Here is a 144179-nt window from a genome sequence, read left to right on the forward strand (position 1 = left end):
ATCCATGGTTCGCTGGATGTCAGGTGAAAAAAGGGCAATATGAGTTTCGCATATGCGATGCTTTCTAAATCAGTGCTAATTTCCAAGTTGGTGCATCATTTGAACGAAAATGCCAATATGAAAAGTTTATTTCTTGCAATAGCGTCTAATATGATAATTTATTCAGTGTGGTATATATATATATATATATATATATATATATATATATATATATATATATATATATATATATTACGGCTTAAAATAAATAAAGCTAGGATAATACTTCTACAAATGTTGAATTTCGAAGTTAGTATGTAATTCAGCTTGAGTACCAGTCAGAAGAAACGTTGCCGGATGTGAAGGGAGCTCAGTGACCATCGATAGTGAACTTCGTGTACGGGTACACAATCACTATGTAGAAATGGAAGAGGCCCATAATGATAAGGGAAATTCAGACACGTAATTCTCAGCGTCGTTCAGAAACGAGCAGTATGTAGAAATGGAAGAGGCCCATAATGATAAGAGAAATTCAGACACGTAATTCTCAGCGTCGTTCAGCTAACAGATATTTAGCTTTCAAATATCTTCTGTGCCTATGACAAAATTGCCTGCAGTCATGAAACACTGACTGGTGATTCCTAGCGTCTTTTCGTTTCATTTCCAGCCTTGCCTTTGTATCGACTGCACACGAAAATGTGAGACACGAGGCATCTCTGTACTGCAACGTAGCAGGCGGCAACAGACACACCTGAGGTACTTAGCTGGCAACCTCACTGCGGATAGTCTCCACAATATCTTGCGAATTTGCTGGCGAGTGGGAAGAGGGTTGGCTCTCCATCCGCCGCTAAAAAACAATTTCGATGTGTTAGCTATGTCTCATATGCAGCAATGCGTGACTTAAAACGCACAAAGCGGAAACTGGCCAGCGACTGCATTCGTCACTGCAAGCTTCTCTAAATATGCCCCATGATTTACTTATTTGCAACATATTACAGTAACTATGAACAGTGGTGAAAGGGAAACTATTTCATTGCCAAGTTCTGATGCGGGACTAAAGACGAGAAAAAAATCAGTTCTTTTTAAACGAATAGTTTCCTTAAAAGCGAATGAGAAAGACAGCATAGTGGAAAACGAATGTGAATCTAAAGACACAGATATTGAATTTTTTACCCCAGAAGTTAAAGTTTTACTGAGAAACTAAGTAGAGAAACAGACGCAGCTTTGCATCTGTTACACAAAACTGTTCTTCTGATGACTCAAAATGTATGAGTACATAGTTGCTGTGTAACAACCAGAGCTCCCTGTTACGCCACCCAATACGATAAAGGTACGTGTCGGTATCGTATTACTGCCGTCCCAGTGTCAACCAGTTCCTTCGCTTTAACTAATTTTCTATATGCTCCACCTATGTGGGTTGCTTCTGTTTTGTGTCGCAAGTCGCATAACGTTTCATATCGCATAATGCATCGCTTCAGTGAGAACCGAGCGCTAGACTAAAAGTCTGCACCTATTATGTTCGACTAACGCAATTATCTTTTTATTTGGAATCTTCCTTCACACACTAGCATCGCTACAACAAATCATGCTTCTTCAGAAAGGAATAATAATAATAATAATAATAATAATAATAATAATAATAGTCACTGTGGTAAATTTGTGAGGAGATATGATCGAGATATGACAGGAATCGTGATGCTCTGAGCATTTGTTTATGGATACATTAGTACTGGAGCAAAGAGAGCGTCACCACACTCTGTATTGTTGCCAGATTTATTAAAAATGGTGGATCTAAGATGGCAGTCATAGATGTAGCAATGTCACAGTGACTTCATGGTGGGAAGCGCAAATTTTGGCAGGCAAATAGGTCAACTGGGGTACCTACACTAACTTAAGCTCACTCCCCTCCCCTCCCCTCCCTCGACAGGAAATTGGCGGGAAAAGGATTCAGTCGGTGCAGGGCTGGATGGATGTAAGTCTTCATTTTGCATACATTGTTTATTTAAACAATTTGAGTTGTCGTAGGCAGCAGCTCCATCCATTGTGCGTACACCGTGAGGTCCAGAGTCCAGCTGAACTTGTTCACAACACTGCCATCAGAGGGCGCTGTCGGCCCTCCCCCTCTCGCCTCTTGTGACTCAATCCAAGATGGCGGTCTTGGGAGAGAAATGAGAGGAAAAGGACTCAGTCTGTGTCTAGCTGCTGGACACGTATTTGTTTACTGTGTTCAGTGGGTGAGATGTTCATGCTGGAGAAGGAGGAGTATATTAGCTGTAGGCATGCAAGAGAGTACTGTGTCGATAGCAATGATATTTGGTGAAGATAAACATGTTTCATGGAATAATGAAGATACAGCAGGATGGGACAAGTTATGCTTTGCAACTCGTACTAATAAATGCGTGTGCTGTAACTGCAGATCATTGGATAGAAGTCCAGTTAGTCAGTCTTCCGAAGTACAAGAGGCAGCAGGGAGTGCGCCAGCTCACGACATGGCAACGCAGGAGCCTCGGCGCCACGCACTAATCACTTCCTGTCGTGTTGGAAGTACCCGCGGCCCTCCTCCTACTTCCCATCCCTGGTGCACGGATAGCCTTTGTTGTTGAACACGGACTGCTTCAGGAGTTATTACATCTGGTGTTGTGGAATATTGTCACATACATAACTTGAAGATGTCACATGGTGTAAATGTGCCACTGCACAAAGAGAGAGAAAGAGCTTTGCAGATGATGCGAGAATATTTAAACAATTACACGTTTTATTCCGAGGAATACCATCACTGCAACGCTTGAGCACGGGCTCTAATAAAAAAAAAAAAATCGCGACACACTTGTGAAACCGCCGCTGAGAGACTTGGCGCTTTTGTGGGAAATACCCTTGTCTTTGAGCACTAGCTGCTTCAAGACTTACTAAATCCAACTAAAAAGATCGCTGCACAGAGGCTTACCTCATTTTGCTATGTATACCGCCATACTTGAACACACTCTAAAAATGATCGGGACACGCTTGTGGAACTGTCCCGGAGACAATTCGCGTGCATTTGTGAGAAACAGATCCCGAAACGGGTATCAGTTGCAATATCTTATTTTACACGCCAAAAAGACTATATTTGGAAGTCTAAATAAATATATCTGTAACTCTAAACAACACGCCCGCAGCGTTTTTTCGAGTTTTAGCTGCTTGTTTGAAGGCACTACCAGAGAGCAAAATATCTGAGTCATATACGTGCTGTGGTATTCATCAGTTTTCTTAAATGTGAGTGGGTTTGGTTTTATATTTGCTCCTGCTGAAGTAAGGGACGTCATTTTCAACACTTCTCGAAACACTCACCGGTGCCTAAGCACAGACTGGAAAATCGGAACAATTATACAAACAGAATTCGAAGCACTGTCCTATAGACGAGAAAAATGGTTGGAATTTTCGGTGAATTTTCTATGTTCTGGGGATGCTCTAAGGCCACGATGGCGGATGTGGGAGAGGCTAAAATTTACTGCACAACTCAATCAGGCTTTTCCGTTCTCGTTCCTACTACCAAGCCTATATTCTCACGAAACTCTTTCTTCTGGTGTAACCCCTACAACAGCACTCCAGTCCTCCTCCATTATTGTTAGATTTTTGTCTCCCTTTACGTATTGATTTACCCACTGAATATCCTGATATATTTTCTTTATGTTTTCATATCCTGATTGTAATGTTGGCATGTATACCTCACTAACATTTCGCAGTAATTCTCTCTGTGCTACTTTCCTATTCATAACGAATCCTACTCTCGTTATAACATTTTCTATTGCTGTTGATCTAATTCTATATTCGCTTGATCAGAAATCTTCATCTTCTTTCCGTTTCAGTTCATTGATTCCCGCTATGTCTAAATCGAGCATATGTTTTTCTGTTTTAAGATTTTCTTCCATTCCTACTTTAGCATATTAATTTTCACCAGTTCAGTTGACTATTATGAAGAAATATATCTGATCTCTATGTAGTAATACCAATCTCATATTTTAGTTGTCTTTTTTGCTAAACAAACGAGCTTCCCCAGAATCTTTCGGACCCTTCTTCTCTCATCTGTTTTCTTACAGTAAGACGTCCATACTTGTAGTGTTAAGCTAACTGCTCAGGTTGTCGTATTCTGAGATACAATGAGTTATTATTTATTACATAAACCCACCACGTATCACTTCTATATAAGTATATTCTATGTCTCAGCTATTTATTTCCACTGTGAAGCGTTCGATTATGTGATGATTGCGCTCCATCCGCGCACAATCACATGCTTAATTACATCATTTATTTTAGAACTTGCAATCTGATTTATTTCAAACACGAAATTTGATTACTGTTGCTGGGCACTGCGTTTTCACAGTCATGCTTCAGCCAATTTACCGCTATCCGGGAGCGATCTCTGGGCCTGACTTCATCAGAATAGAATGAAAAATCGATAACACGTGCAGAGTTAGCTACTGCGAGAATTTAATTCAAAACATATTTCAGTTTGAAAGTAATAAGAGTAATTTCCATTCCCGTTGTAGTTCTTGCAATGTATCCCGTCACAGAACAATTAACATTCTTAAAAATGAACATGAGCAGTCAAAACTGGAAAGACACTTTTTTTTTAATAAGGTTACCGCTTTCGGTCTGTTTTAGACCATCTTCAGACCTGATACCGTGATTCTCGATGGTGTGTGTCAATGGAGCGGGCTCTACGACTCCAAGAACACCAACTGCTAACGCCTGATACATTCACATCATTCTAGCTAGCATCATGATGTGAGGTCTGAAGATGGTCTAAAACAGACCGAAATCGGTAACCTCATTAAAAAGAAGAAGTTTCTTGCAGTTGTGACTGTTCATGTTCATTTTTAAGTAATTAAAAAACCGCTGTTCTCCAACAGAAATGTTCTCAAAAATTGCTAATTAACATTTTAGGAGAACTTTGCTTTGCTTGACGCGTGCCTGTATTACACTACCACGTTCAAGCTTCAAACATACCATGCTCAGACTCGTAGAACGTTACCATTTAGCTGGTTATTCAATATTTTTCCTATTATTATCTCAGCCTTGGCAGTCCCCTCCACAAGATCCGAAAGGGAGGACTGATCTGCATCTTTTGCTATTGGAGAGATCATCACGACAATTTACAATGACAGGCTACATATCCTGTGAATATACCCCATACGTCTGTTATACAGTGGTTTACGTTGCCTTCTGCATCCTCATGCCGTTGATCATTGCTGATTCTTCCACCTTTTAAGTGCGGTTTCCCATCTCCAAGAGCATGAGACTGCCCTCAATCTCTGTCTTCGATCCTCTTTAACAGGGTCATTGACGCTTGTCAACAAATGTTAGTGAAAGTTTTTCTATTCTCAAAAATCGACGAGTAAACACCTGATTCCAATAGTATATCCAGTGAATGAATGGCTATTATTAGGAAAAGAAATAAGAACGAAAGTACAATTTTGTTGAACTTCGCGAAGAAAATATATTAAAAATAACTCTTTATTGTTAGTGAAGAACGGGCGTTCAGAATTTTGAGAGTTAAGGCTGCCCAAGGTGTACAGCGTCTTTAATCACACTCAAAGCCTAAACTGGGCCATTATAAATATGTAGAAAAGAAGTAAATGAAAAACGTTGCTCAAAGCAAAAATTCTCGAATTTCCACTTTTCTCTGAAATTTTCCGATACTATTTTGACTAAACACAGATGTCAAATTGATAATTTCAGCTCCGAGACACACTATGTGATCGGAAGTATCCGGACACCTGGCTGAAAATGACTTACAAGTTCGTGGCGCCCTTCATCGGTAATGCTGGAATTCAATATGGTGTTGACCCTCCCTTAGCCTTGATGACAGCTTCCACTCTCGCAGGCATACGTTCAATCAGATGCTGGAAGGTTTCTTGGAAAATGGTAGCCCATTCTCCACGGAGTCCTGCACTGAAGAGAGGTATCGATGTCGGTCGGTGAGGCCTGGCTCGAAGTCGGCGTTCCAAAACATCCCAAAGGTGTTCTCTAGGATTCAGGTCAGGGCTCTATGCACGCCAGTCCATTACAGGGAAGTTATTGCCGTGTAACCATTCCGCCAAAGGCGGTGCGTGATGAACAGGTGCTCGATCGTACAAAGATGCAACCGCCATCCTGAATTGCTCTTCAACAGTGGGAAGCAAGAAGGTGCTTAAAACATCAATGTACACCTGCTCTGTGATAGTGCCACGCAAAACAACAAGGGGTGCAAGCCCTTCCATGAAAAAGACGACCACACCATAACATCCCCACCGCGAATTTTACTGTTGACACGACACACGCTGACAGATGACGTCTATCGGGCATTCGCCACACCACCACCCTGCCACTGGATCGCCACATTGTGTACCGTGATTCGTCACTTCACGCAAAGATTTTCCACTGTTCAGTTGTGCAATGTTTACGCTGCCTACACCAAGCGAGCCGTCGTTTGCCATTTACCGGTGTAATGTGTGGCTCATGATCCATACCCAAAGCCTGGAAAGTTGCATAGGTCACACCAATATTCAAGAAAAGTAGTAGGAGTAATCCACTGAATTACAGGCCCATATCGTTAACGTTGATATGCAGCAGGGTTTTGGAACATATATTGTGTCCGAACATTATGAATTACCTCGAAGGAAACTGTCTATTGACATACAGTCAGCATGGGTTTCTAAAACATCGTTCCTGTGAAACACAAATAGCTCTTTATTCACATGAAGTGCTGAGTGCCATTGACAAGAGATTTCAGATCGATTCCGTATTCCTGGATTTCCGGAAGTCTTTTGACACTGTATCACACAAGCGGCTCGTAGTGAAATTGCGTGCTTATGTAATATCATCTTAGTTATGTGACTGGATTTGCGGTTTCCTGTCAGAGAGGTCACAGTTCATAGTAACTGACAGAAAGTCATCGAGTAAAACAGAAGTGCTTTCAGGGGTTCCCCAAGGTAGTGTTATAGGCCGTTGCTGTTCCTTATCTGTATAAACGATTTGGGAGACAATCTGAGCAGCCGTCTTCGCGTGTTTGCAGATGACGCTGTCATTTATCGACTAATAAAGTCATCTGAAGATCAAAAGAAACTGCAAAACGATTTACGAAAAATATCTGAATGGTGCGAAAATTGGAAGTTGATCTTAAATAACGAAAAGTGTGAGGTCATCCACATGAGTGCTAAAAGGAACTGGTTAAACTTCGGTTACGTGATAAATCAGTCTAATCTAAAAGCCGTAATTTCAGCTAAATACTTAGGTATTACAGTTACGAACAACTTCAATTGGAAAGAAGACATAGAAAATGTTGTGGGGAAGGCTAACCAAAGGCTGCGTTTTATTGGCACGACACTTAGAAAATGTAACAGACCTACTAAGGAGACTGCCTACACTACGCTTGTCCGTCGTCTTTTAGACTACTGCTGCGCGGTGTGGGACCCTTACCAGACAGGACTGACGGAGTACATCCAAAAAGTTCAAAGAAAGGCAGCACGTTCTGTATTATCGCGAAATATGGGAGAGGGAGTCACAGAAATGATACAGGATTTGGGCTGGAAATCATTAAAAGAAAGGCGTTTTTCGTTGCGACGGAATCTTTTCACGAAATTCCAATCACCAACTTTGTCCTCCGAATGCGAAAATATTTTGTTGATACCGACCTACATAGGGCGGAACGATCACCACGACAAAATAAGGGAAATCAGAGCTCGTACGGAAAGATATAGGTGTTCATCCTTTCCGAGCCCTAGATTGGAATAATAAAGAATTGTGAAGGTGGTTTGATGAACCCTCTGCCAGGCACTTAAATGTAATTTGCAGAGTATCCATGTAGATGTAGATGAGCAGCCGCTCGATCATGAAATCAAAGTTTTCTCACCTCCCGCCTAACTGTCATAGTACTTGCTGTGGGTCCTGATGCAGTTTGGAATTCCTGTGTGATGGTCTGGATAGATGTCTGTATATTACATATTACGACCATCTTCAACTGTCGGCGGTCTCTGTCAGTCAACAGACGAGGTCGATCTATAGACTTTTCTGTTGTACGAGTCCCCTCACGTTTCCACTTCACTGTCACATCGGAAACAGTGGACCTAGGGATGTTTAGGAATGTGGTAATCTCGCATACAGGCATATGAGACAAGTGACACCCAATCACTTGACCACGTTCGATTTCCGTGAGTTCCGCAGAGCGCCCCATTCTGCTTTCTCGCGATGTCTAATGTCTACTGAGGTCGCTGGCAGTAGGCTGCAGCGCAATGCACCTAATATGAGAAAGTATGTTTTTGGAGGAGCCCGGATACTTTTGATCACATAGTGTAGATCTCGTTTCACATAGTTTCAGCTCGATGTATCGGGGGCTCCTGCACAGCTTTCTTGTGGGCAGTATGATGGAACCTTCACTAGTTGAGATATCGGTCCAGGTAGGTTGGTTTATGAATCACCAAGTGACCAAGCCGACAATTTACATTCCGATCAACCAGTGCCTGTAAGAATGGCATTTTCCTTTCCCTCTCCATTGCCGAAGCGAACTTTATGTGGGGTTGTCTCTTCTTTAGATCATGGATGTACTGCTGTGAAATTTCTTTGCTACCAACGCAGATTAAAAATCAACGTAACTTTAAAAACAGGATGGACAAACAGGAAATGTGTTCGTTGTCGTTCTTCAAAATTCCCTATGGAACATTGACCACAGTCGGAGGCAAAGGTGAACACTGGCCATTCCAACGCTAAATGGTGGTCACCATATTCGAGGTACTCTTACGATTTCTGTTTGATCGAGTGATTTAGTAATCCGAGACAAATGATTATCATGACAAAAACCGCTAGATTCTCTCCTTTATGAACCACCGTGAGGACGGTAAAAAGTACCTCAGGACTTTAACCTAAAAGTGAACAATCAAATTTCATGTGGTAAAATCTCGAACACTGCACTCTGTTTGCATAATATGATTGTATTTGTACATCACTCACATTATAAATGAATCGTACAGACAATAACTTTTCATTAGAAGGCTCAGAATGCAATTTCTGCTACAAATGTCTCTATTTTGAGATTTTTAAATCCACTAATGTTTCAATTTCTGTATCTTGAAGAATTGTTAATCATTTTTGTGCATGACTGAAGTAGCTGTAGTTCTCTTTAAACAGTTAAAAATACGGGGTTCTTTTATTTATTTTGTGTGAGGTTACAAAAATGAGTAATCTGTTCTCTGTTTCGTATGATGGTAAAAAGAAACTGGATGCAGCTTGTCGTTACGAGATTGATGTGATTTCATTTCCAAATGCGGTATGAGGTGCAAGTATGGTGTGTCACATTAATGTAAAAAGACCAGAGAACAAGATAGTTACTATCCACAATATGAATAAAACACTGAATATTAGACATTTACTTAGTATAAAGTTATGTAATACAGGAACGATGACGACTTCAGTATCTGCTGCCGTTTGGGTAGACAATGATGTCATGTACCTGAAACAAAAAAAGAAATATTTGTAACACTTAGCTAACTGTGGGAAATAACTTCAGGAAAGGGTGAACAAGGAAAGAAAAGTAGAACGTGTCCCCTGAACTACAGAAATGTGTTACAATAACGCAAGAGTTGAGTGACAGACTACCCCTTGTAAGTCGTTCAGATGGTTTGGATACATATCCATAACCGGGGTTTGAGCGCTACCTACACATTTCCATGATGATACGGTGTACCGATCTATGCCATCGACAGTTCATCTTGATGTGATACTTTAGGTTTGACTGTTTCTGTTTTAGTTGTAGAATTCACGATATTCAAACACTGATACTTCCATTATGCCAATATCGATACATCTGAGCGTCAATACTTGATGTGCATATGGTGAGTAATTTCTTGCTCTGTGGCAGTTGATGCTATGACCAACTGTGTAGGGTAGTTATTTTTTTAACTTTGGACCTATGTTTCGCCAATCGTGGATTGTATTTAAGTCGGGCTGCCTTACTTATTTGACGATCGTACATTTCTGGGAATACAGATGATTGCTTTTGAAGTGTTATATTATATGGTCTTTTGTGGAGTGGTTACTGTATTTTTACTGATACAGTTTCCCCGTTGGTTTCATCGTAAATTATGCAGCATATAGTACTTATATTACTATCGTACACTTCTCCTCACAGGAATGAATTCATATTGAAATGTCACATGATGACAACAGCTGTTTTAGCTTTTGCTAAATGCGTTTGTGTGACAGCTGAGGAATTTAAGTTAGTTCTTATTAGTCTTCCTTCACATTTTTTCGTATAAACCGTAGGTTTTTCCACTCTGATGATCGTTTATTTTTGATGATTCGATTTCGGTAATGGTGGGGTACTACATCGTTTCTTTTATTGTATACTTGGGCCAGTATAGTATGGGTTGGTTAGAAACATAGGTCATCCTGTTTTGAACAGTACTCAATCTGATATTCTAGTACGTTTTTCTCATGGCTTTTTATATTTATAGGTAAAGCATGACTTAATGTTCATCAATTACAGTCGTTAGTCCTTCCCATGACAGTTTTGTCGGCTGGCTAAGCCTATCACTAACGGTGCTTTGTTTTGTGTATGTACTTTTCATGTAATAGATTGGAGAGACTGATTTAACTTTTGACAGGGCAGGGCGCTTTTGCCTATTTTGGTTGGGAATACATGGCTTGCTGTCAGAGGGCGGACTTCTATCACTTATTTTTTCTTGACGACTCGTATTTGCCGATACTATGCTGTGTAGCAGATTTACCTTGGTATGGTCGATTCTGTGAGCGGGATATGCAGTTTATTAGCTCCATATTATATTATGGAATTCCCCTGGAGCGTTTTCTGTCTTTACTACCGATTTCGTTTGACTAGGCTAACCCACGATTAATTTGTCACACCGCATTTTTAGGTCAATTTTAACACAGATTTTTTTTTGGGGGGGGGGGGGGAGGGGGCGCTGGGCGTCTTCAGTGCCTGGAAGCTATGTGCCAGTTAAACTAGTTTTATTTCAGTATTTGTAATTTTGTGTTTTTTGCTGTTTTCTTTAGACCATAGCTGTTATTTTGGTTTATATATATTTGAGTACTTCTTTATTAACGCAAGATTTTATGTCTTTGTTTTCTGATTTCCTACCCGTTCCTATATCTGTAAACTTTTGTCTTCGATTCTTAATATGTTTTGTGCTTATATATTTACGGTGACGACCTTAATCTGGCTGGTTGTGGCATACCGTAGGTCCCTGTGTTACGAGTAGTGGTTTATCTCATAGATCTTGATTGTTTTTTAACTCTCTGTATCTCGTTTTGTAACGGTGCATAGTATTGGTAGATAGTAGGTTTTTATTATTGACCACGTGTTAGTCTTTTGTAAACTTGTATGCATTTATGAGGGGATTTTCATGATAATAGTAAGGTCGTCTTGATATTTTTGAGGGTGAGGTTATCGCTGTTTCCTTATGGTGTGATTTGTTGTAATCAATTTGTCTTCATACCCCTTATAACCGTTCACATGTTTAGACTCAAACTGACGTATTCCCCAGGTACTCCTGGTGGAGAATGTTGTGATGTGCTTACCATATACTTGCATTTTACGGTGTGTATGGGTTTTGGATTGACGTCGACCTGATGATACCTGTGAATCTTGAGTCTATGTGTAATGTTGTGGGTCACAAGTTCTGCTGAGTGGCTTGAGACTCATGACATGCTTAGGCTTGTGCCCATACATAGTTTGGTTTATCGCCTTGGTTTTCCCCATCATTTGCAAGATTTTGATTTAGTATTGTTCCACTCTACCACTGATTTTTAGTATGAAGTCATTTAACAACTCAATTTTTCTTTCACAATTGTTGCCTCCTCTTTTTGCGATAGTATGGTCCTTAATTAGTGGGCTTATATTTCGGTGATTTGTTGGTCTTCACACCCTTATCTTAATTTTAGTTTGTTCCATTCCCACACTACCTATGCGAAACAACTCGCTATGTGTGGGTTCTTATTTGGACGGATTCGTCGTCTCACACATAAGGACGATAGTACGATTCCTTATATTCCCAGTAAAATAGTATAACATTGTCAGGTGAGATTTTGGAGAAGACCCCTTAGTGAATATGGGTTTGAGGTTCTTGTTTGTTCCACTCTTGTTTTTGTCCGCCTATTAATTGATGTACGGGACGACAAGTCTTATCCGTTTTTTTTATTTGGTTTATTGGATATGCTCTCGAGGTAAATTGTGACTATTCCTCACATGTTCTTTGCATACCGTTATTCAGTTAATATTTCGTTTGCCATTGGGTTTGCGTGTGGTTGCATTTTTGATGTTATGACAACTAATTCTGATGTATCAGAAGTGGTGATAATACATAGGGGTAGATATGCACAGTATTGTGTACTTCATAGATTACATCGCGAATTTCACTTAATGAAGACAGGTCTTCATATAGACTAGGGATTTTCTCTTCTATAAGAATTATGTAGGTTTTTTTAGTTAAAAACTTGACAAGCTCTTGTTTGTTTGAGCTTCTGTAGGTGTACTGTCTATTTTTGGTCTTTTGCAATGTTTGGCATGCTCTGTTATAATTATGTTACGTTAAAATAGTTTCAGTGCTATTCAGTGTGGGCAGGTACTCGTCTTAACGCTGCCAATTGCGTTTGTAGGTATTAAGGCTATTATTATTATGCGTCGTTTTCTATATATTCAGCTGTGGTATACCTTGATATACACTACATGTAGCCAAAATGAAATAAAATAACTTCTCAAATACGTGCGAATGTTTGGCGATCGGCCCTGTGAAATAAATATTATTAATGCGGCGCTGTTTATTAAATGCAACTTGAATTCCAAGGAATAGTACCAAATAAAAAATGATAGAGAAACGAAAAAATCAAACCAGAATATAAGAGGAATAGTGCCATTAATATATAAGCAGCGAATGAACTGTTACGGACAAACAGTCAATAAAAATGCGGCTGTTGTGTGTGGATAACGCAGGGCGCACCAGCTCACCTGTACTCGTAGGTTCTGCGACAGCATGTAGAGGACGGCCTCCGCCACGTCTTCCGACTCCAGGCAGGGATTCTTGTCGTAGTGATCCGCAGGAACCCCAGGGAAGTTTTTGGCGAACTCAGTTCTCACAGATCCTGGAGAAACTTCCTGTGGTGAGCAGCAGAGAGAGAAACAGTGAGTTTATTACTTGGAATTTTATCCATTAAATGCACAGAATATTTCCATGATAAGAGTGCAAGAATTATATTTAGTAGCAAAAAAATTTAAGATAAGGAACTCATTCCAAGAATCCGAATGGTTAAAAAGGCATCCAGTGCACCGGGTATGAGTGTGTGAAAACAAAAACTGAAAAAATTAAGGAAAGTGGTGGGATCACCTGTGACTGCTTAAAAGGAGTTAGCTTCAATTACAACGAATTTTCAACGCAGAAGTACGGCTTTAATCATATGGACATTGCGGACTTACTATCTCACAAAAAAATATGGCAACAAATTGAATCTGATACCAGATTTTGTCGTTTTCAAGGCCGTTTCCTACGAAACCGATTTTCATTTGGTCGATTATTCCTTTGATCATAAACTGTTCAACAACACAGCCTCCCCTTCCTTTACTACAGTTTTCCCGTCTCTCAAGACTGTCATCTGTCATAGTCAAGTACTCATGTATTATCTACGTGTAAAAATAATCTACGTCATGTTGATGTTAATTTGTACACTGGAGTTGCGTATAATTTAGTTTCAAATGAATAAACTGTGCACTGCATACTATCCATAATTTCCACTGTCACCTGATCACAGGTTCAGTTCCAGGGTTAGCAAGCGTTGGCATGTCGTCTCTAACAGATTTAGTCTCTGGACCCGAACGATGAACAACTTTATCTGTGGTTATAACAAGATTATTTCATGATACTCCAATGTGTAGTTTTCATGTCTTGAGTGCTGCTAGTTTACCTTCCCTTCTGCGCCATTCCGAATTATTCGACATCTTCCTCTACGAGACCAAGAGGATACATTATATGTGTGTCCCCTCTTCAATCCTTTAGAGTTTAACAAAAAAAAATTTGGGTGTCCGTGCTACAATCGAATACCATTAGATTATTAAAGCAAGACCGTGCGAAGAATATTCATAAGTTTGGAAAGGGCCTCAACATAATGGCCGCTATATGGGTTTCATTTGTCGTAGGGACTACTACCTTAAAAGAATTCTGCAGCGACATTAACTATGTTTCTACAGTGTAATGAACAAATGCCTCGTCCGCAAATATGACGACCCAAACCCTACCACTAGTTTGGGACTGAAAACTTACTCCAACGCGGATCTTGCTCTTCCTGGCGACCAGGTCCTTCCGGAGTCCCTCCACCAGCACCCTGACGGCGTGCTTGCTCGCTGCGTACATCGAAATGATGGGGGCTAGTGGTGGCACGTGCGCCGCTATGCTGTGGACAAAGTGTTTCACGTAAGAGGCATGTCTTACAACAGACAACAAGATTAGGTTCCTGAAGTAGGCTACATTTTCAAAGCTAGTAAGCACTACTCATAAAACCTTCATTTTTTCTGGTATCGCAAGGTTTCTTGCTGCGAAAACGCGAGAGTGTAGCAGAAGATTGTGAAGAAATAAGAAACAAAGTGTGCTTGATTGGAACTACAGAAAGAAACAAGCGCAATAAAGAAGTGGATCCCATACTCCCAAGTGCGCGTTGGGGGCAAGGAAAAAACCAAGTGACTTTCATGGGCTTTAGCTCTAGTGGATGAGTGTCACTGTTTCTTCCTTCAACCAAAACATTATTAGCACCCACCTAATAGATGGAACGCCCACGTTTCTCACGATTAACAGCGCCAACGCATCGTGGCATGAAAGCAATGAGGCCTTGATAGGTCGCTGCAGGAAGTTGGATCCACATTTGCACACACAAATCACCTAATTCTCCTATGTTCCTTGGAGGGAGGCGATGAGCTCTGACGGCACTTTCAATCATCTCCCAGATGTGTTCGAACGCGTTTAGATATGGCGAAGGGGATATCAGTACATCAATTGGAACTACCCACTGAATTCCTTGAACTATTCCGTCACACTCTTGGGCTTGTGACATGTTGCGTTATCTTTCTGAAAAGTGCCACTGCCGTCAGGAAACACCATCGTCGGGAAGGAATGTACGTGGTCTGCAACCAGTGTACGATATGCTTGGCCATCACGGTGCCTTACACGAACTCCACTGGACCGATGGAAAACCCACGTTAATGTTCTCCTGAGAAATAACAAAGGCGCCACCTGCTTGTGCATGTGTGAAGGAGGTGTTCCCCTGGAAGGGGACGGATTCGCGCCTTTCCATCGGCACATGAAGAAGGTATTGGGATTCATCAGAACATGCAACGCTCTGCCACTGCGCCAGTAGTTGTCGATGTCTTGGTGTTAACATTGGCACGTGCATGGGTCGTCGGCTGTGAAGGCGCAACATCAGGAGTGTTCGTGTACTATGTGTTCAGACACACTTGTACTCTGACCAGCGCCTGATTTTAGTTCCGCCCGGTTCGCCGCCTACCCTGTTGTACCAGTCTGCCCAGCCTACAACGTGCGATATCTGCAATGAGGGGTGGCCGCCCAACCCCACGGCGTGGTTTCACCTTGGTTTCGCCAAGTTTTGAAGAGACTCGCCGCAGCACATTCCTCGAACACGCGACAAGTACTGCAGTTTCCGAAATGCTCGTGCCGAGCATTCGGGCCATCACAATCTGCCCTCGGCCAAACTCAGATAACTCGGACGCCTTCACAGTTGTACATATAGACGGTACGTCCACTGTTGGTACAGCACCGTGCGTGTGTCTGACAAGCAGCCATTCCTCGCCAGGTGACGCTCCTATCGCCTGGCTGGGTTTATGTTGATAGTAGGTAGGTGGTCATAATGTTGTGGCTGATCAGTTTGTTATACCATGAATCGTTCAACGAAAGTAACGTCGGTGTCTTCTATGTGCGCGTAATAGTATATATATATATATATATATATATATATATATATATATAGAGAGAGAGAGAGAGAGAGAGAGAGAGAGAGAGAGAGAGATAGATAGAGAGAGAGAGAGGGATGGAGCGAATTAGAGGTTCTATTACGCGCACCTAGATGAAGAGGATCTATTACGCGCACCTAGAAGACACCCGACGTTACTTTTGTTGATATATATATATATATATATATATATATATATATATATATATATAGAGAGAGAGAGAGAGAGAGAGAGAGAGAGAGAGAGAGAGATGCAAAGAATTAGAGGTTCTCTTTCTCTCTCTCTCTCTCTATATATATATATATATATATATATATATCCTCAAAAGCGGTATATATCGCTTTTGAGGATGGGAATAAAACGCTAAAGGCTAGGACAAAACTTTTACCTTGTGCAATGAATGCCAGCAGGGCCGTAACGAGGCTATGGCGAGATTGCGCCCCGCCAAGAGTGCAGGCACAGTATGGGTTCAAAAACTGACTGAGAAGAAAAACAAAAAGGTCGAAAGATGGTTTATGAATTAGCCAGGAGAGATATATCAGTTCTCTTCCTCCAGTGTCTTCTTAGCGTCTGCCTGTGAGAAGAAGCCTTTCCCTCAATCCGAGACAGTAAACCAGTGGCCGTCAAAATACGGCCCGAATCAAGTACTTTCGCTGCCTGCGGTCCTCAGCCGTATTTTAAAATAAGTTTCATTTATAAACAAGCATCCGAATCCACAAACGTCAGTCAACGTTAAGAGCTTATTAAGAGTTTAGTTTTCCTGATGAGTGAGGAGCAATGGTATTTACGGAGAAAGCAATATTTTAAGATGGGCGTAATTTTAATGTATCTGGTGAATTCGGGTGTGCACCGGGTAACGTTGGCCACTTGCCTGAGGGGCAGAAGCGTACGCAGAGCGCCCACTGCAGCGCTAGATGATGTGGCACTGATGGTTACACCAATGTCTACACAATGTCTGCATCTGCACATTCATAAACAGCTGACGTCAACACAGGTAAGCAAAATGCGAACTTATTTCGTAATATTTACCGGAGCCATAATTGTCAAATGAGTATCTGTTCCCTCAGATGTGCATGTATGTGAGAAGGACGCTGTAATGTGAAAATGCAGGGACTGTACAATACTGGAGTTGTAACCATGGACGATTTATCCGTAACTCGACGTGCTAAAATTACGATAAAGTATTTGTTTCTTCCTGTGTAGGAAGAACTACATATGCAAACATAAGGGTTGTGCATTCCGTGAAAACTGGAATTTTGAGTCGGTTCTGGACGCGTGCTCGGCTAGCCGAAATGTTTAAGGCCACAGATTTTCATGTGTCGCAAGCGGCTGACGTCAGTCCAGATTCGCCAAATGTGAATCTGTTTATTTAGACATGTGAGAGGGGGAATGTTACATTGCTAGTATTAGTGTTGCATTTCTGACAACTCAGTATGTGCGTGCGCGGAGCACACCAGTAAGCTGTGTTGATATACATTTGTTTCGGAAATAACACAGAAACAGCTGAAATCCTTAAAATTGAATAATGCATCAGGCAGCAGTAGCGGACATAGGAAGATCCTGAAAATGATCCCAGCAGAGGGTTCGAAACGTCGATTATTTTATAGGGAATACGACGCGGCCTAATAACCCAGAAGATTTTCATAATGACGTATCTTGAACATAATGACCTTCTCAGTGCCAGCGAACATGGATTTCGAAAAGGTCGATCATGTGAAACCCAACTCGCTTTTCTCACATGACATACTGACAGCTTTGGATCAAGGCAACCCGGTAGATATAGTGTTTATTTATTTCCGGAAAGCATTTGATTCAGTTCCGCACCTACGCTTACTCTCAAAAGTACGAACATGTTGGGTATCAAGTAAATTTGTGACTGAATTGAAGACCGTTTGGTAGGGAGGACACAGCGTGTTATCTTGGACCGAGTCATCGTCAGGTGTAGAAGTAAATTCGGATGTGCCCAAGGGAAGTGTGTTGAGACCCTTGCTGTAGGACTAACAGGTGATGAACGAATACAGAGAGCGGCAACACGAATGGTCACAGGTTTCCAGAATGAAACTTCCTGGCAAATTAAAACTGTATGCCGGACCGAGACTCGAACTCGGGACCTTTACCTTTCGCGGGCAAGTGCTCTACCATCTGAGCCACCCTAGCACGACTCACGACCCGTGCTCACAGCTTCAATTCTGCCAGTACCTCGTCTCCTACCTTCCAAATTTCACAGACGTTATTCTGCATAACAGCAGGTTTTTTTTTAATCCGTGGGAGTGTGTCACAGATGTACTCAAGGAACTGAACTGCAAGACTCTTGAAGATAGATGTAAACCACCCAGAGGAAGTCTATTAACAGAGTCTCGACAAGCGGCTTTAAATGATTACGCTAGGAATTTACTACAACCCCCTACGTATCGGTCACATATAGATAGTGAGGATAAGATTAGAATAATTACTGCACGCTCTGAAGCATTCAATCAATCATTCTTGCCGCACTCCATTCGTGAATGGAACAGGATGAACACTAATAACTCGTACAATGGGATGTACTCTCTGTCATGCACCTCACGATGTAGACAGATTCATGAATGAGCATTATGGAGACGGTTATCTTCAAATACGGTACATATTTGTTGGAAAGAATATGAAATTAAATTAAGCCTGTTGTAGTACAATTCAATGAGTTCAAAATATTTTGTAAACATTCGTGATCGTGTCCCATTTTGGCTAATGCCTATAAATACAAGTACAAATACTATCTATTGTTTATGAATTAGTTATCAGCTCACGCAGTCAACACAACAACACTGCATAAGGCAATTACATCATCACATTATTGGGGTCGCTGAGTATGCCAACAGAGTAAAACAGAAAAGCAAACAAGCAGTGTTGCGAATGGTGCCAACTTTTAACGATCAATATTTCACGTTAGGCAACCGACGTATTGAGCGATTATTCCTGAGGTCTCGTAACTCAATTATTTGTATGTTGTTGTTGTTGTTGTTGTTGTGGTCTTCAGTCCTGAGAGTGGTTTGATGCAGCTCTCCACGCTACTCTATCCTGTGCAAGCTTCTGCATCTCCGAGTACCTACTACAACCTACATCCTTCTGAATCTGCTTAGTGTATTCATCTCTTGGTCTCCCTCTACGATTTTTACGCTCCACACTACCCTCCAATACTAAATTGGTGATCCCTTGATGCCTCAGAACATGTCCTACCAACCGATCCCTTCTTTTTGTCAAGTTGTACCACAAACTTCTCTTCTCCCCAATCCTATTCAATACTTCCTCATCAGTTATGTGATCTACCCATCTAATCTTCAGCATTCTTCTGTAGCACCACATTTCCAAAGCTTCTATTCTCTTCTCGTCCAAACTAGTTATCGTCCATGTTTCACTTCCATACATGGCTACGCTCCATACAAATACTATCGGAAATGACTTCCTGACACTTAAATCTATACTCGATGTTAACAAATTTCTCTTCTTCAGAAACGCTTTTCTTGCCATTGCCAGTCTACATTTTATATCCTCTCTACATCGACCATCATCAGTTATTTTGCTTCCCAAATAGCAAAACTCCTTTATGCTTTAAGTGTCTCATTTCCTAATCCAATTCCCTCAGCACCACCCGACTTAATTCGACTACATTCCATTATCCTTGCTTCTGTTGATGTTCATCTTATATCCTCCTTTCAAGACACTGTCCATTCCATTCAACTGCTCGTCCAAGTCTTTTGCTGTCTCTGATAGAATTACAATATCATCGGCGAACCTCAAAGTTTTTATTTATTCTTCATGGATTTTAATACCTACTCCGAAGCCTCTACATCCTTACATTTGACCTCTAGCCATCCCTGTTTAGCCATTTTGCACTTCCTGTCGATCTCATTTTTGAGACGTTTGTATTCCTTTTTGCCTGCTTCATTTACTGCATTTTTATATTTTCTCTTTTCATAAATTCAATATTTCTTCTGTTACCCAAGGATTTCTACTAGCCCTCGTCTTTTTACCTACTTGATCCTCTGCTGCCTTCACTTCTTCATCCCTCAAAGCTACCCATTCTACTTCTACTGTATTTCTTTCCCCCATTCCTGTCAATTGATCCCTTATGCTCTCTCTGAAACTCTGTACAACCGCTGGTTCTTTTAGTTTATCCAGGTCCCATCTCCTTAAATTCCCATCTTTTTGCAGGTTCTTCAGTTTTAATCTACAGGTCATAACCAATAGATTGTGGTTAGAGTCCACATCTGCCGCTGAAAATGTCTTACAATTTAAAACCTGGTTCCTAAATCTCTGTCTTACCAGTATATAATCTATCTGATACCTTTTAATATCTCCAGGGTTCTTCCATGTATGCAACCTTCTTTCATGGTTCTTGAACCAAGTGTTAGCTATGATTAAGTTGTGCTCTGTGCAAAATTCTACGAGGCGGCTTCCTCTTTCATTTCTTAGTCCCAATCCATATTCACCTACTACGTTTCCTTCTCTCTCTTTTCCTACACTCGAATTCTAGTCACCCATGACTATTAAATTTTTGTCTCCCTTCACTATCTGAATAATTTCTCTTATTTCATCATACATTTCTTCAATTTCTTTGTCATCTGCAGAGCTAGTTGGCATATAAACATGTACTACTGTAGTAGGTGTGGGCTTCGTGTCTATCTTGGCCACAATAATGCGTTCACTATGCTGTTTGTAGCAGCTTATCCGTATTCCTATTTTTCTGTTCATTATTAAACCTACTCCTGCATTACTACTATTTGATTTTGTGCTTATAAACCTGTTGTCACCTGACCAGAAGTCTTGTTCCTTCTGCCACGGAACTTCAATAATTCCCACTATATCTAACTTTAACCTATCCATTTCCCTTTTTAAATTTTCTAACCTACCTGCACGATTAAGGGGTCTGACATTCCACGCTCCGATCCGTAGAACGCCAGTTTTCTTTCTCCTGATAACGACGTCCTCTTGAGTAGTCCCAGCCCGGAGATCCGAATGGAGGACTATTTTACATACGGAGAGAACGGCATCATCATTTAATCATACAGTAAAGCTGCATGCCCTTGGGAAAAATTACGGCCGTAGTTTCCCTTGCTTTCAGCCGTTCACAGTACCAACACAGCAAGGCCGTTTTGGTTATTGTTACAAGGCCAAATCAGTCAATCATCCAGACTCTTGCCCTTGCAACTACTGAAAAGGCTGCTGCCCCTCTTCAGGAACCACGCGTTTGTCTGGCCTCTCAACAGATACCCCTCCGTTGTGGTTGCACTTACGGTACGGCTATCTGTATTGCTAATGCACGCAAGCCTCCCCACCAACGGCATGGTCCATGGTTCTTGGGGAGAATTTATTTGTATAGGTTACCAATTAACAGTAATGTCGGTATTTATGTGACCAGAGGTGCCGCGGCACAGAGTCAGTATTGCCTCGTGAGCAAAAAAAGCTAGACGACCGTTGATGTAAACGAATGCTGTTGGCACATCATTCCCACCACGAAGCATCATAAATAAATTAGTGCCGAGTAGGCGTCGCATGGGTTATGTCCCGACAGTGCACTTGGTTCACACACGTGCCGTCTAGTACGTACACGGTTAACTCATGTCCAACATTGGGGTTTTCGTTCCGCCTTCGCTACGGAATTGTAGGATCTCAAAGGTTGGTGAGTGGACGCTGAATCAAAATATGCTATCTGACCGAAGGCTTACCATTTTTGTCGGCTTCTACCATCTGAGTACTGAAGAGAAAATGTTTAAGCTAGAGTGCTTCACATTATCTGGAAGAATAATAAGTGAAAAGGGAAACAGATCGCACGTACAACAAACCAATTCATCTCGCTGTAACTCTCTATAAGTAACGACTAAAATGAAATCTCTATCTTATGTTGAAAAGTATGCAACAGATTTTGGTGTCAGTTACAGCAGACGTATCAGTACATATGAGATAGTTAACAAATTAGTCGCTTTTAAATTGCTAAACTTGGCTTCAGTGACGCAACCAGAGCAAGGAATTGGAAACTAAAGTTATAATAAAAACCTAATACTTGAAAAGGAAGATATTGGCAACACTAATTTACAAACCTTCTCCTTTTATTTCCAATTAATAATTTAAACACCACTAATAATTTATGTGGAGCAAATAAAATTTTATTTATTATACATCGCACTAAGTCAGTGTGTGGTCGCCGACATAAAAACTAAGACATAGATTTTTTAAGAATGACACATTCAAGTATTCGTGTGCAATATTTTTCATCTGTTGTTGTTCTGCTCTGTAGTCCGGTTGGTGCAGCTCTCCATGCTGGTCTATTCTGTGCAAGCTTCCTCATTTATAATTAATTACCGCAACTCAAATCCATTTGAAACTGCTTGCCGTATTTAAGCCTTAGTCTCGCTCTGTAGTTTCTACCACCTCCCCCCCCCCCCCCCCCCACCTACCCGCCAACCCCCACAAACACACATTTCCCGCGCCCGGCTTCCCGGGTTCGATTCCCGGCGGGGTCAGGGATTTTCTCTGCCTCGTGATGGCTGGGTGTTGTGTGTTGTCCTTAGGTTAGTTAGGGTTAAGTAGTTCTAAGTTCTAGGGGACTGATGACCATAGCTGTTAAGTCCCATAGTGCTCAGAGCCATTTTTGAACAAACACACATAATTACTTACATTACCAAACTGACAATTCCGTGAAGCCTCAGGATATGTCCTACCAACTGATCCCTTCCTTTAGTCAAGTTATGCCGAAATTAATTTTTTTTCTAGATTGATGATATAACTCATTTTTATTCGAACTGAAGATCTAATATTCATCATTCTCCTGTAGCACCACATTCCACAATCTTCTATTTTCTCTTCTTTTCTCAACTGTGTATCGTCCGTGTTTCACTTCCATAGAAGGCAACGCTCCAAACAAATACCATCAGAAGAAACTTCCTAGCACTGAGCTTTATATTAGATATTAACGAATTTCTCTTTTTCGGAATTGCTTTTCTTGCTATTGCCAGTCTACATTTTATTTCTTTTGTATTTCTGCGTTCATCGGTTACTTTGCCGTTCATATAACAAAACTCATATTATTTTAAATATCTCATTTCTTACTCTAACTCTCTCACCATCGTCTGATTTACTTCGACTGCCTTCCATTACCACTGTTTTTCCTCCATTAATGTTCATAATATAATCTATTTTCAAGAAACTATCCAATCCACGTCCTTAGCAGTCTCTGACAAAATGACTGTCCTCAGCAAGCCGCAAAGTTTTTATTTCTTCTGTCTGAATTTTCATTACCTTCTCAAATTAATCTTTGCTTACCCTCACAGCTTGCACACTGTACAAATTGAATATCATTGGGGACAGGCTCCAAACCTGTCTCATTCGTTTCTCAACCACTGCTTCCTCTTAATTTCCTTCGACTCATAAAACGGCAGTTTGATTTCTGTACATGTTGCGAATAACCTTTCTGCCCGTGTATTTTATCCCTGATACCTATAAAATTTCAATGAGTGTGGTCCAGTCAACACTGTCGAAACATTTCTTTACAACTACAAGTGATTTAAAAGTAGGTAGGTTTGCCTTTCTTCAATCTTTCTTCTAGGAGAAGTTCTATGGTTACCACTGCCACGCGCGTTTCTTTATTTCTCTGCAACACAAACTGATCTTCCCAAGGTCAGCCTCTACCTGTTTTCCATTCTTCCGTAAATAATTCATATCAATATCTTTGCAAGCATTAGTTATAATCTTCTAGCAGTATTCATACATGTCAATAAATATGCCTTGCCGGCCGGACTGGCCGAGCGGTTCCAGGCCCTTCAGTCTGGAACCGCGATATCGCTACGGTCGCAGGTTCTAATCCTGCCTCGGGCATGGATGAGTGTGATGTCCTTATATTAGTTAGGTTTAAGTAGTTCTAAGTTATATGGGACTGATGACCTCAGAAGTTAAGTCCCATAGTGCTCAGAGCCATTTCAACCATTTTTTTTTTAAATATGCCTTCTTTGGGATTGGAATTATTACATTCTTTCTGAAGACTGAGAGTATTTTGTCTGCGTCGTATATCACTCACACTTGGTAGAATAACTTTTCCACTGCTAGCTCTCCCAGGAATCTTAGTAATTCCGAGAGAATGTCATCTTCTCCAAGGGCCTTGTTCCCACTGACGTCTTACAGCGCTTCGTCAGATTCATTTCGCAGTATTACGTCTCCCACCTCATCTTCATCTACTGCGTCTTCCCTCCTGTAATATTGTCAACAAGTTCATTTCTCTTATAGAGGTGCTATATAGGGCGATTTAGCTGTTCCTACCCATGGGTTTTCGGCAGACCGCAGCATCTCAAATACCACGTGCATGATTTTCATATTCTCACTCATTATGCGCAAACTAATAGTTTTTCAGTATAAATGAACAGGGCCTTATTGTAGGAAATTTAATTTTGTTAAATCTGATACTGCGATACGTTTATGCTGTACGTCGTGGTTTTCAAATTATTCAAGAAAAACCTACAAATGCGATCTTCAAATGAGTATTCCTTGAATAGCTCGAAAACTCTTGCCTCAAGCGGAAATGTATCCAGTACAAAATTTGACGACATTAAATTTCCCACAAAACAGATCCTATTAGTTATTTCTGTGCGACTATTAGTTTGTGCACAGAGAGCGAGAGAATCTGAAAATCTCGCATATGGTTTTTGAAGGCATTGCATACAACGTGTCGATAGGGCCAACTGGATCACCCGTATGTATATTTATTCCACCTTCTGCCTTTCAGCTTTCCTTTCTTTGCACAGCACTGGCTTGCTATTTGAGCTCTTTGATGTTCACACAGTTGCTTCCCTTTTGTCCATTAGTCTCTCTAATTTTCTCATAGGCAGGACCTACTTTTCCTTTAGCTATGTACACTTCTACAGCCCTATTCTAAAAATTTATGCACTTTCTGAAAATCTCCATTTTTAGACGTATGTATTCCATTTCGCCTGCTACATTTGCTGCATTTTTTATTTTTGTATTTTTTTTGTATTTGCTCCTTTCATCGCTTAAATTTAATACCTGCTCCATTATCCAAGAATTTCTACTCGTTCTTGTCATTTTACCTCTGCCATTATATGCTGCCTTCACTATTCCTTGCCGACTTCTGTGGCCGAGCGGTTCTAGGCGCTTGAGTGTGGAACCGCGCGACCGCTGCTGTCGCAGATTCGAATCCTGCATCGGGCATGAATGTGAGTGATGTCCTTAGGTTAGTTAGGTTTAAGTAGTTGTAAGTTCTAGGGGACTGATGATCTCAAATGTTTAGTCCCATTGTGCTCAGAGCAATGTGAACCACTATTCCATTTCTTAAAGCTGTCTGTTCGTTTTCTGCCGTTTTCCTTTTTCCCGTTTCACTGAAACGTTGTCTAATGGTTTCTCTGAAACTCTCAATAGCCTCTGGTTGCTTCAGATTACCCATGCCTCATCTCCTTGATTTCCTTTCTTTTTGCTATATCTTTAGTTTTTCTGCAGTTCAAAACCGATAAATTACGCTCAGGGTCCACATGTGTCTTGCACTTAGAATCGGACTTCTGACTCTATCTTGCCATTATATAATTGATCTGAACATTGCCATTGGCGCCAGGGCTGTTCAACATATACAGCCTTCTTACGTGATTCTCAAACCAAGTGCTGACGATTATTATATTATACTCTGTACAAAATTTTGCTAGCCAGTTTTCTCTTTCATTCGTCTCCACGAGTTTGTTCTCCTGCTGTTTTTCCTTCTATTTATTTTTGTGTTCAGAACCAATATTTTCCGTTCGTATTCAATTAACTTCCACTTAATAATTTTTATTTTCTTAATTATACTCTGTGGCAACATTCCAATCCACCCAGGCGTTGTAATCCGGATGAGAGGTGTTTAGTCACGAAACTTCGGATATACATCTGATGACCCATTCATGGAATTCAACAGGTTCGTTGATGGAAACTGGTATCCATGAACAAACTATTACGGAAAGTAATTCAGCATTTCTTCCTGATGGTGTTAATCGTATTACAGGAATAACCGTTGTACACTACAATGTCGGTTACCTGATGAGTTGTGACATTCAGTTTAACATTTGAAACATTGGATGTCCTTCAATTCAAGACAAAAGTTAACTGGTCCATTGATGACAACGTTATCCTATATATTTATGTAATATTTTTCAGTGATACTTAATTTGATCAAAACTGCCTTACGAATTACAAAATTGCCTAAATATATGTAGAAAAATTTCAGGAAGGTAATTTTGAGTGTGTACATGGGGAAGAGGACAGGCGGCGCTGGATCACTGCTGTATGGCTCTGACCAGAAGTTTTCCTTGAATGTGGACGAATAAAAGGTTATGAAAGCGATAGCATTTGATAACAAAATTAGAGGCGAACATCTTCAGCACACATCATTTTTCAAGTATTTAGTGCTGCTACTAAAAAGCTATTCCAAGGAGGGTGAAAGGAAGTCTCGATTAGCTGGAAGCGTTGTGATAAGTGCAGTTAGTCTTGTAAAGAAATTTGCCAATACGACGATAATATGAATAATTCTACAGTTTTAGCTTTTGGAGTCACTGCCACGTAGGCAAGACAACAGACAACGAACGGGTTTAGAGACGCACTGATTGCATCACAACAGAGACGCGTAACTCACGAAAAAGTGTAACAGAAATGCTGGGGAACATGACATTGATTCCTTGAAATAAATGCGAAGTAGTTCTCGCGAAATCATTATGGGTTCATTTAGGGAACCTGGATTGGAGAAGTACAGTGTAAGAGATTAGGGCACATGCAGAGACGTAGAGATATTTTTTCCTCTCTCAATACGGGAATGGGTACCCTTTGCCATGCACTATGTGCAAGCTCTCGTAAGAATCACGTTGTTTTTCCACTCAGTCGTGATAGGTGTGAGATGACAGCATTGCACCTTGAATTGTTTTAAGCAAGATGAAATTTCTCCACGTTCGAAATTTAAGTGCTGAAGAATGTTGTTGCGTCCTGTAGGAACATTTGGCTTGAGAGAGGATTTACCAGGATGAGCGGCTGTAGGCGTCCTGCGAAACTCACGTAAGGGATATTAAGGTACATTGATAATTTTTTACTTATGGACCGTCTGACAGCAACTGAATAAAACACAATTTTAGTGCCATACGCGTTTCGCCTTTATTTTCTGCAAGGCATCATCAGTGGCCTGGAATATGTACATATGTTAGCTATTTAATTTACATTTTTGTCACTGTGCCTATAGGTTATACACAGTTCTGCTGGTTGGTATTTTCTATTAAGGAGTAATGTTTTGAACTGTACTTACAGGTTGCGTGGACAATTTCTTACATATTACGCTCAACACATACACAGTAATGAAACATTTACAAAACAAACATAAACAGAAGATAATGAAACTAACAATAAAAAAGACGCAAAAATACATTTACATTTTAAATGTGAAACCACATGAACTCCAATACACATCCCATCCACGCTTAGTTAACCTAACAGAGACAGAACGACACGAAAATGAAAAAAATGCTCTTGGAAAAAGGTTTGAAACACTGCACCAATAGCAAAGTGGACAATCATTACATAAAAAATCTCATAGTAGAAACTGAACACATACTTACACGTGAAGAACAGCAAAAGAATTGTGAAATAAACATAGGACTGACAAGAGAACTAGTAAAAGAAGAAATAAAAGGCATAATAATACAAACACAGCAGACACACAACAAGAACAACCAAACAGAAGCAGCCACAATGAAAAGGTTAAAACAAAAGTTAACAAACGATAACATATTAATAACAAGGGCAGACAAGGGAAATGTAACAGTACTCATGGATAAAGAGCAATACATCACAAAAAACCAAGGAATACATAAACACCAATGCCATTCAAAAACTGAAGTCAGATCCAACTACACGATTCCAGGCAATTGTGAAACGAACACTGAAAAACATTGAACACACACTCACAGACAAACAGAAATACCACTTAACACAGAAAAACCCACAAGCACCAACACTCTGCAGTCAACCGAAAGTACATAAGGATGGAATGCCAATGAGAGCTGTTGTCAACTTCAAGAAAGCCCAAACATACCGCATAGCCAAACACCTCCAAAAGTTAGTTACAAAACACTATAAAGCAGAAAACAACAGAACAGTGATAAACACAGGAAACCTAATAGAAAACATACAGGTACCACACACAGCATCACTGATTTCATTCGATATAGAAAATATGTATACCTCCATCCCTATCACAGAAACAATAGAAATCATAGAACAAAATCTCTCATCCCACAGCAACCTCACCACAGATGCAATAAAGGAAATAACAGATATGCTCAGACTGACAACTGAACAAAATTATTTTCAGTTTGAGAAAGAATATTATCTACAAACTGATGGTCTGACCATGGGAACCCCTAATATCAGGAACACTAGCAAACATTTTCATCAGTCACCTAGAAAATCAGAAATTTGAAAAGATAACCACAAATGAAAGTTTCAAAATCATATATTGGTACAGATATGTGGACAACATTATTTGTCTGGTAGATGAACCAAGTGAAAAAATAGATGAACTCCATTCAGAAATAAACAAAGCTCATCAGAACATAAAATTCACACTTGAAAAAGAAAATCAAATAAATTTTCTTGACATTACAATTAAAAAAGAAAATGGCAAACATACATTTAACATCTTTAGAAAACCAACAGCCACAGACACAATAATACATTCCCCATCCAACCATCCTCACAGCCAAATACTTGTAGCACAGAGACACATGTTGCATAGATTAAACAGAATCCCACTCAGCAAGAGAAACTATGAACAAGAAATGAGTACAATCATACAAATAGCTAGGAACAACGGGTATGACACACATGTGATACATAGGCTCAATCAAAAAATAAAAACACAAATACAAAACAAACACAACATTCCCAGAATACAAATGAACTCACAAGCTGAAAACTTAAAAACTCACTCAACAAACACACACAATGACAACACCACACAGAAAAGAACCAGATGGTACACCATGACCTACACACATGAACTAACACACAGAGTTGCAAACATCCTAAAGAGACAGGGTTTCAAAATAGCATATAAGCCTGGGCAAACCCTTCAATCACACCTAAGCCAGCCAGCTACCACGAGGGACAAATTCCAACCATCACGAATATATAAACTTGAATGTCAAAGTTGTGATGAGTATAAATAGGCATGACATGCAGGAATTTTGAAACAAGATACAAAGAACATATCATATGTTGGAAGTATGAAACAAACCATTCCACATTTGCAGAGCATTTAAAACACTATAACCATCATCCTACAAATATGGAACAAGAAATGAAAATAATGAGAATAAGCAACCATGACAAACATCTTATACAAATGCAAGAAAACTTCCACAACCAGAAAGCCATAGCAGTAAACAAACATGTGATAAATGAACAAACCCAAATCAGCACAGGCTCCCACAGGCTCCCTACTACACTTACAGTTAGTAAAGGAAATGATAACATAAAACCAAAAGACTCTTCCCCACACCATCTGGACACACACACACACACACACACACACACACACACACACACACACACACAGCACAAAAAATTAATATCACACCAAAACACACACACATACACACACACACACAAACACACACACACACAGCACAAAAAAATTAATATCACACCAAAACACACACACACACACACACACACACACACACACACACACACATATGCATACACGAACAGACCACAGATACTTCAATAGCTACACTCATAGGGTTGGCAATAACATTCGATCTTTGGCAAAAACATTTGACAGTCGGCAACAGAAACCAAAACATTGCATTAAAACAAGCGTTCAGTTCACAGTGCTGTCGAATGTGTAAAAAAAAAAAAAAAAAAAACGCAAATTGGCGTGCATAAGAAGAAGAACAACACATAAAATGCAACAGGAGCGTAATATGTAAGAAATTGTCCACGCAACCTGTAAGTACAGTTCAAAACATTTCTACTTAATGGGAAATAGCAACCACCAGAACTGTTTACATCATATAGGCACAGTGACAAAAATGAAAATTAAATAGCTAACATATGTACATATTCCAGGCCACTGATGATGCCTTGCAGAAAATAAAGGCGAAACGCGTATGGCACTAAAATTGTGTTTTATTCAGTTGCTGTCAGACGGTCCATAAGTAAATAATTATCAATATACCGTAATATTACATGCAACTGAGGAAGACTGTACTACAAAAAGTTGAAGATCACGTAAAGGAATTTGTACACGGGTGGTGTGTCAGTGCCACGCTGCTCTGAAAGGCCAGTCCAGCTGGAAAGACCTTAGAGCGGCGAGTAAAGTGGTTTCCATGAAGGGAAGTGTTATAAAAAGATATCTGCGCATATACGAACGGAAACACAAACTTAGTCTGCCCCAGTAGCCGCGCGGTCAACGCGGCAGATTGCTAACCGAAAGTGACCAGGTTCGATTCCCGGCCGGGTCGGAGATTTCTCCGCTCGGGGGTTGAATGTTGTCTCTACGCTCGAACGGTCATTATTTATATTTTTCTGTTGAGATAGCTGTATGAGCACGTCCCGAAAGACAAGCGTCCAACCGCGGACGGCTGAGCGCTGTCTATTGTACGGAGTGAAGAGCAGAAAGAGTATAGCGGAAAGCGGTGCACGTATGTTGATGCAGCCAACGTAAAACGGAAAACCCATGAAAGCTTAAACTTAGGACTACCAAGATACCAACAGCGAAATGAAAACTGTGACTAGATACCCTGAAAATATTCTACGACATAGAAAATTAGGAACTTCGTTATCTTTGGTCCACATCAGTGTCATAAAAGTAAGACCCGTGGACAATTATTATACATAAATGTCAAGCAACAGTTCAAAGTTGAGTAAATGGTACAGACATTGATCAGTATTACTCTACATTGTACTTTATTAGTAAGCAGTATCAGTAATTTCTTGTGATTTACTTTACTAGATGTGAAAAGACTTAATTTAGAGGTGCTGCTAAATATTGATTTAACATAATATATAATTTATTTATACGTAGTGTAACATGAGATGAACGTGCGTTTTAGAGTGTTTCACATAAGACGTCATTTACGTTAATCCCCGAATAAGCTGTAAGCTAGTAAATTTGATGTTTTTATCAAGGTCACAACTGTCGGCGCAACTGGAAGGAGCTGTAAGTAAAAAGCTACAGCCAATGGCAGACCAGAGAGCCCTGATAGCAGGGTACACAAAACATGGAAGGCTTGGAGAGATTTGTTTTTTTGGGGATGAAATGGAAACTTCGTACTGGGATATAGAGGAGAGAACACTTGCTCCAGGAGAAAGATTGGCGACTTCTTGTGGAGACATAGCACACACAAGTTCTGCAACAGAATTTCGTGTGGGATTTGAATGTTTTCGGAACGGATTCTAAGTTGTGAACTCAAGTTTTCGTCAGGCTTTGTGAGAAACGAGTATGTGTTGAAGGAAGTGAAATTTGTTCTTCATATAGTGGGATTTAGTAAATTACTGTGCACACAATCTGCTAGATTGCTTACTATTTCAACAATTTTCTGTTCTTTTAAAACTAAGTTCTTCTTTAATTTGAAACTGTAGACTACATTGTCGACTAGTGTAACCTACCATTTTGACTTCGCACACTTACGTTCATTTAATAGTGCAGTGACCAAGCTCTGCAAATAAACCTTATATATTCCATCATTTTTCGGAAGTGCATGCAGGATATTTTTAATTCATATAGCAGTATGTCGGCTGACAGCCTTTCAGCCATTCACAAGATGAGTCGCTTTCAACTTTTCAATCAATTTACACACTGCGGAGTAAACACGTAAGCGTCAGACATAAGTGTTGACAACAGGAGCAACGAAGTTAACTTCCTTTAACAAGAGCGCCACTCATAGATTAAACTTGATGCGTCTAAGAGTAAAATAAACCAAGTGCAGAATCAGCATCATGAAGACTTAGCATATTTCTTTTGAAGTCGAAGACATCGAATGAAGATTTTCCATCATTTCTCGAGCTGAAAACCCTCGTTTGTGTTGAGCAGGTTGTCTGCTAGTTGCATTTCCACAGCTTCGTTTAGCACCGAATCCTAGTAGAACGTCTTTACTATACCTAGCAGAATATCTTTACTATACCGTAATTCATGTTATGACCAGTGAAAATACAGTGTTCAGTCACTGCTGATTTATTCGGCTATAAAAGGCGGGTGTATCGCTGGTGTTCAGTGCAGCGTTCTTTTACAGTAAGTGTTGTTTGTCCTATGCACCGTTTACCACACTCACATGGAATTTCATAAAAACAGACCATTTTTCAGGGACCCCAAAACAGCTGGTGTCTTGGCCGATGGAAGGAAGATCACATTAGTTTGTGTTTCCTATTTATTCTTGCAATTTTTGAAGAGATATTTTCCACAAATGTCAGAATAGCCATAGAATTTAGGTCTTTTTTTTTTATTGCTGTTCTTTTGGCTACACTGGCGTGTGCGCTTGTACGACTCCCTTAATTTGGTGTTTTGTGTATCCATTCTTATGGAACATTTCTTCCAAGTGTATCAATTCACTCTGTAAGCTGTCATCCCTATGTAATTAAGCTTTAAACGCACTCATAGTTTGTGAAGGATGTTGTCTGCTAGACGCATGCAAGAGTAAATTGGTATGAGCGGGCGTAGGCATACCAAAAAGCCATCTTTCTTATGTCAAACTAATACAGCCACAAACAGCCATGCGCTTCCCGTTCCGTTCTAAATTAAATATTTTCATGAAGGGAGTTTAGTCGTCCAAGACAATCAATCCACTTGTCTTCTCCACGGGGCCAAACTATGAATGTGCCATCGATACATCTCCAGAACACTCCCGGTTTTACACCTATGGAGGTGAGTGCGTTTTATTCGAAGTTCTACATAAATAAATTAGCTACCTTTGGTGAGATGGGGCTATCCATGACAATGCCATCAATCTGTTCAAAATATTTGTCGTTAAACGAAAAGTAACTGAAAGTTAGCGCATGATTAAATAATGCTGTTATGTCTTCTTTAAACCAGCCAATAATCATTGTTAGGTAGCAATAAGTACTTTGGTGAACAATGAAACCACGTCAAAACTGACCAATAAATCAGAGCTATTATGTTCCAAAGTTTTCGATCCTCCGGGAAAAATTCAAGAACCACAAACCTTATATGCTTTAATTTGAAGAAAGAACGGTTTTGCACCGATTGTCGATTGACCCCTTTAGAGTCAAAACATTATTTCAAATCCGATTGTGAGTCCAATCAGGTCACAAATAAATTTATAATCTAGGCCTACTTGTTTAACGGAGGGTGTTTCCAAGGTCGCAGAGACCAGTAAGCTACAAACGTGTCTATCATTCGCTAGCGGAAGAGACTTTTAGCCTGAAGGCGGCTGACGTGTTCCGCCAGACCCGCCGCCGCAGCCCACCTGCTGATGTGGATGATGAAGCCGTCGTCGACGCCCCTCCTCAGCATGTCCTGCACGGCCTCCCTGGTGCAGATGCTCAGACCCAGCACGTTGACGTCCAGGATGCGCTTCCACTCTTCCGTCTTACCAGCTGCGGACACAAAGAATAGTGGTTTTCACTATCTGAACATCCACTGAAAGGAAGGAAAAATCTTCTGTCGACTCCCCTATGCAAAGTGCAAACTGGAAAAGAGAGCACTAGCCGTCGTAAGCTAGGTACTAAATGTAAGTCAATAGTGAAATGAAGACGTCCACAGAGTAAACAGAGTCCTCGCAGTCACAACCATACACCATAAACTAAAAGGAACAGCGCACGCCAGAGCGCAAAAGAAACCGAGTCTCCCAGCTGTTGGCAGCAGCTTCTGGAAGGCACGGCACACCTGACTCGCCAGAGCAGTACATTTCGGTCACAAACGCAGTTGTGGCGAGTCACAGCGTCTCTGCGTCACTATCGATACTCGCTGTCGACGTGGATTCTAAAAAAGAGAGACAGTGTTTCCAGTTCACGAACTCGGTTAGCTAGAGTTTATAACAGTACCTCCACTAACAGTTAATTAGTTCAAAAATTATCACATCGCGCACTCAAAGTATGATCTTTTTACTGCGCAGCTAAAAGGTCTTTAATGTGGCAGGTATTGCTACATCAATTGATTACAGTGACTGAAGAAAATTAACCATAACATCACTTATCTTGTATTTGCAATCCAACGACGATCTTCCTCTGGTTTTGGCTCGTAATTAAAAATGTTGTCTAAGTAGCATGGCTATCGCTGTTGGTGCGAAAGGCACTCGAATGTTAATCACGCCGACTTGAAGAACTTACGAAGACAATCTTTCAGGATTATTTTGGCGATTTATGTTTTTCATTGCAATGTGCTTCATACTTTTTTAAACAATGGTCACTTGAAAATAATTCTTCATCCTGACTTTTCACAAAAATTCACATTTATTAAACTTTTTATATTTTTGCATGTTCAAAACATTACTTCAGCATACAATTTCGCAGCCGTTACTGCTCTTAATAAAACTCACAACATCTTTCATTGTCCACAACTCATACCCATCTTTTCAGTTTCAACAGAAAGTCAAGACCATATTCAACACAAAAACTTTGCTACTCTATACGCTTCCGCGCCAAAAGTCACAGGCCAGCATCAAAGATAACAATAAGTACAAAGATGGTCATACGAGCTATCATACCGATTTCAATATCTCAAAATATCGACGTAAATACGTATAAAAATGAAAACAAATGTGAATAGAGTGAATAAAATCAGACATTGCGTACACAAATATTCATTATTCTACGGTATCGAAAAATAGGGTTGGCGGGTTGTAATGGTTTCGCAAATAAAGAACCATTACAAGCTGTGCAGTAAGAATGTACAGTTTTCCACTATTACTAATTTCAGACTTCCGGGCAGACGATACATTTTGAGATCTAAATTAGGAAGACAAAAATGGAACGTGAATTAGGTCATTGCCTTAAGAAGAGACACTAAAACTGACATTTAGTATCTGCGTATAATCTGAGAAATAATTAATATTTAGGTGGACTGAAAGCAATTTTAGGTGGCATGACCTTACTCTCACTCGAAATCGTTTTGAAGGAACTATTCTGGTATTCGTCAGAGCGTAGTAAAGAAGCTGGGAGGAACTAAACCAAGTAGATCGCATCCGTATCTGAACTCCACTTCCTCTGAATTCAGACACAGTGTCTCAAGCACCGTGTCACCTGGCTCGTGCAATCTATACGATACTATATTTCTTATCGACATCAAGCTAGTGATCTACTACTCGCTACTAACCAACGCAGACAGATATCTTCCAGTCTTCCTCGTTCTATTTCGTTTTCCGTTGTTACGGGCCGGCAAGCATGTGTTAGCTGTCCTCGCTATATTTAGCGTATTGACACTGCACTAATAAGATGTTACTACTGTCTCCACGGGGTCACTTTATCCTGGGAGGGATCTGTCTGTGAATCGCGTAAATTCTAACACGAATGGTTTTTTTACTTGTTGCTGTGTTGAGAGAGTCCGAGAAAGAGTACCTTTCCTGAAACTCACGATTATGGCTATCGAAATATTCCTAGAAATCAAATTCACGTTATACATCGTCAGCTGACGGAAACTACGCACGTCTCTACAACACAGTCGAGACCAAGATCGACGTGAGTCAGTTGTCGACACAATAGTACGGAGCAACCGTTCCGACGTCCAGTAACATTAGCTCAAATCACGACCTATGAACAAAGTCAGAATAGTCGTAAACACCGACAAACATAATCAGAGTTGCAAACTCAAAGTCCATTGTCAAAATGTAGATGTAACACATCTATTTGGATATCGGAGAAACTTAAGCATGAAAGGCGTTGTACGAACTTATCATCCAGGTTGCATGTGGGGGACTTATTTCATGCAGGAGACCAGTTGGCAACCGTACGTGACGTGTACGGAGTCGCATTTTCCGGGAGTGAAATTATCTACCACACAGGCACTATCGCTGTAACTCGATGGTCGATTTTCATATCGCTAGAGTGTCGGCTTATTATCCAGACCTTCCACACCGATTCCCACAGGTTGTGGTTTACCTGTCTCCACCATAAGCTGAGTGAAATGCGCTAAACGTGCAGTTCACTGACTGACGAACTGAAAAGGCCTATTAACCAGGATCTTTTGTTCCTACTGAAACAACAGCCAGTAGAAAATGAAAATTTCGCGATAAAATACAAGGAAAATCTCATGCGAAGAAAATCTTGCTGAAAGTGATACGTTAGCAAATATACATCGCTATGTTTTGGTTGAAATGGTTCAAATGGCTCTAAGCTCGGTGGTACTTAACATCTGAGGCCATCTGTCCACTAGACTTTGTAGGTTAGTTAGGTTTAAGTAGTTCTAACACACATCCATGCCCGAGGCAGGATTCGAACCTGCTACCGTAGCAGCAGCGCGCTTCCGGACTGAAGCGCCTAGAAACGCTCGGCCACAGCGGCCGGCACTATGTTTTGACATTGAAATATTACGTTTACAATAGTTTCAGAAGAGTGCTTGGTAAAGAAATGAAACGCAATAGTTGTTACGGATTTACTGACCTGTCTCAGTGCCTATAAATGACAGTCAGTGGTTAAGGCACCGGAATGTGGAATGACATCCGAATGTAGGGAGGTTCAGTTTCTCATTGTAGTATCCTAATAGCGATTTTTTCACATAGTCGCGGCAAATGCTTAAACAATTCCCTTGGGAATGTCGTAGGACGCTCTTAGCCTACTTGTAGCTTGTTGTAGGTGAGACGACTTCCATACTGCAAGAAAGTGAACATTAAGCTTCAGGTCTTTGCTCCCTTTGAAGGGAGATTGCCATCTTAAAAGTCGTATTCTTTTATATCCAACAGCTCAAGTATGCATCACAGTGATTACTTATTCCAAACGCAGATTGATCTGTTAGACATTAAATATAATATATCTGATTTATATAAAAAAGAGCTCATCTACTTACATGTCAAATCATGATCGTTTCCCAAGCCGGCGTTATTAATCAAAATGTCGACGCCGGACAGGTTTTCCCTGATCCACTTGAATGCCGAGAGGATGCTGTCCTCGCTGCTGACGTCACCCTGAATAGCGTAAAGTTTACCGGGGGCGTCCTTCAGCTGTAGAGCCTGAAACAGAGGTGCAGAATCTGTCAACTTTGGTTCCGGTAGCAGTGTTGCCTGACTATCATCAAAGCACTAACACCCAGACTCTTTTCACAACAACAACGCACCACAATTTGAGTAAAATAATATCGCGACATAACTAAGTATTTGCCAAGTACATCAAATCACATGAAAAACTAACAACGATCCATAATCATTCGGACTATTCAGATAGTAACATATACGAAACATTTATAGACCCTGAACCACCAAAATAGTTAGATGCTGCTTCTCTACTAGTTTGCTTTAAATAAAGAAATATTCGGCACACTGTGGAATTAAATTACTATGTTACACAAACATATGATGGAGCTGGAGTTATGAGTGTTTATTGTACAGGTGTTCAAGATCTTTTAAGGAGGTAACTCCCACAAGCCATCCAAAGTCCGGGAGGCTAGACAAACGTTATGGTGAATGTTTAATACTTTCGAATACGAATGGCGACTTGGAAGCAGCCATAAAATTTTTTCAGATCCGGCCATGTTAAAAACCTCTGTAATACTGACTTTTAAATCATTTTATTCAAAGAAAAACACCTGAATACACTATTTTTTCCTTTCCGTTTTTTTAATTTTTATTTTTTTTTTAAATTTGTTGTAAGTTGCTGTGGGACCAAACTGCTGAGGTCATCGGTCCCTCGGCTTACACACTACTTAACCTAACTTAAACTAAGTTACGCTAAGGACGACACACATACCCGTGCCCGTGGGAGGACTCGAACCTCCGACGGGGGGGGGGGGGGGGGGGGGCGAACCGCGTAAACCGTGGCAAGGCCCGAAACTGCGGGTATACGCCGCGCGGCATCCCCCCCCCCTCCACCCCCACTCCTCTTGCCCATTGCAATGGGCGCTCTTGAAGCTATTCATTCACATTGTATGACCCAGAAGTTCAATCTCGTCATAGCAATAAGACGAAGAGTGATCAAATCAGGTACAGAAATTTTTCTGATATTGCACGGACTCTGCGTTCCTACAAGGTTGTCGGAAGAGCACCAAATAAAAATGAATATTGCAAAAGTAGAATTTAAGAAGTTAAATGACAACCAGGTGGGCCAGTCAGTACATTTCATGCTTGGTTGTGAAGAAGGCAATTGAGGCTATCGTTGTAACCCTAGCAAACATCCAGGTAGAATTTTAAGAACGAGATGCAGAGGCATGAAGATTTAGTGCAAAGTTAAACTTTTTTATATAATATTTATGCTTATTGACATGTTTGCTAGAAAAGTGCTAGTCACTATTTGATATCCCTCAGGGGAAAGACTGTGATATTGTTGGAGCAGTTAGCCGATATAAGCTGCAAAGGATCACTTCACTGAAATGTGTAAATCACTTAGGTTTCTAGTTGTGGAAATAATGTGTACATCTGCCAACAAAAATACTTGCTGATATTCTCGGAATCCTCTTCCCTTGGTGGAATTCGATAATTGCCAAAACATTTTAAGGTATATGTAATTTGCCGAAGAAAGGCAGCGTGAAACCTGTAAAACCCAATAATTTCAAATCATTAGAGTTCGATAAAGTTTTACGTGAAGTAAACAGAGAAGTTAGAGGCGTTTTGTTTCAGACTCCGCAATAACTGAAGGAATCACTTGTCTAAATCCAAACACTGGAAGTTTTAGGTGCAAGCAAATGTTACTGTTGTAGGCTCAAAATTATTTATGCGGTATTAAATCGTTGGAGGCAGAAATTAAAATATCAGAAATGTTCTCATAAGACATGAACATCAAACTGATGTGAAGAGTAATAGTTACTTACATTGTTTACGTTTTTAGAGCAGTAAAAACTTGATTGTATGGTTTGTACAAATTCAGCCAATCAGTGAATATTCCAGCTTCCTCTGCATAGAGTGAAAGAATATTTTCACATATGCAACGTGTAAAAAATATTTAAGAAGTTCAGTATCACAACTGATGTGCAACGAGTGCTCGATGATTATGCCATCAGTCAGAACAGCACATGGATTAATATGTTTCACAAGTTCAAACTCTAGTTTGTTATTCTGTATTTCATACTTTCTCAGTGTTAGCAGTATTGCTGTTTTTTTAGGGTGAATATGAGATGAATATACTCTAGAAACCATGTCTTTTAAGGCATAATTTGTTTTTTTTGCATGGTATGTCGGAAATCGGGTGCCATTCGTATCGGAATGTTCCGTTTCAAGTTTTTGCTGTTAATGGGGTATTCACTTTAGTGTCTGTAGGCTGTAGAGCAGCGTACTAAGCTACTGCCAGCCTGCCCCCTTCGGGGGGAATTGAAAATCAATAAAAAAAAAAAGCGACGCGACAGTAGCATCTGAAGATGGCGGGCAGTTGTCTCGCTGAAATATTGCGCGGTTTCTACAATACTATCCGGCGTAATTCCCGGTAACCTATCAAGCAGATGCAGCGCCGGGAAAGCCTCAAACAGCACAAGAATGGAAATGATTTTCAATATTTTGTTGTACCGTGGAGTACGTACATTGGAAAACAAAGTTTATCTACATTGAAGCTCGAAAGAAACCAGTACAGGCATGCGTATATGTAAACTGGCAGAATACGGAGCTGCAGTCGGCAATGCCTATAAGACGACACGTGTCTGGCACAGTTGTTACATCGATTAATGCTACTACAATGGCAGGTTATCAAGATTTAAGTGAGTTAGAACGTGGTGATATAGTCGGCGTACGAGGGAGCGGTGAAGTGGAGATTTTTGCGTATGATCATTTCACGAGTGTACCTTGAATTAACCTGGTAAAACATCGAATCTGCGACATAGCTGCGGCCGAAAAACATCCTGCAAGAAAGGGACCAACGACGACTAAAGAGAATCGTTCAACATGACAGAAGTGCAACCCTCCCTGAAAATTGCTGGGCCATCAACAAGTGTCAGCTTCCAAACCATTCAACGAAACATCATCGATATGAGCTTTCGGAGCCGAAGGCCCACCCGTACACCCTTGATGACTGAACGACACAAAGCTTTACGTCTCGCATGGGCCCGTCAACACCGACACTGAACTCTTGATGGCTCGTTCAAATGGTTCAAATCGCTCTGAGCACTATGGGACTTGACATCTGAGGTCATCAGAACTTAGAACTACTTAAACCTCACTGACCTAAGGACATCACACACATCCATGCCCGAGGCAGGATTCGAACCTGCGACTGAAGCGCCTAGAACCGCTCGGCCACAACGGCCGGCTGTTGATGACTGGAAACATGTTGGTTAGTGAGAATAGCGAGCGGATGGATGTGTACGGGTATGGAGACAGCCTCATGAATCTATGGACCCTGCATGTCAGCAAGGAACCTTTCAAGCTGGTGCAGGCTCTGTAAAGGTGTGGGACGCATGTAATATGGGGCCCTTGGTACGTCTAGACACGACTCTGACAGGTGACACGTGCGTCAGCATCCTGCATGATCACTTGGTGTACAAAATGGCGAAATTGATTATAGCTACTTTAATAATAACGCTTACAGTTAAAACAGGCAACACCCACATGAGATAAGAATCGGTAGTGGATTGCAGAGGCAATAATGTGCCCGTTGTCCTTTACTACCCAGAAGAAGCGATCGTTTAGTTTTTTGGGAGCAGAGTAGGATTGTCGTATGTGGAAAAACAATATTTATCGTTGCTATAAAGATCTATGGGTTCTCAAAGACTGGTATTGTCTTTGAATGATATTATTTCTGAAGAAAGGAGTCGTGTTACAGATCAAGACATTACAGAACAAGAATTTAGGAACGCAATGGGGGCGTCCGCTGTGGCCGAGCGGTTTTAGACGCTTCAGTCCGGGACCGCACGACTGCTACGGTCGCAGGTTCGAATCCTGCTTCGGGCATGGATGTGTGTGATGTCCTTAGGTTAGTTAGGTTTAAGTAGTTCTAAGTCTAGGGGACTGATCACCTTAGATGTTAAGTCCCATAGTGCTTAGAGCCATTTGAACCATTTGAACGCAGTGGGTAGTAAATATTAGCTATTTAATTAATTCGTTACCGAAATGTAAACTATTGTCATGTAATTGCTTATAGTAATTGTTTTATGCTGGCTACTATCTAGATTGTTCATTTGGATTTTTTGAACGAAAAATAATGAATTAAAAAATTAAACTAACAGTAGAAAGTAGCTGATCTGCTGATCATGTCTACAGAAAAAGTATTTTTTGCTTAAAGGCCTTGGAATCGGACAACTTAACACGAAGTAGTCTTCAACCTCACTTTTCAACCTTTAGCACTGACTATTTGTTACGCCCAAAAACTGGTATGATACTCAATTAGAATATGATTCTTGAGCTGAGTTTCAAACAGTTAGAATCAGTGGGAGAATACTGGTCACCTTTTGTGGTATTCGGCCGTCATTGCTTTCCTAATATACCAGTGGACAGTAGGCGGACCAAGTTTTCTTTTCTGCACCTAATTTTATTTGATGTTTTATTCTACATATCTTGAAGAGTGTAACGCAAATGTCTGAGGGAGGCTTAGAATTTTTCAATCGTTGTTGGAAGACTACGTTTATTACTAGAAAAACATGAATAAAAGGAACCGGAAATCGACCATTGAAGAAACCAGTTATTTTGAGCGCTTAAACTGGAAATGAAAAATATCGGTATAACCGAAAACCGACTGTTTCAGCGATAACCGCCATCCTTACTTAATACTTTACGGATGTTTTTTTGCATCCCAGGGCATTACACCTTGAACGACTTTTTGGAACCCATGCTAAATAACTAACATAATTAAAGCCTCGTATAATGTGTTGTTATAAAATGTGAATCAATGTCCTGACATATGTAAGTTTCCTTTCTCTCAAGATATTTGCTAATTTCGAGCGACGTTTCCCCGTGACGACCCACCTTGACCCTTTCGACCCTCCTGGCCAGCCCGACGACGGTGAGTCCCCTCCTGAGCAGCGCCTGCACGATGGCGGCTCCTATGCCGGAGCTGGAGCCCGTTACCAGGGCGACGCGGCCCGCGTACCTCTCCATGCCCATTGTCGCTGCTACTTGCTACTTGTTCGCGTGTTGCAGTGGCCTGCTCGGACTGCCGCGGAGCAGCGGAACTCTGTTTATATAGCCCTGGCCCACTGCTGCCGCGCAAATGTCCCTGGTCACAGCAGACCCCCCTCCACTGTCGTATTCTGTGTGGTACAGTGCGCCAACGCTGATAAGGAGAGTAGTCAGTTGCTCGTTCTGTCATATCCGCATATTCTCCTCTTATCACTACCGGTCGGTGACTAACGTGCACTACATTTTCTTGAGTCTTTGGTTGGCAATCCTGCGGCCTCCAGTCCGAAGATTGGTTTGATGCAGCTCTACATGCTACCCCATCCTGTGCAAACCTCTTCATCTCCGAAAAACTACCACAACCAACATTCTTCTGACTCTGCTTACTGTATTCATGTCTTGGTCTGCTTCTACGAATTTTACTCCCCAACACTTCCCTTCCCTACAGTACTGATTTAGCGGTCCCTTGACGGCTCTAGAATGTGTGTATCTATCAATCGATTCTTTTAGTCAAGTTGCACCACAAATTTCTTGTCTCCCCAGTTCTATTCAATACCTTCTCATTAGTACGTAATACACTCCTGGAAATGGAAAAAAGAACACATTGACACCGGTGTGTCAGACCCACCATACTTGCTCCGGACACTGTGAGAGGGCTGTACAAGCAATGATCACACGCACGGCACAGCGGACACACCAGGAACCGCGGTGTTGGCCGTCGAATGGCGCTAGCTGCGCAGCATTTGGGCACCGCCGCCGTCAGTGTCAGTCAGTTTGCCGTGGCATACGGAGTTCCATCGCAGTCTTTAACACTGGTAGCATGCCGCGACAGCGTGGACGTGAACCGTATGTGCAGTTGACGGACTTTGAGCGAGGGCGTATAATGGGCATGCGGGAGGCCGGGTGGACGTACCGCCGAATTGCTCAACACGTGGGGCGTGAGGTGTCCACAGTACATCGATGTTCTCGCCAGTGGTCGGCGGAAGGTGCACGTTCCCGTCGACCTGGGACCGGACCGCAGCGACGCACGGATGCACGCCAATACCGTAGGATCCTACGCAGTGCCGTAGGGGACCGCACCGCCACTTACCAGCAAATTAGGGACACTGTTGCTCCTGGGGTATCGCCGAGGACCATTCGCAACCGTGTCCATGAAGCTGGGCTACGGTCCCGCACACCGTTAGGCCGTCTTCAGCTCACCCCCCAACATCGTGCAGCCCGCCTCCAGTGGTGTCGTGACAGGCGTGAATGGAGGGACGAATGGAGACGTGTCGTCTTCAGCGATGAGAGTCGCTTCTGCCTTGGTGCCAATGATGGTCGTATGCGTGTTTGGCGCCGTGCAGGTGAGCGCCACAATCAGGACTGTATACGACCGAGGCACACAGGGCCAACACCCGGCATCATGGTGTGGGGAGCGATCTCCTACACTGGCCGTACACCTCTGGTGATCGTCGAGGGGACACTCAATAGTGCACGGTACATCCAAACCGTCATTGAACCCATCGTTCTACCATTCCTAGACCGGCAAGGAAACTTGCTGTTCCAACAGGACAATGCACGTCCGCATGTGTCCCGTGCCACCCAACGTGCTCTAGAAGGTGTAAGTCAACTACCCTGGCCAGCAAGATCTCCGGATCTGTCCCCCATTGAGCATGTTTGGGACTGGATGAAGCGTCGTCTCACGCGGTCTGCACGTCCAGCACGAACGCTGGTCCAACTGAGGCGCCAGGTGGAAATGGCATGGCAAGCCGTCCCACAGGACTACATCCAGCATCTCTACGATCGTCTCCATGGGAGAATAGCAGCCTGCATTGCTGCGAAAGGTGGATATACACTGTACTAGTGCCGACATTGTGCATGCTCTGTTGCCTGTGTCTATGTGCCTGTGGTTCTGTCAGTGTGATCATGTGATGTACCTGACCCCAGGAATGTGTCAATAAAGTTTCCCCTTCCTGGGACAATGAATTCACGGTGTTCTTATTTCAATTTCCAGGAGTGTATATTCATCTAATATTCAGCATTTTTCTGTATCACCACATTTCAAAAGTTTCTATTCTCTTCTTGTGTAAATTGATTATTGTCTATGTTTCACTTTCAAACGTGGCTACTCTCCACACTAATACCTTCATTAAAGACATCCTGATACTGAAGTCTATATTCTATATTCTGTTTCTCTTTCACAAACGCATTTCTTGTCATTTCCAGGGTACATTTTATATTCTCCCTATTTTATCCATCATCCTTTCACTTGTTTTGCTTCTGCTGATGTTCATATTATATCCTCCTTTCAAGACACTGTCAATTCCGTTCAATAGCTCTTCCAAGTCCTTTGCTGCCTCACATACAATTATAATTCATCGGTGCACTCAAAGCCTTTATTTTTTTCCCCTGAACCTTAATTTCTACTCCAAATTTTTCTTTGGTTTCCCTTACCGTTTGCTTAATTTACAGGCTACAACCCTATGTTACTCCCTTCCAAACCACTGCTTCACTTTCATGAACCTCGAATCTTATGACTGCCATCTGGTTTCTGTACAAATTGTAAGTAGCCTTTCGCTCCCAGTATTTCTCCCTTGCTACATTCAGAATTTCAAATAGAGTATTCCAGTCAACACTTTCAAAAGCTTTCTCTGAGTCTACAAATCCTGTAAACATATTTTTGCCTTTGCTTAACCTACCTTCTAAGATAAGTCGTAGGATCAGTGTTGCCTCGTGTGTTCCTGCATTTTCAGGGATCCAAGCTGATCCTCCCCGAGGTCGGTTCTACCAGTTTTACCGTTCTCTTGTAAAGGATTAGTGTTATTGTCTTGCACCCATGACTTATTAGACTGACAGCAAATGTTTTCTGAGGAATTGGAATTATTACATTCTTATGGCAGTCTGACGGTATTTCTCCTGTCCCATATATCTTTCGTACCGGACTGAAGTGCTTTCAAAAAATGACAACCAGCACTATAGGACTTAACATCTGAGATCATCAGTTCCCTAGAACTTACAACTACTTAAACCTAAGGACATCACACACATCCATACCCGAGGCAGCATCCGAACCTGCGACCGTAGCGGCCGCGCGGCTCTAGACTGGAGCGCCTAGAACCGCTCGGCCACACCAGCCGGCTTTGTCATGGTTTGCTCTCCCAAAGCCATCAGTAGTTGACAGAGTGTTCTCTACTCAAGCAGCCTTGCTTTGACTTAGTTCTTTTAGTGCCCTGTCAAACTCTACTCGCAGTGTCATATCTTCCGTCTCATCTTCATATACCTCCTCTTGCATTTCTACGATATTGCCTTCATCTGGCTTGTACAGACCCTTTACACATTCCTTTTACGTTTCAGCTTTCCCTTATTTGCTTAGGACTGGTATTCGGTCAAGGACTTCGGCTAGGCCTTGTTTTTATACCTATTTGATCCTCCCCAGCCTTCTCTATTTCATTTCTTAATGCTACCCGTTTGTTTTCTACTATATCTCGTTACCCTGTTCTAGCAACCGTTGCCTATTCCTCTGAAACTCTTCAACAATCTCTGATTCTTTAAAAAAGATAAGAAATTAAGGAGATCGGACCTGTATAACTTGAAAGGACCAGAGTTTGTTGCGTCTTTGGTTTGATACTTAAGGACACGAAACAAATTATAAAACTGTATACATCTACGTACTCAGCAACCAATCACAAATTTAAGCTTAAGTTCACAATTTTTCTAATTTATTTTGGTTTTCGACAAGTGCCCATTCAAACAATTGAAGGCTGAAATGCAAATTATGAAGATGCGAACCAGAGGACAACCCAGAAACCAGTCCACATGCGGAGAAGATCTCTGATCCCGGTGGAAACCGAACCCGTGCCCCTTTTCTAACGCGCAGCTACGGAGGCGGACAGCTGTATAGTTAGATGCTGAGATGTTGTACGAAACTTCTTGAGGCTGAGTAGCGAAAACAAGCGCCTAACTTGGTGGTCATCTTTGTTGCAATGTGACGTGATAGCAAATAAAATTGTTCTATGCAGTTGATCTTCAACCCTTATCTCCCAGTTGATATGTGCTTTATTTTTGTACTTCTCAAACTTTTAGAGAGAGTAACATTTCAACTTCCTTGTAAATGCCCTGCTCCCACTCAAAGAAAGAGCTTTCCATTACACAGGGTGTTTGAGTAGTGATCGCCAATAAGTCACACATGGAAAGTACAGGCCAAAGTAGTTAAAAGTCTACAATAAACGTGGGTCCGCAAAGCAACCGTTGCCGAGGTGTCGCATTAATTCGAGTTGGGAGCCAGCTGTAAACGCCTCTGGGCACTGCAGCATTTGCGTTGGTATCTCAAGGTTTGGAATCGACTATGTGTTTGTTTACGCATGTGCAACTGTTTCACTTTCCACCTCAGTGTATTGTGCACGTAACAGTCAGTTAGGAGCGTGAAGACACCACGGACAGAGGTTCACCAATGAAGAGTACGCTGACGAGCACTCTTCATGTATGGCAAAGCGAATGGCAGCGCCGTTGAGTCTGCACGGTTTTATGAAGAAGTTTTTCTTCTCCGCAGGCAATCCGGCAGGTACATTTAGCCGGTTACATCAGCGCCTTAGAGAAACTGGGAGTACCGCACGTCCCGTCCGAGAAGGTCGACCCAGATCCATAACACCCGATGTTGATGAAAGGGTTTCGCGCATTATACAGTCCGAGTGCTTCAACCAGGAGGATTGCTACCTAAGAGCGTGTCCCCTGAGTCATAGCAGTGTGCGACGGATTTTACATCGGCAGGTACTCTATCCAAATCATCTCCAGGTAGTGAAAGCCCTCAACAATGAAGACTTCCCTCCTAAAGAGAATTTTGCAACGGGTACAACAAAAGAGTACCCTGATTCTCCTGTTTGTAAGCATATTGTGTTCACGGGTGAGGCTGGATTTTTAACTTCCGTAGCTGTCACGCCTGGGTCGATGTCGACCCACATACAACACACGTCTCACGACATCAGCAGCATTATTCGCTGAATTCCTGGTCGGAGGCCGCACTGGGCTGCACGTCCTGCCACAGAGAGTAACCGGACAGCAGTACATGAGGTTTCTGCGGACTCTACTTCCAGATGTAATTGATGAAGTCCCACTGAGCCAACGCCTGAACATGTGGTTCATGAATGACGGTGCTGCATCACATTTTCATTTACGAGTGCGCCGGCTTCTAACGCGGACACTCGGTCAACAGTGAACAGGTAAAGGAGGGCCTGCGCCGTGCCCTTCAAGGTCTCCGGACTTAAATCCCATGGATTTCTGTGGGGCGGGTCACGTCAAAAGCCTGGTCTACGCTACCGAGGTCAGTTCTCTTGAGGAATTGGGCTTGCGGATTGAAGCAGCCTTCCAGCATTTTTACAATTCTCGAGGACTGCCTTAGATGATTCCAAGTCATTTCAGAGACGAATTCAGTGTTGCATTCAGATGCATGGAGAAGATTTCGACCGCCCGTCCCGCCGGTCGTTCGAGCCCTCACTTGGGCTTGGGGGTGTGTGTCGTTCTTAGCATAAGTTAGTTTAAGTGGTGTGTAAGTCTAGGGACCGATGACCTGAGCAGTTTGGCACCTTAGGAATTCACACAAAATTGAACTTTAAACAACATTTCGAACATCTCCTTTAACGTTTAGAGATACAATGTGCTCCTAGACAGAGATGAACCGCAACAAAAAATCTGTTGTATCTCGACAGAGGTTGATTTGCGGACCCATGTTTATTGGCACTTTTTGCTACTTTTGGCTTGTACTTTTCATATATGAATTATTGACCATTACTTCTGAGACACCTGTAGTAGGGAGGGATGAAAAATGAAGAGGAAATTGAAGATGAAACTGTCTTTGCAATAAATTGGGTTAAACTGTTTCTCTGCAAGTGAATACATAAAAGGAAAAGTAGCTTCTAGGCAGGGCGAGTGTTGCCTCCGTTTGGTTGACAGGTATTAGCACGGAAGTTAAATCTAGAGACATTTCTGATAAACAAGTCGAGTGCCAAATATGTTCATTGCGTTTCTTGGATGAACAAATACTTGACACTTAGAAGTGGACCCGGAACTGCTTGCAGATACTGCGATCCCCAGTTGCTGATAACCGCAGCTGATATCCACTGCTGCTCTCACCGTATCACGGTGACATTGCAGTCCTGAGTCATAGCGAAAGAGGTAGATCCTGTACCGCTTTCTTACTGTTTATATGCCATCTTTCATTCTACTTTCCGTACATCTACCTTCTTTGGTTCTTCACACTGCTTTCACGTTTCTTGTTAGTGAAGGTGTCCTCGCACACTATCATTTTTTAACAAAGATACAAATTTATATCTGTTGCCTACGCATCGCACTCATGAAACATTCGTAAGCTTCTGAAAAGAAGTAATGAAAATTCTGAGAGTAAGTCTTATTAGATGCGTAGCCTAAAGTTCTGAGCATAAATTGCAATGTTCCCGAATAGAATTTTATTAGATGCACGCTGGAATAAATTTAAAACTTCTTTTCACATTTTCACTGCAACGCCTTTCCAACTTTGTCGAACGTAGCATTGAGATCCATCTCACATATTTTGATGCTGTTTTAAGTAATTCCTGTTTTCTGTTGCGAAGATAGTAAATCTTGAGTAAGTGAATGAGTCGCTTTATTCTGCTTTTACATTCATGTTTGGGTATATATGCCTTTCCTATACTCTTTTCATACAATCTCATTTGTGTACGCAACTGGTGTGACTGAGTGTGAGTTTCATAATGTTGAACACTGTATGCAGTTTTGCTTACGAGCAATAGTATAAGAGGAAAGGCAGAGAGATCTGACTGTACCGTGAAGATAGGTGGTTAGTAAGACAGACTGAGGGTCGCAGCGGATGCTGTGGAAAGCGAAAGTGGTTGTGCTACGCCCACTGTGGGACACAGCCGTTGAGACTTCTTGCTTACCATCCTCTTAAAATCATAACGAAAAAAATCATCAGTGTGTTTCTAAATCACGCGAATGATGCGACCTTGCAACAACTGCTTCTTGGCGCTTTCAGTATCCCCCAGATAGACAGCTGATTGCGATCGCGTCTCTACAAGATAATGGGCTGGATTTCACTTCCTCGTGAACCATATGATTTCGCACACATCATGTTGATGTTGTACTGAAATGCATTCGCAGTTGCGAATTTGGTCAATCATCAGCCGAATAATGGAATGACAACAGTGAAAATTTGTGCTGGACTGAGACTCGATACAATTATTTCAATTTTTAAATTTCCATTAGGAATGCTGATAAGGAAACACTATTATGTAATGAACATAATAATCACAGTTCTTACACGAAATAACATTTACTCTAAAATTAACTTCCATTCACTGACTAAAAATTGCAGAATACAGGTAACTGATAAAACAGCTTTGTGTGAGTCTTTTAGTTATAGAATGTAAAAAAGAATAACGGAGAACTCCTTTATTTAATATAGGAAACAGAAAAAATAACCCAAAGATGCTCCTGGTATGTGAAAACGAATCGACTGGTTGGGTACATGCCTTCGGAAAGCGAACACCGAGCCTTTGATGTTCCTGAGAATAATAGCTTCACCTGTCAACCCCCGCTCACAGAGGAGGTTCTATCTGTGGGATGGGTGGAAATTTGCACCGTAGGAGCAAAAGTAGAAGGAACGTCAAAAAAACGATTGTGTTCTTGGGTCCATTTTTGAGAAGATAAACGACATTCATACCCTGTATCCAGGTGACAGGTTGCATCTTTGATGGTGGAAAATACGTCTCGTCCAGACAGAGGAGCGCACTCGGGTACTCGGGATAATTATGTGCGATGGTACCCGGAGATCTCCTGAAGAAAGAAACATACGTCCGCCGCCAAGCTACAGAGGAGTCTATGTTCGACCGTGTCGCCCGCATGGCACCTCAGGCAGAGGCGGCTGTCCGTCGGGGCGATAGCATGGAGTTTGTGATGGTGATGGTGGTGGTGGTGGTGGTGGTGGTGATAAGTCCCTATGGGGCCAAACTGCTGAGGTCATCGGTCCCTAGTCGTACACGCTACTTAACCTAACTTAAAGTAACTTAATTTTAATTTTGATAATCAACAGCCTCAGTTGCAGAGTTTACCTAGGATTTACCTAGGTTTCAGTCGGTATAACTCAACCTTCTTCAGAATAACTGCAGTTACTGAACTACCGTTTGTCCATCGTGGACATCGTCAAGCTAAAACTACAAATCCATAAATTATTGTCAGACTATAAAACCTATCTGGAACTGCCTCGGCCCCACTTCGCGACCGCGATGCGGCAGCCATGAGTGCTGTACTGGAACTACAGAGTTTATGGATTTGTGGTTTTAGCTTGACGATGTCCACTATCGACAAACGGTAGTTAGTGTTACTCTAAAGAAGGTTGGGTTATCCCGACTGAAACATAGGTAAATTCTAGGTGAATGGTGCAACTGAGGCTGTTGATTATTAAAATTAAAATTAACATTTATACAGTTGCTGAGAGAGCCGCGATATATTAAAGATATTTAAACTAACTTACACTGAGGACAATACAGACGCTCTGCCCGAGGGAGGACTCGAACCTCCACGGGGGAGCAGCGTGAACCGTGGCGAGGCACCTAAGACCACGGAGCTATCCCGCACGGGACGGAGTTTGTGTCGCGTCGGGTATTTACCGGTAACGATGATGTACCAGGTGGTTTTCGTTTCCGTGGTGAAGTACGGTTGATGAACTGCGCGCCACATCGCCAACCGGTTAACGTCTGGGTGACGTCGTTCTACAGCATTCCTGCGTTGAGTCCACATTAAGAAGTGATAAATATCTTCAACAGTGAAGTCCTAGTGAGAAGAAAGTCTTCATGGACATAACTGTACTCCAGAAGGGAAAGTCTGATATGAGATAGCGCTGGCGCAATGTGGGCGTTCGAGTTCGTAGACCAAAAATCCAGTGATACTGTTGAGGCTGTGAATCCATAACTTCAAGACCGTATATACGTAAAGAGCGCTTGGACACTGGCTAGAACGGGACCCTCTCTTCACTTAGGAAGTGCGAGGGTGTCATACTTGACATTGAATATGAGACCAGTACTGACAAAATAATCGAAAGCTGCTTGGATTCGACGCACAGTCACTAAAGTGACAGATAACATTTGTGCGATGTGTGTTTCTCGAGATTCCATATAAATGTTAATAAACTGCACTTTTTTTAACATTTGCGTTGCTCGAAATAACTGACTTCGAACGCCTGTCCTTATGTTCTGAAGAAGACGCCGGAAGTTGATCGCCACGTTGTGGCGGATGTATCGAGTAACAACTACTCCTAGACAGCGCAGAGTCTCCATCGTCCTGAACGGAGCCACACTTTCATCAGGGAGTCTCCTTACAATGGTCACTGCGGAGGATTTGGCGACGTTCATTTGGCTGCCCACACCGCCCCCGTATTGTTCGATCAACCTTGTTGCCTCTTGAACCTCCTTGTTGGTAGGTACGAAGAAGATGAGGCCGCCTGCTTAGGCGCGGCGTCTGATTGTATCTCCTCGGAGTGTGATCCTTGATAAACGGCGTTTCACCGATTCTAGTGGGATCATTAAATGCAGAACGGCCCTGTCGGATTGACTGTGCAGTCGATATTGGTGTCGTCATCCGTCCACTCACGATCACCCTCGACGAAACGTCATGAAGTAGAAGCACGATTAAGCGGGCGAAGGCAGGTAGCTGAGGTGAGAAACCTATCCGTTCCATCACGTTAGCGAGGAAGGTGTAGTTCATGTCAAAAAATACCTGATCGAAATCGACGGAAATTATGGTACCCCACAGTAGACAGACTGTTGTAACGGTGATTACGTCTCTATGATCACATAGCGTTGATTGTATACGAGTATGTCCTCTCATGGTGTCTGTACAGGCGACAGTACCTGGTACAAGAGTCGTCTGAGACACACCGTGCTGTGGCGCTTAAAAATCTTAAAATTTGAGCTGAGTAAAGTGATTGACCGGTAGCTGTCAAGTCGTGTGCCTCCAGAGACCTTCCAGAAATTCTGATGATGGCGTCATCATATGGATCAGTAGTTCCTGGTACATTTCCCTCCATTGTGGCAACATTAAGTCCTTGAATGTGTTCTAAAGGCATGCCTTCTGGATCTGGTGATCGGTTGAGAGCCCTGTTGGCGAATGCATCTTCAGTGGAGAGGTTTGTTAAGAGGGTCCACGGCCTGGCCATCAAGGGTATGATGGACTGTCTGTAGTATGGCTGTAAGTGCATCATTTGGCTTTCCTTCACGATAGAAATGACGATATTGAGCTTCATTCGAAGGCTTTTGCGACGTCCGCCTGTGATACCAACCGTTTGTAAACGATGATCCAGTCGGTAGGAAGTTTTTATTTATTTTATTGGCTCCCAAACTTAATTTTTTCCATTATGGCCAAGCCACGGCCGGCAGCGGCGGCTGCCTGTAATTTTTCTCGTCCCAAGGTGTGACAACAGGAAGTCAGCACCAAGTAAGGCTACCTCGATCACGCGCCTCCCTCATGTGCTGACGAGGTAACGCCACCCAAGGCGTCGCTGACCAAGCCACACCCTGGAAAGTTACATTGCTGCCCCTGCGGGTTTCTCGGTCCTGGCCAATCAGGGCGGGGGAAGCCCCGTGCTGCGTTGGGTGTACCCAGCCGCCCACCACCGGGTCCTGCTCTCGTGTCTTCTTGCTCTCCTGCGAGTTTGACGTTTGCCCTGTAGCAGTGTAGATCTTCCCGTTTCTCCCAGTGCTGCGGCACTGTGGACTTCATTTTCGCAGACACCAACCTTCGCCATACCTTACCTTCTGGCTCACCCTCACCTCCCTTCGCCCGACAATGTATTCCCTATCGCGTAGCTTTTGCCAATAAATGGCCTTACAAAAGAAACTTTGTCCTGCTCTTTCCAAAACGCCCACCGCCGTCCCATCCACCCATCCTGTACATGTTTATTGTCAGCGAATCTAAAGAACGGATCAGCACTATCCGACGGCGTCTGTGATCTGCGACTACATGATGCATTGATGCTGTCTTGGCATAGCGCTTGGACAACTGCGTTTTCCAAGCAGCGCCGAGTAAGGGCCAAAATCTTACACTTTAAATGTTGAACCTTGGCCTGACGTTCCGGGGTTGGAGGGTGCTCTAAAAGGTTCGGGAGGGTGATGTACGAGGATGGGTCAAATGAAAACCTTAAATTTGTAATAACAAATCGAAATTTCGAGCCGTTGTCCTGTAAGTTGGTAAGCATGCTACAAACAGCGTACAGAATGGCCTGTAGGTGGAAGCATAGTGCAGATGGGCACATACCGTCGCAATATCAGTATAAATATGCCGTCCCACTTGCGACTTGCACCAGGGAAAAACAGCGTTCTGTTATTCGGTTTTTGCGTAGTGAAGGTGTGAAACCTATTGAAATTCATCGAGGAATGAAGGTTCAGTATGGCGATGCATGTTTGTCGCAGCAGCAAGTCTACGAATGGAGTAGGAAGTTTGCAAATTGTGTGACTTCAGTGGAAGATGCTCCTCGTCCAGGTCAGGCACAATGAGACTCCACAGAACATTGCAGCAGTTGAAGCCATAGTGAAGCCAAGTGACGATGAACGACATTGCAGCATGTTTACAGGTTATTCGTGGGTCAGCACACCACATTGTGCATGATGTGCTCAGTTTCACAAAGTGTCTGCAAGATGGGTGACACGGCAGCAGACTCCTAAATGAGAGAACGACGTGTTGATGCTTGTGAAGGTCTTCTTCGGCGCTTTGAACGAGAAGGTGGTGGCTTCCTTACAAGAATCGTTACTGGGGACGAAACCTGGGCTCACTTCCACCAACCGTAAACGAAGAGAGCGAGCAAGGAATGGCGCCATTCTTCATCACCAAAACCAAAGAAATTGCGAACAGAACCATCACCAGGGAAGGTTATGCTGACTATCTTTTGGGAGGAAAAAGGCGTCATTTTGGAGTATTACATGCCTAGAGGGACCACTGCCACCAGTGCATCATACACGGATCTCCTAAAATTCATCTGCGGCGTGCAATCAAATCAAAGCGACGTGATTGCTGTCAGCAGGTGTCCTTTTGCAAGATAACAATGCAAGGCCCCACCCTGCCCGTACAACAGTTGCAACAATCACAGACCTGCATTTTGAGTGTCTTCCTCAACCACCATGCTCACCAGACCTTGCCCCAAGTGATTTCCTTATGTTTGGACCACTCAAAGACGCAATGGGAGGAAAGAAGTTCCGTTCTGACGAAGAGGTACGCCACGTGGTGCATGAGTGGTTGCGCGGGCTACCAAAATAATTTTTTTCTAGAGGAATTTATGCACTTTGTAAGCGCTAGAGGACTTGCATTTTGCGTGGGGGAGATTATGTTGAAAAGTGATACAGCTTTGTACCACTTCTGCTCAATAAATAATATTTAAAAAATATTTAAGATTTTCATTTGACTCAGCCTCGTATTAAAATTCTGTCGTATCTCGATACAACTGGATTCGTTCCTTGCCATACTCGACCAACACGCAGCATAGGGATGGCTATACACATTATACCCACCACGGGAGTATCGGCGAGTATTGTGTGATGCATGTTTCGAAGGATACCCATATGGTTGTGACCATTCGTCGATATTCCGGTTCTTGTAAATAGGCAACGTTAAGTTTTCACTGACCCCGACTGCGCCATATTGTTCGTCGTCGAAGGTTAGTCGTGCACGCATAAGTGAAGTCACGTAGACGCTATCCATTCAGTGTGTGAGTGGTTCGTGACGTATGTATATGTCAGGAAATCGCCATGTACCACGTTCCAAATGTCTGCAATATTGAGTCTACGTACTAAGTAACTGAGTTCAGGACAGGTGGTAAAATTTGGATATTGGCTCTGCGTCGAAAGAACATAGTCGAAATCTCCACTGATAATTGTGAGCTCATATCGTCCCAGAAAACAGCCTAATTGTTTCAGAATAAAACTGCGAGCGCTGTCGTCGTTGGACTGTGCCGGATGGCGCATAGACATTTGCTAGTCTGATCCCGTGTACTTCCTTCGTGCTGGCAGTAAGTAAGTGACGTCTTCGACTGCAATGCCTTTGCGCATGATAATCGCTGCTCCACTACGTCTGTTGGTAGCGGGGGTGAAGTATGAAGTATAACCATGAAAAAGGGCCAAGTGTCCACCCTTAGCTCTTGGAACAGGGGAATGTGAACATCACTCCTTGTAACATGTCACGTAACAATGGAAGTTTAACATAGCAATCAATCATATTTAAATTGACAGTGGCAGTTCTGCACACCTGTATCGGCAGCGCATTGCCGTGCGCGCTCGTATCGGTAAGAACGAATGTTGTAGGATCTTCAGGATTATCTGTCTCCTGATCATGTTGGGGCAGACGGAGGCGTTTCTTGGTCTGGTGGGGTTTCAGGAGCAACGTCGTGCGTCCGCGAAACGAGGCAGTCAGGTCCGATCAGCGCTGATGCAGGAAGAGCGCCGGCCTGGGTGGACGAGCGATTGTAGGCGTCTCTGGAACTGATATGGTGGCAGGTTCGGATCCTGCCTCGGGCATGAATGTGTGTGATGTCCTTAGGTTAGTTAGGTTTAAGTAGTTCTAAGTTCTAGGGGACTGATGATCTCAGAAGTTAAGTCCCATAGTTCTCAGAGCCATTTTTTATTTTTTTATTTTTTTTATTTTTTATTTTTTTTTTCAGTAAGAGCCGTTGTCATCAGGGTGACCATGCTGGCAGCGTGTGTATCTTCGCCATTGGAGCATTCAGGGCTTTGCTGTGTGCCGGAGTCGCTCGGTAAATTGTCCTGCCCGTAATGGGGGTGGGTACCGGCAATTGCGAATGTGAACTCTTTCTGGAAATCATCTGGTAGGCGTGTGGCAGTTTAATTCTTGAAGCGCGATCCCGGCAAAACTATGGCATCTAGCGTTTCATCATCTGCACGTCTGTCGAGACCTTCATCAGGCGTCTGGATCTCCGGGGGAGGGGCCGGTCACTGTTGGAGATTGTCGGCCTCGTATCGTCCGGTCTCTGCAGGTTGAGGAATATCGTGTGGATGTTGCTGTGAAGGCGTCTGGAGAGCATTAGGTCTCAGGGTCGCTGCGTTGGGGTGTTGTAGGGATGTCTTAGTAGCAAGAGGTGAGCTTCGTCGGTCTGCAGCTGCGTAATTCTGCGTTGGAGGCATTCATTTCACACATTTTCATAGTTACCCCATCCAGAACAGGTCGATTGTTCTTCTTCTTCTTGGTTGGCTCTACAGTCCTTGAAGAACCTTGGCCTCCTACTTTACCTGCCTCCATTCTTCTCTGCCCTTCCCCTTCCTTCTCCAATTTCTTATTCCCATCGCTTTTAGATCTTCTTCCAGATCGTTGAGCCTTCTTTTCCTGGATCTACCTCTGCTGCTTCTCCCTTCAGGTTTTCCCATAAAAACTTTCTTGACACTTCAGGTTTCTGGTATTCTCTGTACATGTTCTGACCATCTTATTTTTCCCTGCTTAATTTTAACAACAATATCCATGTGTCCAAAACATGTTTGTAGTTCTACATTTGTCCTTACTCTCCAGCCATCTTCCTCTCTCACTGCTCTACAAATCCTTCTCAGTATCTTTCTTTCCCATCTCACTAACCAGTACTCCTCCTTTAATGTCAATCCCCAGACTTCTGATCCATATATTACTAGGGTCTATACGTCTTAATATGGTCGTGTATGTTTTGATTTTTGTATTCCTACTAACATTCCTGGAATTAAATAAATTCTGCAAGGCAAAATAGCAACGATTTGCACTCGCTATCCTTTCTCGAATTTCTACTGCTACTTTATTGTCCTCCGTTATTACGGAACCTAAATATTTAAATGTTTTCACTCTTTCATATTCTTTCCCATTCATTATTATTGAATTCTTTTGTCCATGTATAATGGGCGCCCTTATCACCATATTGTTTTGTTTATGTTTACCTTTAAACCTACTTCTCTTGCTGCTTCCTCTAACGTATCATAGTTCCCCTTTAGTGCCCTTACATTCCTTGCCATTAATGCTGCTTCATCCGCATATGTTACCACTTGAAGATGCCGATTCAGTATTGTTCCTCCTGGGTTTATCGGCATTAGGCGCATCACCTTTTCTAAAACTTAAGTTAAATAGCACTGTAGAGATCACATCTCCCTGTCGTAGCCCCCTCTGTACTTGGAATTCACCAGACAGTTCTTGCTCTATTCTTACTTTACACACTATTGCTTTCATTGTCATTTCTGTTAAATTGGCCAGTTTTAGTGGGCTTCTAAATTCTTTCAAGATCTGTATGATTTTCTTCCTGTGTAGGCTGTCGTACGCTTGCTTAAACTCAATGTACAACTGATGTAGTTGCTTGTCATACTCATAAAACTTCTCTAAAACTTGTTTTAATAAAAATATCTGCTCCAACGTGGATCTGTTCATCCTAAATCCGGCCTGATAGTCCACCAATATCCATTCTATCATCCCTTCAAGTCTGGAGGCTAAAATTGTACTAAATATCTTATATGTTACGCTCAAGAGAGTGATTCCACAATAACTGCTACATTCTGACTTGTCGCCTTTTTTATATAACGGGCAGATAATTCCCTTGTTCCAATCCTTAGACATTACCTCCCTTATCCATATTTCCTTTATCAATTCATGGACTGCCTCCTCCATTTTCTTTCTATGCCGTCTTCTCCTGCTGCTTTATTATTTTTTAGGCTCTTGATAGCATTCTTCACTTTATCTAGGTCTGGTAGTGCTTCCTCTTCCCGATCCTCTACATCTAACTCTGATTCCAATTCTGAGTCCTTTTCCTTTCATTCTCAATCACGGTTCCTTCTTTTTTATCCCCTTCTTTCCCAACAAGTAGTTGGGTAATATACTTTTGCCACGTTTCTATGACTTTGCTTTTATCTCCAATTAGATTTCCGTTCTTACCTTTATAGAAAACTGCTCGAGGTTGGAAGCCTTTTTTCAAATTTATTGTTCTTTCACAGAACCTTCTTATCTCTTTATTGTCTCCCACTCCATCCAGGTGCTCTATCCTTCTTCTTTCATGCTACCTTTTCTTTACCCTACAAAGCTTATCCGCTCTTTTTCTCTTTTCTCTCTATTCTTCTACCGCTAATCTCGTGTTCCTTTGCAACATTCTCCGTCTCACTTCATTTCTCACATGTATTACCGTTAGGCATTCCTCGTCGAACCACTTAACCACCATTTTGCGTTGTTCTCTTCTGCATCTACACTAACTGCAATTTTCAACGACTTCCATTTAGTTTCCACATAATTTCATTCCCTGTGTTTCTCCCTGCTTCCAATATCTCTTCTAGTTTCTTCCTATATTCTTCCTGTGTTTCCTTCGTTCGGAGTCTTTGTATATTGTGTTTCATTCTTATCTTATTTCTTTGGTTTCTTACCAAATCTATCTGAGCCATGCTGGTCCCGGCTTATGCGTTGGTTTAAACGTTGACTGTTACTTTGTGTTTGATTTCCCGTGGTTATTGTGGTTATGCCGTGGTTCTTCTTCTTTCTATGTGTGGCTGCAGCTGAGTGTACCGATATTCGCACCTTGTACTATCTTTGGTCTGGTGCTTATAGTTTCCGGCTAGCCGGTGTGTGGCAGTCGGTCGATTGGTGTGTCCTTTCCTCACCGTGTTGTCGCTGTCCAACACATGTGTGTAGTTTTTACGGCTTAAGCGTACTTGGTTGTGGGCGGCTACGCCATTTACGTTTTGGCTCTGGAGTTCTTTGTGTACTGGTCGGGTGGAAAGCAAGTCGTCTTGTCGGTGGGTCCATTGACTGTCTCTTGGTTGTGTTGCCGGAGGATCGGATATAGTTGGGCCGACTACCTGTCTCCCCTAAACGAATGTTAGTATTCCAAGTGCAGACCGACCCACGGAAACTTCTGAGCACCGCTTCCTCCAAACTGTCTCCAGTACCAATGCCACTGTAAGAGTACATGCGAGAGGTACTCTTTAACGTTATTCTCAAAATTAGGCGCTCTCACACTGTGTCTTGCATCGTCAGTATGCTCAGTATTAAGGATTCTTTTTTTCTCGAGGTCCCAATAAAACGCAGCAGTAATGCTGCGGAGTAGGTAAGAAACGTTTCCCTTGCCTCTCGGCTTGCGTTAAGACGTAATCAAGTTAGTGAACTGGAAAAATTTGTTGTCCACGCTCGATTAAGAACCTCACATGCTAACAACAACTGGTAAGGCACTCTGAAGGCTTAGAAGCAGAGGAACAACTATCTGCAACTGTGTTATACCGGTCTGTGTATCATCAGTATCGTGGCTCGCTCACGTTCGTGAATCATCGGTTAAATATAATTGCTTATAGACTAAAAGAAGTGACCATCTACATGTAACATATAGTTCTTCAGAGTCTCGTTATGAGTTTCTAAATCGACCTGTGTAAGTATAAAATTTGCACTAGGTAATGTTCCGTATCTTTCTCAGAAGTGACATAGCTTATCGTGATACCGAAAGTGAAAACAGTAGTGGATAGCGGATAAATTCTGGGAGAAGAGGAAAGTTCATAGTGTTTAATCGTTAGGGAAAGTGCTTGAGGACTTCGACAGTCGACTACCCTTACTATGCTGTCAGCATTTCTTGTTTTCACATTGACGATGGAAGCATTCACACAGAGGGGAAAGTAGAATAGGAATGTCGAATGTATAATTATTTAGATATCGATATATTCATGTTCGTATCGTAGTGAAGTTATAACGGGCGGTACCAGTTTTGAATAACGTACACTGTACTTGCGATACACGCATGAATGTATCGATAAATAAATGATTATTTCATCACTATTCCTTATTATATCACAAAGGAACATCGCGTGAAATGTGGCAGTATGATTGTCGTTATTTTTTGTTGGTGGTTTGGCCTACTGAGGACCACATGAAATAATTTATGACTTCTTTCTTTTCTCCTTTATTTCTTTTCAGTTGTTTTTCATACTTTCGCTATGTTTTTCTAGTCTTTTTTGTCCATATTGCCTCTGGCCTTTTCTTTCTTTTCTCGCGGAAGCCCATGATACATTTTACTCTTTCTCCTATGTCTTCCCTCGTTATTCTGTTTCATTCAGACTGCTTCAACTTCTGTGATCCACGATAATGAAGTTTCTGGGTTTCAGTCGAAAAAGTTAAAACTTCTTTTCGTTATTCTTGTTCCGTCTAGCCTCTCTTCCTCATTGTGTCTAATATTAGTTCTGTTTTTTCGTAAACTCGTTTATTACTTAATTTCTATTTTCCATTATCATATTTTGGTCCCTAGATTCTCCTGATTACTTTCCTTTTCTTTCCTTCTTTCCTATTTTTGCTTAATTCTTTGGCTGCATTCAACGAAAATCATTCCGAAGCATAACGGCATTTTGGCCGAATGACAGTGTATTAGTGCCAGAGTTTTACATTTATGGAAATAGATTTCTCGTTATACAGGTTGCTTGTTAATTGAAAAGCCACCTCCATCTTTCTTGCCCTTCCTAATTTAGCTCCATTGTAAAAACCATTTGGTTGTATTATTTCACCTAGATATTTAAATTTTGAAGCCTTATTATTATTTCATAATCGCATTACATGTAAACTCCTGGAAATGGAAAAAAGAACACATTGACACCGGTGTGTCAGGCCCACCATACTTGCTCCGGACACTGCGAGAGGGCTGTACAAGCAATGATCACACGCACGGCACAGCGGCCACACCAGGAACAGCGGTGTTGGCCGTCGAATGGCGCTAGCTGCGCAGCATTTGTGCACCGCCGCCGTCAGTGTCAGCCAGTTTGCCGTGGCATACGGAGCTCCATCGCAGTCTTTAACACTGGTAGCATGCCGCGACAGCGTGGACGTGAACCGTATGTGCAGGTGACGGACTTTGAGCGAGGGCGTATAGTGGGCATGCGGGAGGCCGGGTGGACGTACCGCCGAATTGCTCAACACGTGGGGCGTGAGGTGTCCACAGTACATCGATGTTCTCGCCAGTGGTCGGCGGAAGGTGCACGTTCCCGTCGACCTGGGACCGGACCGCAGCGACGCACGGATGCACGCCAATACCGTAGGATCCTACGCAGTGCCGTAGGGGACCGCACCGCCACTTCCCAGCAAATTAGGGACACTGTTGCTCCTGGGGTATCGGCGAGGACCATTCGCAACCGTCTCCATGAAGCTGGGCTACGGTCCCGCACACCCTTAGGCCGTCTTCCGCTCACGCCCCAACATCGTGCAGCTCGCCTCCAGTGGTGTCGCGACAGGCGTGAATGGAGGGACGATTGGAGACGTGTCGTCTTCAGCGATGAGAGTCGCTTCTGCCTTGGTGCCAATGATGGTCGTATGCGTGTTTGGCGCCGTGCAGGTGAGCGCCACAATCAGGACTGCATACGACCGAGGAACACAGGGCCAACACCCGGCATCATGGTGTGGGGAGCGATCTCCTACACTGGCCGTACACCTCTGGTGATCGTCGAGGGGACACTGAATAGTGCACAGTACATCCAAACCGTCATCGAACCCATCTTTCTACCATTCCTAGACCGGCAAGGGAACTTGCTGTTCCAACAGGACAATGCACGTCCGCATGTATCCCATGCCACCCAACGTGCTCTAGAAGGTGTAAGTCAACTACCCTGGCCAGCAAGATCTCCGGATCTGTCCCCCATTGAGCATGTTTGGGACTCGATGAAGCGTCGTCTCACGCGGTCTGCACGTCCAGCACGAACGCTGGTCCAACTGAGGCGCCAGGTGGAAATGGCATGGCAAGCCGTTCCACAGGACTACATCCAGCATCTCTACGATCGTCTCCATGGGAGAATAGCAGCCTGCATTGCTGCGAAAGGTGGATATACACTGTACTAGTGCCGACATTGTGCATGCTCTGTTGCCTGTGTCTATGTGCCTGTGGTTCTGTCAGTGTGATCATGTGATGTATCTGACCCTAGGAATGTGTCAATAAAGTTTCCCCTTCCTGGGACAATGAATTCACGGTGTTCTTATTTCAATTTCCAGGAGTGTATTTCGATACTGTTCTATCTTCTGTAGATTCAACTACGCTGGCAATGTCGCCTGCAAAAGCCAAACAATCAATACTCAGATTACCTCCGTTTCTCCCAATTGTGATTTTTTAAATTCATTTTTCTTCTGTTCTTTCCTCAATTCCCTGATTTCCCTTACCAGTACACATTTGAACAGCAGTAAGGACAATCCATCTCTTCGTCTTACACCGGTTTTGATCTCAAAAGGCTTGGATGTTTCACATAAAAATTTAATTTTGCATTTTGTGTTTATTATTATTATTGCTCTTTTCCGAAGAAACTTACCTTCTTGTAGTAGCACAAGTTTTTGGTGGAAGACTGGGAGAATGACGTGAGTCTCACGCAGTATATGCAGACTTGTGGCTCGTTGCGCGTAACGACGCTGCTCAATGGCTGGACATCTCGTATGGTGTCTAGCACGTAACATTTTGAACCTTGAGATGTACTGGGGTAGCATTCGTTACGTCTAAATATGCAAATAGCGAAAGATGAGCAACTCGGTGAGCTGCTGTGTGTTTGCTTCCTTTGTCAGACGTAGCGCAGTTGGTGAACGCCTACGTTTGCCCATATCTGACTGTCCTAATTGAGGCTTACTTGGATTTTTCTAGACCAATAGTTTACAGCACGGCATTTTTTGCTACTTCTGTCAATCTCGGCTAGTTAAGTAACGTAGAAAATAATAATCGCTACCATTCACAATACAAAGGAACAGTCAAGAAGTTCACCTTCATCCATGGATGAAATAAATATGAGTTAGTGTCCTGTCTGTCATCCGATTTGATGATTTTAGCAGAATTTTGTAAAATTGTGAGTCAATAATAAACGATCGATTAGAAACGCACGTTTCGAAGATTTGTTTCTCCAAGTGAACTAGATGCGTCTTGAGAATCTCTATTAAATGGCACCTGAGGTACATTTCCAGTGAATCGCAGTTTTTTATGAAACGCATGTATGTTGCTCCTCAGTTTTTCTCTTATATGAGGTCCGTGAGACCGTCGCTCTATACTTATTTCTTGAAATCAAGCAAAGAACTCAGTTTGGCCACTTATCATCTATTCGCTTGGCTACGTGATCCATCTACTGATGTTTGATTTTCCGTATGGTCATAACTAAGACTGTCGCTTCACTCATGTTCCTTCATATACTAACGGCAGTTGCGGCTGTTTTAATTCCTGTAACTGACCATCGAAGAGCAGTAGTCTTCTCTTGTCGACGATAATAAATATCAACAACTGTTTTTCTGTTATCCATAATAAACACGTTAATGCCTGTGTTTCAACACAACTTCAGTAAATGAACGGATATTGTTAGGTAGTGAAATCTGATCGAAAGTATAATTTCTTTGACTTCGCAAAGAAAGCACAGTAAAAAAATGTTGGTATGGTCTTGGTTGGTTGGTTACCATGTCATAAAGATTACCGTTTTATTAGAAATTCGAATATATTAGAGCTAGCTGACAAAGATAGCACTGACGGCATATCCATTTTATCGATTTCCTATTAGAACACAATTTTTTCCCAGGCAGCCGTCATCAGCGGCGATATACTTGGAGAAACGTTTGAGACACACTGTGCTGTCTCAGTACACATTTTATTCACTACCGGTTTAGATCATGAACCATCTTCACAGTACCATGCGAAGAGGTCAGACTGATATTTTTCCCTTATGGAGATGGTCCTTGATCGAAACGGCAGTGAATAAATGTAGGACAACACAGTCTGTATCATGCGATTTTTCCCAATTTCTTATAGAAGCCAGAAACCAAAACCAAAAAAATGAACAGTGTTTGTAATTACAAATTTAAAAAAATTTCGTTTCCATGTATTTGTCAAGACCACTTTGAAAATTCAAAACAAGCGTACAAAGAAATATGCATAAAGTGCAAATGTATAATTACAGTATCCAAATTAAGAAACATAGTATGTGAAATACAAATTCTCTTTGATGTGTATTTAACTCAGAACTGGATTATGAACAATATTTCTACCTACATGTCCATGAGCGGGCAGCAGCTGTTTCGCGTACCTACAACGGGATTTTATAAGTGTATCTATAGCAACGCCTCTTCATTGCTCTGCAGGCGGCTTCTGCTGTCGCACACAGCCTTTTGCGCTTCGCAGCTGAACGCTATCAAAAGTGCTATCAGGCGTCAGGGATTCCCCTAAGTTGATTCAACTTTAAGAGTGTCTTAGTTGTTATTGTTGTTGTTGTCTTCAGTCCTGAGACTGGTTTGATGCAGCTCTCCATGCTACTCTATCCTGTGCAAGCTTCTTCATCTCCCAGTACCTGCTACAACCTACATCCGTCTGAATCTGCTTAGTGTATTCATCTCTTGATCTCCCTCTACGATTTATACCCTGCACGCTGCCCTCCAATGCTAAATGTGTGATCCCTTGATGCCTCAGAACATGTCCTACCTACTGGTCCCTTCTTCTTGTCAAGTTGTGCCACAAACTCCTCTTCTCCCCAATTCTGTTCAATACCTCCTCATTAGTTATGTGATCTACCCATCTAATCTTCAGCATTCTTCTGTAGCACCACATTTCGAAAGCTTTTATTCTCTTCTTGTCCAAACTATTTATCGTACATGTTTCACTTCCATACGTGGCTACACTCCATACAAATACTTTCAGAAACGACTTCCTGACACTTCATCTATACTCGATGTTAACAAATTTCTCTTCTTCAGAAACGCTTTCCTTGGCATTGCCAGTCTACATTTTATATCCTCTCTACTTCGACCATCATCAGTTATTTTTCTCCAAGAATAGCAAAACTCTTTTAGTACTTTAAGTGTCTCATTTCCTAATCTAATTCCCTCAGCATCACCCGACTTAATTCGATTACATTCCATTATCCTCGTTTTACTTTTTTTAATGTTCTTATTATATCCTCCTTTCAAAACACTGTCCATTCTGTTCAACTGCTCTTCCAAGTCTTTTGATGTCTCTCACAGAACTACAATGTCATCGCCCAACCTCAAAGCTTTTATTTCTTCTCCATGGATTTTAATACCAACACCGAATTTCTGTTTGTTTCCTTTACTGCTTGCTCAATATACAAATTGAATAACATCGGGGAGAGGCTACAACCCTGTCTCACTCCCTTTCCAACCACTGCTTCCCTTTCGTGCCCCTCGACTCTTATAACTGCCATCTGGTTTCTGTACAAATTGTAAATAGCCTTTCGCTCCCTGTATTTTACCCATGCCACTTTAGAATTTGAAAGAGAGTATTACAGTCAACATTGTCGGAAGCTTTCTCTAAGTCTACAAATACTAGAAACGTAGGTTTGCCTTTCCTTAATCTATTTTCTAAGATTCGTCGTAGGGTCAGTATTGCCTCACGTGTTCCAACATTTCTGCGGAATTCAAACTGATCTTCGCCGAGGTCGGCATCTACCAATTTTCCCATTAGTCTGTAAAGAATTCGCGTTAGTATTTTGCAGCTGTGACTTATTAAACTGATTTTTCGGTAATTTTCACATCTGTCAACACCTGCTTTCTTTGGGACTGGAATTATTATATTCTTCTTGACGTCTGAGGGTATTTCGCCTGTCTCATACATCTTGCTCACAAGATGGTAGAGTTTTGTCAGGACTGGCTCTCCCAAGGCCGTCAGTAGTTCTAATGAAATGTTGTCTACTCCCGGGGCCTTGTTTCGACTCAGGTCTTTCAGTGCTCTATCAAACTCTTCACGCAGTATCGTATCTCCCATTTCATCTTCATCTAAATCTTCTTCCATTTCCATAATATTGTCCTCAAGTACATCGCCCTTGTATAGACGCTCTATATAGTCCTTCCATCTTTCTGCTTTCCCTTCTTTGCTTAGAACTGGGTTTCCATCTGAGCTCTTGATATTTATAAAAGTGACTCTCTTTTCTCCAAATGTCTCTTTAAGTTTCCTGTAGGCAGTATCTATCTTACCACTAGTGAGATAAGGCTCTACATCCTTACATTTGTCCTATATCCATCCCTGCTTAGCCATTTTGCACTTCCTATCGATCTCATTTTTGAGACGTTTGTATTCCTTTCTGCCTGATTCATTTACTGCATTTTTATATTTACTCCTTTCAACAATTGAATTCAATATTTCTTCTGTTACCCAAGGATTTCTACTAGCCCTCGTCTTTTTACCTACTTGATCCTCTGCTGCCTTCACTACTTAATCCCTCAGAGCTACCCATTCTTCTTCTAATGTATTTCTTTCCTCCATTCCTGTCAATTGTTCCCTTATGCTCTCTCTGAAACTCTGTATAATCTCTGGTGCTTAAGTTTATCCAGGTCCCATCTCCTTAAATTCCCACCTTTTTGCAATTTCTTCAGTTTTAATCTACAGGTCATAACCAAAAGATTGTGGTCAGAGTCCACATCTGCCCCTGGAAATGTCTTACAACTTAAAACCTGGTTCTAAATCTCTGTCTTACCATTATATAATCTATCTGAAACCTTTTAGTATCTCCAGGATTCTTCCATGTATACAACATTCTTTTATTATACTTGAACCAAGTGTTAGCTATGATTAAGTTATGCTCTGTGCAAAATTCTACCAGACGGTTCTCTCCCCCAATCCATATTCACCCACTATGTTTCCTTCTCTCCCTTTTTCCACTCTCGAATTCCAGTCACCCATGACTATTAAATTTTCATCTCCCTTCACTGCCTGAATAATTTCTTATTTCATCATACATTTCATCAATTTCTTCATCATCTACAGCCAGTTGGCATATAAACTTGAACTACCGTAGTAGGCATGGGCTTCATGTCTATCTTGGCCACAATAATGCGTTCACTATGCTGTTTGTAGTAGCTTACCCGCACTCCTATTTTTTTATTCATTATTAAACCTACTCGTGAATTACCTCTATTTGATTTTGTATTTATAACCCTGTAGTCACCTGACCAGAAGTCTTGTTCCTCCTGCCACCGAACTTCACTAATTCCCACTATATCTAACTTTAACCTACCCATTTCCCTTTTTAAATTTTCTAACCTACCTGCCCAATTAAGGGATCTGACATTCCACGCTCCGATCCGTAGAACGGCAGTTTTCTTTGTCCTGAGAATGACGTCCTCTTGAGTAGACCCAGCCTGGAGATCCGAATGGGGGACTATTTTACCTTCGGAATATTTTACCCAAGAGGACGCCATCATCATTTAACCGTACAGTAAAGCTGCATGCCCTCGGGAAAAATTACGGCCGTAGTTTCCCCTTGCTTTCAGCCGTTCGGAGTACCAGCACAGCAAGGCCGTTTTGGTTAGTGGCACAAGGCCAAATCAGTCAATCATCCAGACTGTTGCCCCTGCAACTACTGAAAAGGCTGCTGCCCCTCTTCAGTAACCACACTTTTTTCTGGCCTCTCAACAGATACCCCTCCGTTGTGGTTGCACCTACGGTACGGCCATCTGTATCGCTGAGGCACGCAAACCTCCCCGCCAACGGCAAGGTCCGTGGTTCATGAGGGTAGGAGTGTCTTAGTAGCGTAGGATAGATGTATTTAACTTCATGCATGATGTGGCATTTTTTCACGCAGATCAGGGTTAATGACATCACATTTCTTGAACTATGTGTCGTACAATGACACTGTGCACGAAATTTGTTACGAATAGAGTAGTTAGAAAAGAAGTAATACATTTATACATCATGCATGATGCGACAGTAAGGGATGTGTGTATCAAATTTGGTTGAAATCGGTCTGGCTGTTTAAGAGAAGATATGCGACATACACACAAACGTAGAGCAGTTTTTATGATGTGTTTGTATTTAAAAGCAGGGACCGTAATGACCTTGAAACATGACTTATTTCAATCCATAGGTGCCAAAAAGGCTGAAGATATTGTCTAATATCAGATCTCGTTCAGGGATAATACCCTAAAAAATTATTTGTGTTCAACAAGGGTAAAACAGAGTGGCAATTGAAGGCATCACTTGAATGAGAATCACAGAATACATGCAATCTTGTTGTTCAGATATCCATTAAAAATCTAGTAAGGGTACGCTTGCTCCAGCACCTTGCAATTCAATTCCATGAATGTCGTAACCTGTCGTAATGTTTCACAACGATGATGCTGCATTATCAAGTAACAGCAAGTGCAAGATAAGTCACCACACCATCGTGACGCGCAGTTTTCTGTTATCGTTTGACTAGTGGATGGGTCTTTCAGTCGAGATAAAGAAGATAGATTTAAAAATAGCAACTCATTAAGGGGTTGATAACTAAAGAAAACATCTATATCTACGTCAGTACTCCGAAAGCCACCTACTGGTTTGTGGCAAAAACAAGAGAGCAACATTTACCGGATGATAACTTTGCTTATAACGAATGCGACAGCAGACGCCTGTCAGAGCCACGTCACAAACAGCAGAGAGCTAAACTCGGCGGCTTCCTGTCACGTTACGGCAGCTGATACCTCAGAAACAGCTGCCAACTGACATCGGGACAGCCGCGTACCCGGCCAGCGAACGTTCCAACCACTACGCCGATGCCGCATCGCTGGGCTGCTGTAGACACAGCAAATGTAAATTGTTAACTCCTTACATTATTCAAAATCTACAGATTTTTTTATATTATCTTCGATTTCAAAAATATACGTCGTATGAAATCGAAAGCTTATGGAAGATCCGCATTTTCTACAAGGCTTTGAGCTTATCCTTCTATACAAGTGGTTCCCAATCTGGAGGTAATAACCCCTTTGAAGGGTAAAATGTGATTTTTTGAGATATAGACAAAAATGTTCAAATGTCTTTCGGCCACGAAACAGAATTATTTTTTAAAGTTCTTGGCTCTTAACACTATTACGGAAGACCATAATGTTGATTACTTAAGTTGCCAATATTTTTTTAAAGAAATACCAATATTAATTCGTGACACAGTGAGCAGAAGGTTATAGCTTGGGAAATAAATGTATCAATAAGATAGTCCACCCACCACACACACACACACACACACACACACACACACACACACACACACACACACACACACACACGCTTTGTACTATGCATCTATGACAGGAAAATGTAAGTGATAAGATGCTGAAATATATCTCATGAAAATGCCTTCCCAAGTTTAAGGTAGTTCCCACAGAAGACAAGAAATTACTTCATTATTCATATTATTCACTTCATAACAGTAAACAGACTAAGTGAGAGCACAACAGTAACTGTGTATTGGATACAATACTGCTGTAGGGTCCACACTGTATTATTATTGTAAGAAGTTTCAAACGAAATGACTTGATATCAAAGCTCCAAATTTATTGATAAAGACGTACTACAAACTTGGGATGAACTGGAAAATACTGAAAAAACTATCACTTTTAGCTATGCTATTACAAATAGTCTGTGTGCCCAGTAGCAGCAACTCGAACAACATTTAGACGATAGCTAAATTCATCATAAACTTTACACAATGTATCTGCTTCCACAGGAGTTATGGTAGCTGTTATTCTATTGTTCACTTCTTCTATGTTACGAGGTAAAGGGGAGAGGAACACACTTTCCTTCGCGTAACCTCACAAGAAAAAATCGATGGGGATCTCATCTGGCGATCATGGTGGCCAAGAAACGACGACAGCCTCTCGCGGTGTAGTGTGACATTGAGAAACCGACGTCCGTTGTTTTGCCAGTGTGAAGCATCTCGAGTCTGTTAGAAAATAAAGTCATCCGACTCGTCCTGAAATTGTGGAAAAAGCCAATACTGCAGCATTTGAAGACAGCTCATTCCAGACACTGAGTTTTCTTCAAAAAAGGAAGGGAACGTACACTTTCAGGAGAAATGGCACAAAAGACGTTCACTTCATGTGGACCTCATTCGTGTTCTTTAATGTCATCATGGTTCTGGAGTCACCATATGCGCACGTTGTATCGGTTTACTTTACCGCTACAATGAACTGCTGATTAATCATTGAAAATTAACCGTCGTAAAAACATATCGTCTTCCATGCCCACTAGCAGAGCATTGGTGAAGTCAAGCCGTTTGCTTTTATCACCAACCCGAAGATTTTGCACTAATTGTAGTCTGTATGGTTTATAGACCAAACGACGCTTTAACAGTCGCCAGAGAGTTGTATGATCAGTGCCAGTTCTCTGCTTGCTCGGCGAGTAGACTTTTTCTGGACCCTACTCAAAGGCCTACAGAAAACGCCTTCTGATGATCGGATGAAGTCTTACTTTTGACTGACTGCAAACTACGAAAATGCATTGACTGACATCTAACGGGGATTCTCTGAAACTGCAGGCCACGCCCATCCAGACAACACGCATTTCCTTGCCGCACGTCCCCATGTTTCGTATTTATTCCTCCCAAAATCAAGTCCTTCTTTCTGACACATCCTGCGTTGTTATTACTGTTTATTTATTTGGAACATGCTCAATTACAGTATTCATAACACTACAAGTAAGCCGGCCATTATTCCGCCCAAAATCAAGCTATTCTTTCTGAGATACTCTTCGTTATTATTATTGTTTATTTATTTGGAACATGCTCAATTACAGTATTCTTAATGCTACAAGTAAGCCGGCCACTGTGGCCGAGCGGTTCTAGGCGCTTCCGTCCAGACCGCGCTGCCGCTATGGTCGCAGGTTCGAATCCTTCCTCGAGCATGGATGTGTGTGAAGTCCTTAGGTTAGTTAGGTTTAATTAGTTCTAAGTCTAGGGGACTGATGACCTCAGATGTCCCGTAGTGCTTAGAGCCATTTGAGCCATTTGAACTACAAGTAAGCATTGTGTGTGTGCGTGCGTGTGTGTGTGTGTGTGTGTGTGTGTGTGTGTGTGTGTGTGTGTGTGTGTGTTGATGATGATGATGATAGAAGGGAGAGGGTGAAATCCAATGCCGGGGCATACACAGCCCGCACGTCGCGAGCAGCACCGAGCGGCCCGCCACGCTGAACAGACGGATCAGCGTCAGCTGCCCTCACTTCATGAGAAACTGCGGAGAGGTGTGGTATTTAGACATTGGCGCAAAGTCTGGTGATCAGGAATTTTACGCCGTCATCTCTCCTTCCTTTGCAGGCCAAATACTAGCAGTGAAATTATTATTATCATTTTTATTATTATTATTAGTGATGGTAAAGGTCAGACTCACCGTGAAGTCTTCCACTTTCTACCATTGCAGATGTATGTAGTCCAGCAATCAAATGACAAACGAACAGTAGGCATGCATAATCCACCCATTTCTATTTGGATTTTAAATGGTGTGGAGAGAGTGAGTGAAGCAAGTGTTGCAGAAGAGGCGTGTTTTGTGGTAAGTGTCTACTCTACTGTGGCTATTTAGCTTTCTTTTCTGAGAAGGACTTGGTGGTCGCACCTGCGACGCACTTAGAACTTCCTCATCGTTCTGTAAAAAAGGTTGTTAGAAATAAGAGATAAACATTGTCGCATTGACTCGTCAGCTTATCATTTAATAAGAAGCTGCAATAACTTGATATCATTTATCTTCCGCCATTTTAAAATCGGAAGTGTTCAAAGAAAGTTCTTTTCCGCTTTAAAATCTAGGAATGTCTAATTTTGTTTATGGCGGGGAGGGATTGGGGGGGGGGGGGGGGCAAGGTTGGGGATGCGGCTACATCTGACTGCTGGTTAAAAGTCGCAAGAAGTTTGGGAACCATTGTTCCTTACTGTAGTGATCATTTAGCTTCAACTGACATGTATGAAGACAGTTGCCGTATATTTCGCTTGTAGCACCACAATGTAGATAAAAATTAAGTAGAGCTCAAACAGTGAGTAGGTTTGAACAGTAGAATGGCACTGGTGGTACAGTACGATTACAGGCTGGTGCAATGTTCTCGACGTAACGTGGCCCGTAGCTGCGCAGAAGGCATGCTAGGGGTGCTGACAATGATAGAGGTGGTGGTGTAACGCTTACATCGATCAGAAGTAACTTTATTTTGTGTAACTGTGTATCTGCAATTATGGAGCGTGAATTCTTTCTTGGTGAAAATCATTGATTTGTGCCAGATTATTAGAGTTTTGCAATGTATGTATGGGAAAAGCAAAATGAATTGTTAAAAGGATAACTTATTTTTATATGTGTATTTTTATAAGAAAGACAATGTTTATTGGAAGCTGGTTCATGCTTAGGGCACTTGTGTAAAAGACGTAAGGAAACCCCTAGGCAACGGAAGTGGCATGGCGCGATGTAAAAGGTGGATTTGGCGGTCGAACTGAGCGTCTCCTTGGTGTGAACGGTACGAAGTAAGTGGCCAGCCGTAGCACGGTACACTTCGACGGTGCCTAGAGAGGCGATTGGGAGCTGTTTTGCAACGAAGCTTTGCCTGGCTATTGTTTGGTATTCTCGGCAAAAAGGAATAGCTCTAATATGTTGAGAATCCGACGCCAAGAAGAAATTTTACAGAACATTCGAACATCAAGAACCGCGAATACAATTAGCCGCCATGTCGCTTGTCACCAAAAATTCGCCAATGCTTCGCTAACTTCATACATCCAGATATGTATATGGGAATTGACCAGTTAATTCTTGTGAGTGGTTTTAATAGTAATCCAAATGCTGTGTTCGGAAACGTGTGTTCTATTCTAATCACGAACCCATGCAGGGTCCTCTCCTATGTGATACTAAAACCGAATCTCCTGTTTTAAATGAACTATTATTGCTTTCAAGTGTTATAAAGTGGTTTCTTTTTATTTGTCAAATGTGAAAGGAGTAGCAAAAGTTACGCTAAAACCACAAAAGTGAAGGCAGATAGGAATTTGCTAAATACACTTGCACAAATCAGTTCGCAGATAGGGGAAATGCTTACCACATTTTAAAATATAGATAACGAAACAATAATCAACGTCTTTCTAAATCATGCAAATACTGCGGGCGTGCAACAACTGCTTATCGAACTTTCCAGTACTCCCCAAAGACGACAGTTGGTTCTGCCCCTGTATCAGATCGAAAATGTGCTGGATTTCACTTGCACTGGAACTGTAAGATATTGCGTACATTACCATTAAATGTGATTGTGGCAACACAGTTTTATATTCTGTAAGTAATCCTGTTAGCGGTCAATTATGTTAGAAGTTTAGTAATTAGGCCAAGCCAATACTTACGAAATTTTTTTGGTAATGTCATATAACGGCAATCGCACATGGGTTCTCAGAGTCTCAACTGTGACTATTCCAATAATTGATAAAATATTTTCCATAGCTAACGTGGAACTCATCAGCGAATACCATGTGCGTATCAAAGGCAGCGTAACTAAAATTTCGATGAAGAACCCGGTGAGCAAATTTCATGTGTGGTTTGAATCGTGTTTTAATGCTAACACCGTCTGAAGGTGCTACAGGTATAAGTAATATTGCTCCAATTTTCTCCAAACTGTCAAATTACCTTCACCAACAGCACTGCCAAAATACGCATAAAACGAAAGGTGGTCTGTCACGCTATTCTCAGAATTCGGCGTTTTCACGTTGTCCGTTGCATTGTCAGTATGCTCATTACGAAGAATTTCTTTTTCTAGAGGCTCAATAAAATACATCAGTAATTCTGTGGAGAGGGTAAAAAACGTTTCTATTGCCCTTCGGCTCACGTTAGACGTAATCAAGTTAGTGAACTCGTAAAGTTCGTTTTCCACGCTGGAACAAGAACCTCAAATGCAAACAACAACTGGCAAGCTACTCTGAAGGCCCAGAAGCAGACGAACATCTATCTGCAGCTCTACGATGGCGCCTGGCACACTGAAGTGACTCAAGTCGTGGGACACTCCCTAATATGGTGTTGCATCTCCTGTTGGCTGCCGTAGTGAACCATCCAGACGTAGCACGGACTCAACAACTCGTTGGAAGTACCCAGCACAAATACTGAGCCACGCTGCGTCTACAGCCTTGCGTAAGAGCGAAAGTATTACCATTGCAGGATTTTGTGCACGAACTGACCTTTAGATTACCTACCATAAATTTTTCATGGGTTTTAACTCGGGCACTCTGGGTGGCCAAACAGTTCGCTCTAATTGTCCAGAATGTTCTTCACACCAGTCGCAAGAAATGTGGCCCAGCCCAGTCAATGAGCGGTTCATTTGGGCCAGATGATGCAGCCCAGTCCACGTAAAGACAGGCCACAACATTATGTACCTACCAACAGGTTGCACAGTGCCTTGTCGACCACCTGGGTCCATGGCCTCCTGGGGTCTGTGCCACAATCTAACCCTACCATCAGCTCCTGTCAGTCGAATTAGGGACTCGTCTGACAAGTCCGCGGATTTACAATCGTCTTGGTCCAACCGATGTGGTCACGGCTCCAGGAAAGGCGCTCCCGCGATATCGTGCTGTTAGCAAAGGCACTGGCGTCGGTCGTCTGTTGTCATAATCCATTAACGCCACATTTCGCCGCACTGCTCAAACGGATGCATTTGTTGTACGTCCCACATCGATTTCCGCAGTTATTTCACCCCGTCTTGCTTGTCTGTTAGCACTGACAACTCTACGCAGACGCCGCTACTCTCAGTCGTTGAGGGAAGGCCATCGCCCATTGCGTTGTGCGAGGTAAAGACGTAATGCCTGTTCCACCAATCCACTACCCTTTTATACCTCGTGTATGCGGTAGTACCGCCATCTGTATGTGTGCATATCGCTATTCCATGACTTCTGTCACGTCATTGAGTAATTCGCCTTGCTGATGTGCACTGTCGTAGAGGCCTCTTATTGTTAGACGGCCCGCAGAACAGACACGCTAGATGGGTTGCCGACTGCGCCGGCAGCGGTGGTCTCGCGGTTCTAGGCGCTCAGTCCGGAACCGTGCGACTGCTACGGTCGCAGGTTCGAATCCTGCCTCGGGCATGGATGTGTGTGATGTCCATAGGTTAGTTAGGTTTAAGTAGTTCTAAGTTCTAGGGACTAATGACCACAGCAGTTGAGTCCCATAGTGCTCAGAGCCATTTGAACCATTTGGTTGCCGACTACCTTTCAGGACCGCAGAGAGACATTGCCAGCCGACAGAAACAATAACAGACTTCCCAAATAAACACGGAACTACTTCGCCAGATAACATGTGACAGTGTTCCCCAATCGGAACTCATATGGCTGATGTAGCAGTCGGCCGACCAGGCCTTAAAAGCACGCCTAGACCCTCAGACCGGCAGTGTTTACCAACCGCTAGGAACAGCTCTGGCCTGTATCTACGCCGGCCGTAGCATTGTATTCACTCGCTGTAGCATTGTATTAGAACATTGTATTTTGTAGAGTAGATTTTAGTCGGTATTTCTTCCATGGTCTTGTTTCCTTATCTGCTTAGCTACAAGAGTTGTCGATTTTTCTTCTGTTTGCTCTTGCGTTTAACCGTTAGTTCATGCCAAGAAGGAGTTTTTCTTTAATTATAGTAAAGTGTGTTCAAATTGACTGTTAGTTCTTCCCTGTCGACAGCAGGACACTACAGTTATTGGCGACGAGGATAAAACTTACATTTTCGAAAGGTATCGCTCACGCGATCAGGATTTCACTCTCACTCGACAGCCTTGCAAGAGGTACATTCCATCGCAGATGAAATGAACACTTTGCACGTCGCTCCACTGATGTTTCCGGCTTTCGATAGGGTCGTCGAACCATGTTCAAATTATGTCGAACTGTTGGAACAACATTTATTTTATTTTTTTAGCGACAGTCGGTCAAAAGGTGTAGCGTCTAGTTCGACAATTGAACGATGAGCAGTCCCGTCGAGATTTCTCAGTGCTGCATTTTTGAGTACTTTGACGCACAAATACACGTCACCTCCGCCCGTCACACTTCCTTTTCTTGTCGAAAGTCTCCATGTCATACTTATCGGGAATGGATTACGATGCTCCAGAGTCTCTCCTGCAAGCAGTCTTATGCCTCATCGTCGATTCGCGACTGGTGGTGTTTCACCCATCAGACAAGGGTCTTCTTCGGGCTGATATTTTGAAGTTACAGGACCCATCCTTCGACACCTGTCTGCCGATCATTCGTGTGTTTGAACTGTCTCACCGGCTACAACCACCGCGTCTTGATACAGCTGTTTTCGCGGCTCGCCAGTTGCCTAGGGCCCACCGGTTGCCTCGTCGAGCCGTTGGTCCAATCTGTGGTAGGAAGTCTTTCACCAGCTTCCGCCCTGTCTTGACTGTTTCCGGACTCACCATCGGTCGGAGAGCTCCAGCGGCGAGCGAGATGCATGGCTTGCTGCGGAGCGGACTATATCGCCATGGTGAGTCGGGCTTCGTACAAACATCGCGTAGATGCCACACTTCCTGCGGACGCACAGACTCGTCACGAATCGTAACCTCAGGACCTGGAAGCCTCGCATTCCACTGACCGCCAAGTATTCTCCATCATTCCCCAGTCGGGTGCCCATTTGCTCCTTACCTTGGAGGTCTCGCAGCATCATCAATTTCTATTGTGGATGGTGCCAACAATGATCGTTCCTTCACCGCTCAGTTTTTGGTGGTCGATCCCTTCTGGGTGCGTACATTTTTGGTCGTCTGGGTTTATCACTGCAGGACGCGGTACACGCGGTATCGATTCACTCATCAGATACCCTCCTCGCTCCATCGCTCAGAAAATACAAAATGTTGTTCTCATCCCCCACGCCAGGGGTGAAGGGTTTCATTGCACATGTTGAGCTTCTTCCCTCTGCTGATCCTCGGGTTATTTTAAGGCCCGCCAGGTCCTCTTTACTCTCCGAGACAGGCTCCAGGTGGAACTTCGCCGTTATATCTACATCTTCATCTGCGTGATTACTGTGCTATTAAGAATAAAGTGCCTGGCAGAGGGTTCAATGGACCATCTTCAAGCTGTGTCTCTACCATTCCACTCTCGAACGGCAAGCGCGAAAACCGAGCAATTAAATTTTTCCGTGCGAGCCCCGATTTCTCTTATTTCATCGTGATGATCATTTCTCCCTATGTAGGAGCGTGCCAACAGAATGTTTCCGCAATCTGAGGAGAAAACTGGTGATAGAAATTTCTTGAGAAGATCCCGTCACAACGAAAAACACCTTTGTTGTGATGATAGCCACTCCAATTCGTGTATCATGTCTGTGGCACTATCTCCCCTACTTCGCGATAATACAAAATGATGATAGCCACTCCAATTTACGTATCATGTCTGTGGCACTATCTCCCCTACTTCGCGATAATACAAAACGAACTGCCCTTCTTTGTAATTTTTCGATGTCATCCGTCAGTACCATCTTAGGCGGATCTCACACTACACAGCAATGCTCCTGAATAGAGCGGACAAGCGTGGTGTAACCAGTCTCTTTAGTAGACCTGTAGCACCTTCTAAGTGTTCTGCCAATAAATCGCAGTATTTGGTTTGCTTTACCCATAACATTATGTGATCGTTCCAATTTAGGGTATTTGCAATTGTAATCCCTGTATTTACAGCCTTCGGATTTGTGTGACTTATCGCCTAATAGAAATTAAACGGATTTCTTTTACTACTCATGTGAATAACTTCACACTTTTCATGAGTATAAAGAGCTGTGTTTCGCAAGAACGGTATTTTTTGAATCCGTGCTGACTACGAGTCAATAAATCGTTTCCTTCGAGGTACTTCACAGTGTTAGAATATAGTATATGCTCAAAAACCCTACTCCCAATCGACGTTTGTGATATGGGCCTGTAATTCAACGGATTACTACTACTTCCCTTTTTCGGTATTGGTGTGACTTGAGCTATATTCCAGTCTTTAGGTACGGATCTTTCTGTGAGCGAGCGGTTGTATGTAACTGCTAAATATGGAGTTATTGCATCAGCATACTCTGTGGGGAACCTGACTGGTATACAATCTATACCTGAATCCTTGCTTTTATTAAGTGATTTAAACTGCTTTGTGACACCGAGGATATCTATTTCTATGTTTCTCATCTTGGCAGTTGATCTTGATTGGAATTCAGGAATATTTACTTAGTCTCTTTTGCCGAAAGAGTTTCGGAAATCCGTGTTTAATAACTCTGATTTAGTGACACGAAGGAATCCTCGCTGGGCTACGCTTATCGCGATAGTCGAGTAGCCGAACGGCGCTTTACGCATCTGTGGCGATGTGATGTCATGGTAAATTCTCAGTCCATCATCGATGCCTATCCTGTCCCATCGGTGGATGACATACTCACACGTCTTGCGGGTTTGACCGTTTTTGCCAAAATTGAATTCCGCGATGCTTACTTGCAGCTGCTGTTGGGCAAGGAATCGCTGCAGGTCCTAGCCATGCGATGGACGCGGACAAGCTGGATCGGCTGTTTCAGGTTTTTTGTGGGGCTAATCTGCGTTGCCGGAAAGAAAAGTGTGACTTTTTTGAGCGAGAGGTCAGCTGTCTCGGGTTCACCATTGATGCCCGTGGCCTACACGCTTCTACGGAGTATGTTGAGGTGTTTCAAAACCTGCCTCCTCCAACCAACGCGAAGTAACTGCAATCCATCCTTAGTCAGATCAACTATTATCGGCGTTTTGTACCCCACGCCGCCGAGATTTCTGCGCTCTTCACGGGTTATTGCGCAAGGGTGTGCGTTGAGTTTGGGACACGGCGTGTGAACAGGCTTTCACACGTCTCAAGTCAGCTCTCTCCCGCCCCCCTTGTCTGGCCGCCTACGATCCCTCCCTGCCCCTCATCGTCGCCGCCAATGCCTCGGACTGCTCGAACTATAGCCTGGGTGCGTTCATCTCTCAAGTGGTTGACTGCATTGAGAGGCCGCTGGTTTTTATATCCAAAAAACTGACCGACGCTCAAGCCAGATACAGTCAAATAGAAAAGGGAGCTTTGGCGCTGGTTTTCACCCTGACGGAATTCTACGATTTCGTGTATGGTCGTCATTTCAAGCTGCAGACCGATCACAAAACTTTGTTTTTTTTGTTTCACCCAGGTGCTGCAGTGCCCACCCGAACGGAGCCCCGCCTTCAGCGTCGGGCGCTTCACCTCGCGACTTTCGAATCTGATATTGTCTACCGCACCTCTACGGCGCGCAAACGCTGATTTTCTGTCTCGGCTGCCTGCTGGAGCAGGCCGTGAGTTTCACGCTTCCTTCTTGGTTCGTTTCCATGTGGAACCGTAGGTGGACACAGCTCGGGACGCGCTTCCGTTGGCTGCTGGTGTTGCCCAGTGTGCTCCCGCTTAGCATTAGATACTGCGAGCTCTTCGCCAAGAAACTGCTGTGGGTTGGCTGAGCAGCCATCGTAGCGTCCGCAATGCAAAGGTCCAGCATTTTTGGGATTATCGGCATGTTTCGACATTCCCCAGGTAGTCATACAGCATGCTGTATCCTCGACATATTCCACCTGGCCATTGGGGCATAGTCTTCTCCAAACAGATGGCCCACTGACACCTTTATTGGCGCAGTATGTAAATCTGTGGTAAGATCTTATGGGACCAAACTGCTTAGGTCATCGGTCCTAAGCTTACACACTACTTAATCTAACTTAAACTATCTTACGCTATGGATAACACACACACCCATGCACGAGGGAGGACTCGAGCCCCTGACGGGGGAAGGCACCTGGAACATGACAAGATGCCTCAGACTGCACAACTACCCCTCGCGACTACGTAGTATGGATAAAGACAATGCCTCCCTCATGACAGCCTGCACCATGTGCCAAACACGTCAGGCAGCACCCCTGCGCCAGTGGCCGGATGCAGCTGCTCTATGGGAACATCTCCATTTGGATTTCGCAGGGCCATTTCATGGTTCCCAGTGGCTCATACTGAATGACTCTGGGTGTTGATACCCCTGTGTCTCCCACTTCTGCTGAGACCATAAAAACATTCTTCGACGCTTCTTTGCTGTCGAGGGCTTTCCACAACGATTGTTAAGGATAACGGTCCACAGTCTACTTCAACCGAGTTTAAGCAATTCTGTACTGTCAATGGAATTTCCCTCGTCCACACCACCATATTTCGCCCTGCATCAAACGACCAGGTCGAACGTTTTGTGTGCACGTTCAAGATCCAACTTGATAAGCCGTTGAGCCCTCACCCACTGGAGGAGACCACATTTCTTTTCATGGCTACATATCACGCCAATTCCCATGCCGGTAAAAGTCCAGTGGAGATACTTGAGGGATGACCATTTCACTCTCCCTTATCTGTCTTGGTTGCCGAGGCTACTCACCCTCTCGCCCGCATGCCGACTCACTCCTTTCGCGTCGTGCAGGTCTGGGCACTGAACTTATCTCATCGACGTGCGCGCTGGGCACCTGCGGTCATCACTGACCGGGCGATGGCGCCTCTCTGGTGGGCCGACGGTTCCGCCGCCCGCTGGCACCTCAACCAGCTCCGCTCCCGTCTGAGCACGACGCCTCAGGGAAGCTGCCAGTGCCTATCGCCGACTGCCCTGTGGCGGAACCTCAGCTTCCGCCTCTGCCTCGGCTGCAGTCTCCGCCGCCAGCTGCCCCTGCTGAGTCGCCGCCGCCCGCCCCTGCCGACCACGAACCCACGGATGTGACCAGGACGCCCCTACTCCTACTGACGTTTGTGGTGCTGCGCATTTTTTCCCCCACGCGTAGAAATGTCATAGCGGCCCCATATTGTTAGAGGGACTGCAGAACCGACACACAAGATGGGCTGCCGGCGGAGAGAAACATCGCCAGCGGACAGAAACAATAACAGACTTTCCAAATAAACACATAACAACTTCACCAGACAACATGTGACAGTGTTCCACCAATTAGAGGTCTGCATCATCTTCGATTTTTACTGGCGAGTCCCGCTCGCCCCCCTGGCTCTCGGGAGTATGCGGCCGAGCGTCCTCTTCGGCCGGCTGTGGACAGCCGATCGCCAGCGCTCGGCCGAGTGCGCCAAACGCTCGGCCGGTCGCCAGTAACCGGTGGACTCAGTGCCAGCGAGCGGCGCTTCGTCACACTCCTCGAGATCAGAGGCCACCGCTTCACATTAACCACTCCCTTACTTCTTTTACAAATGTGTCTCGCTGTTTACTACCAGTTCTATGACCTAAATAATACACTTGTATATGTTACATTTGATGTTTGTTAATATGTTGCAGACTACTGCAGTTTCGCCTATGAGGTTAGCATGTATTCCAGTAATTGTAACGTTAAACACTGTAATGTCTGTATTTAGTATTTTGTTCCGTTCGGTAGACAAACGGGAACACAGTAGTCCAATCGTGGACGATGTGTAGCCTATCTCCAAACTCGGCCACGTATACGTTGTACTAATGTTGAATGCACGATCGGGAAGGAATGACGGCGTTAAAAGTAATACTCACGAAATTTTGTTGCACAAACGTTAATTTCTTAACAAATTATGACCTGTAAATAACGTTACAAGTGAATCGTGACTATAGAATTCGTTTTTCGTCATTGGTGCTCCCTGATAAACAGGCGTCATTTGTGTTCCTGGAGCTATTATTACAACTGGGGGTTTGAACTTCTTCCTGTGAAGTCCATGAAAGTGGAATCATACATTTATAGAGTTTCAGGAATGTTTCTTTCCTCGTGACTATGTGGTATGTTGTGAATACTTACGTAATTGTGATGGATCAATAACAGATCATCCACCTTGTCTGATTCCAGGCACTATCTTTTGCTGGACAGCAGGTGACCGGCCTGGCTAAAATTTCTCTCGCTGGCAGCACTAGTGGCAGGAATACAGAGAACTCTTCTGGCTGCTACCGACAGCCTTGGAAATAGCCCCGCGTGCGTTTTCCACCACTGCAAAATTTGTCCTTCGGCACAGCTACAGTCGGATTTGGAGAGCGAAAGGTACCTGTCGAGTTCATTGGTAGTAACTGTGTGTCCATCTTCGTCGTCCTCGTCCGAACTCCAGTCCATGCTTGACTTTTTCATGGGAAGAACTTCGTCACTGCTTGCTTGAATGAACATGAATGAAAACATCCATCAGATATTTTTGTCACCTTCAAATATGTATACACCGTAGTTAGAATTACTGGTTATAAAAAGACTATATTTATGCTGACATTTTATATATATCGCACAAATTACATCAAAACGCATTATGGAATGTTTAACATGCGTATCCTTTCCCAAATATCACATTGTAGACGTAATAAATGTTGGTCTAACGGAAGATGGCACATTAGACAAACAAACATTCGTTTACTAATTGGTTTCAGTGAATGAACCTTACCATTTACGGGCAGCTCCGAGTACAATCGTCGAACTTCAGCAAACGCGGCTTGCTTTTCATCTGCTGTGAGTTTCTTCAAATGACGCAGTGATGGCCATAGAACCGTGGCAACGTAATGGATAGCCTCAATTTTGCACTTCTCTGTGATGAAGTATGCTGCTCTCCTTTTTATTTTCGCCATGGGCTGAAAAGGAAACCCAATATGCATAACTGCACTCACATAATTCAATAGTTGTATTAAGGATCGTAACCTATAGAAAGTGTTCTTACCCCGTTGTCACTGTCTATTGGTTCACAGTGATGTAACAGACTCTTGTACCACGGCAGCACACGTCCCAGCGTTGTTATCTTTGCAGTTTTCAAATCCAAACTCGCTTCTTTAAAGGGGGTTAGAAAAGCGACAACAAGGTTTCTAAGAGTGTCGATTGCCCCGGGATTCTAGTAGATCCCGAATATCGTCTATTTGACTTATGACGGAATTGAGCATGAACAGTATACTGTTCCACCGAATTACAGCTTCTTGCTTCACAGTGTGCTGCAGACGTCCCGAGTGACCCGATCTCTTCAAATAGCCTACCATAGCTCTTGCTGATAGTAGACACGGCAGGATTTTAGGGGCTTTGTCTTCTAAAAGCGTCTCTTGAAATGTGTGACGAAGCGCAGTCATCAAGCAGTGTTCAAATCAAGACAAACGGTCGTAAGATTCAAGTGCCTTCTTCATATTAGCTCCTTGGCCGGTGACAAAGTAACATTTCGCAAGATCATTCTTGTTAATTCCTAACGCAAGCATCCGCTCTTTGATTTCGTGCCGTATGTTCTCTCCTGTATTAGGAACGTCCGGAATCTCGGTTGTTGTCAAAACAAGCGTTTCTAGCTGCCACTCAACATTCGCGTAATGCGATGTCACGGTCAAAAAATTTCTGTTCCTGTAGTTATAAGACCACAGATCAGCGTCTAAAGCGTACATTTTGTTCTTTAAGGCACATATTAACTTGGGCACCATTGTCACCCGTATTTTGTCTGCCTTTTCTTTAATATGCCGTGATACAGTGGTAGGGTGCGGAAGAACATCTTCTATACTGATTTTGCCGTAAGTGGCGCCAATATTGATGAGCTCCTGCGAATAATTCTTGAAGCTAATCGTACTACAAGTGTTTAACGGTAGCAAATCTATTCCACTCATATCGACCAACCTATCAACAACAACTTTCTTTACGCTACTTGGTACTGCAAGTGGCCTGTGGGCTTCTGCTCCGCATTTACTTTTGCTGTGCCGAATCATACCTGTTGTGCTTGATTGGTATCACATGTCGTACATTGCGCGAAACCAGCAGAAGCCTGCGTGACAGGATCCACTACAAGTGCAAACGATTTCCAAGCTTCACTTTTCGCCTCCTCTCTTCTTCAGGACTAATGAGCCGCTCCTAATTCTCTCCATAATACGTCTCTTAGTTTCATGAATGGAACGTATAAGACGTATATACTTGGTTTATCCATAACGCTGTCTGCGCTGCTCAGAACCAGGTCGTCAACTGCGTTTCCACACGGTTTCTAATGCGATTCGGCACTGTAGAGTGCGCGGCGGCTGTACTGTCACCGGTCCAGATTGAGAGTACGCTCCAGCGCCCGGCAGTGCTCGACGGTCCAACCGACAACCGAGAGGTGGAGGACAACCGGCCACATTGCGCATTAGACGGCCACAGCCGTATCGCAGCGCGGGCCTTTCCCAGCCGTCGAGCAGCGGCACGAAATGGGAAATGCTCGAGCGGTTGTTTTCATCGAAATGCAGAGCTCTACCACCAATCGGAACTCATATGACTGATGTAGCACTCTGCCGACCTGGCTTCATAAGCACGCCTAGACCGTGTTTACCAATCGCCAGGAACAGCTCCAGTCAGTACTTATGCCAGCCCTAGCATTGTATTCTCTGGCCGTAGCATTGTAGTAGCACGTTGTATTTTGTATAGCAGATTTTGGTCAGCATTTCTTCCATAGTCTTGTTTCCTTATCTGGTTTGCCACCACAATAGTTGTGGGTTTTTTTCTGTTTGTTCTTGCGTTTAACACTCCGTGTACGCCAGGAAGGCATTTTTCTTTAATTATAATATAGTGTGTTCAAACTGACTGATTGTTCTTTCCTGCCGATCGCAGGACACTATATGCACGAAGCATCACTTAGGAAATATTTGTTCCTGTACAAGAAAACATGACCGTGTGTTTCTAAATCGCCATGTGAAGGTGTGAAATTTGAATGAGGTGTGTCCTACATTCTTCTCCCAAATGACGGAGCATATTGCGATATCGATAGTAATTACAATAGTTCATATTGGAAGAGTTCTCTGTTAAGAATATGGTTCATCGCATATCTTGGCTAAGAAAAATGTTTCAGGGGGTGCGATGTGGTATGTATGATGTTGACGATCAAGAAGTCGTAATAGCTCTTGGTTTCACGATCATAAGAGGGAGCATTCACACTACGGGAAATTATAATAGGAATCATGAAGATATGGTAATTAAAATGTCGGTACTTTCAAGTTCGTAACACAGTGAAGCTATACTGGACAGTAGCTGCTTTGAATAACGCTCACTGTGCTAGTGATAAGCGGATGAATTTTGTCGATATGTGAATGTTCACTTCCTCACTATTTCTTACTGTACCTCGACAGTACATTGCATCAAACGTGCCAGTACGATTATTATTATTACTACTATTATAATTGCTGCTTTCCGAAGAAGTATGCTTCGTCGTAGCGATACGTTTAGTGGGATACTGGGAAGAAGACGTGACTCGAACGAAGTGTGGACAGACTTGTAGCTCGCTGCGCGTAACGTAATGCGCGCCAGCAGGCCGTCTCGTAACGTGTCCAGCAAGTCCGTAAAATTTTGGGCCTCGTATTCTTGATAACACGTTGTATAGGTCAGCATTCGTTACATCTAAGTACACATCACAGAAGCTCAATAGACGAACCCATGACGTCCGTTCCTATCTCACTGTCCTAACTCAGGCTTTAATGGGAGTTTCCTCAATCAGTAGTCAAGAGCATGGTTTTTTCGCCACTTATGTCATTGTCGGCCAGTTAAATCTGTGTCCGATCTTTGTTAAATATCCATCTATCGGAAGACTTGATAATGTTGTTTATCAATGATGCGTGATTAATCGGAAACGTACCATTCATTTCTGTTTCCTATTGACCTCGGTACGTCTCGAGAAAGAATGTCTGTTAGTTAGTGTCTGAGATACTGTGCGACACTGCAACAACAATTAAATTATGCTGCGTTTTAAAACTTTTGGAACGATGTTTCAAGACAGAATGGTGATATTTAGAGTAGTTTTCATTCTGATATCAAATTTGTTTTGGTTTTTTCCTTATCACGTCAGATTTTTGTATAAATCACGTCTGAAGTTGTAACTGAAATCACATTTTTCTAACAGGGAATTTTTTTATTCCATTAATGAAAATTATTTTTTAACCTTATATAGAGCCTCTATACACTTAATTGGAATAGACAATCGTGTATTTTTACTTAAATATACTAATAAGTATTAGAGAAACCTAATACATGTACGACATTTAAATATTTTGTACATGTCTGGAGCAGTAACCATACAATGAACTGTGGAACAAAATCTTGTAGAAACTGTTTGCAAAATGGAATGTTTACCATGGTCTCAACGTTTACAAACACGTCTTCTTCAGAAGGAAATACAGACAACGTAAGCAAGTTAACAGTATCGTTTTCGTTGTTAACTTGCTTAGGTTGTATATATTTCCTTTTGAAGAATACCTGTTTATAAACTTGAAAGGGGTTTTAATAAACCTTCCAATTTGCTCCGATTCACCGTTTACTATTTCTGTAAGAAGACATGTGTGACAGATTAATTTCCTTTCTCTGTTTTTTCTGGCTTAGTTGCTTTCTGACATAGAGTGAAACAGCTCTTCCGTAATTGTCTCCCTTCACCACGGCGATCTCTCCTTAGTGTTAAGAAGTAGTCAGCCATAATGTTTGCATTTCATCTTCCCTGGTATATCTTTATCATCTCTTTGATTTCCAGGTGGTACAGTTGTCTTTGTTCGTCACTGAAATTGCTAAGCTTCTTAGAGTTCAAAATGACTCTGAGCACTATGGGAAGTAACATCTATGGTCATCAGTCCCCTAGAACTTAGAACTATTTAAACCTAACTAACCTAAGGATATCACACACATCCATGCCCGAGGCAGGATTCGAACCTGCGACCGTAGCTGTCACGCGGTTCCAGACTGAAGCGCCTAGAACCGCATGGCCACACCGGGCGGTGGTTCTTAGGGAAATAATCAACATGTGAATGCGGAAATTTAGTTTCACACTCATGTTACAACCTAATTTCATAAAACTCTGTAACACTATTCTAACGATGGCATTATAATTTTGATGTTTCTTGTCGCCCAAGAAGCTGGCCACTACTTCTTTGAAGGAAACCCAACCCATTTTTTTCCCTCTAGATTTACTGCAGTTTCAACCAAATTGTCTTTCATTAAATTTCCGACGAGTGTTCTCAGAAAGAACCCTTCTTTCCTGTACTTGTTACCAAATACAGGAATCAGTCACCATCATATGAAAGTGCTGTAATGGACTGTTTCATTAATCCAAGCGTGAAGTAAAGAGCAGGTAACAGTATATTGCTTGGCTGAACATCTGATTCATTTAATATATTCAGTGAACAGGTTGGTAGGTTTTTCTTTTTGACCAGTTAGTTACCTTCCAAGGCTTGTCTTTGACTCGGGTGTCTCATTCAGAAATGCAACACAGCATTTTTGTGTAGCCGAATTGTTGATCAAATCCCCACATATTGTCCGAGAACGTTTTTCATGGTTCATGTATTTCAGCACAGCTTTGGGGTTTTCATATGTCTCCTTATGATACACTGGAAGTACAGCATGCCTTGCATAGTGCTCAATTTCTCTCTTGATCACCAAGACTTACACCAAAATATGTTTACTACACTTCTTCATGAAACAGTTAATATCTTGCCTTTCATTGGCAATTAGGTAACTACCAAAAACACAAAAGATTACGTATGGGCTACACAAACCCTTGCGGGAACTCATTTCTAAGAAACAGCACAATTACATTTAAAGGCACAAATATAACCTGACAACACTATAGCACGTCAACATATACCATAGTTTTGCCCACCTAACAGTCAGATGGGTGTGCCAAGTGTGGCCAACTGCTCCACCTTACTAAAATAAAATTTCTCTCACAAGCAATAAAATGTCTATATGTCTAACTTACGTTTCGAGGAAAAACTATAAGTGACTGAAAAAACTAATAACAGATCTAAGATCAGTGCAGAAAGATATTTCAGTAACACCGAAATTACTGAAACATAAAAAAATCTCGTGTCATGGTAACACTTCTCAACTAGAGAGTTAACAGGATGCACTAATTCGTCGAAGTTCTCATACAATGTGTACTGTGATAGGAAGAGGATTATGATATGAAAAAAGGATTGCATTGTTGATGGTTAAATTTATGTACCAGGTCGTGTACCATTATGGACATGAAAGTGTATTACGTTTTGGTAAATATATCGTGCGATGAACAATATTTCTGTAGTCTGGTAAAAGACTTGGTATGCCATGCATAGAAGCATACAATTCGCTATTGAGTTTATTGTTCAGCCATTGGACATGGGAAATTGTTTCTGGGCAATAACTTACTTGTGGGTTGGTAGAACAGAATACATTCCGCAACAAGAATCAAAGGAAAGCAACAGCAAGATTCTTCAAACTAAGAACGTGATCATATTCTAATCGCTAATAATAGACACGTGCGAAGATTTGCTAGGCAAATAGTAAATATTGTTGCAGCACGAGGAAAAAGGGTTCCCACCCCAGCGGTAACATCCCCCGGAGGTTAATGTTTAACTTTCTGAGAGCTTAAAACAAAAATTGTTCCATTGCGGTATACTGACAATCCTAAATAACTTTTATGAAGTAATCTCTGTTGTCACGGTTTTGGTTCACTGTAACACTTAAACGATTATCATCATGAGTCATGTTACATCGATAGCTTTATAACAGCGACTTCTACATTTCCTTTGCACCGCAATCTTCCATGATGCGCATGTTTGCTCTCCAGTGGTTTATCCTATAAATCAACCCATCTCCCATTAAGCTGTCGTATCGCTCAATATTTCTTGACAAACAAAAACGTAGTTTAGCCACGTATCATTTGTTCGCCTGGCTATATGACCCATCTAACGCTAAAATTACTTGCGGCTGTTTTTAATTTCTTTAGCTTACCATGGAATGACAGTAGTTATCGATGATAAACGTTAAAAACAACTGTTTCTCTGTTGCCCAAAATAAGCAAGTAAATGCCAGGCTTCTAATATAATTTTTAATGGAATCTGATCCAAAGTACAATTTCTTGGACTTTGCATAGAAAATACACTAAAAAATACTTTGATAAATTCTTGGTTGATGAAATCTTGGTTTGTTGGTGACAATTACGTCACACAGGTTATTCTTTTATTAGACTTTAAAATATAGTAGAATGTAAAATCAGGGACTGTAATGATCTTGAAGCATGACTTATGGTATGTATCGTCTCATTGGCTCAGTGTTTGTCAGTTTCATAATTAATCTACGACAACACGTATTTTTGGGCATTTTAGGCATTATTATATTATGCATTAGTCTAGAAAACGTTGTAAATCTTTTATTCCAATCGAAAGGTGTCAAAAAAGCTGGAAATATTACCTGATATCACATTTCGTTCAGGGATAATAGCCCCGAAAAGTCGTTTATGTAGAATAAGGGTAAAACAGATGGCTTCTTTTCCCAGATCGGCTCTGAGAGGTAATTGAGGCAATCACTTCAGTGATAATAACGGAAAATTTCCATTATTCTTGTTCAAACCTCATAACGGTATTCTTGTTCTAGCACCTTACGTTTCAGCTCCATCAACCAACGAGGCAGAGAAATGTAGAAATGTCATAACATGTCATAATGTCTCCCAATGATGACGCAGTATGTAGCAGCTAGTGCAAGATAATTCACCACATCATCGTGACGCGTAGTTTTCGGTTATCGTTTGACTAGTGGATAGGTATTCAGTAAAATTAAAGAAGAAAGATTAAGAGCGCCAAAAATAGCAACCCACTGAGAGAATGTGATCTAATGAAACAAGTGAGCAACATTTACCAGGTGGTGTCTTGGTTTGTCATGAGCGAGACATCAGGCGCGTGTCAGAGCGACGTCACACACAGCGGAGATCTGAACTTGACTTGGCTCGGCGGCTCCCTCTTACGTAACGGCAGCTGATATCTCAAAAGCTGTTGACATCTGACTTTAAGTCAGTCCCGTGTTCGGCCAGCGTGCGTGCGTTCCAAACACAGCGGGAATGCCGCATCCCTGCCCTGTTGCTGACCTAGCAAATGCGGTTTATTGACAACTCCTCATATTACTGGAAATCGAGAGCGTATCAAAGAGTCGCAGTTTCTACATCCCTTTGCGCTCATGCTTCTATACCAGTACCGTAATTAATGTAATTTTTTGAGGTGTAAAAAAAATTGTTCAGTTGTGGTTCTGTCACAGATCGAGCAAATTGTGACGTACGTTCTGTAATAATGTTTTATGTGGCAAAAAAAACTGTAAAGTTTATGGAGCGAACGTAATGGGTGAAGGTTGTATAAGACAATGGTGCCCTATCTTCAAAACTGGACGAACCAGTGTCCATGATACAGGCAAATGTGGTTTCCCCCGAGTGCCATGGGTGCAGATCTAATTAGTTTAATTGGCGAATATGGTAGAGGAAAACCGCGACGGCACCATCTCGGAGCACAGATTAGTCTTACTCTTTAGTACAAGGTCTGGGCTACCGGAAATTTAAAGCCAGATGGGGGCTGAACTGCTTTATGAAGAACGAAAGGCTCAGTGCATGGGAGCAGCCCCGCCCTCACTTGTGCGTTGCGAGCGGGAAGCTGATGCTTCTCTCCGCCAGATTGTGACAGGAGATGAGACGTGGGTGCGGTACGTGAATGCAGGAACAGAATTTCAGTCAATGCAGTGGGACCATAATGGGTCACCGGAGAAAAGCCCCCAAAGTGTCGTCAAACACTTTCCAGCAGGTAACTTATGCCAGCTGTCTTCTGGGAGAGAAAAGGAATTTTGTTAGTAGAGTTCTTGGAGAGAACGCTGAAAGTTACTGTAACAGCCAGAGTCTTCACTTGTCAGACACTGTGGACTGTGGTCATGTGTGTGTGTGTGTGTGTGTGTGTGTGTGTGTGTGTGTGTGTGTGTGTGTGTTCGACGAAGTTCTTGTTGGCTGAAAACTCATTTTGTGACAGTTTTTTTGTTGTGCCTATCTGCGACTGAGCATCTCTGCTGGATTATTGGATAATGTCCTCTTCATTCACATGAAGATGCGGCTTGGCTAGAAACGCTTAGGCGATGACTAAGAGTCAAAAATCAGTGTCGTAAGGCGACTTTAGTCGCAGGCGGCAGAATGCTATAATTACAGAATTCCTGTGCTCGTCAAACGCTACGACAGATGTCCCAATATGGCTCGAAACTGAGTGGAAAAATAAATTAGACTGTTCACTTTCACATCACTGTAAAACTATAAAATTTACTAAAAAATAAACGGAAGTTACTTTATGAATAGCACGCGTAGTTGATTTTCTTGTGTGATCAAAAACCAGTCTTGATTCCGTGTCTGTTTAGGATTCGTCCCATGTTGCTTGATATTGCTCCACAGAATTAAGGAATGGCGTATACTGACCTAGTGATATTGATAGACTGGATCTGGTTTTGCGTTTTCCAGAGAGAACTAACGTGATTTCGTGAGCCAGTCAGCCGTTTCTCCTGAACACAGATGGAGAGTCGAAATGATAAGCTGTCTAAGTGCCAATTTTTTCACGAAAGGTGTTTTCAGTGCTGTTGTGTTCTCGGTATTCCACCTCATGACGCCCGAGTCGAGCCAAGTGCCAAACGATGAAGCAAGTCTTCCAGACATGCGTTAGTAGACGGAGTACAGTCTTTCTACCAAACGACGGCAAGAGTGGCCGTGCGGTTCTAGGCGCTGCAGTCTGGAGCCGGGCAGCCACTACGGTCGCAGGTTCGAGTCCTGCCTCGGGAATGGATGTGTGTGATGTCCTTAGGTTAGTTAGGTTTAACTAGTTCTAAGTTCTAGGCGACTGATGACCTCAGAACTTTAGTCGCATAGTGCTCAGAGCCATTTGAACCATTTTGAACCATTTCTACCAAACTCTGCTTCCCTTTTAAGTTCCAAAATTTAAAAGAGAAGTGGTTACTCTTGACGGCAGTTCTACTAGATAAAAACCTAATGCTGTATTTCTGTACTTGTATTATTCAAATAATTAATATCACTTCGAAAAAAAACTATCCTCTTGCTATTTTGTCAAAAACTGAGATTTTTGAGGCTGCGTGCAGAATATATGTTGATTCATGGAAAGGAGAAAACACCAACCAGCCACTTTTTATTATGCTATTTATTTATACAAAGTAGCGCTGTTACCGGTTTTGAACCTATAGGTTCATCTTCAGGCGGTTGTTGACGTGTATAATATATTTGTTGTTGTTGTTAGTTGTTAAAAATACAGCCAATAAATAATGTAAACAGCAAACGGGTAATATACACTTGATCAGCTCTCTGAAGATGAACGTGTAGATTCTAACCCGTTAACGACGCTATTTGTGTAAATAAACATCAGCATTAACAGCGGCTCGTTGGTGTTTTCTTCCTGCAAGAATAAACTTTTAAAAACCTTTTGACTGGCACTAATATCAGTCAGTTTCTTGGTATGGCACTTAGAACATTCTTCATAAAGTCCTTATTTTCTAATTCTTCTCATTTTTTACTGTTATGCGGAGAACAACATACCTTCGTGCATCAGAATACTTTCTCAATTTGTTTAGGTACAAAATAGGCATGTCAAACACAGATACACTGTTTTTTCACTCACAAATGTCAGACCTGCACTTAAGACTTCTCCATTTCCACTTATGAGAGTTTTAGCTGTATATATCGAGTTTTCTGCACAGCTCTGTTCTGGACGGCGTGATGGAAGGACCCGTTGATATATCCGTCCGTTTGCAGAACAGCCAGAACGTCTAAGAAGGAAAGCTTCCCATTCCTTCCCCACTACCTCAGTACACTTTGCATAGGCATATACGTTGTTCATGTGATGAACGTATTACAACAGATTGCTTTGCTATGAGGGAAATCAGAATGATATCATCAACGCAACAGAAACAGAGCGGGCGAAGAGGAGCAAGGAGCAATGTTCAAGTTCCGTTCTTCAGAAATGGCCATGAAATAAATGGCGACAGCCGGTGAAAAAGGTGAACCCGTCGTCTTTCCAACGCTAAACGGTGGTCAACGTGTGTAAGAAAAATCTGACAACTTAATGTTGATCGACTGCCTTAATAATCCGGGTAAACAATTTTTATGACAAAAAAGACACTAGACTCATATTTCTTTTCAGTAGTATCTCAGAAACAATCAAATTTCTTCTGATACAGTTTCAAACATTGTACATTTTTTGTGTAAAATAGTTGTACGCTATATCACTCAAGTAATAAAAGGAGCACAGATACAAGTCGTTTTGCCTTGACGCGTTAACGTGCAAAGTCTGCTCTAAATGCCTTTGTTTTATGATTTTCAAAACAAGCAACGCACTAATTTCCGTATCTTGAAGAGTTGATAATTTATGTGTAACACCGAAATAGTTGCAATTCTCTTCACAGAGTACTTTGATTTCTTTTGTGTAAGATTACAAAAGTGTATAATATATTTTGTGTTGCTTACGACGGAAAAAAGTGGTAACCTTCTATAAATATCGTCATTACTAGATGTATGTCATTTTATTTACATATGCTATGTTAGATGTCAAGAGAATGTGGAACATAAATTTGTGTGACATTTATTATTCACAACACCAATGAAGCTTGTTATATGACGTTTATTTAGTATAAATTAATGTAACAGAGAAACGACGACAACTTCAGTAGCTGCTGCCTGTTGGGTGGATAATGACGTCGTGAACCTGAAACAAAGAATAATTTTTATTAATAATGTAAAGAAACTCATTTCGAAAAATAGACACGTGATGAGTTCAAAATCAGGTTTGAGTGTCGAAAATATTGTATAGGATAATGTACTCTACTGAAGTGTCATGAATACAGGAAGCCGAAAGCAAGCCGTTTTTTGGTCTCCCACCCCAGTTTAAAAAAAAAAAATTAAGCCTGAAGGACTTTACTTATTGAAAATAATGACTAACCATCAGACAGGTGGTTACTGCCCAATACGAATCAAATTTGTCAGATGTTATTCGCCTTCCAGTTATGTTGGAAGTGCTTTTCATCGCAGGGGACACATGTCAAGACCTTCGCTTGTGCCATTTCTGGTAGTGCGTCTTTTAGCTATTCGCGTGCTCGCAATGCAACGCTGTAGTAGAGAGTAAAGTTAACTGTCCAAATGGGTATGAATGGCGGCTTACATGTGAAATAAACTGCTGACTTATTGTGAATGCGACTATTTTATTAAGTGCTTCTTCAAACTGAAAGCTATCGAAAAATGGAAAACAATGATGTTTGGGGGACAGTGCCGTAAATATATGAGCATCGAATGATGCGTCATTAACGAAGTGTCAAAGAGGATGAGGTGTTTCAGGACAACCGTGTAAACCAATTGCTGACAGGACGCGCTTGCTTACCTGGACTCGTAGACAGCATGTAGAGGACGGCCTCCGCGACGTCTTCCGACTCCAGGCAGGGAACCAAGTCGTACTGGTTCGCAGGAATTCCTGGGAAGTTTGTGAGGAACTCAGTTCTCACAGCTCCCGGAGAAACTTCCTGTAGTGAATGGGACAGAGTAAACTTAGAACTCAGCATTTTACTTACAGAATGCACTGAATATTTTAGTGACACAACTTTAGGAATTGTACTGAGTCACAAAAATGTAATTTGACGCAAGAAATTTATTTAAGGAATGGGAAGACTAACGATTTACTTTTCTAGTGTTACATGCATGTTGTAAATGTGGGAAATTGAAATAAAATACAAGCATCGCGGATAAGCGGTGGACTATCTTGATGCATCAGAAAGAAAGGGTACGAGCAGAAGAGAATTTCCAACCCAGCTCTTCTGGATGTGCCTCACTTTGTTTTCCAGAGAAACAGAATGATCGGCTATAAAATGAAACTGACATTAATCTTTGTGGTTTTTGAGGACGATATATGCTCCAAGTACTTGAAGCAATTCCAAGAACTCGATGACCATTTCCTCGTGTCTTTCTTTGAGCATAAAGTCTTCGTCAAAGCTAACTCTAGTTACCGTACCAAAGATTTGGAGTCTCTCAAGACTCTCATACACGCTGTTCACGTATTTAATCAAGTCTGCAATTTCATTACGTTTCATCTCTGTATTACGATAAACTGTGGATGACAATTGCCGTAAATTTGTTCACTGGAAGATGGCAATGGCTTCTTTTCAGAAGAATAATTCGCTTACTACTTACCCAAAAGTTACTTACACTGCCACCTGTTCTTAAAAACGCATCGTCACCCGCAGCCCGAATTGCTGATACGCTACACTTGATTCGAATGATGATCTCATTTACTTCTTATATAGTTACATGATTTTAGGAAGTTACAAGTTCTATAGTTTTCGGGTCTTTAATACCACTGTTTTAAGTTCCTGTCTTCTCTTTACTCAACCTGGGCTCTTACAAATTTTTGCAGGGTCCATGTTTCAACCGGATACCATTAAACTATTGAACAAAGACACTAGTCGCAAACCATCTGAAGGAACGGACTTCAGCACAACAGCCGCCTTGTCGATATTATTTGTTGTAGTGACTACAAGCAACACTTAGAAAGATCCTGCTGTCACGTTAGCTAGATTTGTACAATGTGGCGAACAGTTACTTCGTCCGTAAATATCACGAGCAACCCCCACCACCAGTGTGGAAAGGGAGACTCACCCCAACGCGGATTTTGCTGTTTCTGGCGACCAGGTCCTTCCGCAGTCCCTCCAGCAGTGTCTTGACGGCGTGCTTGCTCGCACAGTACATCGCCGTGTTGTGGTAGGTGGGCGGTCTGTGTCCCACAAGGCTGCGAACACAGAGCGTCGCGCGTGAGGGGCACGTCTCACAACATACGACGGAATTATATTCATCAAGTACGAGGTTCACAGGGTTAGCAAGCGGTAGCTATCAACTTTCACCGTATTCTTGAGTCTGAAGGTTTCTCACTACAAAAAGGCTAAATAATTTATTTATTTAACCTGATCTATAAATAGTACTCAAATAATTTGAGTGTCTGAAGTGGTAAGGAGAGTAACCAATACTGACTATGAACTCAAAAAGTTAATGCTGGCAGTACTTGTGCTACTACAAGTAGTGATGGTAGTGGCAGACGTAAAAAGGATTTATTTCTTTTCTGACATAGAGATCTCTGGGGATAGGAAAGTTAAAAATACTGGTAAAAGTGTAAGATCTGGGTAATCGTTATGTTTCCTTTAGGAGATATGTCGTTGATTGAAACTGGCAGATTAAAAAACTATGTGCCGGACTGAGGCTCGAACTCGGGACCTTCGACTTTCGCGGGCAAGTGCTCTATCAACTGAGGTAGGCAAATACGACGCAGAACCTGTCTGAGTTACTGGCGGAAGTAAACTGTGAGGAATAATCGTGAATCGTGATCGGGTAGCCGAGTTGGTAGAGCACTTGCTCGCGGAAGACAAAGGCCCCGAGTTTCAGCCTTGGTCCGGCACATAGTTTTAATCTCCGAGGAAGTTTCATTCACCGCACAGCCTGCTGCAGAGTGTGAATTCACTCAGGATGTCATTAATTGTCTTCTGAAGCTGGAATGTTATTCAGTTCTCTAATACAATGCAGGAGGTTATTCCAGAGTGGGGTTCCTGCTTCTAAGAAGGACGACGAAAATGTGGCTGAACGATGAAAGGGACGGAAAGCTTTTGCTCTGGTGGCAACTGGTGGTTCCGTCACAGTGTTCAGACACGTGCGTTAAAATCGAGGAAAAATATGAGGGGCCGTGATCGCTGATAAGGCAGAAGGTATGGAAATCACTGCGCTTGTCTGACTGGAGCTACGGTAACTGTGCATAAGGTGGTAAAATGTGATCAGGGAGTCGAACATCACATATATAACGAACACAGGTATTCGTAACCAAGCTTTCCTGAGAAAGGTCTTGCGAGGACAACATCGCTGTAATCAATAATTGGAAGTTTAAGTGTTTGTACAAATTTCTTTTTTAGGTCAACAGGGAAGACTTTTTTATATTGTTGTAGGGCATAGAGAGACGCTGATGCCTTCTTGCACATTACAGTTAAGTGCACAGTCCAGTTCAGTTTTTCATCTATTATTAGTCCTAGACTCTTTTCTGAAGCAGAGAAATTGATATTTGCCCCATTTAGGGCTAAAGATGGTATGGATTCCCGATGTTTCGCGCTAGTGAGACTGGAATGACCAACTAGTATCGCTTGGGTTTTGGATGAGCTGAGCTTTAACCCTGTATCCTGCGCCCATTTTTATAGGGCACAGAAGTCGGTAATGAAATTTCCGAGAGCTGTCTTCAGATTCGTAGGCTTTGCACTGAGATACAGCCCACTGACTGCTTAATAGCAGGTTATAAAGAAAGAACGGTTAAGAAAAGCCATCCCTGAGTGTTGAATTCTTGCTTCGAATGAGAGAAAAACCACAAAGATGCCCAGTATAGAACTGGCGTTCTGTATTCCCCAGTGTGGCCCGGCAACAATCTAAAAGCGTAGTCGCAAGTGTAACAGAAATGCTCGAGGAAATTAAACGGATTCCTTGGAAGAAATACGAAGTAGTTCGCAAGATATCCTTTTCGGTAAATTTTGAGAACCCATATTCGAGGAATAGAATGCAATACTCGATTCTGCTATTACCATCGTGTAACGCGCTCAAGGTTACGAAACAGGCATTTTTCTACTTTCTTCTCTCTCTTCGGGATCGGGACTTGTTAATATCGGAACGAAGTACATCTGCATACATACTCCGCAGCCCACAGTACAGTGCGTGGCCAAGGGTACCTTGCACCATTACTACTAATTTTCTTTCCTGTTTCACTCACAAACAGAGCGAGGAAAACACGACTGTCTATAGGCCCCCATATCAGCCGTAATTTCTCGTACCTTACCTTCGTCGGTCTTACGTGAAATGTGTATTGGTGGTAGTAGAATCGTTCTGGAATCAGCTTCAAATACAGGTTCTCTAAATTTTCTCAACTGTATTCCTCGACAAGAACGTCGCCTTCCTGCCAGGGATCCCTCATTTGAGTTGCCAAGGCGTCTTCCCGATACTCCTGTGGTGTTCAAACCTACCGGTAACAAATATAGCAGACCGCCTCTGAATTGCTACGATATTTTCCTTTTTTCCAACCCGGTACAGATCCCAAACACTCGAGCAGTACTCAAGAATAGGTCTCACTGGCGTCCTACAACCTTTATAGCTGAACCACACTTTCCTAAACTTCTCCCAATAAACCTAAGACGGCCATTCGCCTTCCCTTTCACAATCCTCACATGCTCGCACCATTTCATAGCGCTTTGGAACGTTATGACCAGATACTTAAAAAACGCGACAGTGCTAAGCACGAGACTACTAATTTTGTATCCGAACATTACGGGTTTTTCTTTGCTACTCATCTGCATTAACGTACGTTTTTCTAGGTTTATAGCTAGCTGCCATTAATCATACCAACTAGAAATTTTGACTCTCATCTTGCATCCCTCTACAGTCACTCTAACTCGGCGCCTTATCATACACCCCAGTATCATCAGCAAATAACCGCAGACTGGTGCTCACGCTGTCCACCAGATCATTAAGAATATGGACTGTACTAGTGGTCCTATCACACTTCCCTGGGGCACGATATACTAATCTCTGATGAACACCCGCTGACCAGGACAACTTAAGGAGTTCCATTGTTTATGAGGTCTTCAGGCCACTCACATACTTGGAACCTCGTCCCGTATGCTGGTACCTTCGTTAACAGTTTGCAGTGGGGCACCGTGTCAAATGCTTTTCGGAAATCTAGGAATACAGTAACTGGCTGTTGCCCTTCATCCACAGCTCGCAGTGCACCATGTGAAAATAGGAGCAGCTAAGCTTCGCACGACAGATGCTTTCTAAAACCGTGCTGGTTCGTGGACGTAAGCTTTTCGGTCTCTCGGAAATTTATTATATTCGAACTCAGAATATGTTGTAGAATTCTGCAGGAAACCGACGTTAAGGATATTGGTCCGTAATTTTGTGGGTCTGTTCTATTATTCTTCTTACATATACAAGTCGAATGCGTTTTTTCGGGTCGCTTGGGATTTTGCGCTGGGCGAGAGATTTGCGATAAATGCAAGCTACGTAAGGGGTCAGTGCTGCGGAGTACTCTTCGTAAAACCAAATCGAGACACCATTCGGACCTGACGACTTATTTGTTTTCAACTGGTTTAGTTGCTTCTCCACGCCAGGGATGCTTATCGCTATCTACATCTACATCCATACTCCGCAAGCCACCTGACGGTGTGTGGCGGAGGGTACCTTGAGTACCTCTATCGGTTCTCCCTTCTATTCGAATCCGGACCTGACGACTTACTTGTTTTCAACTGTTTTAGTTGCTTCTCCACGCCAGGGATGCTTATCGCTGTATTGTCCGTACAGAACTGAGCGCGATGTTCAAATGACGGTATGTTTGTAAGATTCTCCTCCGTGAATGCTTTCTCAAATGCGAAAAAAAACTTCGGCTTTCGTTTTGCTATGTTCTACTGCTACACCAGACTGGAAAAAGAGTGACTGGATGAAAGTCTTAGACCCGCTAAGAGATTTTGCATAGTACCGGAATGTTCTCTGCTTCTCGGCCAGACCTTTTTCTAAGATATGACGGTGGTAGTACGGTCCTTTGCGTACTGTACAGTGACAAGCAGAGTGTTTTTATAGATGTAGATAGGGATAGCGAAAGAGAAACCACATAGACTTCCTATCAGATAGCGTCAATGAACCCTCCACTACCAACGGCAGGAAAGCGGAGACATTGTACTGTCAAGGACGCCAGGGAGCTACATTTGAAAACTTTGTACGCCACAAGAGTCTCAATAGAGTCTCAAAAGTTGTTTAATGTTTACGATAATACTAATTCCATGTGGCTCAATGGACTTGCTATTGGACACCGATTCGGTGACTAGGGTATTCCTAGATAGCCTACCCAAGATATCCTACCGGGAAAAGACGACCTACAGTTTAGCGTGGGGTCCGAACCACGGGTTGTTACAAGCGATGTCTGACGGGCACGCGCCCTGCCAATCAGAGCACCAGGCCCAACAATATTTAAGACGAGTGAAGTGTTCTCATCTCGGAATATATCCTCGTGGAAGCTTGCGACAAGGTGACTATTCGGCCAACACAGCCTACCTGTTGATGTGGATGATGAAGCCGTCGTCGACGCCCCTCCTGAGCATGTCCTGCACGGCCTCCCTGGTGCAGATGCTCAGACCCAGCACGTTGACGTCCAGGATGCGCTTCCAGTCTTCCGTCTTACCAGCTGCGGACACAGAGAGTAGAGATTTTTGTTATCTACATGACCACTGAAAGGCAGGAAAGGTAATCCGTCTGCGACGCGAGTTACGTGTGACATATTGCATAACTAGAGCCACATTAAGCTCCTACGGACTCTAAAAGGCGAAGGAATTCATACAGTGGGGGAATAACTAACATTTAGTAGAGTGAAGGTTTGATACAACCTTGTTTTCTTTTTTTCGCTGTAACATTGGGATAATAATAGTTGCGTTTCCTCTCTTAGGAGCCAGCATTAATTCTGTTAACTGTCAAACAGGCTCGTGACCAGAGTAGGTTGCGATCGCCAGCTGTCAAATGACAAAAGGACACCTTCTCTTTGGAGATGCTCGCTGGTCTCGAAAACAGTGACCTCCATCGAATATATATACAGTTTATATAATTGTCTAGCCTACCGCGGCCACAGTCCAGTTGTCATGTGGTATCCTTGTGAAATGAGTTCGCTATAATGGGGAAGTGAATAAAAAAGCTTCATACTCTTTCTTCTCTTAAAGAGAGCTTAGCTTTCCTGATAAAGTGCAATGTTTTCTGTTCAACAGCTCGAGTATCCATCAGAATCATTACTTGTCCCGATTGTGGTGTAAGAGGTTAGGCCGGAAATATAATACGGCAGATTCATAGATAGACGCTCTACTACTTACACGTCATATCGTAGTTGTTTCCCAAGCCGGCGTTATTAACCAAAATGTCGACGCCGGACAGGTTTTCCCTGATCCACGTGAATGCTGCGAGAATGCTGTCCTCGCTGCTGACGTCACCTTGAATAGCGTAAAGTTTACTGGGGGCGTCCTTCAACTCTAGAGCCTGAAACAGAGGTGCAGAATCTGTCAACTTGGCCTCTAGTCTCAGTGCAGTATCTTAGTAGCATCAACACAGTAACAGACTTATTTTTCTCAGACCCACATAATATCATGAGAAAGTGTGGCACTATCTCACTAAAAGAAGATTTTATGATTTACTTTAAATAATTAGGAGAAACTTGCTTTTAAACATCGCAGGTAAATAAGAATTCAACTCAGACACATTGCATTGTGAGATATGTTGTTGAAAATACTTACTCATTCAGAAGAAAGTGCAGCATTCATTCAGTGAACGACAGAAGGAAAAACGATGTACATTTAGATAACACTTTCTTAAGCGTTGTGCAGACACACAAATGAGCACAGCTGGTTTCATTTTCATTTGGGTTCCAGCAGGCCTGACAAAAATTTGGTGATAATCGAAGTTGAAAGGTTTCATTGTAGCACATTCTTTCTATTCTGTACAAGAGTTCTTTGCCTTAGCTGAGAACTCTTCCCTAGAATTCGTTATTTTTAGATTCCCCTATCTCAATCGGTACCAACGGCCTTGCCGCAGTGGTAACACCGGTTCCCGTTAGCTCACCCAAGTTAAGCGCTGTCGGGCTAGACGAGCATTTAGATGGGTGACCATCCGGTCTGCCGAGCGTTGTTGGCAAGCGGATGCACTCAGCCCTTGTGAGGCAAACTGAGGAGCTACTTGACTGAGAAGTCTCGTAAACTGACGTACGGCAGGGAGAGCGGTGTGCTGACCACATGCCCGTCCATATCCGCATCCAGTGACGCCTCAGGGCTGAGGATGACACGGTGGCCGGTCGGTACTGTAGGGCTTTCGTGGCCTGTACGTGTGGAGTTCAGTTTTCTCTCGACCGGTAAAACAGATCCCTTATACGGTCATTTTTGTCGTCTGTCTAACTGTTGAAACCGCTTTTTCTCAAAAAACGTCAGACATATTAACTTGAAATTTATGTCACATACTGAGGTCTACGGTCCTTTGGCGATGTGCGACATTTCAGTTTTTAAGTCAATACAGTCAAAAGATACGGACATTTATATCACTTATTTTGATAGTTGCAAACTACCTCATCGTAACCTGTAGCACACTTCTCATTGACCTAGAATCATAAAATTTGTCAACAACCAAAGTATCACAATACAAGTAAAAACGTTTAGCAGTGTTGTAATACATACTGATGTTCTGTACATTTTTAATGCAACGCATGTGAAACAGAAACAGTAGATATAAGTAGACTGTAATGTTGAAGTTTTTGAAAAATAAAAAATAAAAATGTATTAATCAATTCAAAATGTGTTAAAGCGCGTGACTGGAAACCGAGAGTCTGCGGCATCAAACCTCAGTCGCCCTACGCATCTTTCAGTCTTCGTTCTAGCATAGCCTTCGCCTCGAAACGTTGTGACAAGTCGCCTGAAACAACACGTGGTTGGTATTCCACATAAACATTTCCCCAGTTGGATAACTGGGTTACGTCAGGAATATGAAAGTCGCCGAAGTGGCGTCCTCTAGGACTTGCATCTGCCCATTGAGCAACGCGAAAGTATTATTATTATGTATGTACATAATTATGTTTGTACGGAACTCTCATAGCGGGAACCCTATTCGTCCTTCTCCGGTTTCTTTCCTTATATACACTGTGTTTCGTGTTTTATTAATTCTTTAAGTCTTTGTTCATATATTTTCTGAACATGACTCGTTTCACGATCAGTCTAGGTTTGGCTCGCAAAGTCAAACGGACCCAGATTAAAAATAAGCAAATCAATTAACTAATTAAATAAATAGAGGGGAAGGTGTATCTGTAACTGTTATTTCGGCTGTGCAATGATAGAACAGACATTCTGGAATCAGTTACTGAGTTGTAAGGCGAAATACCTTCTTACATGGGTACTCTGATCTAACCAAATCTAATCAGTCAAATAAGGAAATGAATCTTGAAACTACGAAATGCAACTTGAAGCTAATAATAGAAAATAAGTGAAACCGTCACTTAAGTTAAGTTAACAAATCACGATATTATCTGAAATGCTGTACTGCAGAAGGTGGGAACAGAAGAAGTTGTTAAATAACTGCAGATTTGAGGAACATGAAGATAAAATGATGTAGAGGTCACAAAAAATGTTAATGATTGACAAAGATAAACGGTAACAGAAGGATTTACACAAAGTTACCCACATTATAACGTATTACAGACTGTAAGTAATATGAATTTAAACTATTAGTTCAGGTACCAGTAGGTTCGACCCACCAAAAAGGGATTCTCTCATTATTAGGTGACATGATGGCCATTTGGTATCTTGGAAAAGAATCTTACGGAGGCAGACATTTTCAACATGTTGATTGGCTGTTAAAGTACTGTTTAATTGTTATGTATGTACAACTATTGAAATACACCCATTGAATGCATAGAATGCTTTATTGTTATTTCAATAGTATGAGTGATATATAATTGCATACATATACACGGAAACGAATCTGTAACTCGCACATGCCGTGCTTGCTGTTCACAAAGGTAATGCCGAACCCAGTCTTCGATCTCACGCTTGCATCCAGTAGCTTGCGGTTCTGTCTCGTATTTGTTTTTCTGGTGGGATTGCCTGTATTTTAACCCACAGAGCTCCAGTGGTTCCTGCCTGAAATCATCGTTTTATTAGTTTTCTCAAGTACCAGTACCTTTCTCATGAAATTACCGACACAACTGCAAGGCAGTGGCTTGTAGTGGAAGAATGAGCTACTTCTACAACTGTAGCGCATTGCAGCAGTCATTCATAGCGCTAAAGCAACTTAAATTTTGGTTGTACTACTGCTTTTATAAGTATTATAAGTAAAACCACTGGGACAGTATGTTGTTGTGATACAAATTTCACTAAATTTTAGCCCAAATTTTGCTAGTTATTTAAGACTATAATTTGTTTTAGGCTTTATGGGACGATGGAAATTCCACAATATGTGATTTTGCCTAGAAAAACTACGAAATTGTTTTCAAATATAGGACAGGAAATGACACGCAACTGAAAACTGTATGTTGCAGTTGTTCCAAAGTGAAACAATCTCTTGTTTACCTTTCGCAAATTAAACATTATATACGTCACTTATTATGATAATAAAGGTTACTTTTGTGAAAAATGTTGCATTTATATTCCAAAGAGCAAGCACCTCCTTGAAACAAATGATTGTTTACTTTTTATCGGTTTGTTCTTGTATTTGCTGCTTGGTATGGTAATAAACATTAATTACGTGAAATATCTTAAATGGCGATTTTTTCATGTTGTTGGAAGTCAGAGGGTGAACAGTGATAAACAGGATAGGTTTAGTAGTGAATAGTTGGTCTATACAGTGTATACAGTGATAAAGCTGCACAGTGACCCTATGCGGAGCTGTCCCACCAACCCCAGAGTCGGCAACCACGTCTCGCAGCTTTGGCAGAACGTGGACGCCCATAAGAACTCGGATCTTCCTGTATTATGGGAACATGTTTAAAGAACCAATGTTGATTAACAACACAAACTGAATACTTTGTAAGGAGCGACTGGAGACAGCAGGAAGCGAGAACGCTACCGCACGACCACGAGATGCTGGCCTCTAAATTTACAGCTGCGTGCTTAACAACAGTTATGTCTATATTGCTCCTGCCAGCATCATGTCCTATATACACTCCTGGAAATAGAATAAAGAACACATTGACACCGGTGTGCCAGACCCACCATACTTGCTCCGGACACTGCAAGAGGGCTGTACAAGCAATGATCACACGCACGGCACAGCGGACACACCAGGAACCGCGGTGTTGGCCGTCGGACGGCGCTAGCTGCGCAGCATTCGTGCACCACCACCGTCAGTGTCAGCCAGTTTGCCGTGGCATACGGAGCTCCACCGCAGTCTTTAACACTGGTAGCATGCCGCGACAGCGTGGACGTGAACCGTATGTGCAGTTGACGGACTTTGAGCGAGGGCGTATAATGGGCATGCGGGAGGCCGGGTGGACGTACCACCGAATTGCGCAACACGTGGGGCGTGAGATCTCCACAGTACATCGATGTTGTCGCCAGTGGTCGGCGGAAGGTGCACGTGCCCGTCGACCTGGGACCGGACCGCAGCGACGCACGGATGCACGCCAAGACCGTAGGATCCTACGCAGTGCCGTAGGGGACCGCACCGCCACTTCCCAGCAAATTAGGGACACTGTTGCTCATGGGGTATCGGCGAGGACCATTCGCAACCGTCTCCATGAAGCTGGGCTACGGTCCTGCACACCGTTAGGCCGTCTTCCGCTCACGCCCCAACATCGTGCAGCCCGCCTCCAGTGGTGTCGCGACAGGCGTGAATGGAGGGACGAATGGAGACGTGTCGTCTTCAGCGATGAGAGTCGCTTCTGCCTTGGTGCCAATGATGGTCGTATGCGTGTTTGGCGCCGTGCAGGTGAGCGCTACAATCAAGACTGCATACGACCGAGGCACACAGGGTCAACACCCGGCATCATGGTGTGGGGAGCGATCTACTACACTGGCCGTACACCTCTAGTGATCGTCGAGGGGACACTGAATAGTGCACGGTACATCCAAACAGTCATCGAACGCATCGTTCTACCATTCCTAGACCGGCAAGGAAACTTGCTGTTCCAACAGGACAATGCACATCCACATGTATCCCATGCCACCCAACGTGCTCTAGAAGGTGTAAGTCAACTACCCTGGCCAGCAAGATCTCCGGATCTGTCCCCCATTGAGCATGTTTGGGACTGGATGAAGCGTCGTCTCACGCGGTCTGCACGTCCAGCACGAACGCTGGTCCAATTGAGGCGCCAGGTGGAAATGGCATGGCAAGCCGTTCCACAGGACTACATCCAGCATTTCTACGATCGTCTCCATGGGAGTATAGCAGCCTGCATTGCTGCGAAAGGTGGATATACACTGTACTAGTGCCGACATTGTGCATGCTCTGTTGCCTGTGTCTATGTGCCTGTGGTTCTGTCAGTGTGATCATGTGATGTATCTGACCCCAGGAATGTGTCAATAAAGTTTCCTCTTCCTGGGACAATGAATTCACGGTGTTCTTATTTCAATTTCCAGGAGTGTATAAAGCAATGAATTTACTACAGGAAGTAGCCAGCCACTGTGTCGTATGACCTGTATCGAGCTCTTAATATTTTAGGAAACTCTAGGGACTTATTCCAAGAACAGTTTCTTGACGTCCATGCTAAAAAGCAAGTGTAATTAAAGTTTCATACGGCGTGTTGTTATAAAATGTGAATCAATGGCCTGACATATGTAAGTTTCCTTTCTCTCAAGATATTTGCTAATTTCGAGCGACGTTTCCCCGTGACGACCCACCTTGACCCTTTCGACCCTCCTGGCCAGCCCGACGACGGTGAGTCCCTTCCTGAGCAGCGCCTGCACGATGGCGGCTCCTATGCCGGAGCTGGCGCCCGTTACCAGGGCGACGCGGCCCGCGTACCTCTCCATGCCCATTGTCGCTGCTACTTGCTACTTGTTCGCGTGTTGCAGTGGCCTGCTCGGACTGCCGCTGAGCAGTGGAGCTCTGTTTATATAGCCCTGGCCCCCTGCTGCCGCGCAAATGTACCTGGTCACAGCAGACCCCCCCTCCACTGCCGTATTTTGCGTGATACAGCGCGCCAACGCCGATAGGAAGTGCAGGTCTCTGAATCACTCAATCTTCCATATCGCCATGTTCTTCTCTTACTTCCAAATTTTTCTGCCACTAATGTGCGCTAAGTGTCTTCGGTAACACACCTAAGTACAAGAAAAAAAAAACATACAACGCTGATAATCCATCAAGTGGGACTGCAGCCGGACACGTGGTACTTGCATAATGATGACAGAACCAGTGGCTGTATTTGAATCTAACGTCGTTTATTCTTTTTAAAACATCCTACCAGCTTCGACACCACATGGTGTCATCTTCAGGCCCCGAATGTAACCTGCCGTCCATAACCGTTTTGGTGTGCTGTGAACAGCGTCCAGTTAGTTCTGGCCCTCTGCATAGGATTTTGTTCATGACACATAAAAACGGTTGTGGATAGCAGGTTACTTTCGGGGCCTGAAAATGACTCCATGTGGTGTCGAAACTGGTAGCATGTTTTAAAAAGAACAATCTATGTTAGATTCAAATACAGCCGCTGGTACTGTCATCATTATTCAAGTGAAACATACATCTGTATACATCTATTCGCCTTCCCATCCACTCAGAAATTTAAAGTTATGTAACTATTCAGGTCATATTTTGCACGAAACTCCTAGAGAAATCCAGTTAAATTTCACTCCGAAGTCACAACGAATTATATTATTACACAAGAACGAGCTTTGTCCACTACTTCCCAGTTGATACATGCCTCATTTGTGTACTCCTCTTAGTTTTCAAAGTGCAAAACTTTAAATTTACTTATGAATGTCGCTACTGCCATTCATTGCGACAGCCTCCCACTTTGACAAATCCTCATTAAACCGGCCGGAGTGGCCGTGCGGTTCTAGGCGCTACAGTCTGGAGCCGAACGACCGCTACGGTCGCATGTTCGAATCCTGCCTCGATCACGGATGTTTGTGATGTCCCTAGGTTAGTTACGTTTAAGTGGTTCTAAGTCCTAGGCGACTCATGACCTCAGAAGTTAAGTCGCATAGTGCTCAGAGCCATTTGAACCAATCCTCATTAGTATCGTAAGTCGCATGCAAGGGAATAAACAAATAAATAAGTTTTGTGTGTAAATGACCTCCATACAGAAGAATGGATAAGGCGGGAAGGGTAGAGTGTCAAGAAGGCGATAATCATTCCGACTAGGTAAGACTTGCATCAAACGAGAAGCAACTCCTGGTCTGGAGGAGAGGAGTCTTCATTTGGTTGGCAGGCGTTAATTCCAGAGGCGTCGCTGATAAATAGTTGTCATGTCATTGCACTCGTACGTGTTCGCGGGTGAACAAATATGTTAGAATCTGCAAAAAGAAGGCAACTGAACGTGTGACAGCTGGAAGCGGACCCGGGACCGTCTGTAGATAGATGACGGAATCGCCAGCTGCTGATAGCCACCGCTGCTCTTGCCGCATCACCATGACACTGCAGTTCCGAGACTCAGAGATTAGGCAGATCCTGTACTGTGATCCAGCACAGTCTTTTACGTACTTTTACATATCTCTACCTCATATACTTCGTCGCGGTGCTTTCACGTTTACCACCAGTAAAAGTCTCGCAGCAGAGTATCATTTTCTTGTTTATGAACATAAGCCTTTAAAAAACTTGCTTATGTGATGTACTAATGAAATATTCCTAAGATTCTAAAAATAAATTGTCAGTTCTACATAAATTTAACTTTGTGAGGTACATAGCCCAAGGTTCTGAGCATAAATAACGACAATGCTACCAAACTCAATTTCATTAGACGGAGTCTCGAATTAATTTAAAACAAGTTTCCACACATTCATTGGAATGACCCTCGAGCTTTCTACCCATTGAATATCGTACCACGTACAGTAAATTTATGCAAATTAGCACAGCGATTGACGAAATGCTTACCACACACATAAAATACGGATAAAGAAAAGAACAACAAAGTGGATTAAAATTGTATGCCTGACCGAGACTCGAACTCGGGACGTTTGGCTATCGCGGGCAGGTGTTCTACCAACTGAGCTACCCAAGCACGATTCACGACCCACCTTCACAGCTTCGAATCTCAGTTTTAATCTGCCAGGAAATTTCATATCGGCGCACACTTCGCTGTATAGCGAAAATCTCGTTCCAAGAACTAAGTGTTTCAGTTGTTGTTGTCTTCAGTCCTGAGACTGGTTTGATGCAGCTCTCCATGCTACTCTATCCTGTGCAAGCTGCTTCATCTCCCAGTACCTACTGCAACCTACATCCTTCTGAATCTGCTTAGTGTACTCATCTCTCGGTCTCCCTCTACGATTTTTACCCTCCACGCTGCCCTCCAATGCTAAATTTGTGATCCCTTGATGCCTCAAAACATGTCCTACCAACCGATCCCTTCTTCTAGTCAAGTTGTGCCACAAACTTCTCTTCTCCCCAATCCTATTCAATACCTCCTCATTAGTTACGGGATCTATCCACCTTATCTTCAGTATTCTTCTGTAGCACCACATTTCGAAAGCTTCTATTCTCTTCTTGTCCAAACTAGTTATCGTCCATGTTTCACTTCCATACATGGCTACACTCCAAACAAATACTTTCAGAAACGACTTCCTGATACATAAATCTATATTCGATGTTAACAAATTTCTCTTCTTCAGAAACGCTTTCCTTGCCATTGCCAGTCTACATTTTATATCCTCTCTACTTCGACCATCATCAGTTATTTTACTTCCTAAATAGCAAAACTCCTTTACTACTTTAAGTGTCTCATTTCCTAATCTAATTCCCTCAGCATCACCCGATTTAATTTGACTACATTCCATTATCCTCGTTTTGCTTTTGTTAATATTCATCTTATATCCTCCTTTCAAGACACTGTCCATTCCGTTCAACTGCTCTTCCAAGTCCTTCGCCGTCTCTGACAGAATTACAATGTCATCGGCGAACCTCAAAGTTTTTACTTCGTCTCCATGAATTTTAATACCTACTCCAAACTTTTCTTTTGTTTCCTTTACTGCTTGCTCAATATACAGATTGAGGCTACAACCCTGTCTCACTCCTTTCCCAACCACTGTATCCCTTTCATGCCCCTCGACTCTTATTACTGCCATCTGGTTTCTGTACAAATTATAAATAGCCTTTCTCTCCCTGTATTTTACCCCTGCCACCTTTAGAATTTGAAAGAGAGTATTCCAGTCAACATTGTCAAAAGCTTTCTCTAAGTCTACAAATGCTAGAAACGTAGGTTTGCCTTTTCTTAATCTTTCTTCTAAGATAAGTCGTAAGGTCAGTATTGCCTCACGTGGTCCAACATTTCGACGGAATCCAAACTGATCCTCCCCGAGGTCTGCATCTACCAGTTTTTCCAATTGTCTATAAAGAATTCGCGTTAGTATTTTGCAGCCGTGGCTTATTAAACTGATAGTTCGGTAATTTTCACATCTGTCAGCACCTGCTTTCTTTGGGATTGGAATTATTATATTCTTCTTGAAGTCTGAGGGTATTTCGCCTGTCTCATACATCTTGCTCACCAGCTGGTAGAGTTTTGTCATGACTGGCTCTCCCAAGGCCGTCAGTAGTTCTAATGGAATGTTGTCTACTCCGGGGGCCTTGTTTCGACTCAGGTCTTTCAGTGCTCTGTCAAACTCTTCACGCAGTATCGTATCTCCCATTTCGTCTTCATCTACATCCTCTTCTATTTCCATAATATTGTCCTCAAGTACATCGCCCTTGTATAAATCTTCTATATACTCCTTCCACCTTTCTGCCTTCCCTTCTTTGCTTAGAACTGGGCTGCCATCTGAGCTCTTGATATTCATACACGTGGTTCTCTTCTCTCCAAAGGTCTCTTTAATTTTCCTGTATGCAGTATCTATCTTACCACTAGTGAGATAAGCTTCTACATCCTTACATTTGTCCTCTAGCCATCTCTATTTAGCCATTTTGCACTTCCTGTCGATCTCATTTTTGAGACGTTTGTATTCCTTTTTGCCTGCTTCATTTACTGCATTTTTATATTTTCTCCTTTCATCAGTTAAATTCAATATTTCTTCTGTTACCCAAGGATTTCTAGCAGCCCTCGTCTTTGTACCTACTTTATCCTCTGCTGCCTTCACTACAACATCCCTCAGAGCTACCCATTCTTCTTCTACTGTATTTCTTTCCCCTATTCCTGTCAATTGTTCCCTTATGCTCTCTCTGAAACTCTGTACAACCTCTGGTTCTTTCAGTTTATCCAGGTTCCATCTCCTTAATTTCCCACATTTTTGCAGTTTCATCAGTTTTAATCTACAGGTCATAACCAATAGATTGTGGTCAGAGTCCACATCTGCCCCTGGAAATGTCTTACAACTTAAAACCTGGTTCCTAAATCTCTGTCTTACCATTATATAATCTATCTGATACCTTTTAGTATCTCCAGGGTTCTTCCACGTATACAACCTTCTTTCATGATTCTTAAACTAAGTGTTAGCTATGATTAAGTTGTGCTCTGAGCAAAATTCTACTAGGCGGCTTCCTCTTTCATTTCTTAGCCCCAATCCATATTCACCTACTATGTTTCCTTCTCTCCCTTTTCCTACACTCGAATTCCAGTCACCCATTACTATTAAATTTTCGTCTCCCTTCACTATCTGAATAATTTCTTTTATTTCATCGTACATTTCTTCAATTTCTTCATCATCTGCAGAGCTAGTTGGCATATAAACTTGTACTACTGTAGTAGGTGTGGGCTTCGTATCTATCTTGGCCACAATAATGCGTTCACTATGCTGTTTGTAGTAGCTTACCCGCATTCCTATTTTCCTATTCATTATTAAACCTACTCCTGCATTACCCCTATTTGATTTTGTGTTTATAACCCTGTAGTCACCTGACCAGAAGTCTTGTTCCTCCTGCCACCGAACTTCACTAATTCCCACTATATCTAACTTTAACCTATCCATTTCCCTTTTTAAATTTTCTAACCTACCTGCCCGATTAAGGGATCTGACATTCCACGCTCCGATCCGTAGAACGCCAGTTTTCTTTCTCCTGATAACGACATCCTCCTGAGTAGTCCCCGCCCGGAGATCCGAATGGGGGACTATTTTACCTCCGGAATATTTTACCCAAGAGGATGCCATCATCATTTAATCATACAGTAAAGCTGCATGTCCTCGGGAAAAATTACGGCTGTAGTTTCTCCTTGCTTTCAGCCGTTCGCAGTACCAGCACAGCAAGGCCGTTTTGGTTAATGTTGCAAGGCCAGATCAGTCAATCATCCAGACTGTTGCCCTTGCAACTACTGAAAAGGCTGCTGCCCCTCTTCAGGAACCACACGTTCGTCTGGCCTCTCAACAGATACCCCTCCGTTGTGGTTGCACCTACGGTACGGCCATCTGTATCGCTGAGGCACGCAAGCCTCCCCACCAACGGCAAGGTCCATGGTTCATGGGGGGAGGAAGTGTTTCAGAATGACACTAATGCTCTGGCCGTGTTTATAGCTCGCCCTTGAGCGTTTCAGTGCTCCCCAGCCCCGACAGTTACTTGGTATAGCGGATCAAACGAAAACGGGTTGGATTTCAGTATTTTGCTGCAGCCATATTATCTTGCGCACGTTGTGTTACACTTCGTCCGCCACTTTCGTTAAGTGTGGTTGTAGTAACAGTTTTGTCTTCTTTTGGTAACTGAGCTTCAAACCTCCGTCTGATCATCATGAGTTAGTTTTCTATGGTTATGAGACTTCCAACAAATTTTACACGTAATTTGAAACCTTTTTCGATCCTTGTTCTCATTGACACTCCCCACGAAATCATGAAAAGGAAAAGTTATCGCTTACATTTTCGCCGCCCATGAGTAAAACTTCATCTTCATGCATGACGTTTTAATTTATTACTTCTTTGCTACTACTTCTATTCACAACACATTTTACAGGCAGTTCTCACAAATACCACTGAATGTATTGCAAAATATTGTCATTTTACAACACATGGTTGAGAAGACATCACGTCATAAAGAATGAGATCTGTGAAAACTAACTTTTCTTAAAACGGAACTGTCTTATAATATACACAGAACTGGGTTGGTGATTTACGGTCGCTAATAGTGTTCCTACAGCTGTGATACCGGTAGCAGCGGACTGAAGCTACGTCTGCATGGCACAATTCCGCGAAGTAAATTTTATCGCCCTAGGCGCTTGAACCGATCGACAGACAAATTGTGTAGGCGTTTTGGCCAACGTAACGACCGATATTTCTAGTCGGGTGGCCGATAGGGTACGGGGACCGCTGTTCCTCCCCCACCCCCTCCTCCTACCGCACACTCTCACTTCTTCACCTAGTTAATAAATTATGGCGTGTGTAGCGCTGTCTTGCCAACAGCCCAAGAAAGTTCATTCTGTCACTGCGCATGTCTGTTCAAGTATGGCTAACATGACAAGAGTGCGTGATGGTACAGTTTCTGAAGAAATCTGAAGACTAAAGATGACTGTGGGACACGTCGTGTGGAAATTATAGCAATAGAGATGGAAGAAATGCGGCACTTGTCTCATTTTTTTAACGAATGCCATTATTGATTTTATTTTGATTTATTGATCCATTTTCATCTACAGCTGCACAATGTACAAGAGATACACTCCTGGAAATTGAAATAAGAACACCGTGAATTCATTGTCCCAGGAAGAGGAAACTTTATTGACACATTCCTGGGGTCAGATACATCACATGATCACACTGACAGAACCACAGGCACATAGACACAGACAACAGAGCATGCACAATGTCGGCACTAGTATAGTGTATATCCACCTTTCGCAGCAATGCAGGCTGCTATTCGCTATTCTCCCATGGAGACGATCGTAGAGATGCTGGATGTAGTCCTGTGAAACGGCTTGCCATGCCATTTCCACCTGGCGCCTCAGTTGGACCAGCGTTCGTGCTGGACGTGCACACCGCGTGAGACGACGCTTCATCCAGTCCCCTAACATGCTCAATGGGGGACAGATCCGGAGATCTTGCTGGCCAGGGTAGTTGACTTACACCTTCTAGAGCACGTTGGATGGCATGGGATACATGCGGACGTGCATTGTCCTGTTGGAACAGCAAGTTCCCTTGCCGGTCTAGGAATGGTAGAACGATGCGTTCGATGACGGTTTGGATGTACCGTGCACTATTCAGTGTCCCCTCGACGATCACTAGAGGTGTACGGCCAGTGTACGAGATCGCTCCCCACACCATGATGCCGGGTGTTGGCCCTCTGTGCCTTGGTCGTATGCAGTCCTGATTGTGGCGCTCACCTGCACGGCGCCAAACACGCATACGACCATCATTGGCACCAAGGCAGAAGCGACTCTCATCGATGAAGACGACACGTCTCCATTCGTCCCTCCATTCACGCCTGTCGCGACACCACTGGAGGCGGGCTGCACGATGTTGGGGCGTGAGCGGAAGACGGCCTAACGGTGTGCGGGACCGTAGCCCAGCTTCATGGAGACGGTTGCGAATGGTCCTCGCCGATACCCCAGGAGCAATAGTGTCCCTAATTTGCTGGGAAGTGGCGGTGCGGTCCCCTACGGCACTGCGTAGGATCCTACGGTCTTGGCGTGCATCCGTGCGTCGCTGCGGTCCGGTACCAGGTCGACGGGCACGTGCACCTTCCACCGACCACTGGCGACAACATCGATGTACTGTGGAGACCTCACGCCCCACGTGTTGAGCAATTCGGCGGTACGTCCACCCGGCCTCCCGCATGCCCACTATACGCCCTCGCTCAAAGTCCGTCAGCTGCACATACGGTTCACGTCCACGCTGTCGCGGCATGCTACCAGTGTTAAAGACTGCGATGGAGCTCCGTATGTCACGGCAAACTGGCTGACACTGACGGCGGCGGTGCACAAATGCTGCGCAGCTAGCGCCATTCGACGGCCAACACCGCGGTTCCTGGTGTGTCCGCTGTGCCGTGCGTGTGATCATTGCTTGTACAGCCCTCTCGCAGTGTCCGGAGCAAGTATGGTGGGTCTGACACACTGGTGTCAATGTGTTCTTTTTTCCATTTCCAGGAGTGTATTTGGTTTTTAATGTTAATATTAACAGTTTTACATATAATATACATTTGTACATAATAACAACTATTAATATATCAGTTAATGATAAATACTTAAATAAATGTTGTTGTGCTATATACAGAGAGCTAAAATACAAATGTTCTTCTGGGTTAACATAGAAAAATTTAGTTTTGTAGATATTCATTTACTGTGGAAAAGCAGTGATCAACCAAGTACGATTTCAATTTAGATTTGAAGTGACCAATGTTTTGTATGTGTTTAGTGGTATCTGGTAAGGAAGGCACTGTAAAGTTTGATACTAGGATGGATAAGGCCGTTTTGAAATAACTTTGTGTTGGCGCTTTGAACATGTACATCCAATTTTTGTCTTGTATCATAGCTGTGTATTGTGTGATTTTGAGTGATGAATGGTCTTTTTGTATGTAAGTTTTGCTTTAAATACATTATATTTTCAAGTATATATATGCAAGGAAGTGGCAGGATGAAATTTTTTTGAAACAATGGTCTACATGATTTGCAATTATCTACCACTTCCATTATTCTTATATTTTTTTTTAATTTTGAATGTTTTGATGGCATCTCAAGAATTTCCACAGAACATAATCGCACACCAGAGGTGAAAGTTTACAACTGCATAATATACACTCTGATGGGTGTTGTAGCTGGTACAGTTTTTTAATGTATGTAACACAAAACAAGAAGTACTTAATTTTTTGTTCATTTGCTCAGTATGTGCTTTCCATTTCAAATTGTCATGTAGATGAAGTCCAAGAAATTTGGTACAGGCTGTTTTGCAATTGTCTGTCCATATAGCTCAAGATTGGGTGATCAGATTTTTTGTTTGTGATTTGTGTATATCCATAGCGACAGTTTTTTTGGTGTTTATTACTAAGTCATTGTCATCAAAGTAACATGTTAGCCTGCCAGTGGCTTCTTTTATGTTTTTTACAAGAGTTTTTTACAAGAATTTCCTTTAATTAGAACACTCATATAATTAGCAAATTGAAATATTTTACTGCTGTTATTGCTTATGTTTAGGTCATTTACATAGAGTAAGAACAGAACAGGACCCATTACTGATCCTTGTGGCACTCCATATTTAACAGTCAGTAGCTTGGAATTATATTTCCTAATGACATTGTTCCTTTTTTGATCTGTTGCCACTTATTGTTCCCTGTTCTTAAAATAAGAGCTGAGCCAGATGTTGGCTGTTCCCCTAATGCCAAAATTTTCTAGCGTGTGTAGCAATTTGTCATGATTTATTGTGGGAAATGCCTTTGACAAATCTAAAAATATGCCCATGGTAATTTTTTGTTGTCTAATCCTATCAGTGCCTCTAATAGAAAGGAGTGAACTACTGATTTGGTTGAATGGTTTGCTCCAAATCCATGTTGAGGTTCTGACAGAATGCCATTATCCTCTAACAAGTCCGTTAGCCGCTTATTGAAAAGCCTTTCTAATATTTTTGAGAAAACAGACAGAAGTGCGAGTGGTCTGTAGTTGGAAATATCATCTTTGTTTCCTTTCTTGTATAATGGCTTTACTTTTGCTATTTTCAAACATCAAGGAAAAGTTCCTGTAGCGAAAGATAGGTTACATAGGTGGGTTAAGGGCTCAGTAATCAAGTCCCCACACTTCTTTATAATGAAATAAGGTATATCATCTACACCTGCAGAGTGTTTCATTTTGAGACTTTTCATTGTAACCTGTACTTCTTCTACATTTGTTGTGTACAGAGACATTGATCTGCTTGACACTTTTTTCCTTGTTTCTGTATGCTGTTTTCTATTAGAAGTCTGTTGTAGTAGTTTCTCTGTTACATTTATAAAATAGTTATTATTGAACGTATTAGCTACTTCCTGTGCGTTATTAATGTTTGCCAAGCCAGCCTTTAGTACTATATTATTAACTCTATTTTTGTAAGATTTGGTTTCTTTCTTGCCAGATTGCTTTGGTTCTGTTTGAAGCATCTTCTATGTATTTGTAATTGTCTCGTTTCTTTGCCTCCTTTATTATTTTATTTAAGACAGATTTATATTTTTGAAAGTAACTATCAAACTCCTGACTTGTGTCGTAGCTTCTTGCAATATTGTGAAGGTACCGTTTTCTAGCACAGGGTATCCTTATACCACTAGTAATCCACTTGTTGCTTTTAGTGGTTTCGGTTGTTTTGGCTTTCAATGGAAAAGCAAGATCAAAATAATATTTCAAAATAGTCATGAATGTCTGAAACGTATCAGAAATATTTTCTGTACTATACACTAGCTCCCATGATTCTTGTTGGAGATAATTCTGGAATGTTTGTACTGCAGTATTACTGAAAGTTCTGCCCATGTGTGTAGTCTTCCTCATATAATTATAGGATGGATTAGTGTTTACACAAAAACTTATAGCCTGTGAATGATGATCTATCGGTCCAGCTTGAATTACAACTGATTTATATTTTGTTTTGGAGCTAATTATTATTTGGTGTATAGTAGTACTAGAATGATTCGTTTCACGTGTATGGGAGTGGATTGTAATCTCCAAATTATTGGCTGTTAATAAGTTCATCAGCTCAGATTTTGAATTGCTTCGCTTATTAAAGTCTACATTTAGGTCCCCACATATAAGAACAATTTTTGGACTCGTTACTACTTTATTTAGTAAACTATCAAGCAGAGTGTTGAATTTTTTAGGTGGGTATCTGGAGATATATATAAACATACTACAATTAACTTGAATGGTGGAATTTCTATGCCTGACATTTCAAAATCTTTCTCAGTGTTTAAGGAATCAACATTGTCTAAGTTATTCAATTTGATATCTTTCTTTATGTATATGTAGTTCCCTCCATGTGTCAACTGATTTCTACAAGTTTGTTCTGCTAACACATAATCTGTTATTTTCACTGTCTCTAACTTATTTTCTTTCATCCAGTGTTCAGTTAAGCAAAGTGTATTAACATATAGTTCACTTGATAGCAAGATTTCGAACTTTCTTACTTTATTCCTGACTGTATATTCTGATGAAGAAGAGTGACCTGGTGAGATTTTAGGTTTGTTCTGGTTGTACTTGCTTGACCACTTACCTTTATTCCTGAATTTACGTTATGTGGAAAATCTTCATTCTCATCTAGAAACGTGAGTTGGTTTTTTCCATTGGTCATAAGAAAATGTCCTGGTGGTGAAAAGGGGCAGTTCTCCATCTCTCTGGTCATTTTAGTTGTGTGGTCGATGTTGAGGTGGTTTCTGTTTTTGCTGCAAGGACTGCTACTGGAGGTGGTGTTGATAGATGCGCTAGTTATCCTAACTTGGTCTTTAGGCTTTTTGCGAGTAAAAAATCTTGCAGATGATATGGTCGTCTTACATTTCTGTTCGCTGGAATTGCTGAACTTCTTCCTGTTGATGGGGTAGTAGTAGTTTATCGTTGGTGTTCACTGATACATGTAAAATTAGATGTCCTTGGTGACACTTTTGAGACTGGATCTGCTGATATCCTTAATGGGTCTCCTGTGGGTACTCATTCTGGTTTCCAGTGCCCAGTTCTTCTTGTTCTATCTTGCATATCTGCTGTGTGGAACTGCTGCTTTTCTGGGTTGGTTGCTTTTGCCGGTATCACAGCCTGGTTTAGTCGATGGTAGTTTTGTTTCGCTGTGTCTTCTTTGAGTGATGGAGTTGTGGTACAGTTCTTTTTTGCGACTCCACGTTTATCTTTCATAACTATCGAGTTGGATAAGTCCGTTTTTGCTGATGATTTTTCTTGTGTTTTCACAGTCATATTTGCTGAAAGGTCTTCACATTGTATGTACGGTAGAGCTGGTATTTGCAGATTTACACCTACTGCTAGCTGTAAATATCTACATAATTTCTCTTTGCCTTCCATTCTCATGAATCCAGGCTTTGTATAGTTGCTTCTACTGTGGAATGTGTTGACGTCCGTTAACATTACATTCCCATAATTTTTGCAGTCCTCATTGACAATTCGTTTGCACCATAGATTGTGTTGTTCAGTTTTGGTACATCGTATCTGTAAGGAATTGTGCACAAGGTAACTTTTGTGTGGATTGTCTTATGAAGAGAATCTGTAAAGGCACATTTCAAATTTCTTTAGGATGTCGCTTGTCTCACCCAGGATGATGACAATGTCATTTCTCGTATATTCTTTCGTCTTTTCGTCTATGTTACAAACCAAGTCCATTAACTGTGCGTTAGGTTTTATTACAGAAGAGATGTAGTGTTTTTGATTTTGAGGACTGATCCTAATTTTTACACAATGACGATCATGACTGTCAGAAAGAATTAATATGTTCTGTCGATCGCTTTTTTTTACAGTTTTCATTTGTGTTAACGCTGTTGGTTTTATCAGGGCACTTCATAACACAACCACTTGAATCCTTTTCTGTAGTATTTTTGCTTCTGATCCATTCATTCTGCTTTTCTTTCTCACTGTTTGCAGTTTTTGTAGGTTTTGTTTTGATTGGTGCACTCGATTTCAGGTAACCTAACAGTTCAGTATTTTTATTTCGAAGTTCCATTAGATCACTCTTTAAAGTGTTAATCGCTGCTTGCATACATATGATACACTCTTTTAAATTTTCAAGATCTGTTACACATTTTTACATGGTATATTTTCACTGTCAACAGCTGTATTTCCTTGTGGCAGAACATTGCGCACATCACACTCGTGAGTCATTTCATTTGACTTCATATACAGTAGTTCACTATTTCTAGACCGAATTTTCGGAAACTTGAGTTATAATATCACGCACAATGCATTTACGATTGCAGTAGTCACTGATTTTTACGTATGTCGTACATTTTTCGTTCTATTTACGTTTGTATTTGTAGAGCTAGCACACTCGCAGTTTACACTTTCCGTCTTGCCTATGCATGCTCTATGTGGCAAGCAGTGACAATAAAAGATAGTTGTTCATTGTTAGGAATGTTGAAGTCTAAGATATTGCCACGCCTTTTGCTACAAGGAGCAAAATACACTTTGCAGCCGACTTTTTTTACAGATATAACATATGCTTAACTGCTCATTTCTTACGTATCTGTTGTATTTATTAGACCATGTGCGCCAACACTGTTTGCAGTCTTTATTCTTTTAATTCGAAACGAGTTTCTTAAACTTACAGGGCATATCTTTTGTGTTACATACAAAAATAAATTAACAAACAAAAATTAATTAACCATTTTTATAAGAACATTATTGGTGTTATTTATTTTAATTTACAATGATGTAGTTCCTCAGGCAACTATAAATAATGTTGCAGGTTGCTTGAATCATTTTAGATAATAATTGTAGGTATACAACAGCACTGAATTTGAAGTCCTCGTAATTTCTGCCAGTGGCTAGCATCTCATAGCAGCTTACAGCTTCTCTCATGAGCGTAAGTATGAAAATTTTCGGCTGCAGTTCCCTAAGCAACAGAGCGTGGGTGATTATTTTTCCTTCGTCTTGGTCATTTGTTTGCCCACAACTTTCTCCTGGATTGTTTTGGCTTCGTTAGACAGAAAACAGCCAAGACAATGACCGTACGATAGCTACACAACAGGAAAAGAACTGCGCTGTAGTCGCTGATATGAGTGAAATCTGTAGGGGCTTGTGTAAGCTGCAAAGCGATTGGTCGGTCGTCCGATTAACTGGCGCAAGTGTAGGGCCATTAACATCTGACAAGGACAACAGACGGAGTAGTAAAAATCTTGAGTACTTGAATTTGACGCTACAAGAAAGTCAAAAACATATATCCAATATCTTAGACAGTATTTTAATAAAAGTACAGAGTGAAACGTATAATACATATTTATCATTTCCGAGTTAACATTCAGTCTATAGGGAGAACTAAAGTAGATCCGCAGTAAAACCAGTACTGTTCCTGTATTACCAAATTTTCGCTGTGGAGCTGCAACTACTATATTTTGTAATTTCTGTTGGACGTATTTGTATGATTCCTTTGTCAAAGAGCTGGAATGAAGTCTGGTTGCTTTAGACTGTTCTGGAAAGAACAGTTTGTTTGCAATAAGATGTCGTACATCAATGAACAACTGAAAGCAGATCGAATGAAACAACTTCATTGTTACCAATCACTGTCTAATTTGTTTCCACGACGCGGTTCAAAGATTAAAACCTTCAGTATCAGGGGGATTTATTCGTATTACTGTGAGATGTATGCAGTGGCGGATACATATGATGGCGCGCGGGATCGCCCCTTGCCGGGCCATCCACATTTGCCACCAGCGCCGCCCCCACCAGTTAGCCCACACACTCTTCGTTCGTTTCTTTCGTCCTCAGTCGACTCGACTGAATCTAGTTATCGTGTGGTTGTACTTTAATTCGTAGCACGCGAGTCCGCGCCATCGTATTTTATACGTTTTTGTTTGGTACATAGGATCCGACGTAATGGCTTAACTTTGTTGAACATTCGCCCTGACATTGATTGTCCTACTGACGATGTACTTACACAATTTTCCAGGAAGAATAGGCGCATGTAATTCACCATTTAAGGAAGAGAACCACAATGGTAAGTTTTTTATATCAAGAGATGGCATTTTCTTGTATATGTGTATAATCAGTTTAAATAAAAGTTCCTTAAACTTTGGACGTGACTTGATTATTTTTTATTACTGTAAAAGTAAGGGTAGCTCAAGATATCTTTAGCGGCCCCTCCTTGTGGTTTTTGTTTATCTGCCACTGGATGCATGTGTTGTGTGACGACTTTAGGGTAACCTGTGGCGCTGTGTACAAAAAACTGTTTCAGGAACTTGGCTGTGAGAAGGTTTTTAACAAAAAACTGAAAGTAAATAAAAATGTGTAAATATGCAAACAACTAAAATGAAATACCGTCAGTAGTCATAAGCTTCTTTTTCTGTCTCAGTACATCACATATAAACTTTCTGTACAACAAAAATCGTGTCTAGTAACTGCTAGATGCAAAGAACATATACTCAAAACAAAAACACTTTTTAAAAGTACAAAGAACGTATAGTACGAGAAAACCGTTATTTCGAAAAAAGCGTTAGAGCACTGTGAAGATCTTTGGTTGAGTAGATCAGTAGATATATTACATTAAATATTTAAGTAGCACACCAATCTTTTTCTGTCTAGTCTATGCAGCTTAAACTATATTCTTATTTACGTAATCAGGTGACATGTTTAAAACATTTAGTATATTAATTATGTTGACAGAAATGATAAAATTATATACAAATAACAATTAAGTTGTAGTTTTTGGACAGAGGGTGAAGGGAGTTATAGAAAAGAAACGACAGTGTTCGTTATGCCAGTGTTGTGAGTCTGTAAGGCTTGCATCTGTTACATGTTACAACTGGGTAAATGTTGAAGTAATGCACTTAAAAGAAGTTAACGATGTTCACATACTATTCATACTGTAAACTTATATATGAAACATCAGGCTGATATGCGATACAGACCTTTCTTGGGTGGCTCTATTAAGTTTTGTGAGTTAGCAAACTGAATTAGTTATTTGGAGAATATCAAAGAAACATGCAAGTAACTAACCGGTTCGTGGTAAATATGAAGAGGAGAATGGAGGCAATGTGTATGTGTTTGTGTTTGTGTGTGTGTGTGTGTGTGTGTGTGTGTGTGTGTGTGTGTGTGTGTGTGTGTGTGTGTGTGTGTCCATTGCAAATTTAATAATATAGACTGTTGTTAAAAATAGAGTCGATACTGTTGCAAATACTGAGATATTGTCAGGTGGTTTTCTTTGGTGTTTTTGTATTTGGAGTGTTTAAAGGATGCCTAGTACTTTGACATGAAGTTGTATATGTAGGTTTCTGATACCTATGTTGTTTGCTTCATGCAGGCTGGTGGCTATTGCTAACGTGTGGTATTTTTTGTTTTTTAGTGCTGCCACGTGTTCCTTGAATCTAATCTCAAATGATGTAACTGCCTGGTCTACGTAGAAATTGTCAGAGACTAAACGTTCGATTTTGTATACACCCACATGAATCAGATAGTTTCTTGTGTGAGCTATGGCAGTTCATTTCACCTTCCCACTATCGATAGCTTCCAGCTGGCATCTCATAAGGTGGCTCACGCGTTGCTTCCTTGTGCGATTGTTGCTGCCCCACCTTGGCTACAAAAGCCTTCGACAGCAGAGTGCAAGAGTTCATGCGTAGTCTTTGCATAGTGTGGAGTGGGGGCCAGCAGCAGTGCTTGTAGCAATGGACACGCGGTGCCGATCGGCAGGACGTCTTTTCTGGGTCGTCGTTCGCTCTACTTAACAAAGACTGCGCAGGAGGCAAAGGGTTGGTTCGCGTTCGCAATGTGCATCTGGTTGTTCAGCTCTGTGCACCGATTTCCGATGTTTTTCATTTATATTCATTGAGTCGTCGTGCTCGCCTTTGTTATTTGACGAGTCTGTGTGATTCTAGGTCAAATTTATTGCCCTGCCTGTTCCGTGTGTTTCTTGAAGTGACTTGAGTAAATCTGCTGGCCAGGGTTCTCTCTAAATATTTTCCATGGTTAATTATTTTCGCCTTGGCATGTTCGTGTAACGTGAATTTACTACATTCAGTCCGGCCTTAGGCTGTAGGGTTTATGCTCCTATTTTTATTGGGCCGACACGCTTGCTCATAGTTACGACTGTTCCTTTGTAGTGTATGTAATTTGGCGCTTTGTGTCATATCTGGGGGTTATGGCGATTTGTGTTACTATGCAGTGTGCCCAGCTTTCACTTATTATTATACCAGGGGCCTTTGATTAGATATTTTTTTATTTGCGTTTTGTTTTTAAATTGTTTTATGGCAGAGAGCAAACTGTTTCTGAATTTTAATATTTGTGTTCACTGTGTTTTAGAAGCTGCTGTGCTCTCTGGTATTATTATCATCCAGCCCTTTAAATTTGGTGTGTTATGACCTCCAGCTAATGATAAGATCTCATCGAGCTGTTATTTTATATTCCTTCCTGGAAGAATTTACTGCTCCCTTAGAGTAGTTACCTTTTACATCTTACATTTTCAGCGAGGGTTGTACATGTTGTAACTTGGTTCTAAATTTTATTTTAAATTATTGTTGTGCTCCGTTCAGGTTTACCTCTGTTAACATCATTTGTCCTTCTAGAGGGTAATATTTGTATCCGATATCGACTTGTTTCAGAGAACCATTGCCAGTGTTGAGACAAGGAGTTGCGCAGGCATATGCTATCTCAAACGCGAATATCTTCCATATGTACGGCGCATTCGTGGCACGTGTATCGAGGACGGTGTTTCAGAGCTGGCAGCAGTGTTGCCGACCTGATTGGAAAGGTTCTATAAGTGCAATGGTGGTTAAATAATAACTTCCAGCTGTGTTGTAATTCAGTGAGACTTATGTGTTCGGTGTTTGACAGCACTAACTAAGTTGCCGACAGAGCGTTCCGTGTCGGCAGCTTCTTGCCGCGTGGGCCTGGCTTTCTCGCGGCCATCCGAATGGCTGTCCAGCGAGGCTCGTTATCTGTTTGCAGTCGCGTGTCCTGGCTGTCTGTGCTCAAGTGGCTTGTATTATCTGACTTGCACTGCAAATGACGTTTTGTTGTTGGTCAAGTGGCCTTTACCTGATAAACTGGCTTCACACAAGGAATTTTCCCTTTAATGTATTGTTCTGTTTAATACATATTGTAACTTCGTTCTTAATTTCATTGTAAATTATTTGGTGTAAACCCTTCGAGTAAGCTGTAAAGGCGAACTGTTATGTCTCGTTAACGGGCTAATACATATCTTTAGTCGGTCTGCCTAATATCTTGCTTTCCAGTTCGCTTGCAGAAATTTACCCAGAGCTCAGTGTTAATTATTTTGCTGGGTTATTTAAATTTTTTATAGCCCAATATTTTTAAAATATTATCTTCTTGCATCTTGTTTAAGGCCATCAAAGGAGTAGTATTATAATTTAGTACCTGTGTCATTCACCATTTTGAACTTTCAAGAGTATAAATTTAACATGGCAAATTAACTTGGAATTTTCTCGCCTGTTTTTATTAAACGGCACCTGTTGTTAGACTGAAAAATAAATGTTTGTTGATGTTACTTAAAGGGGCCTAGTCCTTCCATGTCATTTTCCTGATCCTGGTAATTCCACACCACATTGTGTTACTGTTATAGAATAGTGACTGGTAACAATAAACTTGTTGTTTCATTCGATATCAGTAACAGTCACGATAAAGCCTACCTGAAAATGTGCGCATTAAAAATGGAATACAGATAGCCGTTGTTGGAGGGCAAGTACTCGTCTTGCCGCGTGGAATCATTGCTGTGTAATTCAGTGCCACCTAGTTTTCCGTAAATCCGTCGCTGTCAGAGACAGAGAGCGAAGTGTTGGTGACACAGGCTGTTGCAGTGCATAGTGCGTAGTAACTATGGGTAGATGGGCACACTGCGGCAAGTCATTTGCAATGTTCAGTACTCGACAGCGAGAACTGATGAGCAGACAAACCCTCTGGGATCACCTCCTGTTCACTGAGTACAAAAGCCACCTCTCCATACTTGAACCTCTTCTCATCACTCGTAACAGCGCACAGAGATTAATGCGGTGACAGCTCTTTTGCAGCAGAACTCTCGAAGGATCAAAATAGGTCTTCTGCACAGATGGATGACTAAAAGGTGATACACGCTGCTTAATGAACACAAATTCATAAAATACCGTATAGGGCGATGTATCCCATTTTTTTGTAATCAGAATCGCCGTTCAGGCAGTGTGCTACATCAGAATTAGCTCCCAACATCCACTATTTCCAGGAAGCGACAGCTCGAATATGTTCATCTGTTTCTTTGCCTTCAGCATCCTGCAGCACCCTTCAGCAGAAACCGTATGTCTCCCATCCTGAATCTCAAAGTTCTGAGCAACAGCCTATGGCGTTGAGTATGTTTACATACCAAATTGTCAGCGTGAGTTGGGGGCTGTCAAACGGTCTTGTGTATATACTGATCCCAGCGTTTTGTGAAGTTGGTGTCGCGATTCGTTAAAGCGATCATGAGGGCATGACTGCTTCTTGCTTCATGCTGCTAGTTCACTGTCTCTATGCTACTGCAGATGAATGTGCCGTAAGTATGGCGACTACTCTAACAGTGAAAAATTCGTTGACAGGTCCCATTTATATCAGCTGTAATGTATCTTTGGTACGTTCATTGTGAAGTGGAAGAAATTATCTCAGTGTGAATTATAATTACTTTAAAGTGTGAGATCTGCATAATTTTATATTGCACTAGAAAAGAAGCAATGGTAATGCTTATCGGAAAAAATGTCAATCTTAGTGGCGAGCAATTGATAGAAGCAACCGGAGTGACAAGACCGTCGATGTTTATTGTGTACTAACCTCTTCCCTGCTGTTTCGCTAGCTTACACATTCAATCCATGTACCGCACATGCCGCATCCTCCCCCTTCTCCTCAACGGATCTCACTGTCTACCTCATCCTCTCACCCCTATCTGTCCATGTCCTCAGCACTCTGTCTCTCCTCTCTCTTTGTCCCTCGCCTCTTTCCTTCAGAGCAGAGGTGGCATGGTGCCACTCTATGGCCTGCCATTTTGTTTCCGGTTCGAATTGGTGAACCCATGTTTCGTTGCCTGAGACGATGTTCGATAAGAAATTGTCAAGATCAAGCGGGTAATGTGCAAGCGACTCTTCACAGATGATCCTTCCCCGCCCTTTATGGTCTTCTGCTAGGCGGCGAGGACCCGAGCAGGCATAGCGGATGTGTCCCAGGGCTACCAACAGAGACGTACAACTGTGCAGCGAGGTGTTCAATTGTGATCAGCCGATCACCTCGAATGAGACTGTCCACACAATCCAACACTGCAGGAGGAACAACTGTGTGTGACCGATCTGAGCACGGAACATCTGACAGGTTTGCGCGTCCTTCGTGACAGACACTCGCCAACGACTCAGCGTGCTTTTGTTCACTGCCAGTCTCCGTACACATTCTACAAGCTCCTATGAATATCTTCGATGCTCTGCTTTTTCACCAAAAGAAATTCGATGACAGTTCGCTCCTGAGAACGCACTTCCGTTACTGACGACATTTTGTAACGATGTATAGCGCCGCCATGTATCGTAATTTCATGTAACTATAGGGTCTGAACCGGGAATAACTCACGAGGTGTCACAACAAATTCCGCATTTTTTCAACCGAAATTGGCCGCAAAAATTTGTTGCATTATTTATTGAGTGGCCCTCCTACAATTTGGTTTCAAAGATTCAGTGTCAGATTTATTGATATTTTGCAAGCTTTGCTTTATTCAGAGCGATTATCTGAAGTTGTGGTTTATTTCATTTTATACTTTTCACATAACGGTCTCTTACTCTAAACTGAAGTTATAATATAAACAAGTAATATCCGTTTACAAGAAATTACAGAACTTTCAGTGTGTAATCTATACTTTCTAATGTGAAAGCATACTTCTCTTAAAGTTCCCAGAAAAGTATCAAAATTTATTGGAATAACGAGTATTGCATCTGTCAAAGACTGAATCACACAAAACAGGCGTAGTTAACTCCACCTTCTATCCAAAGACTAAGTTTCCAGTCACAAAAGAATTAGATTTTAACTCCTGACATTTTGGCGCAAGCCTTTGTTAGGCTTCTACATCGTCACAAAATTCTCTGAATATCATATGACTTATGATATTTGCCATAGAGAACTTGGATGAAACAAGCGTTATTACAGAAGTGAACAAATACCTCACTGTACACAAAACACAACATAGTTGCAGAACATACGTAAAAATATTTACACCAATCTTCAACCTTTATTCGCGGTATCTGCTTGCATTTATACTCTGAGTACATGGCAGGCATGATTTAGAGATAAACTCAGCAACTGTGTAGCCTACAAAACCATATAAGAACTCACTCTGTTTCGAGATAACCGCAGAATTATTTCCCGAAACATGACCGCAACGATCGCTGAATAATGTGCTCCATCCCCTCTATGTGTTCTCTGTCTCTTTGGGCCGAGGTCACACACCGCGCGACTCGCCAGATGCGCTCACAGTATTGCAGACAGCCCCTAGCAGTTGAGTTTGTACACGTACATACACGTCTATGCTCCGACAAGGCACCATGCGGTGCGCGCCGGACGACTCTTTTAGTACCACTATATTTTCCCCCTTTCCGTCTACCGTTAGTGAATGTTGCGTGTAGCATAATGACTGTCGTATGTGTCCGTATTTACTCCTCTCTTCATCATCATTTCGTGAGACGAATATGAGACGCATGTTGCCCTACCTTCCCGAGACCGTACGTTCTCTAAATTTTAACTGTAAATCTCTCACTGATTCACACTTACGCTCTTGTAGTGTGTAACAACGGTATTTTTTGAACATCTTCACAATGATCTCGTTCTTAATGCACCTTGATAAGGATCACAGACTGAGTAATTCTACATCTGCATCAGCACCCTGCGAATCACTGTGAAGTGCATGGCAAAGGGTACGTTCCATAGTAATAGCCATTAGGGCTTTTTGCCTTTCCATTCACGTATAGAACGCGGGAAAAACGCCCAGGGGGCGTCGTGTAATTAATCTAACGTTATCTTTAAGATTGCTGGGGAGCGATATGTAGGGGAGGGGGGTAGTGTATTATATTCATAGAGTCATCATTTAAAGTTGGTTCTTGGGACTCTGTAAGTAGACTTTCTCCGGATAGTTTACGTCTATGTTCAATAGTGTGCCAGTTCAGTTCCTTCAACATCTCAGTGACACTTTCTCACTGGGCAAACAAGCCTGTGAACATTCGAGCTGCCCTTATCCCTACACGTTCAATATCCCCTGCTAGTAAAATGTGGTACGGGTCCCACACACCTGAGCAATATTTGCGAACAGATTGTATGAGGGATTTTTCAGCAGTCTACTTTCTAGATTGATTGCATTTCCTCAGCGAGCTACCAATAACCCCAAGTCTGATACCCGCTTTAACCACGACTGGCCGTGTGTGATCGTTCCACTTCGTGTTACTACTAAGCGTTACACTCGAGTATTTGGATGAGTTTACAGATTCCAACTGTGACTCGCTAATATTATTATATTTATAAAATACTATGCATTCTTCGTTCTGTGACGTGCACAATTTTACATTTCTGGACATTTAAAGCAAGCTGCCAATCATTGTACCACTCTCAAATCTTATCAACATCTGACTGAATATTTGTACGTCTTCGTTCAGATTGTACTTCGTTTTTGATAACGACATCATCTGTAAACAGTTTGAGGTCACAACTAATATTGTCAGCAGGGTCATTAATATACAAAATACACTTCCCTGGGGTTACACCCGCAGTTTCTTCTACAACCGTCGATGACTCTTCATCCATGGTAACATGCGGCGTCCTCTCTACCACGAAATCCTCCATCCAGTCACATACTTCGTCTGATGCACCATATGTTCGTACTTTCGACAATAATCGTAGGTGTGGTAAATGCTTTCTTAGAAATCGAGAAATACTGCATCCACCTGACAGCCTTGATCCATGGCTTTCAGAATGTCGCGAGTGAAATGTGCAAGTCTGGTTTTACATTACCTACGTTCTCGAAATCCATGTTGGATTCGAGATACCTCATTATACACAATAGATACCTCATTATGTTTGAGCTCACAATATGTTCTGATATACTACAACAAATGGATGTCAAGGATACTGGACGATGGTTTTGTGGATCACTTCAGCTATCCTTCTCCCTGACAGGTGTGCTTCCTTCCGGCTACTGAACAGTTTTTCATTCGAGGGATCTGCATTATGTTGGTCTAACTCAGCCGCTAATGAGGTATAGAAACAGACAAGGTTCTATCGAGCCCTGGGACTTTGTTCAGTTTAAACGATTTTAGTTCTTTCTGAACGCAGCTGGCGGTAATATCTATTACATTCGTCATATACTCAAGAACTGATCCAACGAGTGTTTTGTAAGCAACTTCTGGACTGGATGTAATACATTTCCTTAAGATTCTTCCAGTGAATCTCAGCCTAGAATCTGCTTTTCCCATAAGTACTTTTATGTGGCCATTCTATTTAGATCGTTGTAAACGGTTACTTCTAGGTATTCTATACCTGTTGTTTCCAGTGATTTATTGACAATGTCAAAAAAGGTTTTCCATCACCTCGGTTCCGAGATTTCCGGAACCTATATAGAAAATTGGAATAGAGTTCAACATATGCATCATTTCCGCCATTTTTATTCCTCATGAAAACCTCAAATTACATGTTGTACCGCCATACAGCGAGACCTTCCGAGGTGGTGGTCCAGATTGCTGTACACACCATTACCTCTGATACCCAGTAGCACGTCCTCTTGTATTGATGCATGCCTATATTCGTCGTGGCATACTATCCACAAGTTCATCAAGGCACTGTTTGTCCAGATTGGCCCACTCCTCAACGGCGATTTGCTTATGTCCCTCAGAGTGGTTGGTGGCTCACATCGTCCATAAACAGCCGTTTTCAATCTATCCCAGGCGTGTTCTATAGGGTTCATGTCTACATCTACATCTACATATATACTCCGCTAGCCACCAAGCGGTATGTGGCGGAGGGCACAATTCGCGTCAAAGTCTGGTCCACTCGCGGACTGCGCGAGGGAAAAACGACTATCTCAACGCCTCAGTACGAGCTCTAATTTCCCTTAACTTTGCGCAATTTGAAAGTTGGTGGTAATAATATGTGCGCTACATCCCCGGTGAAGATCGGATTTCGGAATTTAGTGAGCAGCCCCTTCCGCTTAGCTCGCCGTGTATTTGCAAACTTTCTGTGATATTTGTAACGCTCTCGCGATGGCTAAATGTACCAGTCACGATTCTTGCCTCTCCTTTCTGGACCTTCTCAGTCTCTTGAATCAGATCCAACTGGTAAGGGTCCCATACAGACGAACAATACTCTAAGACTGGACGAACTAACGTATTTTAAGCTATTCCCTTTGTTGAAGGACTGCTTCGCTTCAGGATTCTACCAATAAACCGAAATCTAGAGCTCGCCTTGCCCGTTTCTTGTATAATCTGATCATTCCATTTGAGATCATTTCGAATAGTCACACCCAGATACTTGTCGGATGTTACCGCTTCCAAAGACTGGGCGTTTATTTTGTACCCATACATTAATGGGAATTTTCGTCTTGTTATACGCAGTAGGTTACACTTACTAATGTTGACAGATAACTGCCAGTCATTATACCATGCATTTATTTTCTGCAAATCCTCATTGATTTGTTCACAACTTCCGTCTGATACTACTTTCCTATGGACTACAGCATCATCGGCAAACAGTCTAATGCCGCTGTCAATACCATCAACCAGATCGTTTATGTAAATAGTAAAAAGCACCGGACCTATTACACTGCACTGGGCACACCAAAGTTACGCTTGTTTCTGTTGAAGTCACCCGGTTCAGTACGAGAACATGCTGGCAATTCTTGTCGAGCGATGTCGTTATCCTGATGCGCAGCCATTCACAAGATGTGCACGATGGGGGCGCGAATTGTCGTCCATGAAGGCGAGTGCCTCGCCAATATGCTGCCGAAATGGTTGCACTATCGGTCGGAGGATGAAATTTACGTATCGTACAGCCGTTACGGAACCTTCCATGGCCACCAGCGGTGTACGTCGGCCTCATATTATGACACCCAAAAACAGCAAGGAACCTCCACCTAGCTACACCCGCTGGACAATGTGTCTAAGGCGTTCACACTGACCTGATTGTCTACAAACACGTCTCCGACGATTGTCTGGTTGAAGGCATATGCGACACTCATCACTGAAGAGAACGTGATGCCAATCCTGAGCAGTCCATTCGGCATGTTGTTGGGCCCTTCTGTACCGCGCTGCATGGTGTCTTGGTTGCAAAGATGGACCCCGCCATGGACGTCGGGAGTGAAGCTGCTCATCATGTAGCCTATTGAGCACAGTTTGAGTCGTAACACGACGTCCTGTGACTGCACTAAAAGCATTGTTCAACGTTGTGGCGTTGCTGTCAGTGTTCCTCCGAGCCATAATCCGCAGGTAGCGGTCATCCACTGCACAAGCAGCCCTTGGGCCGCCTGAGCGAGGCATGTCATCGACAGTTCCTGTCTCTCTGTATCTCCTCCATGTCCGAACAACATCGCTTTGTTTCACTCCAAACCGTCTGGATACTTCCCTTGTTGAGAGCCCTTCCTGGCACAATTAACAATGCGGACGCGATCGAACCGCGGTATTGACCTCTAGGCATGGTTGAACTACAGACAACACAAGCCGTGTACCTCCTTCCTGGTGGAATCACTGGACCTGATCGGCTGTCGGACCCCCTCCGTCTAATAGGCGCTACTCATGCGTCGTTTTTTACATCTTTGGGCGGATTTGGTGACATCTCTGAACAGTCAAAGGGAATGTGTCTGTGATACAATGTCTACAATCAACGTCTATTTTCAAGAGTTGTGGGAACCGGATGATACAAAACTTTTTTGATGTGTGTACAACAATTACGGAGCTCTCTATTGTTTATGCGCCACCAGTTCGATTTATTTAGATTCAGTGTCCACTGTCAGAACCTGCGCTCATTATCGACAGCAAGCCTCCATGTATATCGCGACAGTCTTCTGACGTCGCAACAACACCGCTTGCGTGAAGGCTCGCAGAGTTTTCGGTTTGATACTCTAGACAATGGGTGACAAACCTTTATATTCTTGATATCTAGTGTAGGCAATGTAGCACATTTGGAGATGATTTAAAAATTCATAACAACTCAGTAGTCAAAATTAACGTTCAATAACAAAAATACATAAAAAGTAAATTTATCTCCATCAAAAGTTCTAGGTATGCTACTCAATTTTCAAGATATAACACATGTGAAGAAATTAAAATATACACCATTATGTCGAAAAAAGTTTAGTAACATACTTGATATTGAATATCACTGGCTAGTTTATTACAATCTTGTGACCAGTTTGACAGAACCAACCTTAGACCACCTGAAAGGTAAAGATCAGCCGGGTTACTTCTACACTTAGATTTCACTATCTTTGTCGTTGAAAACGCTGCCATAGATAGGCAAGTTGACAAAAAACCTTAATATACGTAAGGGTAGGTTTTTACACTCACTAAATTCCAAAAGGTATTTTTACTGTATTCTGACTTTAAGGATGTGTCATTTTGAAATGGAATTATTTCCTCTTCAAGTTCTATTTCGCTATAAGAGAAGAGAGTACTCATTTTACTCGAAATATATTCCATTTCCATTTTTTTGAGAGGTTGAACTATAAAGTTTAGAACGGGTTCCAATGCCTTGAAATATGAAAAACGGTTTTCAATCTGTCTTCAGTGTTGTCAGGTTGACCATATACTTCTTTGCAGCTTCTTGATTCGACAGTTCTGACTGTATTTGAGGGAAGTTTTTCGCATTTAATTTACGTAACTGCATTATGCGAAATCAAGCTCTTGCTTGAAGCACTTTATAGAAGATAAACATAATGCTTACTACAACCCCATATTACTTACGAAGGTTTGGTTTTTTCCTTGAATTTCTTCGTGTAACTCATTTAGTTTAACTGCCATGTCAGTTGCAACATCAGATCCAACAGCCAGCTCAAATGATACAGTTGCAAGTAATTTTCCTCTCTTCCACTCATAAGTTAGTTGACTGCATTGTCACTGAGCTGTGCTGTTGCTGCGGTGTGTACTGTTGCGTTACTTTGGTTGCGACTGTTTCGAAAATGAGTGATTAGGCGTTTATTTGACATGTCAATAGAAACAACAATCTCGATAACTTATCACTGGCTCTGTCGTGATCACTGTTATTTCGTGGAAGTCAGAAAACAGAGGTCTGTGTTGCCTTCTAGAGGCAGAGCTCGTTAGCTCGTTCACGCTCCCCCCCCACTCTCCAAACACATACACACATACTCACACATATAGAAACACGCCGGACACAGTACTTCATCCCGCAGCAGTCCTTGGGTACTCTCGGCGTTCACCACAAGCACCGCTGACAATGCGCCACGGTACAGTTCGCGAGTAGTAACCTTACCATGCAGGAGGACAGACCGTTGGTTGGCGCGAGCGTTAAATGCGGTGAAGCGCAGATGGAAAAGATAGAAGCGGAAACAATTTTGCAGATTTACCACCTAAAATTCCGTGTCGAACACTCATTGTCAGCAAACTGATATATTACAACAGCTCACTTAAACACATTTCGGACAAAGGCTTTGAAAGATGGACTCATAAAGCTGTGGCGAAGGACTGGCCGATCGAAGCGAGCCGAATATTGCAAGGTCTCTATTTGTGGAATCCGTGTTGATTTTTTAAAGTGGAGATTTTCGTTCTACAAATAGACCACGATGCGGCAGGATAAAAAAAAAAACCTTCCATACTTCTACGAAAGACTGGCGTCTGCGATATAGGCCCGTAACTACATCCATCGCTCCGACGAACCTTCTTGAAAACGTGAAAGACCTGTATTTTTTTCCTTCTCAATCGCTTGGCACGCTTTCTCCAGCGATTAGCGACAAATTGATGCTAGATGGGAGCATGTTGTTTCAATTATCTCTGCGGAATATAATAGTGCCAAAGACAATGCTTCACTCAGGCAGTGAGCATTGCGAATAAGCAGGGAAACTGGGCTGTTGAGTAAGCTCCACGTTATATTGTTTCTCGATTACATCTTACACCAGAAAGAAAAACGCTCTTATCATAGCACAAAAGGGAGAGGCAGAGTTAGGGATCTAAAAGAGGAAACCAGCTTTCTGACTTATCTAGCAGCCTGTAAGATCCCCACACTTTACTAATCCTCCTGGAGTGGGGCTTTAGTTTCTAGGTCTGTACAGGATGGGATTAGGGGCTGCAGTATAGCCGTGCTTTTCCATCAGGTTGTACAGAGATTAAGACAACCACGTCCTTGGATTTATTTTGAGTCGTCGCGTAGAATTTCCTCCTAACAGTTTTGCCCCAAAGATCCCGTAGCTGATGTCCCTCGCAGAAGCGCCATCGGGTTCTCTTCTAAGTGCAGTTCGATATTCTATAATTCTAAGCGATGATGCGGGCAGCTATATTACTTGAAATAATGTTCTTGGATACCCTTATATGCTTATTTACGAAAACATCGTAATCTGATTAACTCAAAATTAGCCAGCTCTCGAGAGTATGGTCTTACGACAGAAATAGTTCGGAAGGCATCCTATCGGATTGGCGACTATAGATCACAGTCTAGATGTCGTAATAAATCGTGAAACATCGTGGCCCTTCGTACAACTTCGTTATTTTAAACATAGTTCACTTGTTTATTGAAACGACTACTTTCTTGTGTTGTAATATTATTGTAAGAGAGCATTTACGATTAATGTGTTTCTCCTAACATCTGTAGTGAAAACCGTAGTTTTTATTAGTAGATATTTATTAAACAAAATCTCTTACTTTGCGCCAGAATGACTGTGGTTTCTCTGCGTGTCATGAGCTGATGTAACTCTCTTTCTCACAGGTAGCAGCACCTCACGCCACCGTCAACTGGCAACGCCAGATGGTCCGACAGCTATTTAAGCGAGCGTTGGAACTGAAATCTTACTCCTTGCTGTGCGTTCTGTAGTATTGCCGGAGGTTAGTGTATGCTACTGATGTCTGCAGTTGCGATATAAAACGTAGATCTGGAAAATAAGGAGACAAAATGTGGACTGAAAGTAAGGGGTACCTTACAGATTACCCACCGTAAATCATTTTCAAAATCGTGCTCTTTTTTCTAAACAAAACCGCATTTTTGGAAATACTAGGAGTACGGTTTTACAAGTGTTAGGAGCAGCCTGTACAATTCAGGTATTTTATGTATTTTCTGTCAAATTATTTATAGTATTCCGTTATGAAAAGCTTTAAACACAAAATCTGATTGCATAACGGGTGGCATTAAATTTGTAGCTAATAAACAGATTTCCTTAGCTTTCTGATTACTTGTATCAACAGAATCGTAGTATTGTATTTCCCATGCTCTCATAAAATTAAAGATACATACTCTTTCAAGTTGAGAACTACTGAACACAAGTAACTTCGGAAACATAACACTTCAAATGCAATGTCTAAGACAACAAACATCAGTTTCTGAATATTGATTATGTATACAGGGTGTTACAAAAAGGTACGGCCAAACTTTCAGGAAACATTCCTCACACACAAAGAAAGAAAATATGTTATGTGGACATATGACCGGAAACGCTTACTTTCCATGTAGAATTCATTTTATTACTTCTCTTCAAATCACATTAATCTTGGAATGGAAACACACAGCAACATAACGTACCAGCGTCACTTCAAACACTTTGTTACAGGAAATGTTCAAAATGTCCTCCGTTAGCGAGGATACATGCATCCAACCTCCGTCGCATGGAATCCCTGATGCGCTGATGCAGCCCTGGAGAATGGCGTATTGTACCACAGCCGTCCTCAATATGATCACGAAAAGTCTCTACATTTGGTATCGGGGTTGCGTAGACAAGAGCTTCCAATGCCCACATAAATGAAAGTCAAGAGGGTTGAGGTCAGGAGAGCGTGGAGGCCATGGAATTCGTCCGCCTCTACCAATCCATCGGTCCCCAAATCTGTTGTTGAGAAGCGTACGGACACTTCGACTGAAAAGTGCAGGAGCTCCATCGTGCATGACCCACATGTTGTGTAGTACTTGTAAAGGCACATGTTCTAGCACCACAGGTAGAGTACCCCGTATGAAATCATGATAACGTGCTCCATTGAGCGTAGGTAGAAGAACATGGGGCCCAATCAAGACATCACCAACAATGCCTGCCCAAACGTTCACAGAAAATTTGTGTTGATGACGTGATTGCAAAATTGCGTGCGGATTCTCGTCAGCCCACACATGTTGACTTTGAAATCTGGCAGACTGGGTTGTTAGGCCGCATCGTATTTCTTCAAACAACTGACGTTTCGACCTTTCTGCTGAGTTTTCTTCGGGATGTTTTGGCGTCCAATAAAGATTGATTCCTGAAGAAGATTCCAACAGAGGATCCGAAACGTCAATTGTTTAAAGAAATATGATGCAGCTTAACAATCCCGAAGATTTTAGCTTAATTTTAGTGGTTGGTGTGGACTGACTTTAAACTCGTAATGTTCTCCCGTTATTAATATTGTTTTATCAGAACTACGCCTTCATATTGTAATGGTAAATTTCCCAATTCTCCTTTCACATCCCGATGCAGGGCGTCAATATTTTGTATTTTATCTCTTATTTCACCTGATATTTCTTCTGCAACTTTATTTTGATTTTGATTCCTCCTTTATAAAATACTTTTATCCTTATTAACTTCCTAATGCATTTTTTTCAGAAAGTATTTATACTGTACCTTCTCCTTGTGACTAACTATATTACCAAATTTAATTTTTATATGAGTATCAGGATCATGCTACCATTTCTGAATCCATAACAGTTGCCGGCTCTACCAATAACTCAGCACCTATTATCTAAGGAATGCAAAGATCTGGAACCACCATGGCACTAACCTGCAACACCACTCCTTTTATTGTTACATCTAATAATACTTGATTCCTTATCGTTTTACTCTGGCTACCTAAGACACCGATAACTATAACTCCTTGCAAAGGCAATAATGGTGCTTCTTCATTTACTATTTGGTAAGGAAACCCTTCTGCTACAGTACACAATTCACTACCCATATCAGTAACAACAACTGTCTTAATGCCATTAATTTCCACATTTACTATAGGTTGCTGGTCTTTACTAGTTACATTTTCTCCTCAAAGAGATCCATAATATCCCCAGAATCTGCTTTTATTAAATATTTCACTGCTACTGTTCCGTCAGTCACGAGTTTATGCTCAGACACCACACGAACCCCAGTACAGTTTTCCCTCTGGTAGACATTTTTTCGTGATCTCTATATCACAATTTTTTCTAATATTAGGTTCCTCATATCGCCTGTTACTGTAATTATTCGTACCTCTTCGGTTAAAACTCCTATTCCACGCCCATTAAAACCATTATATCCCTCTTTTTCCTTGTCTCATTATGATTATCGTGACGATCCTGCCAGTTTCCATTTTCTCTTGACCTCCAAATCACATTTCTCCACTCACTAATGTTTGTTTCTTCTCCTAATAAAGCATCTAACTGGTCTAATGCTACAAAAATATTTTCAGTTTTCTTTTTGTAAACCCTTATTCATTTTTCCTGTACATTCACTGGCAGTTTGACTAATACCAGTGCAATAAAGGCTTCTTCACCAAGTGGCTTATATAGACATATATTCTTATCACAGACACTTTGGAAGTAATCTTAATAACTTTCACAACAACTACCCAAGATATTTCTGACCTGAAAAGCACTATTCTTTACTATACGTTGCGTACTGTTAGATCAATAGTTGTCTAATATTTTTTTTAATAAACTACTCGCATGATTATTAAGATTCTCCTGATCTCATTCGCCATGATAGAGCACCCCCATCCACCCTGTCGTCCCACTTCTCTGGTAATATACCTTGAAATTGTTTTACAAATGCCTTGGAATGTAGTATCCCTTTTGCTGCGAAATTATGAAATGTACACAACTTTGAGTAGAGGTTGTCGTTGCTACTGTTTCCACTAGTATTATTCATTACAATAAGATTTCTTAACTATGAACCGAACTTTTTTTCTACCCTCTCAGCAAAGATATCGGTACATCTGGCATTAAAGTCACCGACCTCCTGCTGAATACCAACTACACTTTGAAATATCTATTTAGTATCAGTCCTGTGCTGAATCTTTTCAGTTAGAGACTGCTGGCCCAGTTTCATCTATTTTTTTGTTTAAACTGGAGACTGACAGATCACGTTGTTAAATCTCCTGACTGAAATTTTCATCTAAAGTTTTAGTATTCTGTTGTAGCTCATTAATCACCTCTACTACTACTGTCGTGCCTTCTAAACTAAAACTAAACTTAACTCCTCCCAAACAGGCCATGAAGCCCCAACGGTACCGACCGGCCGTCGTGTCATCTTCAGCCCACAGGCGTCACTGGATGCTGATATGGAGGGGCATATGGTCAGCACACCGCTCTCCACTCCGTATATCAGTTTCCGAGACCGGAGCCGCTACTTCTCAATCCAGCAGCTCCTCAGTTTGCCTCATAAGGGCTGAGTGCACCCCACTTGCCAAGAGCGCTCGGCAGACCGGATGGTCACCCATCAAAGTGCTAGCCCAGCCCGACAGCGCTTAACTTTGGTGATTTGGCGGGAACCGGTGTCACCACTGCAGCAAGGCCGTTGGCGCTATTGTGCCTTCGCCTGTAATTATTCCCTTTTCAGATCATTAGCTACTGCCCCCTATTCCTTTAAACATCTCCTATTCTCTCATCCACATCTTTAAATCTTTTACCACTCTCCCTGATATATTTCTCTAATTTATCTGTCATTAGTTGCTGGTTGGTGTCCCTAACAGCTTATAATATTTCATTATTAGTCGCCTCTAGCTTTGCCGTCAGAGCTGAAAGCATTTCCGTCATATTAAATTCTGTGGTTTCCTTCTTATTAGTTTCATCTCCTGTGGTCGTACACGCACTAACAAGTGTCTGACTCTTTGACTCGGCCATGTTTTCTGTTGATTCTAATGTTCCTAATGGTATTTCCTGCTCCTCGTTTGCTGCTACAGCACTCATTCTAACTGCTGGTCCTTCCTCAGATTTTCCAAGCGGTAACGTACATCTTGAGCCAGATTTTTCTCTGAACTTTCACTTAAATTACTCATTTTAATTGTTTGGCTTACTCTGCCGCTTCTAAGAAACATTTCATTATCATGAATACAGTCTTTTTTTCTTTTATTTCGAGTTGAGCCTCTATGGACTACGTGGTAACAGCCAATATTATTTTAGTGTCTAGATCTTATTCTTGTTCCAGCTTTGACTTACTACTTCCAAGCCCACCAAGAAGTGAGTGTTTATGCTCTTCGGACAAAGGTCCTCTTCGTCGTTTGGACTTTCATGCCATTTTAAAACCTTGGTAGTGGATGCCATTGTAAAACCTTGGTAGTTGTTCACCAAGCTTTTAAATTTGTTCCTGACAGGAATTTCTCTCTCTGAGATACCAATTTGCCTCAGACCTTTCTGCATTTTTCGAACCATTTCGGCCATTTTTACTTAGATCTACATCTACATCTGCATACATACTCCGCAAGCCACCGGACGGTGTGTGGCAGAGGGTACCCTGAGTACCTCTATCGGTTCTCCCTTCTATTCCAGTCTCGTATTGTACGTGGAAAGAAGGATTGTCGGTATGCTTGTGTGTGAGCTCTAATCTCTCTGATTTTATCCTCATGGTCTCTTCGCGAGATATACGTAGGAGGGAGCAATATAGTGCTTGACTCTTCGGTGAAGGTATGTTCTCGAAACTTTAACAAAAGCCCGTACCGAGCTACTGAGCGTCTCTCATGCAGAGTCTTCCACTGGAGTTTATCTATCATCTCCGTAACGCTTTCGCGATTACTAAATGATCTTGTAACGAAGCGCGCTGCTCTCCGTTGGATCTTCTCTATCTCTTCTATCAACCCTATCTGGTGCGGATCCCACACTGCTGAGCAGTATTCAAGCAGTGGGCGAACTAGCGTACTGTAACCTACTTCCTTTATTGTCGGATTGCATTTCCTTTGGATTCTTCCAATGAATCTCAATCTGGCATCTGCTTTACCGACGATCAACTTTATATGATCATTCCATTTTAAATCACTCCTAATGCGTACTCCCAGATAATTTATGGAATTAACTGCTTCCAGTTGCTGACCTGCTATTTTGTAGCTAAATGATAAGGGACCTATCTTTCTATGTATTCGCATCACATTACACTTGTCTACATTGAGATTCAATTGCCATTCCGTGCACCAAGCGTCAATTCGCTGCAGATCCTTCTGAATTTCAGTACAATTTTCCATTGTTGCAACCTCTCGATACACCACAGCATCATCTGCAAAAAGCCTCAGTGAACTTCCGATGTCATCCACCTGGTCATTTATGTATATTGTGAATAGCAACGGTCCTATGACACTCCCCTGCGGCACACCTGAAATCACTCTTACTTCGGAAGACTTCTCTCCATTGAGAATGACATGCTGCGTTCTGTTATCTAGGAACTCCTCAATCCAATCACACAATTGATCTGATAGTCCGTATGCTCTTACTTTGTTCATTAAACGACTGTGGGGAACTGTGTCAAACGCCTTGCGGAAGTCAAGAAACACGGCATCTACCTGTGAACCCGTGTCTAAGGCCCTCTGAGTCTCGTGGACGAATAGCGCGAGCTGGGTTTCACACGACCGTCTTTTTCGAAACCCATGCTGATTCCTACAGAGTAGATTTCTAGTCTCCAGAAAAGACATTACACTCGAACGTAATACGTGTTCCAAAATTCTACAACTGATCGACGTTAGAGATATAGGTGAATAGTTCTGCACATCTGTTCGACGTTCCTTCTTGAAAACGGGGATGACCTGTGCCCTTTTCCAATCCTTTGGAACGCTTCGCTCTTCTAGAGACCTACGGTACACCGCTGCAAGAAGGGGGTCAAGTTCCTTCGTGTACTCTGTGTAAAATCGAACTGGTATCCCATCAGGACCATTGGCCTTTCCTCTTTTGAGCGATTTTAATTGTTTCTCTATCCCTCTGTCGTCTATTTCGATATCTACCATTTTTTCAACTGTGCGACAATCTAGAGAAGGAAGCACAGTGCAGTCTTCCTCTGTGAAACAGCTTTGGAAGAAGACATTTAGTATTTCGGCCTTTAGTCTGTTATCCTCTGTTTCAGTACCATTTTGGTCACAGAGTGTCTGGACATTTTGTTTTGATCCACCTACCGCTTTGCATAGGACCAAAATTTCTTAGGATTTTCTGCCAAGTCAGTACATAGAACTTTACTTTCGAATTCATTGAAAGCGTCTCGCATAGCCCTCCTCACACTACATTTCGCTTCGCGTAATTTTTGTTTGTCTGCAAGGCTTTGGCTATGTTTGTTTGCTGTGAAGTTCCCTTTGCTTCCGCAGCAGTTTTCTAACTCGGTTGTTGTACCACGGTGGCTCTTTCCCATCTCTTACGATCTTGCTTGGCACATACGCATCTAACGCATATTGTACGATGGTTTTGAACTTTGTCCACTGATCCTCAAACCTATCTGTACTTGAAACAAAACTTTTGTGTTGAGCCGTCAGGTACTCTGTAATCTGCTTTTTGTCACTTTTGCTAAAGACAAAAATCTTCCTACCTTTTTTAATATTTCTATTTACGGCTGAAATCATCGATGCAATAACCGCTTTATGATCGCTGATTTCCTGTTCTGCATTAACTGATTCAAATAGTTTGGGAAAGTTTGTCACCAGAAGGTCTAATATGTTATCGCCACGAGTCGGTTCTCTGTTTAACTGCTCAAGGTAGTTTTCAGATAAATCACTTAAAAATATTTCACAGGATTCTTTGTCCCTGCCACCCGTTATGAACGTTTGAGTCTCCCAGTCTATATCCGGCAAATTAAAATCTCCACCCAGAACTATAACATGGTGGAGAAATCTACTCGAAATATTTTCCAAATTATTCTTCAGGTGCTGAGCCACAACAGCTGCTGAGCCCGGGGGCCTATAGAGACATCCAATTACCATGTCTGGTCCTGATTTAACCGTGACCTTCACCCAAATCATTTCACAGTCCGAATCTCCGTCAATTTTCTTCGATACTATTGCACTTCTTATCGCTATAAACACGCCTCCCCTTCACTGTCCAGCCTGTCTCTGCGGTATACATTCCAATCTGAGTTTAGGATTTCATTACTGTTTACATGTGGTTTCAGCCAACTTTCTGTCCCTAGTACTATATGGGCGTTGTGACTGTTCATTGATGAGAGCAGTTCTGGGACCTTTCTATAGACGCTCCTGAAGTTTACTATTAGCACATTAATATTGTTATTCCCTGTTGCATTTTGCCTACTCCTGCCTTGCCGCGTCTCAGGAGGCGTCTTGTCGGGCCTAGGGAGGGAATTCTCTAACCTAAAAAAACCCCATGTGCACTCCACACGTACTCCGCTACCCTCGTAGCCGCTTCCGGCGTGTAGTGCACGGCTGACCTATTCAGGGGGACCCTACATTTCTCCACCCGATAGCGGAGATCGAGAAATTTGCATCCCAGATCTCCGCAGAATCGTCTGAGCCTCTGGTTTAAGCCTTCCACTCGGCACCAAACCAGAGGACCGCGATCGGTTCTGGGAACGATACTACAAATAGTTAGCTCTGATTCCACCCCGCGAACGAGGCTTTCCGCCTTCACCAACTCCGCCAACCGCCTGTACGAACTGAGGATGACCTCTGAACCCAGACGGCAGGAGTCATTGGTGCCGACATGAGCAACAATTTGCAGTCGAGTGCACCCAGTGCTCTCTATCGCCGCCGGTAGGACCTCCTCCACATCTCGGATGAGACCCCCCGGCAAGCAGACTGAGTGAACACTGGCCTTCTTCCCCGACCTTTCCGCTATTTCCCTAAGGGGCTCCATCACCCGCCTAACGTTGGAGCTCCCAATAACTAATAAACCCCTCCCCCCGTCTGCCTGCTCGGACCTTGCTGAAGGAGCAGCCACATGTCCACTCACAGGCAGAGCGGGCGATGCCACACGGCCAGCCTCCACACTGACCCCCCGCCGGCCGCGGTGGTCTCGCGGTTCTAGGCGCGCAGTCCGGAACCGTGAGACTGCTACGGTCGCAGGTTCGAATCCTGCCTCGGGCATGGATGTGTGTGATGTCCTTAGGTTAGTTAGGTTTAAGTAGTTCTAAGTTCTAGGGGACTAATGACCACAGCAGTTGAGTCCCATAGTGCTCAGAGCCATTTGAACCATTTGAACCATTGACCCCCCGCCTCGTGCGCCGCGAACGCCGCTGAACCCGCCACTCCCCTTGGGGAGAGGGTGGCCCAACCGCGCCCGGTACCCGCGAAGATGTCTCGACAGCAGGGACAGTGGGTGAAGCATGTAACACCTGGGGTGTACCTTGCGACGCACCAGACTCCCCACTGCCGCTACACTCCGAGGCAGCAGCCTGAAGACGGCTGACCGCGGCCATCAACACGCTCAGCTGTTCGCGAAGAGTGGCCAGCTCCTCCTCCGTCCGTACACAGCAGTCACACATCCTATCCATCCTAAGGAATCAATTTACTGAAGAGACTTAATCAACTTTTAACTAGACTGCTAATTCACTAAAGGCGGCTGATTATTGACTAAACTGTGATTGCTAACCACTTATTGTAGAAAACAATGAAAATAGCGCTACCTGTCTCTGGACTGTACTGAAAACAAACACTAGCACTACTGGCACTATGGCTGACTAAAGGGACTCTCTCTGACTGTATTCAAAACAAACACGAAATCTATGGAACACTATTACTAGCACTCGACGATTAAAGCTTCCTAAAAGCAAAAACACACCGAAGAAGAAGTGACAAGTAGAAAAAATACAGTTAATACTTAAATTTGATTAAACTCCACATTCTTTTTGTCAGTCGGTCACCGTCCATCCTCATGAGATGACCTTAAAATAACACTCGTCTCTTATTAATGGTTGCTGTGATAGGTTCTATTTGGTTGTACAATTCTTCATTTGCTCTCATTCGCCATGATCCATCAACCCATCTACTACCTAGGAGTTTTCTTAATATGCTAAACTCTCGCTTTTCCAGACACTTATATTGACCTTGTCTATTCCTGGTCAAAGTTTCTGACGCACATAAGCCCTCTGGTTTTACAGCTGTATTATAATGTCGGAACTTGGCTCCTGGTATTCTTCGTCAATTGGTATGCCTGGCCTAACTTCCTCATCCTGACATTAATTGCTTCTTTTTCTAATCCGTTCTCCTGGATGACTTGACCGAGATACCTGAAATTCTTAACTCGTCCGATTTTTCCCAGATTGGTGATCATCCATTCAGGTACACCACAGATGTTCGTCATATATTTTGCTTTTGAACAGAGATCTGGAGTCC

General features: G+C 42.4%; 1 protein-coding gene across 2 annotated transcripts; it reads right to left on the reverse strand.

Annotated features, from left to right (window-relative positions):
- Nucleotides 1–8903: 8903 nt before the first annotated feature.
- LOC126336247 (dehydrogenase/reductase SDR family member 11-like) lies at nt 8904–106138 on the reverse strand. 2 transcript variants are annotated; one of them, XM_049999741.1, is made up of 6 exons: nt 41998–42186; nt 36969–37131; nt 33436–33565; nt 14262–14391; nt 12956–13102; nt 8904–9442 (listed from the first exon to the last, which is right to left on the reverse strand). In XM_049999741.1, the coding sequence occupies exons 1-6, from the start codon at nt 42133–42135 to the stop codon at nt 9401–9403; spliced, it is 750 nt and encodes a 249-aa protein (XP_049855698.1). In that variant the 5' UTR covers nt 42136–42186; the 3' UTR covers nt 8904–9400. The 2 variants fall into 2 exon arrangements, with proteins under 2 accessions (XP_049855698.1, XP_049855697.1); XM_049999740.1 differs by lacking the exon at nt 41998–42186 and adding an exon at nt 105950–106138 and having other exon boundaries at nt 8911–9442.
- Between the last annotated feature and the right edge of the window lie 38041 nt (nt 106139–144179).

Source organism: Schistocerca gregaria, chromosome 2 (assembly GCF_023897955.1).
Source record: "Schistocerca gregaria isolate iqSchGreg1 chromosome 2, iqSchGreg1.2, whole genome shotgun sequence".
NCBI classification, from domain to species: Eukaryota; Metazoa; Arthropoda; class Insecta; order Orthoptera; family Acrididae; genus Schistocerca; species Schistocerca gregaria.

Bases quoted from the DNA above. Each gene is read 5' to 3' on its own strand.
- LOC126336247 (XM_049999741.1), bottom strand. From the start codon at position 42,135: ATGGGCATGGAGAGGTACGCGGGCCGCGTCGCCCTGGTAACGGGCTCC. The intron at 14,392-33,435 runs GTGGGCTGCGGC...CTTTGTCCACAG, and splicing joins TTCATCATCCACATCAGCAG to CATAGCGGCGCACGTGCCAC. The intron at 13,103-14,261 runs GTAAGTTTTCAG...TGCTCACCACAG, and splicing joins AGAGCAAGATCCGCGTTGGA to GAAGTTTCTCCAGGATCTGT.